Source organism: Denticeps clupeoides, unplaced genomic scaffold (assembly GCF_900700375.1).
Source record: "Denticeps clupeoides unplaced genomic scaffold, fDenClu1.1, whole genome shotgun sequence".
Lineage (NCBI taxonomy): Eukaryota > Metazoa > Chordata > Actinopteri > Clupeiformes > Denticipitidae > Denticeps > Denticeps clupeoides.
In genome coordinates, this window is record NW_021629784.1 from 1,312,978 (window position 1) to 1,457,156 (window position 144,179).

General features: G+C 43.0%; 6 protein-coding genes across 13 annotated transcripts; 2 read left to right on the top strand and 4 right to left on the bottom strand.

The window, feature by feature from the left end:
- Nucleotides 1–4,419: 4,419 nt before the first annotated feature.
- Nucleotides 4,420–17,173, top strand: LOC114774242 (uncharacterized). 5 transcript variants are annotated; one of them, XM_028966181.1, is made up of 9 exons: nt 5,341–5,642; nt 6,590–6,695; nt 7,517–7,609; nt 8,543–8,806; nt 10,224–10,292; nt 14,137–14,205; nt 14,793–14,834; nt 14,915–14,987; nt 15,084–17,173. In XM_028966181.1, the coding sequence occupies exons 3-9, from the start codon at nt 7,525–7,527 to the stop codon at nt 15,100–15,102; spliced, it is 621 nt and encodes a 206-aa protein (XP_028822014.1). In that variant the 5' UTR covers nt 5,341–5,642; nt 6,590–6,695; nt 7,517–7,524; the 3' UTR covers nt 15,103–17,173. The 5 variants fall into 5 exon arrangements, with proteins under 5 accessions (XP_028822015.1, XP_028822014.1, XP_028822016.1 ...); XM_028966182.1 differs by lacking the exons at nt 5,341–5,642; nt 6,590–6,695 and adding an exon at nt 4,420–4,797; XM_028966183.1 differs by lacking the exon at nt 10,224–10,292.
- Nucleotides 17,174–18,214: 1,041 nt separating this feature from the next.
- gon4la (gon-4 like a) lies at nt 18,215–37,513 on the bottom strand. Of its 4 annotated transcripts, none has more exons than XM_028966144.1 (29): nt 36,848–37,510; nt 36,231–36,481; nt 36,061–36,159; nt 35,186–35,376; nt 34,687–34,761; nt 34,518–34,568; nt 34,219–34,269; nt 34,049–34,144; nt 33,850–33,963; nt 33,588–33,764; nt 33,076–33,289; nt 32,653–32,763; nt 32,526–32,566; nt 32,323–32,441; nt 31,835–32,045; nt 31,601–31,687; nt 31,139–31,289; nt 30,794–30,944; nt 30,464–30,611; nt 30,165–30,281; nt 28,402–29,532; nt 28,224–28,329; nt 28,014–28,135; nt 27,724–27,921; nt 27,475–27,618; nt 21,428–21,541; nt 20,542–20,699; nt 20,368–20,470; nt 18,215–18,831 (listed from the first exon to the last, which is right to left on the bottom strand). In XM_028966144.1, exons 2-29 carry the CDS (start codon nt 36,451–36,453, stop codon nt 18,718–18,720), a joined length of 4,617 nt encoding a protein of 1,538 aa, XP_028821977.1. In that variant the 5' UTR covers nt 36,454–36,481; nt 36,848–37,510; the 3' UTR covers nt 18,215–18,717. The 4 variants fall into 4 exon arrangements, with proteins under 4 accessions (XP_028821977.1, XP_028821975.1, XP_028821976.1 ...); XM_028966142.1 differs by having other exon boundaries at nt 21,428–21,616; XM_028966143.1 differs by having other exon boundaries at nt 21,428–21,616; nt 28,224–28,305; nt 36,848–37,509.
- A 340-nt stretch (nt 37,514–37,853) lies between these two features.
- LOC114774270 (C2 calcium-dependent domain-containing protein 4A-like) lies at nt 37,854–38,570 on the top strand. The gene has a single exon (XM_028966211.1). It carries the CDS (start codon nt 37,878–37,880, stop codon nt 38,568–38,570), a length of 693 nt encoding a protein of 230 aa, XP_028822044.1. The 5' UTR covers nt 37,854–37,877.
- A 4,040-nt stretch (nt 38,571–42,610) lies between these two features.
- On the bottom strand, nt 42,611–57,671 carry ints3 (integrator complex subunit 3). Its single transcript, XM_028966073.1, has 29 exons — nt 57,318–57,671; nt 56,046–56,129; nt 55,804–55,887; nt 55,460–55,573; nt 55,282–55,366; nt 55,108–55,174; nt 53,873–54,014; nt 53,557–53,686; nt 53,128–53,225; nt 52,437–52,628; nt 51,652–51,739; nt 51,469–51,548; nt 51,299–51,390; nt 50,538–50,644; nt 50,324–50,443; nt 49,084–49,213; nt 48,949–49,003; nt 48,384–48,487; nt 47,902–48,066; nt 46,848–47,001; nt 46,662–46,730; nt 45,862–45,937; nt 45,659–45,772; nt 45,533–45,581; nt 45,279–45,446; nt 44,672–44,772; nt 44,110–44,182; nt 43,763–43,916; nt 42,611–43,594 (listed from the first exon to the last, which is right to left on the bottom strand). The coding sequence occupies exons 1-29, from the start codon at nt 57,399–57,401 to the stop codon at nt 43,517–43,519; spliced, it is 3,057 nt and encodes a 1,018-aa protein (XP_028821906.1). The 5' UTR covers nt 57,402–57,671; the 3' UTR covers nt 42,611–43,516.
- Nucleotides 57,672–58,423: 752 nt separating this feature from the next.
- npr1a (natriuretic peptide receptor 1a) lies at nt 58,424–103,365 on the bottom strand. The gene is made up of 22 exons (XM_028966072.1): nt 102,998–103,365; nt 101,861–102,731; nt 90,934–91,121; nt 88,496–88,609; nt 83,038–83,173; nt 70,526–70,620; nt 69,942–70,077; nt 69,079–69,163; nt 67,675–67,795; nt 66,957–67,031; nt 66,788–66,865; nt 66,538–66,642; nt 66,124–66,195; nt 65,283–65,442; nt 65,038–65,193; nt 61,873–62,041; nt 61,617–61,763; nt 61,268–61,391; nt 60,713–60,781; nt 60,250–60,424; nt 60,067–60,165; nt 58,424–59,976 (listed from the first exon to the last, which is right to left on the bottom strand). The coding sequence occupies exons 2-22, from the start codon at nt 102,624–102,626 to the stop codon at nt 59,825–59,827; spliced, it is 3,222 nt and encodes a 1,073-aa protein (XP_028821905.1). The 5' UTR covers nt 102,627–102,731; nt 102,998–103,365; the 3' UTR covers nt 58,424–59,824.
- Nucleotides 103,366–114,861: 11,496 nt separating this feature from the next.
- mylipa (myosin regulatory light chain interacting protein a) lies at nt 114,862–131,240 on the bottom strand. Its single transcript, XM_028966188.1, has 8 exons — nt 131,176–131,240; nt 130,973–131,092; nt 130,106–130,296; nt 120,319–120,504; nt 118,649–118,846; nt 118,344–118,508; nt 116,951–117,362; nt 114,862–116,480 (listed from the first exon to the last, which is right to left on the bottom strand). Exons 2-8 carry the CDS (start codon nt 131,057–131,059, stop codon nt 116,298–116,300), a joined length of 1,422 nt encoding a protein of 473 aa, XP_028822021.1. The 5' UTR covers nt 131,060–131,092; nt 131,176–131,240; the 3' UTR covers nt 114,862–116,297.
- Nucleotides 131,241–144,179: the final 12,939 nt, after the last annotated feature.

Genomic DNA, 144,179 nt, shown 5'->3' on the forward strand with positions numbered 1-144,179 from the left:
GGGACGCTCCTGGTCACTGATGGTCTGCCCTGTTCGAAAAAAATACTGTTATTCACTTAGAAAATGCATATGCCACTATAATACTTTATGATCGAATCCTTGGTTTCAGATAATAGCAGCTGCAAATATGGACCAGTGCTGATCCAGAGAACCTCCAGGCACCTCTCTCCATCTGACCGCTCAGAAAGAGAGAGCAAAAAGGTCAACAGTAGAATTTCAGGACTTAGTTTATTATAAAACGGAGACAAATAATGATTAATCACTGATGGTACCAAAGTATTAAATCCATCACTGTACTATGGAATTATTACTAATGAGATGAGCGATATTAGTGAAGTGAAAGTGAAGTGATTGTCACGTGTGATACACAGCAGCACAGCAAATGTGTGAAATGTGTCCTCTGCATTTAACCCATCACCCTGAGTGATCAGTAGGCAGCCATGACAGGCGCCCGGGGAGCAGTGTGTGGGGACGGTGCTTTGCTCAGTGGCACCTTGGCGGATCGGGAATCGAACCGGCAACCTTCTGATTACGGGGCCGCTTCCTTAACCGCTAGGCCACCACTGCCCCTATTACCTGTTCTGCACCAAGCAGTATACAGCCAGACTTACCTCAACCGATGTTTGGTAGGAAACGCGCTTTTATATGCACTGTGACGTCAGACGCCAACAGCTGATTGGTTAAAGCGCCTAATCTCTGATTGGTCAATATCGTTGTACCACTGGCGAGCCCCCCGTCCGCCCCGCCTCCCCGCCCGCGCGGGGAACAGGCACTTTATATACAGTATGTATTTAATATATATACAGCATATATATAAATACACTAGATGCCGCATTCAGCCTCCCAGCAGGCGTCAGCACCGCCGCTATATTTGAACGGGGTTCCAAGCTTCATTCTATGGCAAGCCTTTCCTATCACAATACGTCACGTAAATCTCGGCGTGAATCCCGTCGAATGCGCCGCTCTCGTAGTGTCCACCCCCTAGTTTTCACAGCCAATACATTCAAAAGTGATTGACCCAATCAGTGTTGAAGCAGGACAGTCCAAACTAAGCGAACACTGATGTCCTCCTCAATGGCAGTCAAATGACTAACCTGTTGAGCTATATCGCCTGCTACATAGGAGTGTGCCCCTTCCACACTTAGTGGTAAATCCTGCAGGTGGCAGCAGGAGTTTGCAGTGCGTAATTATGACTGGATAATGATAAAATGACTGCAGTGCAGTTTATTCTTCGTTTGCAATTTACTAAAACGTTCATATCTGATTTCTCAGAGGCAAAGAAGAGGATATAGAGTCAATTAAATCGGAACAAAGTAACTTGAAATCATGACCACTGAGGTCTGAGGACATCAGTGTTCGCTTAGTTTGGACTGTCCTGCTTCAACACTGATTGGGTCAATCACTTTTGAATGTATTGGCTGTGAAAACTAGGGGGTGGAGACTACGAGAGCGGCGCATTCGACGGCGTTCTTGCCAACGCCGTCGGGAGCGGCGTTTCGAACGGGATTTACGCCGAGATTTACGTGACGTATTGTGATAGGAAAGGCTTGCCATATCATTCTAACCCGCTGGTCTGACGGTACGGGCGAAAATGCGGGATTTTACACCGCGTACCGCTGTAATAACGAAGGAATAAGGCAGAACGGTTCATAAGTACGTTTTTATTTTATTATCTTGTATGTTTCGAAATTTCTATGTTACGAGTCATCTAGACTCTTCTCTGTCTTGGTGGTGGAATGAAATTCCCCTCGAGGTCAGAACAGCTCAGTATTTTCAATCGGCAGCTCAAGACCTTCCACTGTAGAGAATATTTAGATTAACTTGTAACCTTCTTATTGTCTGACTTAGAAACTACAACAGAGTGAATAAAAAGATTGTATTTATATTTGGGGGTCCTAGTGAACCAGAATCATTTCATCGATGGTAACATGGAAGCACGTTGTAAGTTTCTCTGGATAAGGGCGTCTGCCAAATGCCTTAAATGTAAATGTAAATGTATAGTGGCTGCTTTTTTGTGTGCTCATTCTGCCCTGACATCATGAGTGTGTGTAGGAAGTACGGACCGCAAATGGAGGAGGCGACTGGAAATTCTTTGACTGGCTGGAGCGACATCTAATAACCATTTTACAGTAGAACAGGAAGAAGAACTGAAGTAGCTCCTTATTAGAATGGTCAGTTCCACCTTAAATTGTGCTCAGCAGGCTGCAGTACTGTATTCAGTTCAGGAAGGTTTACAGCCAAAAACAACTACTAGAGTTTAAACTTCTGGGTCACTGAAAGCACTCTTGTTAATGGTAAAATAGGATGAAATAATATCAACTAATACCATTCTGGCCCAAAACATTTTTCACTGTAAAATTGTCCTGGGAACTTTGCTCGTGTGCACAGAAATTTATGATGAATATGTGTGACGGGTTCACCTCCGCAGCACCATTCTACCGGTTCCACGCACACCATTAGACACTTGGACAGCCGGGTGGTTCACAAATTCCCTTTTTATTTTCTGTAATACATGCAAGGTACAGTGGAGTAGGTGGGAATTAGCCTACGGTTGGTCTGGATAACTCTCTCCATTCAGTGTCCTGAATTGCTTTTGTCTTTTACAACTTCATGCAGATACATACTTGGTTGTAAATGTAATAAAAGGTACAAATAAGCAAAACAAACTAAATAAGGCCTCTCACTTTGGTGATCATATAGTGATATGAAAAGCACTGAACACTTAAGCATAATGTACTCAAAACTCTTAGTATCTGCATTAATACATTTTATCCGTAGCACCAGGGATAATTCAAGTGAACCCTTTTTCTTAGAAATAATAAGAAACCACATGAACACAGTGAAACATGAGACTCCAATACAAATACATTTACTGGGTGGTGTACTACCAGATTACCACCTAACTAACTAACTAACTTATATGAACGAATCTTAACAGATCTAACATAACCCAAAACTTTTGGTAGAACCATATAACATTATAAAAACACAAGAAAATCCAAATGATATTACCTGTAATACATGCAAGGTACAGTGGAGTAGGTGGGAATTAGCCTACGGTTGGTCTGGATAACTCTCTCTGGGTAGCGTGGGTAGAAGAAAATTAGCATGCTAATCAAACAAGTAAATCAACCTAAAACTACGGATATACATGTCATGGAATCATCTCAAAATAGTGAGCAAGAATCGCTACCCAAACTGCATGATAAATAATGACTTCTGTGTACTTATAACCCAGTAAAACATAGTTTATGCCAGACCTCTCAAAACGTGACCTACCCATTCAGTGTCCTGAATTGCTTTGAGCAATTTCATGCGATCTCCTACTACACTGCACCTTGATACCACTAGAGGGCGTCATTGCACCATTTAAAATAATTTAACCACATACTACTCTGTTACATATGGACATTTCGATGTAAAATAAATAGTATCACAGCCTGCAGTATTTAAGGTGGAACAGACCATTCGAATGAGGAGCTGTGAAGAAGGAGCTAACTTCAGCATGTTTATCTACTCTAAATTCAATCACAGTCATATCCTCCTGAGACCCAAATAAGAAAAATGTAGCCAAAAGACTCATATTAGAGACTGTTCAGAGAGATACATACCCAGATGAATTTACTGCTCTTCAAATGAACAGAGAAGTTCATAAATCAAGTCCAATCCTAACCCTTGACCCCCCTACATAGACGACGGCCTGCTGAGGGTAGGGGGACGTCTAAAACATGCTTCTCTCAACACCCCATCATTCTTCCAAAGCACGATCATGTAACAACGCTGCTTGTGGGACATCATCACATGGAGGTGAAGCACCTAGGCCGGCAGTTCACTGAAGGAGCCATCAGAGGCCCAGCCAAGCAGCACAAGTCAGACAGAGGGACAAACGTAATTGCCGGCAGTGCAGAACTGTGCATGAAAAATCCTGGTGAAAAGCAAACCAGCATCCTTAGTTACCTTCACAGCAATGGGTGCACATGGGAGTTTAATCCCCCACATGCCTCCCACATTGGGGGAGTGTGGGAACGTATGATTGGAATTACACGCAAAATACTGGATTCCATGCTTTTGTAAAACAAACATGCTCACCTGACACACAAGGTCCTGTGCACTCTGATGGCGGGGGTGTCAGCAATGATTAATACTAGGCCGCTGACGCAAAAACCAAGCTTACATGCTCCACCAGGACACTTTGATGATAAGGATCTCCTGAGGAGCCAGTGGAAACAAGTCCAAGTGCACATCAAAGACTTACCTGCGGCCCATCTCTGATGTCGTTCTTCTAGAAGCAGACTGAGTAATGGACTATTTCCTCATCTGACAGCTCCAGATCTGAATCTCCCTCTATTATCCTGCATAGAATCCTCTCTGCCTCACTTTTTTCGCCGGGTCTCAGGAGGAGTTATATGCGGGATGGGAACGTGTGCCTGCATGCTGCTGCTGGGCTGAAGTCTAAACATGTCTAATAGGGTTTTTTTTATGGCGCTATAGGTTGTACTGTTTTGTACTATCTGTGCTCAGTTTATAATGTTCTGATGACATTCCTTAAAATGTGAAATAATTTGTGGTACTAAATACTAAAAAAAAAAAAAAAAAAAAAAAAAAAAAAATAGAGAGAGAGAGAGAGACAGGCTGACTGCAGCGAGTAGCACCTCCCTGCTCACCTCCCAGAGACGTTTTCTCTCCTTCAGGCTCCATATTGGAACGTGACCCGGCGGACAGACCAGCAGTTCAGAGCCGGAGGAGAGGGAGTAATCGGCGAGGACGGGGTTATACCGGGCCGGGTGACTGCGGCATGTATGATTATTTGTTTAAATATCAGTGTTAATATTCTTTACTGGGACTGGAATGCGGTGAAATCCTGCTTTACTCTGTTATATGTGTCAGTTTCCTCATGAGCACCTTGTTGCTGGGTCGGGGGTTAACTGCAGTTCGCGACTCTGAACACGAACAACCAACCACATTGTCAATAAACTAAAAAACTAAACGTAAGAAAGACACGAGGAGCTAAAAGAACGATGGCTGATGCAAGAGATGCAGCCGTGGAGGAAGAATACTTTCTATGACAATGTGACGAGGTTGGTAAAACGCATCAAGTATGAATATATTGTCTGCTCAGCGCTTGAACCAGTGTAGCGGAAACAATGTACGAGTTTTTGCCTAATTCTTTTGCGGTAGGTGTGTGCTTGTGTCCGTGTCTGTGTGTGTGTGTGTCTGGGTGTGTGCTTGAGTCCGTGTCTGGGTGTGTGTTTGTGTGTCCCTGTCTGTGTGTGTGTGCTTGTGTCCGTGTCTGTGTCAGTCCGTGTCTCTCTGTGTGTGTGTGTCTGTCTGTGTCTGTGTCTGTGTGTGTGTGCTTGTGTCCGTGTCTGTGTGTGTCTGGGTGTGTGTTTGTGTGTCCCTGTCTGTGTGTGTGTGCTTGTGTCCGTGTCTGTGTGTGTGTGTGTGTGTGTTGTGAATGTGGGTTGTGATTCGCAAATTAGGCAGGGGAGTGTTTGCTGAGTCAGATATTTAAGAAGAGCGTTCATACTGGAGTACAGAGGAGACCTTATCGATCCAGAAGAAAGTAAACGGAGACGGTGAATTTACCACAACTCCCTAAAAGGATTTATGTTCAATTTCATCTGGCATGGAAAATTCTGGACGTGAGTACAAATTGATTTATATATTTTCCTTTGTTTTGATGTATAACTGTATTAAATATTTGCAGCAAGGAAAACTCGTTGCTAAAACTAGTATTAGTTTTTTATTAGTATTCTAGTTTTGTTGCCACATGTGGGAACTCGTGTCTCATATGTGGAGTTGCACAGCATGGGGAGCGTTTAGGTCATTTATCATAGCTAAACCGCCCATACGGCTTTAAACGTGTATTATTAATTTATTAAGTCAGATGTGGAGTCAGAATGGGTTAAAAAACGTCGCTCAGACACACAGGGATTGTGGGTAAAATGGTCCTTTTCTTCTGATTGAACCAAATGATTTCATCATTTGTCTGTCAGCATTTAAGGTACGTCTTGTAAACAGGGTGCCATACTATATTGACTGTTATTTACAGTTGGCTTCTAATAGTTAAGCTAGAAGCTCATGCACGGTTCCTACTCAGGTCTGAATTGACTCATGGACAGGACAGATACAGGACAGAAGCTCGGGTGATGGTTAAACAACAGCGGTGGTTGAAACAACAGTGGTGCTTAGTGAAATGTTAAAGATGTCACTAAACATCTGTCTGCACATTCTCTGTGCACTTTCAGGGATATTGACTGGTCCTTGCCTTTCGTGAGTTCACTCTGAGAAGAGTTTGTAGGAGAAATCGCCCAGGTTGGAATGACCTAAAAGAAATCACCAATTTGTTATGTGGTGCAGCAGACATGAGAAGTAAAAAGGCTGGTTATGACCTATGCAAAATTATGGGAATCTCCAGCTCCGGCGGAGATTCTTTTTGCTGCTGCTGGGCGTAACTCTAAACCTGTCTCAAGGGGAGGCGGGCTGCTTCTAGAGAGAGAGAGAGAGAGAGAGAGAGAGAGAGAGACAGGCTGACTGCAGCGAGTAGCACCTCCCTGCTCACCTCCCAGAGACGTTTTCTCTCCTTCAGGCTCCATATTGGAACGTGACCCGGCGGACAGACCAGCAGTTCAGAGCCGGCGGAGAGGGAGTAATCGGCGAGGACGGGGTTATACCGGGCCGGGTGACTGCGGCATGTATGATTACTTTATTTGTTTAAATATCAGTGTTAATATCCCTTACTGGGACTGGAATGCGGTGAAATCCTGCTTTACTCTGTTATATGTGTCAGTTTCCTCCTGAGCACCTTGTTGCTGGGTCGGGGGTTACCTGCAGTTCGCGACTCTGAACACGAACAACCAACCACATTGTCAATAAACTAAAAAACTAAACGTAAGAAAGACACGAGGAGCTAAAAGAACGATGGCTGATGCAAGAGAAGCAGCCGTGGAGGAAGAATACTTTCTATGACAATGTGACGGCTGCTGTGCTGGGATTCCTGTGATGTCATCACGTGACTCGGCCGTGGTTTTGATGTACAGGGTGGGCCATTTATACGGATACACCTTAATAAAATGGGAATGGTTCATGATATTAACGTCCTGTTTGAGGCACATTGGTATATGTGAGGGGGCAAACTTTTCAAGATGTCGCTATTTTATTTACTCCGTGCTGTTGCGACTTCGTCTTACGATGTTGGTAAAATGCATCAAGTATGAATATATTGTCCGAAAGCAACGCGTTACTATAAGGTTCTCGGTTGGTTCCAAGCTCAGTGTTTGAACCAGTGTAGAGGAAATGAGGTACGAATGTTTGCCAAATTCTTTTGCCGTAGGTGTGCTTGTGTCCGTGTCTCTCTGTGTGTGTGTGTGTGTAGAATCAGATTACAATTTATGGAAGTGCCTAGAAGCTCGCTTTAGCATTAGCATCGCATACACTGCGCGGATTTATGCATTTATTGTTCATGTTTGCAATGTGTAATATCCTTATTTAATACATGTATAATTTCTTCCTTTAGTGATCAGAATGCAGGACAGGATGATGATGATGATGGTGGTCCTTTCCATCGTTCCCATCCTTGAATCTGGCATCGTCACAGCTGCCAGCAAAGGTGAATTTTATACCCCGTCTATTGGTGCTCTGTAAAAATCTTTATTTATATGAATGTCCTTTTTTTCTAATATAGACAGTCAATTTTCATTCATTCACATGTGTGTCATTTTAGGAACTTAACTCATAATCTTTATTTAGACCTGTCAGTATGACCATTTACTATTGTGCTGGGAACACGCTTTTGGCTTATAGAACCTTATAGTAACACGTTGCTTTCAGACAATATATTCATACTTGATGCGTTTTACCAACCTCGTAAGACGAGGTCGCGACAGCACGGAGACGCAGAGAACAGTCCGAACGCTGTTTCATCCCCCCTCCACACCTGTAGGTGGCGCTGTAAGTCCCCCGCGGCGAGTTAAACACCAGCACCAGGGACATTACGTTCCTCACTTCAAAACGGAACGAAAGTAGGATTATGTAGTGACTTCCCCTGCTGCTTAACTCCCTTCCTCCTCATCAAACACTCCAACATGTTTGCGTTTCAGGTGCTGGATCATTGCCGTGGTGCTCCCGTACCGTGCCATGTCGCTTTTTTTGCATATTTTTGCGCAGATTTCTCTGCCTCCGCCATGTATCTGTCCTCTACCTCCGCTTGTTTTTTTTGTTTTTTATTTTTTGCTCCGCGCTGTCTATGAGGCGCCAAACTCTGCTAGTATCTGTGCGCGAGAGAGACCGAGTGTGTTCACTCCGCTCCGCGCTCAAATAAAGTTTTTTTTTAATAATTAACCGTCTCCGCGTCGCGCGACATAACGAATCGATTAGGAAATTCGTTGCCAACTCTTTTAGTAATCGATTTTTATCGATTTAATCGATTCGTTGTTGCAGCCCTAATTATTATTGAATGTGCTGATACAGTACATTTCAGGATTTCCTATATTTTAATTTTTTTCCTGCTTGTCTTATTATAGTTATGCTTTTTTTGTTACAGATCAAAGTTTGAAAGGCTTTATATTTCAGCAAAAAGGCCTGCCAGACAATTTGATTAGAATTGGGATGGGGGACACAGTATTCGACAAAGAAGATCTCCTGCCCCTTAAGCCTTGTTCGGAATCAGCATGGCCCAGTCCTGGACATTTTATCTGCTGCGAGACAGAAAACGAGCAGGCAGCTGTGATCTGGGTTGGAGATGAAGACCCTCAGCCTGAAGGAATCGTTGATAAGAAGGTTGTGGTTTTATCAACAAGAAAACTTGGTAAGGAGCGTTTCAATCAGCTTTCTCCCTTTCATCATTTAGAAACATTTCATTTGGATGTAGGTGATCTTGTCGTGGAAGTTGTTTCCATCACGAGTGTCTGAGGAGTCACAATGAGAAACAGTTAAATGAATTTAGTCAGGCTTTATTTTCATGCGCTTGACTGCAGTGTGGGTTGTCAGCAGGATCTGGAAAGGTCCCATCCAGCGTTGTTGGTTCCACTTTTGTCTCCGGAAGCTTTTTTTTTTTTTTTTTTTAAACGAAGTCTCCTGGCTGGAAGCGAGTTGAATTTTGACTGGTCATGGTAGGGCAGCAACAACCTGGGAATGAATATCTGACAAACGTTTGTTGAGAGACACGCAATAAGTTAACACAGAGCAGTGTTCAACGGAGGGATCCTCCTGAGCTAGAAGAAGAAGTAATAAAAGTCAAATTAAACGTGGAGAGAGACTGAATTCTCTTCTCAAAGGAAATCTGCAGCAAAATCCTTAGAATGCACGTTTGTGTAATTTATGTCAATGTATGTTGGTTTCCAGCATGTGTCAGTGTAGATGTACATAACCTTATGTGGAACATTCTCCAGGGCTTCAGCCATGCCTTTGTCTGGAACTCCACCTCGCGTCACCCATCAATCCAATTGGAAATGCCCGTAGTGGACTTGTCCTTTTCTCTGTCCACGTCTTTACTTTACTTTACTTTATTTAGCAGACGCTTTTATCCAAAGCGACTTACAAGAGGAAATACAAAACATACAAAAGTACAAAATTCATAAAAAAAAACTAATATATACTTATATATCTTATATTTTCCCCAGCTTTTCACAAACCTAATTTTATAACGCTTAGAAAGTTAAAACAAACAAAATGTAAATGAAAAATATTTTTGTCCAGACAGTAAAATCTATTGCTAAGAGTCTAATCCTAACACAAAACAAGACGAGACGAGACCGATAGAGAGAGAGAAAGGAGGGGCCCACACAATTTGGTGATTTTGACTCACGGAGAAACCGATCTTATCTCACACCCTTATTTCACAATATAGCGACAGAGTACTCTGTTCACACAAATGGGAAAATTACACTCCTTTCACCTGACTGAATTCAGTCAACCACAGAATCAAGCAAATATGATTTAATTAAATGTAAGTATTTTCTAATTAGTAATAGACTTATTTTAGCTCACCGTGTCCTCAGATGAAAAAGTTAATTTTGTGCAGCCGGCCAAGAACTCAGACCAGAGTCTTCGTATCTCTGAACCCTAAGTGAGGATTGGAGATGGATCTTTTTTAAATCCAGGTGATCAGTCCCTCTGATCAGGTCTTGGCAGGCATGACCGATCACACTTCTGACACCAAATTGTCGTGGAAGTTGTTTCCATCACCGAGCGTTAATGCAACACACATTCTCGTTTTAAAACAGAAAACCCTTTGAAGACGATCAGACCTCCAGCCTCCTTCAGGTCCACTGCAGCAGCACTAGACCAAACAGGTGGGCTTTAAAAATGAATAAAACATTTAATTGGAATGTGTAGGTCTATACTGCCTTATGTTAGAATGGTGTGTGTGTTTATATGTGCACTACTTATTAATCTACAGGTTTGCAAGTGTGTGTTAATCTTTGTAATCTGAGGTCATTTATTTGTCTTTTTGGTCATATACGAAGTACATATATGTACTACTGAAGTACATATATGTACTACTTTTGAAACTTTTCTTATTTTAGGTCCATTGAGGAATTCTGCAGCTGGGCACCCTGTTTTGCACCATCAGTCCTCATTGCACATTTATTTCTTCATTTACTCTGGTTTCCTTGTTCAATTGGTGAAAGGTTAACCATTTAACCTTTAACCCCCTGAGCATAAAGACGTTAAATAAGGAAATGGACCCGTAATCGGAAGGTTGCTCGTTTGAATCCCGATCTGCCAAGGTGCCACTGAGCAAAACAAAATGTAAATGCACACACTGCTCCCCGGGCATTTAAATCTTTAAATGGTCTATATTATCTCTTGGATTTGCTGTAACTTTATAGCTGTTTAATTGTTCATTGTTATGCATACCAGATTAATAGCAGATATATAGTCACATGACTATATATCTAAATCATTTTTTTGGAGGGTTTGGTCAAGCCTAATGTGGGTGGGGATTGCAGGGCCTGCATCAGGGTTCCACAGTACCTGAGAAGACATTGAGTGAGGGCAGTCAAAGGCTTGCTGAACTCATTCTACAAACATTCTACAGTAGGAACAAAAGCCAATAAATGACAACAACTGTTTTACAGTAATGGATGTGATGTGTTTGGATGACAGGTCCTTGTCTTTTTCCACTAATAATGTGACCTAGAAATGTAACAGCAAAATGCAACTGAAATGCAAACCAAAACTGAGAGAATAATCCTTTTTTTCTTTTCTTTCCTCAAACACTGCATGGGCGGTGGTGGCCAATTCAGGTGGGTTAGATGGAGAGAGAGCTGTAAATAAACAGAACTTAGACATAAAACAAAAAAATCAGTCCAGTCACTCAAAGTCCAGTCAGTTGTGTCACAACATAATTTTTACTAGTGAAACTTGTCAGGTATTATTATAATTTTTTTTTTATTCTCTTGGTCTGGGTTCAAGGAAACAAAAAGGGCACAGCGCAAGTCATAACCAGAACAATATCGTCATCTCAATGCTATCATTAAAATCATGAAAAAAATAATACAGCGTCATATTGGTCATCAAAATGCTGTGGCTGGGGCAACACAGTAAAATAAAATCCACAATGTACAATATAAATGTGAAGCTTTTTTTTTTTCTACTTTGAGTCAATATATCTTCCACTGTGCTTCACGCAGGCAAATCAGATTTTCACATTTTTTTTACACTGCTGCACTACAATCAACAATGAGAAAAGAAAAATTTACTTCTCAGAGGGAGCAGGATGTGTGGAATGTGCAGGGAGTGTCTGTGTGTATCAGTGTGTATGGGGAGAGTGTGCATTGTGTGCATGTCTTCGTATTCAGCATGAGTGGCAGTGTAGGTCAGTGTTGGTCAGTGTAGGTGTGCAGGACCTTATTTTAAACTGCAGCCGCGCCTTCGTCTGGAGCTCCACTCCGCTTCACCTTTTCAGTCCAATTGGGGATGTCCGTGGTGGACGTGTCCTCCTCTGTGTCCACATGTCTCGCCACTGGAAATGCCAAATCCTCTTCTTCTGTGTTTGTCGGGGCATTCTCTCGCCCAATGTCTGCTTTGGCCACAGCTGAAGCACACATGACACTGTTTCTTGCTCTGTTGGCGGGCTGTGCCGCGATGTGGAGTGATTTTTTTTTTTCCTTGACCCTTGCTTCAACCTGTCTGGCCTGGGCGTGGCGCAGAACGTCAGTGAGATGCACTGAAGCATCTGCCCAGCGTCTGTAGCAGGACTCGAGCCATTTCGGTGGATGTGGGTGTGAATTCTCTGATGAAATCATTCACGGCTCTGGACAGGGCTGCACCCCCACGATCTGCATTTGGGAGGTGCTTAGAAGAGTTCAGAAGATCTTCAGTCGTCCATGGGGAGGGTTGAAGTTGGGTCCTGATTGTCTAGATGATGGTGAGGCATCCAACTCGTAAGTGGCGCCTGAACGAGTCTTGGGAGGAGAGAATAGGTCAGCTGCTCTGATGGTGGATTTCTCCTGTGGAGTTGAAGCAGTGACGTCATCGTGCTGTGGTGGTATCTGTTGTTCCTGTAGCGGTTGCTCCAGCAAGGGTCATGAGGATTTTTTTAGGGCAGAAGGGTGGAGCTTCAAGGCCCAAGAGTTCTGCAAAAGGGGATTCAATGACACAGGAGCAGAGGCAAACAGTGCAGCCGTTGGGAAATCTCACCTTCTTAAATAAAATAAAACAAAACCCAGAAAAAAGAACCCAAAGTGCACATACAACGGTACAAAATTCATTTTCCCAGCTTTCCACAAACTTAATTTTAAAACTCTCAGAAAGAAAAAACAAACAAAATCCACAAAATGTAAATGAAAAATATTTTCCCACATTCCCTTTAAAGCTGAATAAAGTAGAAACCCGCTGTATATCGCTGTGCTGGTGCTCAGACGGTAAAATCTAGTTTAGTCCCAAAACAAAACAAGAGAGAGAGGGAGGCACCCCACACATACACACACACCAGAGAGAGAGGGATAGATAAGGTCTGCCAATGTGTGCAAACGTTCACACACACACACACACACTCACACACACACAGAGGCTGGAGTGTCAGCAGGCAAATGCTGACAATGCAGAGTTAAGCGGAATGACGAGTATAAGACACCCATTTACATCAATTCAGTTGACTACAGAATAAAGCAAATATGCAATTTCCCTTATTATTTTTGTTTTGGATTTATTAATCTTCTAGGTTCTACAGTTTTAATTATATGTTTTGAGGAGAAGTATTTTTAACTCACCAAGCTAGTGTCCCCAGACCACAAAAAAGGAAACTCCCGGCGGAATCAGCCAAGGACGCTGACCGTAGCCCCAGTCACTCTGAAACTCTGAAACGAGGTTTTGGAGATGGATGTTGGTGACCCAGGGTGATCGGCCCCTCCGGTCAGGTCCTGGCGAATTCACGCAGATCCTGTTCGTGATGCCAATTGTGGTGGGAAATTTCCCATCTGGGGAGCTGCAATAAAGGAAGTCAATTGAATTGATTATACAAGTTTATTTACCGTGGCCATGGGGGAAACTCGCAAGAAGAACTCCCCCCGTTAGTAAATTCACAAGCATATTTATACCATTATGGGTAATGAAGTGTAGGAAAGCAGGGTCACGCCAGCTTCGTCATAGGCGCCTGGACAAGGACACTTTTTTGGAAAACATCTTAACCTTGTACATCACCAAGGTTTAAAGTGAGATACAGTTGTTTTCTGGCTGTTCCATGACCAAAGGTAAAACACGTGGAGCGTCCCCATTTCTTCCTTCTACACTCACCTGTGAGGTTTCAATGTTGCTGCTAGTTTTTCAGTTTCGCTTTATATATAATTTAGGGATTTATAAATGAAGAGATATATTGTATAAAGAGGTATTTCAATGATTTATACTTAAAGAACTTGGATAAGGATAAGGGCATCTGGCAAATCCTGAAAATGTAAAATCAAAATATAAAGTTTTTAAACTTAAAAAGGAGCGTGTCAATCAGCTTTCTCCCTTTCGTCATTTAGAAGCATTTCATCTCGATGTAGGTCCTCTTCAGACCTGATATTCATTTGCGGTGATCTGATCATAAGCGTTCCAGGATGAATGTTGCTGAATGATGTTAATGTAGCATGATGGTCAGCATCACATTTATTCACCTTTAATGCAACACACGTTCTCGTTTTAAAACAGAAAACCCTCTGAAGACGATCAGCCCTCCAGCCTCCTTCAGGTCCACTTCAGCAGCACCAGACCAACCAGGTGGGCTTTTACAAATGAATAAAACATTTATTTGGAATGTGTAGGCCTATACTGCCTTATGTTAGAATGGTGTGTGTGTGTTTATATGTGCACTACTTATTAATCTACAGGTTTGCAAGTGTGTGTTAATCTTTGTAATCTGAGGTCATTTATTTGTCTTTTTGGTCATATACAAAGTATATGAAGTACATATATACTTCTTTCTTTTCTTATTTGGGGTAAGACACTCGCCTATGAACCAGGAGACCCAGGTTCAAATTCCCACTTACTACCATTGTGTTCCTGAGCAAGACACTTAACCCTAAGTTGCTCCAGGGGGACTGTCCCTGTAACTACTGATTGTAAGTCGCTCTGGATAAGGGCATGCCATAAATTTAAATGGAAAAAAAAACAGCAAAAGTCTTACAAGAGTGAGAGAATTGTTTTAGCTTATTGTGTAACTTTATAATTTCATGTTGTTTGTTTATTTCTGCAAGTGTGAATTTATTTATTTGTTCCTTGCATGCAGTTGCATGTCCTGGTAAGTAATAAATATGGAAATGTATTCAGCTTTCTAAACACTGATTTCTCTCTCTCTGCTATTCAAGACCAGAGTTTAATGATTGGAATTGGGATCGGTGTGATTGCTGGTGAGTAAACAATCATCAGGATTCTTAAAAAAAAGTTATACTTGTCCTTTTTTCTGTTTTATAGTTGTTCTCTTTCACAGTTCTACTGGTGCTTGTAATCCTATGTGTCTGGGGGATGTGCAGATTTTGTGAACAGAGAGACAGACAGGGACTGTAAGAGATACATAAAATCAGCCAAACTCATAATCAGTCATGTTATTTGCTGGTTTAAAACCGGTGATGGAAGAGCCCAAATATTTCTTCTTTCAGGACCAATGGGGTGGTGTGAGGTTTGGCACCAACATTCGTACATTGTGAGAAGGTGAATCTGCTTCCCATGGTCCGGCTCAACTGCTCCTACATGGAAACCCATCCAAAGATCGAGAGCACAGGAAACTTCATTAGGAGGATTTTTTTTTTCTTTTACAAAGAAAAGTGATCGTCATTGTGAAGCACAGCACACGGTGACACAACAAAATGTGTCCTCTGCATTTAACCATTACCCTTGGTGCACAGTGGGCGGCCATGACAGGCGCCCGGGACCACTTTAATAGTTTGCACTATATAATTTGCAAAGCATGCCTACAACTTAGAACATTAGGTTTTTCGTGTGATTCAAACAACAAATAGGATAAAATATGCCTCAGGTTATTGTCCTGTTGGTTATTGTCCTCTGTCCCAGTTTCAAATCACAGATGGACTGACTGTACTGTTATGACTAATGGTTGGGAATCGTTGTTTTAGTGAAATCCATTGTAATTGTGTTTATCTAGTGTTCGCATTGGGTATTGCAGCCTCAAGAAGTTTGCATATATAAAACTTGATTGAACGGAGGTAACGAGCAGTCAGTCAAAGGAAGTGCAGTTACTAGAACGTCACGGTGACCTTTCTAGAAGAATACTGCATACATCTTATGTTTAAGGTTGTATCGGCGGTATGTACTAAAAGTATGATTTTTGTAACTTTGTGTATGTGTAATATGATGTTTGCCTATGCATTGTGCACAATCCGTCTTTAACTCGACTCAGTCTAGTTTCCCAGTCACAGCATGATGCTGCCACCACCATGTTTCATCTGACCAGAGCACTGTCCTTCATACATTAAGGGAGTTGTCCACAAGCCTGAAGTGATTGTCATTGTGAAACACTGCAGCACAGCACACGGTGTACAGCATGAAATGTGTCCTCTGCTTTTAACCATCACCGTTGGTGAGCAGTGGGGACCATGACAGGCGCCCGGGGAGCAGTGTGTGGGGACGGTGCTTTGCTCAGTGGCACTTTGGTGGCTCGCCAACCTTCTGGATACGGGGCCAATTCCTTAACCGCTAGGCATCCACTGCCCCTTTTGGCAAACTTAAGACGTGCCTTCTTATTTTTGAGCACTTTTGAGTAATGGCATTTATTGTACCACTCTTCCACAGTATAATGGAGTGTGTCCAGTCTCTGCTGTGGAACTCTGCAGCTCCTTTAGGGTCATTTTGGCCTCTGTCCTGCTTCCCTGATAAATCCCCTCCTTGCACGATATGCGAGTTTTGGTGTGCAACCCTCTCCAGATTGGCTGTAGCCTCCACTCATGCATAACCAGACCTCTAGGGTGCAGTAACAAATTACCGGAGTAATAACACAAGCATGCAGCAGAGTTCAGTAGCTATCACTGCAGCACAATACAAAAATACAGTTCTTAAAACCTAATTAATTCACGGACATCTTTTGACACCCTGCATCACTGGCAGGGTGGGGACTGTGACGTAAAATCCATTTTCTCTAAATTATTTGATAAACTTGGGCCAATATAATATTGGTTTGCTTTGGATTAAATTATTTTGAGTCACACAATATAATGTGTGTGTGTGTGTGTATATATATATATAATATCGGGAACCTTGTACAGAAAGTATAACTCAGGAGGGTACAGGTTTTGTGTAAAAGGTGTAAGGAAATGGGCCGCATGGTGGCAACATTGCCTCACACCTCCAAGATTGTGAGTTTGTATCTTGGCTCGGCCCATGTGGGGCCGCAGTTTCCCCATGCTGGTTCAGCTTACCTGGGTCCTCTGGTTTCCTCCCACCGTCCAAAGGCATGTACACTGTTACATCCCATGGTCATGTGAAGTGTTATTTGTGTTCTCTGTCTTGTTTGTGTTTTTCCTTTTGTAGGAGGAGCCTGTAATTTACAGAACTCCTCCCATACGTTGGAATGGGGGCCGTTAAAGATGCCGTGGGTCTGCTGCGACGAGAGGAAAGGGAGAAGGGGGGAATACACCAGACAGATGTCCTGTTCCCAGTATTCTACCCTGTGCTTTTTTGTGGCCTGACTGTATTCTTGTTTCAAGGCTGAATTGTACCGTTTCGATTTATTAAAATGACCTTGCTAAAACGTTTGTGCCGTTTCCCTCCCTCTTTCTGATTGTTCACGTTCCTGACCTAGACCAGGACGTAACAACACTAGGTGAATTGGTGACTCTGAATTGACCCTGGGTGTGAGAACCCTGTGATAGAACCCGCCCAGGGTTCCCTTCTATATTTTTATGAATTGGTTGTGTTTTCAGTGTGTTAACAGACCAGAGTGTAACAGCACCTTTAGTGGATGGGAGCTGGGGAAATAAATATTACCCTTTTGAGTGGAGGCTACAGTACAATGGAAACAGATCACGCAGACGTTATTAACTAAAAAAATATTTTATCTTTATTTACTTCTTTGTTATTTAAATATTTGTTAGTCTTTGTCACTGAATATAATACTTTTTTTTTAATGAAACCCGCTTCCCTGCTCCGTACCGAAGCCAAAGGGGCGGGGCCACGGGCGGGGCCTCTGAGCACATGGCCGCTTTATTTTCTTTTGCTTCCGGTTTCACTACGTAACGCTACGGGAACCAGTAAAAACCAGGTTCATTTCGACGACGTATTTTGTGTCCATGCGTGACTGTGGTCGTGGACGACGGGCCGAAATGAGGTTCCTTCGTAGGTTTGCAGGATTTAACGCCGCTTGATCGGACGAGAAGAGCGCAGTGGAGCCGCAGCAGTGAAGCCAGGTGAGGGGGGTTCGGGCGGTAGCCCAGGTTATCCGCGATTCTTTTAATTTATTGTAATCAGGATGAGCATAATGACGTCGACGATGATGATGATGATGGCCGTCATCCGTCAGTTCCCAAAGCTACCAGGACAGGTGATCTCCATTTTTCTGTGTTTCAGAATGTTGTTTTATATCGTGTGTGTGGTGTAATTTGTTCAAGGTCTGTTTAAACTATACATATAAAGTTTAGCCGACTCTACTGGAAATGATTATTATGGTTATGCATGTTCGTGTTGCAGATTTAAGGCTGAAGTGCTCGACTTTTAACCAGACAGGACTGCCAGGGAACTTGGTGCGAATTTGCATGGATAAGAAATACATATAGGTGTATATATGAAGAAAATTTTATTATCTCATTTTAATCACTCGTTTCAGATCAGTGCCCCAGTTTCACTGAAGACCAATACAGACTCCATAGTGATGTCAGTGAAGATTCTTAAAACTTTGGTAAAGAACCATCACTCATTTCCTTACCCGCCTACACTGGTTTCCAGTCAAGCTTCTTATCTCTTACAAAATAGCCCCTCAGTATTTATCTGATCTGTTGGACGCTGCGCTCCATGGATATTATCAATAATATAAGACATTTCATTCAGAAATGCTAAGTTCCATTTCATAGAAATGGATACATTGGGCATTTTATTTGTGCACAACTCATATGACCAAATGACCAAATCACAGTTTATAGCTCAGAAAAGAACCAATAATTAACACATTCCCACATAATGGAAACAATAAATACTACATCACCGCTTATTGGCAGTGCCAGTTCTGTATATGGGAGTTGAACACATATTGTTACAGTTTGTTGACAAAGATCCACTTGGTTCTGTTCAGTCTGGTTCCTCCGCTTTACTGCTGTCCGTGTTGGTGTCTCTATCTCTGGATCGTTGTTGTTTGGTGGATGTGTGGTACAGCTTCATTAGGTCTTGAAATCGTGCACAAACCTAGAAAAAAAAAAATCTCTCGTTATTATACAAAATCCCCAAAAAAACCCCAAAAAAACAGTTAGTAGAGCTCTGCAGTGGTGGTTTTAATTTTTAATCTATTTAGATTTTGTATAGGTTGATTGTGGGGGTGATTGTAGGCTGTTTTTTTTGCAGTATCGGTACCTGTGTGTGTGTGTGTGTATCATTTTATTTTCCTTCCTTTGTTTGGTTTTTATTTATTTATTTTTATTGGGGTCTAGATTGGGGATTGTTTGAGCTGTTTTCGTTTGTAACCTCTTGAGAATATTGTTATTGCTCATGCTCTAATTCCAATAAACAAAGTGATAAAAAAAAAAAAATAACAACAACAGTTTAAGTGCTGGTACAAATTTGTATTTGTACCAGGGTGGTAGTAGCCTAGTGAGTAACACACTCGCCTGTGAACCAGAAGACCTGGGTTCAAATCCCACTTACTGCCATTGTGTCCCTGAGCAAGACACCTAACACTAAGTTGCTCCAGGGGGGACTGTCCCTGTAACTACTGATTGTAAGTCGCTTTGGATTAGGGCGTCTGATAAATGCTCTAAATGTAAATGTAAATGTATTTGTTGAACTAAAAGTTCTCCATCGCTCAACTCCATATCCATTCCCACCTGAGCTGCTGTTGTGATGTCACACATGCAACTTGTGCTGGGTGCTTTATGTAAGCTGCACTGTTGTACGGAGTGGGTGTGCCGTTAGAGTAAAACCTTGTGAGAAGTAATAAGCGCTCTGCAATAATAAAAACTTGCCACGTAAAAAGCTTTGCTAATCAAATTAACATATCGAAAATTAACATATCAAAAACACATTTAACATATATATTTACAACATGAAAAAATACAATCATACGTAAAGGATAGGTTATATAGACCAGAAGTTTGTGTTTGCTGTCATTTACCGTGCAAACTCGACCCGACTGAAATGATAGAAATTATTTTCCAGATCTACCCTCCGTTCACAGACTCCAGTCTGGAACACAGCAGGAACGGTAGACAGACTGAAGTGAGAGTGAGCAGCCGGTCTCACTTTAGTCAGTTGGTAAATTTCAAGAAAATGTCATAATATAGGACAATAATATATGACATTTGAAATGTTGTTTCAGTCCAAGACCACATAATATAAATTGCGTTCATGTAACCGTACGATCTGATGCGGCGCTGTGACTGATTAATTACTGACAGGTTGAAGGCTTATCTCATTTGATTTAGAAAAAAAAGAAATGCAGGCAGATACTTTTACCTCCTCACTATTCCTGATTCAATAGTATCAGAATAAACTAAATTTAAACAGGTCCGCTGGTGAGTGCAGAGTTCAGCCATCTAGCTACATTGGTGGTTCTGCTAATTCCAATCTGATTCAACAAAATTCTACTTATTTAGAGGTTAGAGATTACCAGCAAATACATTTATTTGGTCTGCAGTATTTTTAAAACCTTGAACTCTGGATATAGGGATTACTAGTCATTTTTAATGATATTTAAGGACATGATGGAATTAAGAGCCTCAATCTCACCTCTTCGTCAGTTTTGTTGCCCAGTTGGACAGAGACACTCAGGAAAGTTTTGGGCGTCGCCCCCTTCTGCTGACAGGCAGTCAAGATGAGGCGATCTGCTTCCCTGTTTCAAATCAGGACCGTTTAAAAACAAAAATGTTGGCTGAAGAAACGTCCCTCGGAATATCCACTCACCTCGTCCAGAGAACAACTTTCTCTCCACTGGGCATCCGTGAAATATTTTTGGCACATATAGTTTTCCAATCAGAGTCTCCTTTTGGCCGATCCTGATCCTCACTCTCTCCATACCCGCCTTTTCCCACCTTAGATAGGGCTGTGTTTGTACCCACCTCCTATAAAAAAGTGGAGCATGTGCTATTGTTACCTCTGATGTTCACTAGTTGTACCTGCACTCCTGTGATTAAACACAAGCACAGAGGTAATATAAAATGCGTAGGAAATGTGTAGGTTTTTTTTATGCTACATTTGAGTCAAATTATTGATCATCATTCTTACGCTTTATTTTTTCTGTAGTGAAAAAACATCTACATTTACGGCATTTATCAGACGCCCTTATCCAGAGCGACTTACAATCAGTAGTTACAGGGACAGTCCCCAACTGGAGACACTCAGGGTTAAGTGTCTTGCTCAGGGACACAATGGTAGCAAGTGGAATTTGAACCTGGGTCTTCTGGTCTATAGGCGAGTGTGTTACCCACTAGGCCACTACCACCCCAACAAACAACAATTAACAACATTATCCACTTGGAGGTTCTTACGTATTTGCTTTGTTAAATCAAAGTGTTGACTTTATTTATTGGTACAGCTACTGTATTTATGTTTGCCATTGTACATTAAATAAAAATGAGTTACATAAGAGTTTGGAGCCAGTGTTACATTTCTGAGCACAAAACTATATCTGACTATTCATTTTAGGGACACTATTGGAACTTCATGTTAAAGCTAATCTGAGAGCCAAAATCCATCTGATATAAACTGGTGTCTGGGTATCTAATTAACCCAATGACAGAAACAGACTTCTTATTAATAATTAAGGACTTTCTGTCCATGTTTTACTCACCAAGGCGTCAGCATGAGGCGCAGACTTGCTGAGTTTTAAGTGAATGGCAGGGGTCTTGTTGGACTCTTCTTCTCGTAAAGTAGACCGGACAGGCTGGCTCTGTTTGTAGTGGAGCTGATTGAAAAAACCCCAGAATTCCTTTTCTAAGTTCTTGTGGCCTCGAAGCAGGGAAGATATCTGAGATCTCACCTAATTGATGGAGGGAGGGAGGACAATCCAAATGAAACAGATACATTATTAATACTGTTACGTCCTCTGACCATTTTATTTTAGGTTTATTGTAAACATGAATCGTCATGCTATAGTATGTTGTGTTTCTCTCTCATCTTTTTCCCTTTTTTTTTCCTCTCGTCTACCACACTGCCGGCTTGGTGGAGCTCAGCTGTGCCTAACTGCACCAATCACCGCTGGATCCACATTGGCTAATGAGGGGAGCTCTGTGGAGTTAAAGGCTGCAACACCTGAAGGACGGGGGAGGGTGTTTTGTGAACAGGCAGAGTAGAGCAGAGCAGCTTAGGAGAAGGTGCCCTCCTGCTTTCTGACCCGCTCACTAGAGAAGATTGTGTTTTCTCCTGCCTTAGACATTAGCTTGTGTGCTATTGCTTGTGATATGTGTTAGCTTGTTATTTGTGCTAAGGTGCTAGCCTTAACTTCAACTTCACCCGTTGTCATCTTATTAGTCATTACTACAACCCCATTCCTACACTTTTCCGAAACTTGAGTTCTTTGTTTTGTTTACTTACTTATTTTAAGAAGGAGCAGTAGGGAGGAGGACGCCATTTACTTTTGGTCATCTTTTCTCATGTGTTTAGTTAGTAAGGGTGCCAGGTAAGACTTCTGTCGTTTATTTGATATTTTCTTTTGTGAGGTTACCTGAGTTTCTTTACCACTAAGTTAGAACTGTTATGGTTGTTATTTTGGCCTTGTTCCCTCCTGAAGTTTGTTTTGCTCCCTGTTTTGGATATTTCAGTTTGTAAATAAAATCTTTTTGTTTGGCATTTAAGATTAGTGTGATCTTTTCGGAGTGTTGGGACAGGGGAAATGCCAATTAGACACAGGTTAGTAGATAAAAAGCTGCTATCTTAATTCGTTTTGTTACTTCTCTACCACCCCTAGACACGAGGAGAACGTAACAATTGGGGGCTCGTCCATCCGTTTAGTTACTTGTGTATGTTGATGTCATCACGTTTGTTTCCCGTATTGCTGAAGTATAAAGTTCGTGTGGCTGCTTTAGTCTTTGGTAGGGGAGGGGTCATATTAGTGGAAATATGGACTTTGATTTATTGAGGTTTACCTTATCTCCTTCTTTGGAAGAGTTTAATAACTGTAGAAAGGTATATCTTATTTTGATAGCAGATTTTTATAATATCGCTGTTTCTAGGGCTGCTCGGAAACATGTGATTAAGGAAGAGTTATATGTTAAATTGGTGGAAACTGGCATCTTTCCTGATAAAGTTTTAGAGCAGGGGGATAAGGAAGATGTTGGTGCAGAGATTGACTCTAACTCCGTTACTAGTAATAAGAGTGTAGCGTTAGTAGATCCTCACGTAGCTGTGAGATTAAAGGAGCTTGATCTTGCATTGAAAAAGCAAGAATACGAGACACAAATGCCACGATTAAAAGCTCTTGAAGTTCAAGCTGATCGTGATGTGAAATTACGCAGGCTTGAGGTAGAAGTAGAAACTTTGCGTAGTCGTCCAGTTCCTCTTCCTCGGGCTAGAGCGTCTTCTACTGGCGATAGTGGAATAACCGGTCCTGAATTTGACATAAGTAGGTATGTTAAATTGGTTCCGCCTTTCCGTGAGTCAGAGGTAGATGCCTACTTTGTAGCATTTGAGCGTGTGGCTGCAAAGTTAAACTGGCCAAAAGATATGTGGGCTTTACTACTGCAGTGTAACCTGGTAGGCAAAGCGCAGGAGGTGTGTGCTGCCTTACCAATTGAAGAGTCGTTAGACTATGATGCAGTGAAAGTAGTAGTATTGAGAGCATATGAGTTGTTTCCAGAAGCCTATAGACAGAGGTTTAGGGCATGTTTAAAGCAGCCCAAACAGACTCATGTGGAGTTTGCAAGGGAAAAGAAATTTCTGTTTGAGAAGTGGTGCCGCGCTTGTAAGATTACCACTTACGAGGAATTGCAAGAATTAATCTTACTTGAAGATTTTAAGAATTGCTTACCGGAGAACGTTGTTGTTCATTTAAATGAGCAAAAAGTATTCAAAATCACTGATGCGGCTGTGCTCGCTGACGAGTTCGCACTTACTCACCGAACCGTCTTTTCTTCGGTACGTCAGTTTAAAGCGCCTTTCGCCACGGAGTCCGTCATTCGTACTGTGCCTAATGGTAAAGTCAAAATGTCTGGTGGTGGAAAAGCAGTTTTAAAGGGCACAGAGAAGAGGAGGGTTTGTTTTTATTGTCTTGATCCTGGTCACATGATTGCTGAGTGTAGCGCTTGGAAGCAAAAGGCTAGACCTAAAAGTGCGGCGACTGTACAGGCAGTTCCTGATTCAGTTACCCAGGATGCTTCTTCATTTAGTCCTTTTATGCTGACAGGTTATGTGTCACTTGTAGGAGACTCTACAGTTAAGTGTGTTCAGATTTTAAGGGACACTGGATCGGCACAATCTCTCGTATTGGAGGATGTGTTACAGTTTTGTGATGCATCGTATGCAGGTGCCAACACGCTAGTGCGGGGTATCGAAATGGGATGTATTAGTATTCCTTTGCACACTTTTAACTTGAAGTCAGACTTAGTTTCAGGCCAAGTACAGATGGGGGTTTGTAAGAAGTTGCCCGTTGAGCATGTCAGTATCATATTGGGAAATGATCTTGCTGGTGGTACAGTTTTTCCCAGTCCAATTGTCGTAAGCAAGCCAGTAATTTCTGAGATACCAGATCTCTCTGTAACCTTTCCACTAGTTTTTCCAGCTTGTGTGGTTACAAGATCTCTATCAAAAAGTTTTCAGGATGTTATTGACTTGTCTGATTCTTTTCTGAACATACCCCTTAAGCAGGTAGAGTGCAGGTTATCTGTTGAGGATGGGATTGCGGAGCAGAAGCCCAAGTTTCCATTGGAGAAAGACTCTGTCGTGGGTAAGGAAAATTTGAGTGCTGCCCAGAAGTTAGACCCCACTCTAACAAATTGTATTAGTGCTGCAGTGGCAAGTGCTGACCTTGCGGTGGCAAGGGTGGGATATTTTTGGGATGATAAAATTTTAATGCGTAAATGGCAGCCAAAAGAAAGTGATGATTGACAGATAGCGTATCAAATGGTTTTACCTTCCACTTACCGATCTCATGTGTTGAGGTTAGCGCATGAACATGTTCTCGCTGGTCATCTAGGTGTCACGAAGACATTTCAGCGAATTGTGAAACATTTTTATTGGCCTGGTGTGAAAGGTGATGTTTCACGATTTTGTAGGTCATGTGATGTTTGTCAACGTGCAGGAAAGCCTAATCAGACTGTTCCTAAAGCTCCACTTCACCCGATTCCTGTCATTGGGGAACCATTTGAGAGGTTGATTATTGACTGTGTAGGACCATTGCCTAATCGAAACATGGGCACCAGTATATTTTAACACTTATGTGTGCTGCTACTCGCTACCCTGAAGCCGTACCATTGCGTACATTGAAAGCACAGGTAGTTTTGAAAGAGATCGTGAAGTTTTGTACTACGTTCGGTCTGCCAAGAGTAATTCAGACAGACCAAGGCACAAATTTCACTTCTAAAGTGTTTGAGCAGCTGTTAAAAGAGCTGGGAGTTTCACACAAGTTGTCTAGTGCTTATCATCCAGAATCACAGGGTGTATTGGAATGCTTTCATCAGACGTTGAAGACTTTGTTGCGTACTTTTTGTACTGAGACTGGTAAAGATTGGGTAGATGGATTGCCGCTATTCATGTTTGCTGTGAGAGGGTCCGTTCAAGAATCTTTAGGGTTCGCTCATACAGTTCGCGGACCGCTGAATTTGTTGAAAGAGCAGTTTACGGGTAAAGAGAGCGCCCCTATGTCTGTTCTTGATTATGTGAGTTCTTTTCATGAACGCTTACACAAAGCGTGTAGCCTGGCTAAGTCTCATCTTGCAGTAACACAGTGTGACATGAAAGAACGTTATGATCGAAAGGCAATTCAACGCAGTTTTCAGGCGGGTGAATCTGTTCTTGTTTTTCTCCCCGTTCCTGGCTCACCGCTGCAAGCAAAGTTTTCTGGACCTTATACCGTTGAGCAGAAACTTAGTGAGACAGACTATGTCATAGCTACCCCTGAGCGCAGACGTAAGACAAGAGTGTGCCACATTAATATGTTAAAACCTTATGTGATGAGGGATGTGACTGCCTCTATGAAGTCTGTTGACAAGTGTAAACCGTGTGTTACGGTGAACAATGTTCCTGTTGTGGCGGAAGAAATGTTCTTTGAAGAACCTCAGTCGCCTGGTGTACGTCTTAATAATTCTATTATCTTGGGTAATATAGAGTCACATCTATCATATTTACCTAAAGATCAGTTGAATGAAGTTGTGAACTTGTTACGGAAATACCCGTCATTGTTCTCTGATCTGCCTGGGAGAACAACGGTGTTGTCCCATGATATTGACGTGGGTAATTCTACTCCCATTAAACAACATCCTTATCGAGTGAATCCTGTGAAGCGGGATATCATGAGAAGTGAGGTAGATTACTTGCTTCAAAACAATCTTGCCGTTCACAGTCAAAGTCCGTGGAGTTCGCCATGTTTACTTGTTCCTAAACCTGATTCTACGTTTCGTTTTTGTACGGACTATAGGAAAGTAAACAGTATCACCAAACCTGATTCTTTTCCATTACCCAGAATGGAAGACTGTGTAGATAAGGTTGGTGCTGCAAAGTATGTGACAAAACTAGACCTGTTAAAGGGTTACTGGCAGGTTCCCTTGACTACACGAGCATGTGAAATCTCTGCGTTTGTCACCCCTGACAATTTTCTACAGTACAACTGTATGGCGTTTGGCATGCGAAATGCCCCAGCGACATTCCAGAGGCTCATGCAGAAAGTTTTGTCCGGACTGTGTAATTGTGAAGCATATTTGGATGACATTGTGGTTTACTCTTGTAATTGGGAAGACCATCTTACTAATTTGGAGAGAGTGTTTGAAAGACTGTGTAGTGCTAACTTAACACTCAACTTAGCAAAGTGTGAGTTTGCTAAAGCTGTGGTAACATACCTTGGAAAGAAAGTGGGCCAAGGCTGTGTAAGGCCTGTGACCGCTAAAGTGATCGCTGTTACTGAATTTCCTAGTCCCCTTACTAAACGTCAGTTACATAGGTTTTTAGGGATGGCTGGATACTACCGAGGTTTTTGCAAGAACTTCGCAACTGTGGTATCTCCCTTAACTGACTTGCTTAGCACAGAGAGAAAGTTTGTTTGGAATTCGCAGTGCGAAAATGCTTTTATTGCTGTGAAAGACCTTTTATGCAATGCTCCAATTCTCTCTGCCCCTAACTTTTCTCTTCCATTTAAGCTACAAATTGATGCAAGTGCTGTAGGTGCAGGTGCTGTCCTGGTACAGGAGGATGATACTGGTGTCGAGCATCCTGTTTGTTACTTCTCCAAGAAGTTCTCCAAGTGTCAGAGAAACTACAGCACGATTGAGAAAGAGGCTCTTGCCTTGGTATTATCACTTAAACATTTCGAAGTTTATGTGGGTGGGAGTTGTGTACCTCTCGTTGTTTTTACAGACCATAATCCTCTTGTGTTTCTCTCCCGAATGTGCAACCTTAATCAACGTTTGATGCGTTGGTCATTGTTCCTTCAAGAATATAACCTTGATATCCACCACAAGAAAGGAGTGGAAAATGTGGTTGCAGATGCACTGTCCAGGGCTTGTGAGTTTGATGTTGGTGACTGAGAGTAATATTATGTCTGATGTTCTAGACATTGATAGCAGATTAGACATTGTATTCAGGTTAGTAGATAAAAAGCTGCTATCTTAATTCGTTTTTGTTACTTCTCTTCCACCCCTAGACACGAGGAGAACGTAACAATACGGTTCAATAAAAACCAGCCAGACGCACCTGATCAATATCAGGATCAGCAGCGGACGGGTCTCCTTGCAGGGCCGCCACAACCATTCTGTAGTCTGAGGAGTTCTCCCCCAGAGTCTGTTCAAGTTTATGCAGGAACGTCCGGCTGCGCTCAAAAGCTTTTTGCTCTTCTAACTGATGTGGGAAAGACCAAAGAAACAGAAAAAAAGAACAAAATGGAAATTATCCTGTTCAAAAGAGAAGAGACAATGCACACAATGACGGAGCCACCAGACTTACGAGTCCACATTCCTGGGCCTGCTTAGGGTGCAGGAAGGCAGCAAAATCTTGGAGAAGCTCAGGCCAGTCCTTCAGGACAAGCTTGAGCTGGGTGTAGAGCTCCACTGACGTCCTGCCTTCTGGATTGTGCTCAAACGTATAGAGCACCCCCAGGAACTCCTCCACCTTCCCAGGAACCCCCTGCAAGGCCCGACATACCTGTGCACAGATAAGAAGAGTAACAGCATGAGGTAAATATAAATCAAGAGGGAATTAAAAGGGTTGCCAGATTGGTGCATTTTGAAGCTCACCCTTTCCAGATAGGCATGAGCTATGGCAACATTTTTACTGTCACTGGGAGGATGTGCAGGCTCCTCATGGTGTTGCTGCTGCTGGTGGCACGTTGATGAGGGACAGGATGATGTCTGAAGGCCTAATGGAAATACAACAGTCAGAAGTTACACTTACATGATCATCTTTATGAAAGGGGGATGGAATAATGAGAGAAAGTGATGTTTTACCAGCTGAGCCACGGACTGATGAGTCTTGTTCAGCATCTGACTCCTTTTCTGATCTCAGCACTGATTGTTTCTCCGTCATCTCCTGTGAGGTCACATGATACACCATCTTAAAAAAAAAAAAACAACCCTGTGTACTGTGTCACAAACAGATCACAGACAGATCTAATGCATGAACTACCGCCTCTCTCTTGTCTCCATGGTGACCTCCCTCTGCTTCTCTCGCAACATCTTCAAGTTGAGGTGATGAGGTCAGAGACTCATCAGGAGACGTGGGTCCAGTGAAGCCATCCATACTTGCCGCAGGACTTCCAGACGATTCTGACAGAGTGAGGAAGGGCACAGTGAAACCCCCCTCACATCCATCATCATCTTCCTCATCAACCCTTGTGCTGCTTTTCTCAGGCTCTGGTCCTTCATCTTCCTCCTCCTCCACATCATCATCATTGTTTTTTGCTTGGGTCTGGTAAAGCATTTCCTCCTCCACTTCCTTTGCAATGTGCCTGGTTTTCCTTGCCCTACGCCGGCTCAGCGTTTCTGCTGGCTTCTCAGCCTGAGGTAAGTTCAGATTTGTGAAGCTGCCCATCAGGCACCCATTAGATACCAAGACTCTCTGGGGCAGCAGGACAAACTGTGTCCTGTTGTTCTGAAGCACGGTGGGAACGCTCTGATGGGAAGGCCTTGGTAACAGGGGGTGGAGTCTAATCAAAGTCTTGTGTTGACCGACAAAGCTCTTGACCAGTGGGGAGGCCTGTGGAGTCACCTGAGTCCACCCAGAATGAGAAGGGACAATGTGAGCAGTGGGACAGACGGTGGGCAGATTTGAGGTGCAGTCATTCACCCCAAGGCCTTGTTTGACATTAGTTACCCCACTGACTTGCAGCTGGGTTCTGTCCTTTACAGAAAGACCAGATGGTGCTGAAGGTTCTGTGGTGGCAGGTTTAATGTGAACGTTTTTGCGTTCTTGGCTCTGGGTGGCATTACGGACTCTTGTAGAACACTTTGGCCGAGTAACTCTAGCTCGTCCCTCGGGTTTTAAGGTCGTGGCTGAGGTCTGAATCCACTTAAATCCACAGGCATGCAGGGTGATTTTCTCCGGAAGGGCTGGTGGGTACTGTGTACCAGCAGGAAAGTTATACAGGCGGGGCTGAGGCTGTGGAAGCACAGTTTGGATAGTAGGACCTTGGGTGGAAATGGGATGAGTGTCTTTCTTTGAGTGGAGTATTTTGCTGATGTTGGGGTTGTGGTGTGAATCCTCAGTGGGCGGAGCGTTGTAGAGTTGTACAGCCTGGTAAATCACCTGCAGGCTTTTCTAATGAAAAACAGACATTAAAGGAGAGACATGAAGTGCACTGTGTATGTGAACTACATTTCAATACAAGCATCTCAGACCTCTGTGATTGTCTCAGGGTTCATCTAAAGGCTCTCTCAATAAAACGAAAAAGTGAAGTTTACAGGGTTCTGGATGCAGAGTCATGCAATAAACAGTGTTTATATAACATGTTCATATTTTTTGCGAATGCTGAATTTCAGAAAGTACAAACAAGTACATTTTAATCAATTTGACGGTACGCCTCCATACTGATCTACTCTGTCCTGCAAGCACACTTAAAAATGATCTAGAACATATCTGGCATTACAGCAAAATGACAATGCGTTCAGAATGGATTAGGAAATTTACAGTCAAGGCAGATAACAAGACAATAATGTCTTGTTATCTGCATCCATATAAATTAATTAATTAAACGACTGCCAATAACCACAATAAATACCCATAACCACTTAGACCTAATCACAGTCATGGCTGCTACGGCACGTCCCAGGATAATAGCCAGGGACTCACACAAGGCGGGGCATGCTCACACAACACAACTGTGAAGCCACCTAGAAGCCACAAAAACCAAAGCCATTTAAACTATATAAATAGTTTAATGATGATCTCACCCACAGCCAGCGTGGCATGAAGTCTTCATCCCTCTCAACAGGGGGATGCTGGTCATGAGGCATCACTTTACGACAGACTCGAGGCAAGACGGGAACCCTCTTATGCAGGAAGTAAACCTTGAGTAAAATATAAATAAAATATAAATAAGCCTTCACAGTTTTTGATACAATGACTGATGCATTTATAGTTTCATGAGTCGGTGATTCAGTTGTGACTATAAAATGAACAATCTTCCTGCATTTGAGTTCAATTCAAAATTATTGCGTCCAGTTGTCTCTCGTTGTCTGACATTACTCACTTTGATGATGTTGTTGGATGTGCTGTGGCAGACATCATAGATGTGCTTCTTAACCTCACTAGGGTCCTTGGCACCAAGCAGATAGTGTGCTACCATCTTAAGTGGGCGGGGAGTTTCACCGAAGTTCTGGAGACCCAGAACGATTAAGCTGGAAACAGATGGAAATGAATGCAAACACACTATCAAAAACATTTGTTGACATGTCATACTCATAAATTGTCCATATTGTGATAAAATGGAACTAACATAGGTCTAAAGATATTAATGTAAAGCGAGAGAAACCCTACTGTAATAAAAATGGCATCAAAACGAGACTCGTAGGATTTTTACCAGTCCTCTCCATGTGTGAAGCCCTTATTGGAGCGTGGAGGGTGCAGGATGGGGTCCAGGCTAACAAGGGGCAGCAGCTCAGGGTACAGGAACATGGGACGGGTAGCCATCAGCCAGGCCAGATGAGCTGGCATCACAGGGTACCGTCCAGCTGGAACATTTGTACATTTGTCTTTAATGTGTAAGGAGGCACCTGACTGAAACAATACGTTTTAATCACTTATAAATAATCTAGTTTGAATATTATAGCACTGACACAAAGCCAGCCTGTGGTTTACAGCCCTAAATCTGAGAATGAAAGTGAATTTAGGCAACAAAAGGACACACTTTTATTAGGCACCATACCAGGCTTTGATGCAGGAAGTGGACACTTTTCCAGCTCATCCAGTAGAGACAGTGCCCCTTCTAGGTTGCAGACTCTGAAGATGCTGATGAAGTCTGGTTCTACAACCCTCCGGGTCTGTTCACCACACTGGGCAAAGACCTTCAACTCTGTCTGATTCGCAGCAGAAAATAAGTCAATATATAAAGCCTACATTACAGACTGGTTTGTGGAAATGTCCCAAGAATTTACATATACAGCATTTATCAGACGCCTTTATCCAGAGCACCTTACCATCAGTAGTTACAGGGACAGTCCCCCTGGAGACACTCAGGGTGTCCCTGTAACTACTGATTGTAAGTCGCTCTGGATAAGGGCGTCTGATAGGCGAGTTTCTAACCCACTAGGCTACTACCACCCCGAACAGTACAGTGACATTTTTAATGTGCAGGTTAACAGACACCAGTGCAGAAAGGAGCACTCACCAGGAACTGTTTGGTTGTTGTGGCTTCGGCCTTCAGGGCTTCCACTGGTGTGGTCAGCATGCTGGCCTGAGTCAGAAGCTGAACGTGCTGTAAACAACATTTAACGTCAGTCAGAGCATTTCTCGCTGCGCGTGCTGTACAGACCTGCCAGTCTCTGGGCACGTTCTCCATAAGTAACATTAAGAATAATAAGAAGAGTACGGTAATGAGACCCCATGACACCTCGAAGCCCACCTGTTGAATTTGCTGCTGTAAATGAAGCTTCTGTGGGTGAGTGAGGATCATGGGGCTTGGTGGCTTGGGGCTTGGTGGAGGCTCACAGTGAGGCGTGGGCAACTGGACCCCCTGACTCTGTAATGCCGCTCTGCGGCGACGAAGAGCAGCCAACTGCTCCTTCACCGTACGATAGCGCTCATTCAGCACATCAGCCAGGGGGTCTTCATAACTGAGGACACAGAGAATAAATAAATAAACATTTAAAAAAGACTCACAACGTCCCAAGATCTCAATCTAGCATCTTCGGATGATTATGTTTCTATAAAAGTAGCTCTGTTCTGTATAATCATTTTAATTAAAACATGGTCTGGGTGAATGCTCTATTTATATGTTTGGCAAGTGACTATGGTACAAGCAGGATAATCCACTCTACAATGATTTAAATTCCTTTTACACACACCATGCCTTACCTAAGATTTGGAAGACAGAGAAAGAATAGAACTCACGGGACGGTCTGCACAATGCTAAGGCTATGGGCCGCCGGTTGAGGAGTTTCTTCCTCCCTCTCGTCCTCTTCTTCTTGTCCTTCCTCTTCCTGCTCCTCAACTCCCAGTTCATCCTGAAACTGGAGCAACAGAAATGGGCAGTTAGAAGAACCAAAAAAACAGTGAAATCATGTTGAATAAGAAGTAACCTGGCTGAGCCTTACTGTTTCAAAGAGCTCCTCCATCAGCTCGTTCACTTCCTTTTCTAAAGAGAGAATTATTTTAGCACGTCAGATGCAGAAAGGTTCTCCTTAGGAGTAAAAACACATCCTTGTCACGTGGAGCCCTTACTGGTGATGCGTACGGCGCGATCGTTGCGGTAGTCTTCTAAATCAGGCTCATCAATGTCCGCCAGGAAGTTGTATTCTGGGTCGTCATCATCCTCATCATCGCCCTCCTCCTCTGGTGAAAACAAAGAGAGGGAGAAAATGTTTTTTCAGTGTTTTAAAGTTTATATATGGAAACTAAATTGAGTTCAAGTGGCATATTATTCGAGTGTCATATAATGATTCAAATTAATTACTAATTATCCAGCAGTTATAGCAATACATTGATAAAAAAAAAAAAACAGATATGAATAATTTGAAATTAGCACAGAAATAAGGCTAGACCTTTTTTTTTGGCAGTTGGAGTTGGATACACAGATAAGATCACAAATGTTGTGATAGTCCATGTAAACATCTCGCTTTTCTATCTGGAATTGCCTTTCCACACCTTCATTATCCATGTCAGCACTCATGAGGCCCTGAAGCCACTGCGTCCACTCTCTGTCCTCCAGGGCAGAGCCACTGTCGTACATGTCGGGGGTGATGTCAGGGGCGCGGAGCTCCGCCTCCAGCTCCTCCAGAGGAATGTCTCGAAGTGGCCGCTTTGAGCGCGTGCGGAACGCCATCATGCTTCCCCCGGCACCGCCATCCGCACTCAGAGACTGAAGGACATTCAATTTCATTTTAGGATGAAGGTTTTTATAAAGATAAGCATTTATAATCCATTCCGGCATTGATTTTGGAATAGTCTGTCACATCCATATCTAATGAGTTCATCATCAATGAGGAAGAGTAGAGGAGTCGCTTGCCTTTCGACAAACCTGTTTTGAACAATGTTTAGGAAATAATTTTCATAGATTCATGAGTAAGCACCATGCTATATGGATTTGTACAGCTACTCTACCCTATTAACCCGGCAGCATTCTTTTTTTTTATTTTGGTGAGGTAACGGGTCAGGACCTGGTAAGTCTCCATGCAGTCTGTGCCCGTCGCTGACGCCAGCTCCTCATCCACAGCGTGCAGTTTCTCCATGAAGCTACACTCGGCAGAGGGCCTTGTAAGAACTGGATCTTTAGGTGGAGGTGGAGGGCCCATGGGGACCACCTCTACTCTGAGGTGCTTTGACCTGCCGGAAGCCTGAACGGAATAAGGGAAAGAGTTGTGTTACATAATAATAAAATGACGCTAAAGGGGAGAAATGTTGTGTGAAGTGTCCTACAACCTGGTAAGCGCTGCTGCTTCTGTCTTCATTACGTTCCACTTGCATTCGATGAAGGTTCGCTCGACTTCCACGAGGTGATGAGGAAGTGCTTTCCAAATCGCTCTCCAGTAACGTCTAGCAGGAGACACACATACTTCACAGCTTCACTACATAACGATTTACAATGAAATGAATCAGAATAGCTGTTCATCTTCCTCACGTCTTCTGCAGTTTCATCCTCCTCCTCTTCATCAGGATGATACTCTTCATCGGATGAGTCTTCTTCCTCTAAGGGTATGTCAACAAACTGGGGAGCCTTTAAACATAGAAAAGGACTGTTTACATATGACAGTATATGACAAATACAATATATATCAGAGTGATTGATACCTTCGCTTCACTCGGCTTCTTTATAGGAGAAATCGCCCAGGTTGGAATGACCTAAAAGAAATCACCGGTTTGTTATGTGGTGCAGCAGACATGAGAAATAAAAAGGCTGGTCGTGCATGGGGAGCATTATGGTGGCAGTTGTGCATCCTACACACTGTCCATGCCCTTAAGGTGCAACTAGAAGTGTGACTTATGTTTTCTTTAATTGAGTATTTGATATGCATGTTTATTGTTGGGTTTAAAGATTAGGCTTTTTATGTTAATTAGGCATTAAAATAAATTCAATTTGTAGCACACACCACTCCTTTCTCTACAACTTCCTTGAGCTTGGAGCGCGTCATCTTGGGCTCCTGAAAGGCAGCAGAAAAAGAACTGTAAAGAAATGAGCTGACTGTCGTCAGACCAAACACATGCAGAAATATGAACACTTGAAAGAAGCATGACATTCGATGCAAAAGGTCCACTCACGAAGACCGGGACGGGTTCAGTCTCGTTGATGGCAGCTTTCATCATAGCAACTACATGCTCGTTGGTAATAACTTCCTACAAAGACCACAAAAAGGGGGTACAGCATGACATACTGATGAAAATGTGAACCTTATAATTCCTAAGAAATGTAATAATCACAAATCACAACAAAAATCACAATTAGCACTTTTTGCGCAAACTGCAATTTTTTTCCTTTTGATTTAAATGTCCTTTTACAATGCATAAAGGTACAATGCTGCTCTTGTTCTTCTTTCTGTCAGCATGTTGAAAATATACAAAGAAAAACATGGAAAAGTCAAAAACCAAGAACAACACTGCCATCTATAGGCAAAAATGACAAATTTTGCCATATTGCCCAGCCCTAATTGCTACTTTTGAAAAATAAAGAAGCCACACTTGTGTATACTGTAAATATGACTTACAAAGGAGTCCATACATGGGGTTATGCCAGCGGCGAAGAGGGCGTCGCCATACTCACGTGTATGATGCTCCGGACATTGGCTGAGGTCAGCCTGTGCTGCCTGGACTTGTTCTCCAGCTCTCGGTCCAACTCGCTGTCTATCTCCAGCTCCGGCGGCTCTGAGACTCCTTCGCACTCAGCCGTCCCCCTCTTCTTCTTGGCACCACCCTTCTTTTTCCCAGCTTGACGGACTGCAGTAAGTCCCTCATCTACAGATGGAGGGTGAACAGATCAGCTACAAGGAATAGGGTTGCACATAATGAAGTCTTTCTATTGATCGACTGTTATCCATCCATCCCATAATACTGCTTCTCTGTGTCTGGACTAAAACAGGAGGCTTTCCCAGAAACCTTCAGGTGCACTGCAACACGCACACTTTTAAGTCAATAATTAACCCAGCCTGAACATCTTCGGAATGCTTAATAGGAAACTATAAAAATATAACACAAAACTAATCAGGAATATATACTGCTCAAAAACACAAAAATAAGACATCCTAGATCTGAATGAATTAAATATTCTTATTAAATACTTAACCACACAAAACATTATCAATGGAAATCAAATTTGTCAACCCATAGAGGCCTGGATTTGGAGTTGTGTTGTATTTTTTTGACCAGTGTACATGGCCGTAAAATGTATGAAAGCATCTGGCCTATAAAATTTCAGTTTCGCCAGGTCAGACCCACTGTGAGGGTAACACCCTCGCCCCTGAACCAGAAGACCCAGAAGACCCCACTAACTATCATTGTGTCCCTGAGAAAGACACTTAACCCTGAGTGTCTTCAGGGGGGGACTGTCCCTATAAACACTGAATGTAATTGTAAATGTAAGGGTCATAACGTTCCAAAACTGTTATAAAACATCCTTTAAGACACATAATAACAACTAACCAGCTGTGATGGACAGGCACTGGTTGGCCTCTTTATCTGCCATTGAGACATTTTCAGCAGCATCGTGGGAGTCCATTTGATCATCATTTGGCACACGATCTGGGGGAAACAGAGTGAAATTACACCATATTACTAAATAAACAAAAACACTAATAATTCTAATTTCTCACCTTCGATAGACGGACGGGGGCTGGACGTTCGGCTGTGGCCACTGAGCGTACATCTGGACGGCCGCGATTCCCCGCCTGGGTCTTCCTCAGACAGATCCAGCGCGTGTGGAAGAACCTCGTTGGATGCAGGCGACTGCGACTCCGTCTCCGTAACCCTCTGCACTTTGGTGCGAGCGAGGCCCGGCTTCAGACCCGTTCCTTTTCGCTTGCGAGCCTGGTTCATGACGAGTTTGCACCTTCAGAACTTAAAACTTCCCCCAGAGACAAAAAAAAAGCACATATCAACACCAACATATCACCACAGAGCCCAGGTTCTACATCCATCCCACCACAACTCCCCTCGTGCATCATCTTTCTCACAAATCCTACTCGTGTTGTTGGTAAATGTCACTATGTTCTTACTGAACTATGATTAGGACGAATCACGAAAACGCCAACAACACGTTCACGCTTTTTATGGAATACCCATGCACGCAAGAACCATGCGTGAAACAGCCATGTATACACGGCAACAGCCAGGCAAGTTAATAAAAAAGGTTCGAAGGAAGCGAAATACGACATTACACTACTGTTAGCCACGACAAACGCCGCCATTAAAAACCAAACGTGTCACTTACATTTATGCTGTTGTGGCCGCCGGGGGATAACATTCCTCGTCTTAAAACGGGCATAATAATACTACTACTATTAATACTGAATACTGAGCCGCACCCGTTCGCGGCGCCACCACCGCGGGTGTCACAGTGCGGCTTCCGCCGACTGGAAACACACGCGGAAAAACTCAGTTCCGCCTGCACACACGAGACAAGACGGGAACAAAAGCCTGAAGTAGCAACATATAAACAAAATTATTTTTTAAAAATAACTATTAATCTGCAATGTATTTAATTGATTGCAACCTAGAGCATGTTTCATCATGCAAAAAGGTTTCCATACTTGTTAGAGGCATGACAGTTAAGTTTCAGAGTAAAATCATATGGAGGACTCAAGTTGACTAAGTGATTTACGAAAATGAAATGTGATGTGAGTATGTTATGACGATTTTGTGCGTGTACATTTTTGTGAAGAGTATGAGAGGGTGCAAAAAGATGAAATGGGGCACGACATAAAAAATATTAATGCAATCGAATCCATTTTATGCTGATCTTTGACACGACCACAACTCAAATTACAACCATTGCCTCATCTCCCAAATACTTATTATATGGGAAATATTTATTGTTTAATTCATTTTTATCAATAATCAGTGATTCACATGATTGCACTGGCATTTAAGGGCTTAAAATCCTGAAACGAACTGAATGTTTGATCACTTTGTAATTAAGTGATTTATAAAAAAAAAGTAAATATCGATCTATGAGAATTTAGTGGCAGATTTTATGTGTGTACATTTCTGTACAAGAAGAGTGCTGTAAGGCCCAAAACGCATCACCAAGGAATGGATGACATCTAAGAGTAAAAAAAAAAACTCCAACACAGCCAGAATGATCGCCCGAAGAGGGCACATGGGTTAAATGAGCTGATTATGACGTCACCGATTTCCTTAATTAGCGGACCAATCCCTTCCAACCACGAACGCAGCTTTTTATTAAAAGGCTCTGGCTGGCTGCTCCGTGACCAGCGTGTTTAACTGCGTGTCTGTGGACCATGTTCGCGTTGAGAGGCGCCACGAAGCCCGACGGAGGCCTCGCCGCCCGCCTGGTGACCCGCCAGCCGCCGCTGACCCCGGAGCGAATCCCGAACTTCACCATCCCGCCCAGGCTGCGGCTCCTCCGCTCGCCCGGAGCGCGGAGCTCCGCCGGCGACCTGTCGGCGCTGCTGTCGCCGGGGCTCCGGGCGGCGCGGCCGGGCGCGCTGCGTCTCCCGTCTCCCGGCGCGTCGCCGCGGCGCCTCCGCTTCAGGCTCGGGGCGGGCCGGAAGCGCGCCGGGCAGGACCAGTGGGACCCGTCCGCCCAGCCCATGGAACACGTGGAGAGGATCACCACCCCGTACGGCTTCCAGGCCCTGGCCGAGAGTCCCCACGTCGGGCGACGGGAGTCGCTGCTGCTGAAGGACCGCGCCCCGTCCGCGGCGTCCCGCGCCCCCGCTCCTCGGCCCCGGCTCCTGAGGCGGAGCAGCCGCTCCCTGTCCTGCGACGACGAGACCCTGGCCCACATCCTGGAGGCCGCGGGACCTGGAGGGCCGAGCCTGACCCCCGACCCCGTCCCTGTCCCCAGGCCGAGCAGGCGGGGGCTGAAGGTGCTGCTCGACAAGCCGCTGGCGACGCTGCGCAGCCTCACCCCAGGGCGCAGGAGGAAGGAGGCTTCCAGGCCCGCAGGCTCGCCAGATCCCACCTTGTGACCATGGTTTATGTAAAACATTTTATATATTTTTTTTTTATTCTAAAACCTATTTTTAATAAATCACATTTTCTACGTTCTCTCCATTTGTTCATATGTTGGTGATCCCATGTAAAGACACTTCAGTGTTTGCAGGTTTTAGTTTAAGACCCTGAGGTACCTGAAGGTGGCCTGTTAACCGGCATCATGGTTTAACCACCTTGGCTGGAGACAGGCCTGTTTAGTTCTCTTCGGTCTTCAGGGTAAATCTGTGTAGAGGACGTAGTGACTGCTGCTGTCTAGGAGCACAGATTTTCTCAATAGAAAATTCGTTTTTATCCTCGTTCAAGGAGCAGGTAGTGCGTTCCTATTATGCAGCTGATATGCACGACACCATATGAGTTCATTCATAGTTTGGTAAATTCTTAAATGTAAATGGTCATGAAAATAACATTGAATGAGAACATTCATTGAATGGACTGTATATAACGACTAAATGAATAGCTGGTTCAAATAACACCTCAATAATTAATGGAGAACATACTTTTCTGACATGGGCAGGTAGCCAGTTGGACCAGGGCAGTGGGCAGTGGTGGCCTAGCGGTTAAGGAAGCAGCCCCGTAATTAGAAGGTTGCAGGTTCAAATCCTGGACCACCGAGGTGCCGTTGAGCAAAGCATTGTCCCCACGCACTGCTCCCCGGGTTCCTGTCATGGCTGCCCACTGCTCACTCAGGGTGATTGGTTAAATGCAGAGGACAAATTTCACTCTGTGCTCTGTGGGCTGTGCTGCGGTGTATTACAATGACATTCACTTGACAATCACTTCACTTTCTAGACCAGGCTGCCTGACCCGTCTAGAACACGGGACCAGTGGCTCTGCGGTACAATATGATGCCTGATATTAGTAATGTCACTCTTCTCCACCCCATTTCCCACTTGTGGGACTAATGAAGAATTTTATCTTAAACTCACCAAAGGACTCAGGAAGTTTATTTAAACCTGACTATCGTTAAGGCACCAATCAGAACACAAACCACAAAAGAATTTCAATCATTGGTTTACTGTTCAAACTGTCCAGAACCAGAAAGCGTGGAAAAGGTCAATTGTTTTAGAATGTGTCCCATGATGCAGCACCCCAGCCCAGTTTAATCCATGGTTACGTTATAAGTTATATTATTTCTGTCCGTTTATAGGAAACGGCATTCTGCCTCGTTTATTAAGGCATACATTAAATACTACACTTACTAAACTTTCCTTATATTTCATATTGTAAACATATCATACGCCGCTGACGGCCATAGAAGGTCGTTTCACTGTGAGTGCAGTTGTTTACACAACTAAATATGAGCGAGATCATCATCATCTTCACTGTAGCGGTGATTATTTGTGCCACAGTGAAACTACAGATTCGTGGACGGATTTTTGTCTGCTTTACAGCAGGAGGAAGAGCAGGAAGCCTTGGACTGAATTGCCTGAATTTTTTCCTGAGAACTTTGCTTTTGCAAAATTTCAAAAGTTAAATTTAAAGCCTTGACTGCCCTCTCCTGGTTAAAATATTTTACAGCATTAAGTTCATGTCATAGATATATTGCATCTGCTGTATGTTCAACCACATTAACAGGGTGGCGGTAGCCTGGTTATTAACAAACTCGCCTAGGAACCAGAAGGCCACAAAGTCACAGGTTCAAATCCCACTTACTACCATTGTGTCCCTGAGCAAGACACTAAACACTTAGTGTCTTCATGGGGACTGTCCCTGTAACTACTGATTGTAAGTCAAATTATTAAACAAGCACACATGGATGACCTGTATTAGTTTAAAAATCCATGTTGCATGAAGGATGTCATAATAATGTCATCTAATTAGCTTAGTTTGATCAGTCATTATTTGATAGAAAAAGAAACAATGGAGTTTTTTTTTTTTTTTACCCTCACTAATCGGGGTCACAGGGGAGCAGCAGTCCAATTTAGACAATTATTCACCTTACAATAACCATCCAAAATCCCTGTTCTCTAATGGAAACTCTGCACTTACATGATTAAATATTCCATTCTGGACTTTCTGACCCCTTCTGGGTTTTAAAGAGCAGACATTTCCGTGTCTGGGGGCTGTTTTAGTTTCTAATATATATATCTCCTTCATCTCTGGGTTTAACAGTTTACTTTGTCTGCAGACCGCAGTACAACCAAGTCAGTAATAACTGCGATAAACACAACTAACACACACTTCCAGATGACAGCGTGGCGTCAGTACGGCTCTACTGTCTGCCGATCGCTGCTGGAGTTTTAATATAAAAAGAGGACCAACTTATGTACAGACAGAATTCCTTTCGAGAACTTGCTGCTAGCTGCGGGAAAGGAACGGGAAAAGCCCAAGAGCTTTATTCCACCCGGCCAGATGACGCCAGTCCAGGCTGGCGGAATGGCGGATATGTCTGCTGCCGACCACGGTCCCAGGAACTCAATGAGGGTTGAGCACGGGCAATTTTGGGTCACCATAAGAATATAATACATCTGATGCAGCACACTGACCTCCTCCATATGCTGTCTTCATTTTGTCAGATATGTGCTTCTGTGCAGTGACGGCCTAGCGGTTAAGGAAGCGGGCCTGTAATCAGAAGGTTTCCGGTTCAAATCCCGGTTCGCCAAGTTCACCGTCCCCACACACTGCTCCCTGGGCACCTGTCATGGCTGCCCACTGCTCACCAAGGGTGATTGGTTAAATGCAGTGTATGAGAATCACTTCACTTTCACGTATAACGTCTGATCGTTCTCTGAAAGGTTTAGTGAAAAGACCAAAGCAACTGAAAACTTTACTTTAAGCGCTTAGTGGCTCATTATGTGTTACGCAATGTCCCCACAAACTGTTTAATACATAAATTCCTGCAGACAAGGTGGTGACACGGTCACATTTTTGTACAATATAATTCGAGAATCCACAAAAACTGCCAAAACTGTATTTAACTGGTGTGAGAACTGGGATCAATCAGAAACCAGCAAGCAGTTTATCACATAAAAATATGGGGCAGTGGTGGCCTAGCGGTTAAGGAAGCAGCGCCGTAATCAGAAGGTTGTTGGTTCGAATCCCGATCCGCCAAGGTGCCACTGAGGTGCCACTGAGCAAAGCACCGTCCCCACACACTGCTCCCCGACCGCCCACTGCTCACTCAGGGTGATGGGTTAAATGCAGAGGACAAATTTTGCTGTGTGCACTGTGTGCTGTGCTGCTGTGTATCACATGTGACAATCACTTCACTTTAACTAACAAAATAGGACAATCTGGAAACACTGAACAGAAGATCCAGTTTCCTCACTCCTGCTCTTTTTACCCCCAGTTTTCTGTCCTCATAATAAAACTAGTTTATGGACCCGGTCTCGTTACTTGATTTAGGGGGGGGGAGAAAAAATAAAAAATAAAACCCCACACTGTTCCAGTATCAGTCTCAAGGAAAAGAAGTAACTCTTGTTTAAGAGACATTGCAAAATTGTTAACATCTGCTAATCTGCTTCAGTACAACTGGACTGACTAATTTCCTGACCCTCAAAACTCCGGACGAAGCGTGTAACGCCTTCTACTGGCATTTATTCTACTGGCAGGACTTTGAACAGTTCGCACTATATTTTTGAGATCTCTTGAATCAGCCTCACGCCATCAGCTGCACCACACTGGTCCAAACTCCACGTGGAACAGCGCTCGCTCATGACCAGAACTACAGTTCCACGTTTGATCCCAAGAGACTTTGGTGGAGGGTGCATTCCCCCAAAAACAAGGTATTTTGAACATTAAGTGCAGGACAGCCTGTATTTTGTCTATTTTATGACCGATGCAACGATGAATGCTTTAAAAAGACTGAATGAGCCAGATGTTACGCTCATAATGATCAAATACAGCAAACTAATATTTAAATGGATGCATGTGTCCCTAATAATGTGGGACGTTGTGGAATAAATACCTGGGTTCCTTAATGACCCCCACTTTCCCCCCAAAAATATTCTGTGATACAGTAAAAGCGCAGTTATGCCATAAAGAGGCTTTTTTAAAAACGTGGCTAGTCTGCAAATTATTTTTTAGCCCTTTTTTTATTAATATCATCATTTGACATAGTTATGATCTTTTTATGAAAATATGTCAGTAGAAAGAACCTTTTCTTTTAAAAAGTCTGTCAACGTGTCTCGTCCGCCGTTTCTACAGTCCCACCTTTACAGCCATGTGCAGCTCACACATCTGTGGTAAAAAATTCACCGAACGAGGAGCGTGTTCCTCTGCGAAATCCTCGGCTCCACGACCGGCAGCCAATTAGGTATAAGGTATAAAGGAGTGGGGTGGGTGGGTGTGTCAAATGTCTTTCTGGTGTCCATGACCATCCTGTATTGAGACATTTCTTCACGGTAAGGCTGGAAGTTCGAAATGTAGGATTTGTCTCCTTACATTTAACAATATTAAAAAATAAATCAAAAAGCACTACATTTTGCGGACTCCTTGTGACACTGAGGGCGCGGAATTCCTGCTTTGCAATTCATTTGCTTCTCGGAAAGTAACATTTTCTAACTAGTACAAAATATGTGCTGCAATGCTTCCGGCTGTCCACACGGGGCGACAGGGCAGGCTCCCTTTTGCAGTCATGTGATCCATTTGCTAACCATGTCTGTCCTGGTCCACGTCAGTCCGTCTGTCAGTCTTATCCAAGAGGAGTTTGGAGGTTCTCCAAAGCCTGTCCTGCCGTCGTGCCCGCTCCCTGGCTGAGGGATGAAGAAAAGAGTGGAAAAAGTGGGGCCAGAGAAGAGGGGAGGCGCCGCGTGTCTCTCTGGCTCGAGTCAACAGCGTCGGAGTCCATAAGAAAGTCCGTCCTCCCCACTCTCTGACGGGCGTGTCCAGGCAGGGTCTCATACGTGGCTGGAGCACATAGGGCAGTGGTCCAGTCCCCAGTGATGTCACGCTAGCGGACGGGGTTTCAGGTGGCAGGTGCTCAGTCACTGTCTGAGCCCACAGCAGACGATCCTTTCCTCTTCCTCTTGGGGGCTTTCGGTTTGGAGTCTTCTTCTTCCTGGATTTGGAGAGAAATAAAAATGGCCTTTCAACGCTTATCTAATAACATGCTGACCAAAAAAAAAAAAAAAAAAAAAAGCTTTGTATTTGGTGATTAAGCAGCTCGTTTTTTATCTTTCTAAATTCGGGCCAATATGATAATCTTAAAGAACAGAAAAAGCCTTACCGAGGCACTGCTGGATGCACTCTCCTCCTCATTACTGGCGGGCGGGGCTGCCCCTTTACGCGACCGGGGGGAGGTCGCTGGAGCCTTGCGTCTTGACTTTGGTGGTTTGGTGGAGTCTTCATACTCCTCAGCCAATGCGAAGAGATCACTGAATCTGTAATAGTTCGAAAATCATGGAGCAATAAGAGCTAAGACTAACCAGAATGTGAGCTTTTGAGAACCGCAGAAGGAAAAGTTCCCCAGTACACCGGTAACTGGGTTTAGGGCCAGAAATTCTGGCGTACCTAATAAATAGTCTGAGCAGCGCAGATATGTAATGAAGTAACTTTGATTTAGATTGAGCTCACCTCATCTTGTGGGCTTCATCACAGCTGGCCTGGACGTGCTGCAGGGCCTGGAGGATGGGCGTCTGGGTGAAGACTGTAACACCCATAAACAAAGTATGGTAATTAATGTGTATGTACAATGGTCTAATATTCAACGCCTAAACTAAATTTCAGCAGTGAAAAATACAGGTACACACCGCTCACTGCACTTATTTAATAATTGTCAAGGCAAATGGTAAAATTTTTACATTTACATATCTGTAAACTATTGTTTATATTTTCTCCTGTATGATTCTGTGCTTTCCATTCTTATTTAATATTATACCGTCTGTGAAAAGACTATCAGTAAACTTTTCACTACGTGTTGTATGTGTATGACTAAGCATGTGATAAATAAATGTAGGAACACCCCCTCCACACATTGGTCTAATATTTTAAATAGAACATATTAGTCATTTTAGTAATTTAAATAACACACATTTCCTATGATTCCATAAGGAAGAACAGAATGATTTATATTATGTGTACACTAAACTGTAATGACAATTCAAGTAAGGAATAAATGAAGCACGTGGAAACCTACAGTTGTTCTTAGTGTTGGTGAGGTTGAGTCTCAGGTTGTCCAGGTGCTCCAGCATCTGTTCCAGGGTCAGCTGGGCCAGTTTACTGCTGGAGCTCCGCAGACTAAAAAAGAACCAGCAACATGTAAGCAATAAGCCTTGGTTTTCATGAAAAATCCTGATCATTTGTCCTTTATTGGCCTCTATAGCAAAATGTACAATTCAAATCTAGACCCTGATCGGGTCAAACCATGTGCCTATTCCCCATAAGGGGCAGTGGGGGCCTAGCGGTTGAGGAAGCAGCCCCGTAATCAGAAGGCCCACTGCTCACCAAGGGTGATGGTTAAAAGCAGAGGACACATTTTGTTGTGTCACAGTGTGCTGTGCTGCAGTGTATCACAATGACAATCACTTCACTTTCACAGGATATCTTCAATTGTGGAAATCCAGTCTTTCTAATATCTATAATCCCCTCTACTTCCTGCAAAATGGCTACCACTGCAGAATGAACAGCCTTAATACCACTTGGGGATGTCAAACATGTCTCATAGTTTTTAAAGAATATTACACTTCTTGCTGTAAACACCATTACAAGGACAACGTTTGGACATTTGACCCAGGGAAAGGCACCTCTGTCGCTTTCGGGGCATGTTGTTGTTTTTGATGAGCAGCGCCTTGATGTGTTCCCCCAGCAGATCGTCGTGTTTGGCCGCCCAGTGGCGCAAGATGCTGGTGGTGAACTGGTCCTCCGTGTGGCACGGCCGACTGAGCACCATCTTCACCATCTCCTCTGTGGGCCTTAAGGCGAGAACGGAAAATTAAACCTTTCACAGTCATGTAATTAGAAACCGCGTTCCAAGACGTTCCTCGCAGGCGCTACTCACTTCTCCTTGCGTAGCTGCAGCAGTAAGCAAGAGAGAGCCTCAGGGTGCTCTGCGGAGAAAAAGAAAGGTCACGAGAGCACAGTGCAACACCTTCGGGACGAATGAACATGACGCGCGGTTCCTCACCCTTGTATTTGAGATGCTGCAGGATGGGGATGATGGTCTCCAGAGGAATACTGTGGGCCAAGAAGAGCTGCCACGTGCTGTACTGTTCAAACGTCTCCCAGTCCAGGGACTGGACTGCAGGACAGAGAGGAAGCAACAAAGTTAAATCCCACAAGCACTGAGACATTTCTAACCCCATGGGGGTTTGAACAAGGGTCACTTACTAAGGATGTTGAGAACGGAGTCTTTACGAAACATGACAAGGTTTCCCATCATGACGTGGCACATCAGCTCCTGGAGCTGAGAATTGGAAAAGAAAGAATCTTTACACAGACTGACCGGGTGGATGAAGGAAAAAAACTCCGGCTCATAGTCCTACCAATTATGATACTTTTTTTACACGATTGTCACAAGGCACATTTCTGTAGTCCACAGTATACACCTCAGTAGCGGGTTCAAACCGGCAACCTTCCGATTATGGTGTCGCTTTCTTAACCGCTAGGCCACCGCTGCCCCAATCGACTTACTGCCAGATCAAATTACAGTAGTGACAGGGACAGTCCTCCTGGAGACACTCAGCACTCAGGGACACAATGGTAGTAAGTGGGGTTTGAACCAGGGGCTTTGTAGTCATCTTCACAGGCCAGTATCTAACCCACTAGGCTGCTACTACCCACCTACCCATTGAGAAGGATGAAATAAATAGTAGTCTGATGACATCTAGACAATGATACACTACTTCTCTCTTCTTGTGTACTTGGCCTGAGTTAAACATAATATTCCAATCAAATGTGAAGTTCATGCGTGTCCTGTCTAGCACGTAGCTCCGCATGAAGTGGAGAGGCTGCAGCATATGGCAGACCGGCAGGAGGAGATATATAGTGCCATGATAGATGTTGTGCATGGGCCTGGTTTTATAATGTCAGGTCAAGTATGGCCGCTCCTCTGATCCAAAAAGCCCATCACAGCCATTTTAAACGTCTCTCTGCCTACAAATATGGTGCAGCTGCACTCGAGCAGATACCTGCGTGGAATCGATGACCGCCACGATCATGTTGAGGAGTTCTCCACTGCGCAGAGTCTCATCAGGAAACTAGAAGGGGGAAGAGAGGAACGAGGCCTGCGGTTAAAGCCGTGAAAAGTGTGGGTGATGACGCAAGTCGTGATGGGGAGGCGTGAACTCGTTCGTGACGGGTGTGGTGTTCCTCACCTCTGTGTAGATGGATGGAGTGAGGTAGCAGAGCAGACGCACATCGTCCTCCTGACAGGCCTTCATGTCCATCATGAGGCAGGTGTGGAGGTCGCCCAGCGCCGTCGCCTGAGCAAACGACTCGTACAGACTCATCTTCCCCGCTGCCGCTTTGCTGAACACCACACACACACACACACACACACACACACACACACACACACACACACACACATATATATAAAAACGAAAAAAAGAAGTCAAACCACTGACAGTAAACCTCACACTGTGGGTTTGGCGCCAGTAAGAACTGTACAGTAACCACGGTGGGGTACATCTTCCATGCCTTATATAAAATCTAACACATTGGGGACATGTGTCTGTCTGTTTTGGTAGTGGATGTTGTCCCGATATGGTTATGACTCCTGTTCCTGTCCATGTGGACGAGCAAAACGAGGACAATGAAGGAGGAAGGGAGGAGGCTGGACCTTGTTAAAACGAGCCCCTGCATGCACCACCATCCCACAGAGACCAGACATCACGCTAATCTGTATACATGGTTGCAAGCCTACTCACATTTTATTAAAATGTCTACTTTACCGTGAATTAATTAACCACTTGAGATGCACCTACTACTGTCATTTGTTGTACACGACAGTAAAGCCTGATATAACATTGATACTACCCTATTACTTACATAGCACTGCAAAAAACAACTATTGCAGCTATATAAATGGCCAAATTGTTAACAGCCAGGTTTTAATGACTTCAGTGCTTAAACTATATATATATTTTAAACTGGGAGACTTTACTCAGTGGGGAACGTCCAACCACAACTTCAAGAGTGGGTCATATATTTGCACATCAAAGTCATAAATTAAAAACCCTGACAAACTTGACCAGCTCTCAGCGTCTGACTGGACACTGATATGGATGATTAACAAATTAGTTATATGCAATAGAAACCTGGAAGTGGAAAAGCACTTTGCAAGGTCGTTTAGCAACACTGATGTTAACGTTCCCACACAGATTACAAAGCACTGTTCCTGTGGCTGATAAACCACAGCGCCCCCACCTGGCCTTCAGGTAGTACAGCAGGTGGTATCCGATCTTGGGCTGCTTCTGGTAAAGCTCTGCCAGCATGTCCAGCAGCACAGAGAAGCCGCTGTTGTCCTCCTGCATCTGACACAGGTTCCTGAAGACCAGGCACACTGGTTTACAGACGGACTCCTCCAGGGACCTGTGGACACAGACGGCAACACATATATATGTAAATACTGGCTGTCTTCAAGGGCCAGTCTGAAGCAGAATAAAAAAAAAAAAAAAAAAAAAAAAAGATTTAAAATAAGACTGTCCAGTCCTTTTTACAGATGGTCCTGGATTAAAAAAAATTGTTCTAAAAATGATTCTAAAAACCGACAATAAATGTAAATCTTTCCCCATTAAAAGTGTGATGTGCAGCAGTTTAATGACAAATTTAGGTTTATAAAAAAAAAAAAAAAAAAAAAAAGACCTTTCATATATTCTGCACATCAAGAACACACGGCGCACACTCACTCTTCAGTGATCTCCTCAGGGAGGACGTCTCCCCTGAAGTGGCTCTTGAACAGTTCAGCCAGACAGGAGGCGAGTGCGGACATCTGCTCCGAGTCAAAGTCCTCCTGAGGGACAGAGGCAGATGGGGAAGCGGAGTAAAAAAGCGGACATTCAAGTGTAATAAAACTGTAACAGCCCATTAGACACAGATCTACTGGCTGCTGCCACATGTGGAGATTTATTACAATCCAATTGAATTCATTCCTATGGAAGACTGGGTTTACATCACACACACACACACACACACACACACACACACACACACACACACACACACACACACACACACACACACACACACACACACAGCCTGCTGCTCTCTGATAAAGACCCTCATTTCCACAGACAAGCAGCCCAATTAAAATGCTTTGTACAAGGCTGTTTTCCAGTGTGACACATGCTCACTCACTGCAATAGGGTAAGAGTTAACATGATTATTAGACGCTAATGTTCTGTTGAACAGATCATTTCACACATCACCAGAACACTTCAACCTTGTTTATTTAGCATGAGGCTGAACGCTCACCTCTAAGATCAGGTCCACAATCTCCTGCATCACCTCACACTGGGTCTCTGTGTCGCTGAGACGAGAGGAAAAAGAACAAGTGAAGAACTGACCGGAAGTCCATCTGAAGTCGTTTTGGATGTAAAAACAGCTCACCTGAGTTTCTGCAGCTGTAACACTTTCTCCTTTAACGTCTCGTCCAACTGGTCTATGTAAGGCATGATGTCAGCAGGCTCATCAATGTACGTCTCTTTGATCGGGTGGAACCTAAATTCCCTCTTTTTGCCTTGAAGCACAAAATATTTTTCCATCTTAAATCAAGTTTTAAAATCTGACATAACAGTTAATTGACACCTAGAAATGTCATTTAACTGCCTTATCTTGCATGGAATAAATAAACATTTAAATTTCCCATTTTAGGCTGATAAATAAAGAGTGGTAATTGTTTTTCATTATATAAATGCCCTGTTTAATACAGCATGCATTTGTAATAGCCTTTGGAGTGCTAAAAGTGCAAAAACAAGATATTAAAATAGTCATACATAAGGATTTTTTTAATGTAAATAAATTTCAATTGGGTTAATCAATAATTACTTCAATCCCATCGAAATAAGGACGGAAAGAACACTGATCCATAATAAAGTAATAAATAAAGTGAAGTGATTGTCACATGTGATACACAGCAGCACAGCACACGATGCACACAGTGAAATTTGCCCTCTGCATTTAACCCATCACCCTGAGTGAGCAGTGGGCAGCCATGACAGGCGCCCGGGGAGCAGTGTGTGGGGACGGTGCTTTTGCTCAGTGGCACCTCAGTGGCACCTTGGCGGATCGGGATTCGAAACGACAACCTTCTGATTACAGGGCCACTTCCTTAACCGCTAGGACACCACTGCCCCTGATCCAGCCTGATCTTGTACAGACAACTGGTTTGGTCTGAAACTGTGTCTTTTCAAACATGGCACTACCATTCATGGATAGTTTTCCAGCAGAGCTGGTAAGAGAGAATTCTCATTTAATTGTAGGTTAAATGTTCTAATTATTAATTAATTTTGCCATTTGTAGCACTGTCATATGATATTGAAACTATGGAATCTATGTAACCCTAGTAAAATGATGAAAGAATGGCAAAACAAAAAAGAATAATCTCCTCTAAAATGTCCTTCAATTTATTTTGAATTTATGGTACAAGTGGAAAAAAACATGAGGTGTGTCCAGATATTTTCTTCCACACTGAGCAATATTGTTTCATGCCAACAGTAAGTCACTAAGTGTTCCGTTTCACCGGGAACCTGCTGTGGATGGTTCCAGTCTCCATGCAGTAGTAAATTATTGGGTAAATTTACACAGTGACATAATGACTCATTTATAAACGACTCCACTCGACACTCACCCTTATTGTTAACCTCCTCTTCATCATCACTGAACGTGGCATCTGTGTTGTCATAGCAACCGTCTTCCTTGTCCAGCACGTGATTGTCCATCTCTAGAGGAACGGACTCCTCCATTTTCACTGGTGAAACACGAGACGCCCACGAGAAATACTTCACAACGAAACAGTACCACTACAATACAGGTTAACCACACGGATCACATGAAACACGCACCTTCGGTAGGGTGTGATGGGGAGCTGCAGAACTCTGGGAAACGTTCTCTCAGCATGGAGCGCAGCTCCCTGTCCAGCTTGGGGTTATCAAACAGAGGAGCAAGGTGACTGGGGAGAGAGCGTGAGGGGGAAGAACATTGTCATCATGCATTATGTGTAGAAAACGGACTCAGACATATTGAGGTTCATGTTTATGGAGTTTAGGATTCAGCAATCAGAATGTTGTAGCAAACAGAGAAACTGGATTAAAAAAAAAAAAAAAAAAGAAGTGCGCTCAGTGTACGAATTTGATATTTAGGGAATAATTGCTTGTTGAGAAAAGGTATTTCGGAGTTCAGGACTCAATCAAGTATGTTGACTACTAACTAACTGCTAACGTTTCTGTGAGTGCACAGAAACAATCACTTATCTGGCAACACAGGTTATGCCAATAAAGTATTGACAAGCACAGGTTCACGGTCCATAATGAGGAAGTACGACTAGCGAGAGCAGTCAATGATCGCCACAGGCGACCCCCCATTTTAAACTTCCTTTATAAAAATATAATTAAAGAGTTCATTAAGGTGACAGAAACAACAACCCAACAAAAAGCAATGATCAATGTGCAACGTCTATTATAGGGCTTTAAAAACAAGCTTCTTAAGCAGAACCTCAAATGTACAGTGTCCAGCATAATAATAATAATAATAGTAATAAATAACGTGTTACACATATAGAGACTTTAGTGTTCACAGAGTCAGTCTAGGTGTGAAAGACACTCACGCCAGCACCCTCTTCTCCATTATGAAGTTGAGCGAGTTGAATACACCCTGTCGCACCTGAACCTCCAGAGGAGGGTAGAAATGGGGTATGATCTACGACAGAAGAGTCACGAGACAGTGGTCAAAATCGGCAGCCAGGATTCCGGAACAGGCGACAAGAGCAACCCTCACCCGGCACATGAAGTCGAGCAACGTGGCCGTGATGGCAGGATGGGGCTTCATAGAGTGGTGCATCACCAAGATGGCTGGCTCTGAAGAAACAAGTAGTGAGATGGACAATCCCAAAGCACACATAAGAAAAAAAGGATCATGAATGCAAATTCAAAACAGATGTTAGTCCGGTTCTTCTCTTACCAATATTCATAATGCTGTCTTTCTCCGGGTTGAAGAACAGCCAGTCGTAAAAGAGCGCAAGTTTAGCATTGGAGGCAGCAACGTTGGACTGGAGAGAGAAACGCAAGTAAACGACGGGTAAACTGAAAGATCAACATCCCAACAGTGACTTTGCTTACATGACCACCAACTAGACTGCTGCAAGATGATTTGAATTTTGACCCAGAAACAAAACCTCCAACGTCTTCTTCTGGACATACGGTGACTATTATTAGAATCTAATAAATGTCTTGGTTTTTTTTTGTCAGAGTTGCCTCTTGTTTCTTTCATGGCTGCTCTACACAGTACAGTCATCATCAAACCTGGTTTTATGTGATGCTTGTTAACATGGGTGAAAGAAAAGCAACCAGCATGTGAACTCCTTATATGTAAATATAACCTCAATATTTTTCTACAGTGTAGATATATTCCATATAAAAAAAAAAAAAAAAAACAGTCAAGACTTGTTAGGAAGTGTATGTATGTGCCAGGAAGCAAGTAAAAACACAAACTTGAAAGTGAAGTGATTGTCACTGCAGCACAGCACAGCACACAGTGGCACCTGATTGGCACCTTGGCGATTCGAACCGGCAACCTTCCGATTACGGGTCCGTTTCCTTGCCCGCCAGGCTACCACTGCCCCAATATATTGCTCTGGGTACAGTTTGTTTGATAAGAACACATTGGGGTATTTGCATCCATGTAATCTGATGTTCTAATGGAATGGAATTTGTCGTTACAGCATAACTACGCGTGGTGGGACGTACCGTGCAGGTGGTGAGCAGCCAACCAATGATGGCCCAGCGTGGCAGGATGTCTGAGCTCAGAACCTCATTGGAGGGATGAACCACCCCACAGATGTAGCGAATGAGGTCGCAGCGCAGGGACTGGCTCTCTGCCGTGGACAGGTACTGTCTCTGGAACCAGTCCTGGTAGCGTTTCTGCTGGCCGAATCTCACCTGAGGAGGGGACGGAGGCTCAGTAAGGGCATAAAGATGTTGTTAGGATATATCCATTATCTTAACCAAGTACAACATGAAATGAAATGCACCATGAATGGTCCATGAAAATTGGGTTTAATTATCCTTGAAAAAAATTGGAAAATTTTAAAGTGACATTTTGACTGCATGGGAATTGTGAGTTAACCATGGAAATCTAATTGAACACGGAAAATTTCTGGTTTTGTACTTTTGAGATTCATAATGCCGTTTACAATTTATAAATAGAATGTTATTGAGCGGAATCCGTAAAAAAATCTCCTCACACTATGGGGTTTTCGACCTGAAAAAGACAAGCACCACAGTAGGAAGAGAGATGGAGTATCAACAAGCCAAAAGGATGAGTTCAGTCATCAGGTCTGGGGTTTTGGGCAATTTTAGCAGAAAATCTTCTCATCAATAAACATCTCATCTGGATATAATATTTGAACAGGCTGCAGATCAGCCCGTCTGAATTTACCCGGGAGGTCATGAAGAGCAGCTTGGTCTCCATGTCCGGCGTGAGACGACAGGCCAGAAATTTACGTGAAGTGCGTGAGGTCAACAGCTGTAACAAACCTACAGAGACGGACAGAGGCAAGATCAGAGTGGTCCGTCTAACAAAGTTATGCAGAGACAAGTGTGCACATGGGCGGGTGCACAGGGATGCAGACACACACACACACACACACACACACACACACACACACACACACACACTTGCTCTCTTCGCTATCAGCTGCTATCAGTCACACACAAGTAACTACTATCTCTTCCCAGCCGCTCACAAACACATGACTGTCTCTCTCGCCATCTCTCATTCACAATAGCCATTTACACAGGGCGCAAAAACACACACACACACACACACACACACACACACACACACACACACATATACACCACTCACCAGTGAACTGGGGGCTGAGGGTCTGTGGGTTGTGCAGCAGGTCTCTCCACAGCTGCTCCAGCTCAGGGATCCGAGCCACGTTCTGCAGCAGGCGCACCAGGTCCCTCCCGATGATGAAGCAATCCATAAACTACACACACACACACACACACACACACACACACACACAATTACTACACTTATAAGAGCTATTGCGTGGATAAATGATTATTCATTCAGTAACTTTCATTAATGGTTCATTAAAACTATAACATAAACGCAGAATAGAATGTTTGGTTTATTTGAAGAATTGACCCGAGTCCCTCTGCCCTCTCACCCGCTCTCGCAGCAGTCCGATGCAGAAGTCCACCTCTTTCTGCCTCAGCGGCAGCAGGTTGGGCGTGCCGTGGTCCACGATGAGCCGCAGGTACGTGTACACCGACATGGCCACCAGCAACGCACTCTTCAGCACCCACTCTCTGCAGACATTTCAACACAAACACTAAAAAAGCTGAAATGACACATTTATAGTAATGAAGAGAACAAATTATATTACAAATGATGACCAGCAAGGATAAACAGCAATAAACTCAGTAGTATTACTAAAACTATTAATATTTACCGCACTTTTTTGTTATATAGCCATACACACCAAAAGGCCTCCTGTGAGGAATTTAAAACCACAAAGTACAAGCCATTTGGGGGTGGGGGGGCATGTATAACCTCACACCGCCGCCATTCACTACACGTCTTCACCCACATTGTGCGGACTCTCGTGAAACGAGATTTTCAAGATCTATGGTTACATGACGTGTCTACGTCTAATTTCCACTTGCTTTTGGCAAACCGCTGCCAACAGATCAGAATGGTTTTATTATCAACGTTCACATCAGTTCAACATCAGTCTGTTTAAAGCATCCCAGATCAGACAGGGTGAGCAGCTCACAATGTTTCTGAAACGTGGAGCTGAGGGTTCCGTTCAAACTGCGTGAGTAGAAACGGCACCTATATCCGGATATCACATTTTTTAGTTTTTTTTTTCTTTTACAAAAGCATTGGGGTATTCAATCAAAATCTTCCTATTGAGCAGAGGTGCAGTTTTATAATGATGATTCCAATATTGCCAGTTTTCACCCCTGCCACTAAACACGCCACACGTACACGCTCGCAACCTTTCTGCAGGAAGCATATACACAAAATCTATTTATTTGATTTTAATCTCAGCCAGCATTTGACCGTAGACACATGGCTGAGCTGAAACAAAATTAAGTATTTACACAAAATGCTTCTCATAAAACCAATTCATGTTGGGTTCAGCGCACTGCTTTTTTATCACAACTTTGGACTGAAAACGTTAGAGAAAGGCGTGTGCACAAAATAAAGCTTTGCTTGAAATTCTAAACCAGAATAGATTTCCCTTTCTACAATACTGCTTATATCCATTACAGAGCAGATGGTGACCAAACCTTATTTTTAGTTGCAGTCAGAGGAAAAAAACACTAACTCCAGTTACATCAGATGACTTCAAAGGATGCCATTTATGAATATTGTATTTTAAAATTCACCACCTACCTCTGTTCAACCAGGATTTCTAGCACATTCTCAGCCAGCCACAGGTTCTTAGATGAAATGTCTCCTCCTGCGACACACACACATGCGTAGATTAGCCAACCATGGTGCACACACACACACACACACACACACACACACTGACTTTGAAGCCAAATGCGATGGGTGAAAACTGACCAGCGATCTGTTTCATCAGAGTCATGAGGACCCCGTCCACTCCGATGACTCCACTCTTCACCAGCTCCCTCACCAACCACACCAACTGCAAACATGGAGTTCAGTTACACCAGTTAACTCACAATTACCAACACAACTGCACGAGGAAACCCAGCCTCGGGCAGACATGGAACCCAACCTGTGTGCGACACACATCCTGGAGCTTGAGGAACTTCTCCATGAGGATCTGGTTTATTTTCATCAGGACCACATTCATCCCGTCCCGGTTGACCAGCGTCAGGTCTCTGTAACACTGGAGACGTGCGACAAAAAGTACAATCAGCTGCAAACAACGAATAATCTGACTTCATGAACCATCAGAAGATGCTCATTATTTTCTGGAAAATTATCTTTATTACAAAAGAAAAAACTTAAGTTAATATGTGGTCAAAATTAGTAATTTGTGCAAAAAGGTGTTTGCTTTATATGTAATATGAACCTCTGCATTGTTGTGTGTGCGTGTGTGTGTGTAGGATATCTTACTCGCTGCGCCTGCGGTGGCTCTGTGAGCAGGATAGTAAACAAACCCAGACACACTTCCTCATGCTGCTGTGGACCCTTACACACCTACAAAAAAAAAAAACAAAAAAAAAACGTTATTTCCTTTATCGCCGTGCCGACACCAAGCAAGTCAGACGTTAAATATCCACGTTTTATATTTACAGTTCATATCATGAGGTAACTGGGAGCATTCAAAGTTCATTCTTAGGGTGCAAAAGACTCACGTGGGCAGTGAGGGCGTCGTTGGCTTCGCGCTCTGACAGGCCGTTACTGATGGAAGAAACAATCCCGGCACATCTCTCCAAACGCTGAAACACAAACACCACTGATAAGTTACAGGCATATTTCACCTACTCGCAGAAGAAGAAAGTGAACTGATTGTCATTGTGAAACACTGCAGCACAGCACACGGTGACGCCACGAAATAGGTCCTCTGCTTTTAACCATCACCCTTGGTGAGCAGTGGGCAGCCATGACAGGCACCCGGTGGAGCAGTGGGTGGGGACGGTGCTTCGACCAAGGGGACATCAGTGATCAGGATTCGAACTGACAACCTTCTGATTATGGGGCCACTTCAGTCTAACCAGCAATCAGCGTTATTAACACTGTATAAACACTAACAAATACATAACTACTACTGATTCCTGTTTATGTTTCACATTGTTTAGGGTTTCTTTTTGGTATTATTTAGTGCAATTCTTCTATATGCATTAGCATCCCCAGAACACTGTTAAACTCAACAACAACACACTTCCAGCCTTATGCACCTGATTTTTGCACATCTTGCACATGTTTGTCTTGTGTGTCCTGTTTTAAATATCCAACTTCTCCACTTACCAGCATCCTACATGATGTCCAGTTATGTCCTGTTCAACCTATTTATCATACAGAATACTTCTACTTTTCTCCTATAGAGAAATTATGTACAGTATTTAAGTTTTATTTTTGTTAAATTAGTTTAGTTCAGTGTGTATATACATTTTTCTTTAATGTTAGCACTATGGAATGGTCTGTATGAAACACTATTTCAATACACAGTGTACTGTGTATACTGTTGTACTGACAACAAACCAATCTTGAATCTGAAATGTGAATGTTGGCCCGTGGAGAACAGATGCAAAACAGCCAATTTGGCAGATTCACCCACATTTACATACAACGTCTGTTAATGTACATCCTACGTCTAATAAGAATTAAAATAAATAAAGGCGGTTTAAAAAGCAGACCGTTGCATTTTAGACACGGTACGTACTGCATTATACCAGATGTGCACCAGAATTATACCATTACACCAGAAGGCTCAGGATCGGAGATGTAAATAGTTGTGCTCCGCATGACAGCTGCACAACAATAAAACGTAATGGAGACATAGCGACTTCATTATAAAGTTGTTATTACATTCCACGCAGGAGCAGCCACTCGCGGAGCCCCTGGCCGGGAAATTACACGACTGTTCACTTTCTCCACGTTCCTCCCACCCGGCGGCGGAGCCCTACCTCCTCCAGCTCGTCTTTGGCGTCCAGGGTCGTGGACACCACCAGGCGACCCTGCGGCTTCCCCTTTGCCGGAGAGGGCTCCATCGCCTCCCGCCTCGTTTTCGCCCGACCGCGGCGGACCTCGGGGGTGGCGGCGGGGCTCTTGGGGGCGCCTGTCAGTGTCTCGGCTGCTTGTGGGGTTGCTGGCGCGCCGGGCGAGGAAGCTCCGGCGCCCACGGCGTGTTTACAACTCGCTCTCGCCGCCGCCGCCGCGACCAACTCCGGTGTTTTCGCCAGAGTCCGACTACAACCGTTCAACTTCCGCGAGTCACGGCGGCCTACCGGAAGGGCTCGCTTCGGCGGAGGGGAGGCGCGCCCACGTGACTCATTTATACAAATCAGAGGCTTCCGTGTTGATTGACGTCGCCCTCGGCCAATAGCAGGCGAGACGGGCGCCGCTGGCGCAATAAAAGCCGGCGACCAACAAAAAGAAGCGAAGCTAATTGGTAAGAGCCATTGTTGCGCTGGGCCGGTTTGCTCTTGCACCCGCGCTGCAAAAGCCTCAACGTCCCGTGAACTAAATCACGTCCGGGAGCAGGAACTGTTGCCGCCGCGCCATCCGGATGCGGCTTCGTCCGAGCCAACGCGCCGCTGTTTTGTGAGCGACTTAAATCGCGACCAAGCGATTACTACGTCGCCGTCCAAATGCGGTGACGCTGGCGGAGTCGCGTCTACGCGAAACGTCCTGTTATTACACCCCGATGCATGTCTACAGTACGCCCCATTCATTCCAGAATGAACGCTGGCTCGTGGTTTATTGCCAACTTGCGCGCACCACATTGTTTATGGTCTGTATGTTATATGCGGTTGTAAATATGATCTCAATTCTGTCCGTTTTTGGCATTTTCTTTTTATTGCTTTGTATTTTTTTACGACCGGAGCCCAGAAATCAGCTCATTTCGATTTCATTTTTATTGGAAAAGCCCTGAAGCCCTTTCCTGTGCTATAAATAAGCAAACACCAGGCGTACGTGTTCAGGCAGAGTGTGATTGCAAACAGATTACTGCTTTTTTATTATTTGGTGATAGTTTTACTGTGCCCCATGACGCCAAATGTAAACACCATCACTTTAACAGAATACAGTTCGACACCCAACATCCCCTTACACGTGACAGTAAAAAGAAAATTAACTTTTCAAATTAAATTATATGGCGAAGGACGAATTGTGGGGTTCAGCGGAAAGTGTCTTCTCACCAGCACCTTGGCAATCGAGTTCATGAAGTCCTTTAACTTTACACTCGTACGAATAACCCTAGGTATTTAATAATTCCGTTAAGATGGGCTAAGAAATAACTAGGTAAACATGTATTTATCCTGTTGACCAGGCTTCAGATCGATCTGACCTGTGCTGTGCAGAACCTCGCCCAAACAGGAGGTGGCGCCCATCATCCACATTACTGGACGGAAGGGAAGGACGTGGGCGTCCAGGGGAGCACTATTAAAGTTATGATTTATGCAATATAATTAATGCGACAGAAAGACACAGTGGTCAACACCAAAGTAGGTACCATAGAGCACTCACAATAAAAGTATTGATGTCCTAATATTAAAGCTGATGGTGGATAGGACGTGTTACTGAAGGTTAACTGGTAATGGTGTAGATTACAATGTCATGTTGCCCTGGATGACGTTCCCCAGGAACCCATCTTTCCCGGTGCTTAAGATTACTGCTGGCAAAATAAAGAAAAGGAAATGCTCTCTGGTGCTACGTTTTTAGCACATACAGATTTATTGTCATTTCCCCTTGGCACCTCGCCCTCAGAAGGCTTACATTTTCAAACGGTTTCCTTTTGTTTCTGCACGTGTCTTTAGAGGAATGCGGAAGATACTTTAATGACAGGAAAGGCTTTAAAGGTCGGATCAAAGTCAAGCAAGCACTTCAATAAAATGAATGTTTCGTATGCACATTATAAATCACATAGATCACCATTGCATACATAAATTATGAGGGGGTACCACTTAACTCCCCTCCCATTTAATACCTAAAGAAAACACTGACGGTTGTCCAGTGCCTGTGATTGGACAACAACACACCACAAAAGAACACTCATAACTCCCAGAGGTCAACGCTTTACACTATTTTCACATAGATTGTCAGCTATAAAGACAATTATATCTCCAGTCCTCTGGATGAATGTTTTTGTCCCAAGTTGCATTTGGGTCAGATGGGCTAAACCAAGTCCACCATTTGGCTGGACAAAGATTTACGTGTCCCCACATCCTTTGAGAACACAGTACAGTTTGAAGGAAAGGCATCAATCACGTGGATGGACACAAGATGAGACAGAGCCATGAAATCCATCTTCTGGATTCTTCCTTGTCTTCATCAGTCTGTTGTGTAATGTTTGAAGGACACCTACCCCCTAGGAATTGCTGCTCATGTATATTCTTGTTTAGTGGCCATAATTGTTTACTGAACATCTGAGGTTCTCTTCATAGATTCATCTCTTCATCTTGCTGTGCTGGTCTTAGGCAGGGTTGGAGGTGCTCTCTCCCAGAAGCCAGTAGGTTCGCATTCTGCCTTTGCCCTTCATCTCCACATCTCCCCTGAGCTCCAGCTGGAAGCAGTTGAACTCCTCCAGAACGGCACACGTCGCCTCGGACACATGGATTTTTAAAGCTGAGACGGGAGAGAAGAGATCAGTGACAATCAACCGTAGCTGAAATGTAGAGAGACGTTATGCCGGTGCACCAGACACTGGACGTTCACCTTCTCCGTTGGATTCCATGCGAGAGGCTGTGTTGACTGTGTCTCCAAACAAACAATACCTCGGCATCTTGAGTCCAACAACTCCAGCGCACACAGGGCCTAAGTTCACATGACACATAAAAGCCCTTAACATCATGTGATTGACCCCCCTTGACCTTTAGAGTGCTGGTCTGTCGACCTCACCGGTGTGAATGCCGATACGCAGCAGCAGCTGCTGGTTGGGCCGATGACGTATTCTGAAGGAGTACACAGCGGCCAGCAGGGCCAGAGACATGCGTGCGATTTCACGGGCGTGCAGCTTCCCATTGGGCACCGGAAGCCCAGACACCACCATGTACGCATCACCGATAGTCTCCACCTGGGGGCGACACACACAAGGCACACATACATTTACATTTACAGCATTTATCAGACGCCCTTATCCAGAGCGACTTACAATCAGTAGTTACAGGGACAGTCCCCCCCTGGAGCAACTTAGGGTTAAGTGTCTTGCTCAGGGACACAGTGGTAGTAAGTGGGATTTGAACCCGGGTCTTCTGGTTCATAGGCGAGTGTGTTACCCACTAGGCTACTACCACATACAATCTCACTGCGACCGAGGCGGTGCACTTGGGGTTAAAAAGCTTTCATGCTGCAACTCCCTCACCTTGTAAACGTCAAAGTTGTCGATGATGGCATCAAAACACGTGTAGAGGTCGTTCAGAAATGTCACCACCTGGAGGAAATAAAAGAGTCACACAGAAAAGCTGCAATGAAGCCATTCCTCTGGGATCGCGATGGAGATCTGCCACATGATGGCAGTGAACAGATTTGCTGAAACCTTGATCATTACGAGATACAAGATCATTTAAATGTCCATTGGGGTTCGAAGCAGTCATGTGCTGTGGCTGCCAAGAGCAATATTTTTATCAGTGTCCTTTCTTTAACACGATAAATTCGGTTAGGAATGGGAAACATATCGGCTCACACTGTCTTTAGCACCAGGCTGTCGGGCAGTCAGACTGTGATATACATTGTTTAATCTTCCTAAAAAGCTTCTTTGAAGGCATTTCAGTCTGATCATGATCTTGCGAGAATTCTCTCCAGCCGTTGACCTGCCCTCTGTACTTCAGACCCACGTTCCAGTCATGGAATAACCACCTACAAGCTAACCATTAAATCCTCCGAAATGTCTCAGTGATGCGACTTGCCAGACCCTGACCTGCATGGGGGTGCTCTCCGCAGACAGGGCAGTGAAGCCGACGATGTCACTGAAGTAGATGGTGACCGAGTCAAAGGCCTCAGCCTGAACCGTCTCTCCCCTCTTCAGCTGCTCTGCCACAGAGCTGAAAAGGAGACAGTTACTCAAAGTAGTCATGACAGAGGATCTGTCAACATTCTCATTCAAAATGGGAAAAATATAACATAAACATTGGTTTCAAAGAAAAAAAAAATGAAGTTACTTTATACAATATTTATATATATATATATTGATGGACAGACAGATCATTTTAATGAAGTCAACACAAAGCCATAATGAAATCCAGTCAGAGGATGAAGAGGAAACTCACTGGGGCAGGATCTGGTACAGCAGGGCTTCAGCTTTGCGCTTCTCCTCGTGATAGGCCTGTGTGCGCTCCTCCACAAGCTCCTCCAGGTTATTGGCATACTGCTCCATGCGCGAGAGCAGGTTATCCAGAATGTTGGAGCCATAACCTCTGCACACAGCAATTTTAATACATTTTTCATGCTTTATGTTCTGAAATCATTCTGATTCTGTAAATGATTACTTGTGTTTTGACAAATGTTGATGGACTTAAACTGGACCTGTTGTTCTTGTGCAGAAGTACTTTGATCTGGTGGAAGTCGGGTCTCTCATTGATGTCCTCAGACCAGCAGCGCTGCATTAGAAGGCCCAGCTCCTCGCTGTGACTCTGGGAGCACAGCATTGGGCGCAAGTACGGCCACTGACCCAAAGCCACACGTTCAACAATCTCTGAGAGTGTGAAGGATCAAAATTAACCCTCAAAGTCAACATTCAAAGCCCAGTCATACACTTTCTGGATCTGTATCAGAATGCATGTACATTTTAATCTACTGGCTTCAGCCACCCACATTTCTTAAAAAATGGCTGGGAAAACGACCCAATAGGTACAATGACTTATTGCAGCGATTTATGTGCTTTCAAGGTGCTTTCAGGTCAACATTTGGTATTGCATGGTTGATGAGATCCCCAAACCCTCACTACCAGCCTCCACCTCAAGTTCAAGTTCAATCTGAGCTTTGTTGTCATCTCAGCTACATACATGTAAGCCAGTACATGGTGAAACAAAACAATGTTTCTCCGGAACCTGGTGCTACATGGAGCATTTAAACAATGTTACATAACGTGCACGTGTGACAGTGCAAACAGGGGACACAGGCAGCACAGGAGTAACAAGATTAACATCAAACAAAACATGTAGGCAACAAAGAAGACTGACAGTGCTAACAACCAATGGAATTAGTAATTAAGGTGCATAGTAATTAATGTACAAATGCTGCTGTTGTAATGTGCAAATGCTGATGTAATAGAAATGTAATAGAGATATGTTGCGCCATATAAATCCTTAGACACATAGATGGATGTAGACACTCACTGTTCTTCTCTGACCTAGTCTGTCATTTTGATCTATTCTGAGCTAACATACAGTACAGGCCAAAAGTTTGGACGCACCTTCTCATTCAATGTGTTTTCTTTATTTTCATGACCATTTACATTGGTAGATTCTCACTGAAGGCATCAAAACTATGAATGAACACATGTGGAGTTATGTACTTAACAAAAAGTGGAGACCTGACCTCCACAGTCACTGGACCTGAACCCAATCCAGATGGTTTGGGGTGAGCTGGACCACAGAGTGAAGGCAAAGGGGCCAACCATTTCAGGTGACGACCTCTTGAAGCTCATCAAGAGAATGCCAAGAGTGTGCAAAGCAGTAATCAGAGCAAATGGCGGCTATTTAGAAGAAACTAGAATATAAAACATGTTTTCAGTTATTTCACCTTTTTTATGTTAAGTACATAACTCCACATGTGTTCATTCATAGTTTTGATGCCTTCAGTGAGAATCTACCAATGTAAATGGTCATAAAAAAAAGAAAACAATTTGAATGCGAAGGTGTGTCTAAACTTTTGGCCTGTAATGTAAGTTAGTTGCCAAGTTCTTGGGTAATTTGGCAAATATGTGGTCCCTTAAGAAGGTATTTTTGAAAGAATAATGAAAATGAAAATAAAGAATGATGAAAATGTGATGGGTGACTCTGCAACTGTAATAGGGCTGGGAATCATTCAAGATGTTTCGATATTGATACCAGAATGATACCCTTTCCTTTCAATACCATCAAAACAACATTACATGGCAAAACATTTATGTTTTGCTCTATGGGGCATTCAAAACTGTTTAATGACAAAAACATTTGACTAGTTTTGGGTATTTTTCAATGTATTGTTGCAAAATGTGTTAATATTTTCAGTTATTTACTGGATACTACAGCAAGCAACATTCCTCAGTACATAGTGTGTGATGTGGACTAAGGGGCATTGACTCCTCTAAAAGTGTTAATAAAAGCGTCTTGTGCAGCTTAATATGCAAACTAAACAGTTCATATTTTGTGTCCTTCCTGCCTCTATGACATGACTTAATGTTTGTATGATGTTATTTTATACTGCCAATCACCTTGGATCTCTACACGTGATGCTGACATTTTGTTTGTGTATCGAAAGATAACACATATCATTTAGGGCAGTACCCAGCCCTAGTACCTTGTGTTAAAAAAAGTGTTGGAAAATTGACAAGAGGACCCTTGTTTTGTCTAATGCTGCACTCACACCACCCCTCACATCGCTCCTAGCGTCTGGCAGGTTCCGCAGCATCAGAACTGTAACTCCCAGACACTGCAAGAGCTTCTTTCCCCAAGTTAAACCCAACAATCAATACACTTCCAGCCTTATGTACCTCCTAACATCCTGTCCATTTTGCACGTTTGTCTTGTCTTGTGTGTCTTGTTTGAAATATCCCTATATACCAGTCCATTGCAAAAAGCCCAGTCACTTTACAAGCTTTACAGCTTTACAATCTTACATGATCTTGTCCTGTTTGTCCTTGTTCAGTGTACAGAAAATTTTGCAGTTTTCTTATTATAGTCTGTACAGTATTTAAGTTAGTTTTAGTTTAAAAGAAACAGTATTTCAATACACAGTATACTGTGTACACTGTTGTACTGACAATTAATCTCAATCTCAACGTTCAATCTTGAATCACAAATTGTTCCTGATTACTCAAGAGAAATAGAGACATGCCTCTGACAATTCAAAGCTCCATTCAAAGATGCTGAAAATCCTTGGTTCATATTTTTCTTCACTTTAATGACGGGGCAACAATTAAACCATAAATAAAGCCCAGAGACAGCAAGGTCAGCTCAGAGATGACTCTGCTACCTCATTAAAAGCTCAACAGAAACAGCCAGACGTTCATCAAAGGATTCCTGTCCTCTCTTCCTCTTTCCTCCAGCCTTTCATCTATTCATTCATTATGTATTTTAATCTCCCAGAATCCATGCATCTCTCATATGGTTCTGGGTTCATGTCGCTTCCTCTCTTGCACAACCTACATGTCTCTGTCTCTCATCTCCCAGCACTACCACGTCTGTACGAGTGGTTTTTAATTTGTGGAGAGAGTCAATTCAACACTAAACAGGAGGACTGGAATGTAAATAAGGAAAACTGAAAAGGGCAGGGCCATTAAAACACACCTGACACAGAGTGGGGAGAAAGTGGTGGGAGGGAGAGGAAAGTGAACAAGGGAAGGAAAACGTGAAGAGGAAATGGAAAGGCAGCAGAGAGAGAGGTGAGGGCACACCATGTCCTGTCTGTAATTGGTCAGATGGGGTCAGTTCTCATTTGTTTGGACAGGCTTAACGACAGACACTTCCTGTCTCTCTGACCTCTGACCTTTTGGGCTGAGTGGTGGGCCCTCTAGGTAAAATACTCCTTTGAGCAGGGCTAGCTCCTGTAGGATAAGGCCAAAACTGAAGACATCTCCTTTCTGGGTCCCGCAGGGTGGGGGACACTCAGCGCGTAAAAGCTCTGGAGCCGTCCACAGTCTCCCTGCAGACAGTGGGTAAGAGAGGGAAGCAGTTGTCATTGTCAGCTGTAAGTGTGAGTAAGAATGTGTCCAGCTGCCCTCCTCCACTCACGGGCGTAGTAGGCATGTGTGTCCTCGAGGCCATTGTTGTTGCGGAAGCTGGCCAGGCCATAGTCAGTGATCTTCAGCACGAAGCGACTGTCCACCACACAGTTGGACGAAGTTAAGTGGCCATGAGATCCAATCACACTGTTGTGCAAGAAGGCCATACCCTGTACAATTTAATTTAGATTTAAATCAAGTCTGATTTTGTTTAAAGGAGAATACAACAATACATACAAATGTTGTTTTTTAATGCAAGAGGTTTGTGTCATTTGCCCTGATGAGCAAGAACATGCATTTTAATTGAAAAGATTTTTCTCACAAGAGGTGTCATTTTGAGACACAATTTGCACTGATTGTACAAAATTGCAATGTTCACAGGCACTGGCTGCATTTGCATAAATTGTTGCACAATCCCAAAATCCTGGCAAGCCTGTATATAGCTTTCCACAAAGTTGAGATAAAAATAAATATACAATCACTGTTAATAAACAAAACATGAACAAATGAATAGCGTGTTTTGCAATAAGTTTCATTATGATAAAAGACTAATCGCGATTAATCACAAAAACTGTGTAAATGTGTTACGCGTCATCTGAGCCGGCACTGATTCACTGCTGCCTGAATGTTTATGAAAGGATTGTCTCCGGCTAGGAATTTTCGCTGCGTCATAGGTCAGACCCACACAGGAAATCAACAAAATGCAGCTGCATTAATTGCGCTAATTCATTTCAATGCGTTAAATATTTACAGACTAAATCATTTTGTTAGCCCTAAAAATACAACAAAAGTAGAACACAAGCATGTCGAAAAGCAGAATGCCATGTCTTGTTGCTGCGAGCAAATGTCACCTTAACAATGTCGCTGATGAGGGAGTATCTGAACATCCAGTCTAGAGTGATACTTTCGCTCTCCATGAGGTCCTGTTTGAGAATAAACATACGAACGCACACAGACAGCGGCGCGGCATGAGCTAGCAAATACACTTCAGCAATCAGTCCAGTTTTGTTCAGTCAGGGTGTTCCAAATAAAAGAGCAAAAAAGAGCTGCACAATGACAAGAAAGATTTAAAAAAAAAAAAAATAGGGGTTGTTTCCATTAAAATTTTAGGACTCTTTTCCAGACCACTATGTGTTGATTACAAATCAAATTTATATATGAAATATTTAAATATTTCACAATAATCTGTGATTTTGTTAAAAGTTATATGCATTCTGCAGCACATTTCTCATCAATGTGTGTGTGTGCGCGTGAGTGATACTCACCTGTAGGCTGCCTCGAGGGCAGTACTCTGTGATAATGCAGATGTTGGGCAGGTCAATGCAGGCTCCGATGAAGCGGGTGAGGTGTTCGTTCTGCACGTCACGCATCTGCCATCGGGGAGCCATGACGAGCGTCGGGTTACTAATCTACGCTAATTACTCGTTTTCAGACTATAAATACATGGTGGCGTGCAATGCAAATTTCATTATGCCCGGGGCTTAGAACAAACAGCAGGGATGGGTGAGCACTTACATGCTTCAGCTCAAACTGCACGTTCCTGGTGAGCTCGATGCGCTTTTTGTTGACATACTTAATGGCTGCTAGATTTCCCTAGAGAGAAAGCACATTAGGACACTTTTATTTTTTATCAGTACTCCTTTTCCATCCCTGACTGAGAAGAGAATTTGGTTTTGCCTCCTACCTTGTAGTAGCCGGTTTTGGTGTAGATTTGAACATTCCCTTCCATCGTAAGGAAAGACCCGTAGTTGGAACCTTTCTGCAGGGATAAGAAGGCCACTGATGCTAAATGTGATATTGAAGGGATGAAAATGTATGTAGGGATGTCTCATAATAAAAGTTTCTGATTTTACTGTCTCTTATAATGAGTTGTTAAGTGTGCAGATAACTAACCATTCACAAAAAAGCCTAAAGTGGCACCTTTCCTTTCACAATTTCATCCAGGATTTGAGTATTATCTTTTTACTATCGTAGAGTGATGGGTCATATATGACCTTCACAATAGCTACCTTGAGTTAGCTAAAGAAAACCTTTCTTGTGTCATATAATCAAGTTTGCAAGTGAACATCTAAATATTCCAGTGGCACAGAAAACATTTCACTGGCAGAGACTAGGAGGGATGCAAATACCAAATAAATCCAAAGCACATTTTAAACTCTATAGGTGTAAGATGAAGGTCAACCCACACCTCCAGAACTGTAAAACCATTGAAAACGTGTGGATGGCTCTCAGTAAATCAGTGTATGAAAGATGGCCCGAGGATAAGTTGCTAGTTAAAGGTGTTTGGTGACTGGTGTATCTTGCAGAATATCATGCATCTCTTAATGCTCAATTTGTTTGTTGTATGCTGTTGACTGTGTATGTAAATGTGTGTGTGTTTGCAAGTGAGTGTGATTTCTCACCAGAGACAACGTGAGCCGGCTGCAGGTTCTGCGCAGCACCTTCTCCAGGTTACTCATCTGAATGTCTTCCCAGTGCACCCTCCAGAGCTGGGCAGCCAACTCGTTCTCCAGCTTCAGCTTCCTACGGAAGAGAGGGCGTCAAGACAGAGGGACAGGCAGAGAGAGGAAAAAGGCAAACGCAAGGGACGAAAATGAATGCGGGAAAGAAATTGAATGGCATTGAAAGAGAGGAATTGGAAAGAAAAATGGAAATCCAGAGAGGATGTGAGAGAGGCTATTGTGTGAGAGGTACAACTGCACAGTTTAGTTGCACACTTCATTACAGTAAATATATTCCATTTACCAAAACATCAAAGTCAGATACCTGAGACAGAGTAGTCACACTTCTGTTCATTTACTATTACATTTACCATAGTCAAGAACACAACAAAAATCCATCTCATTGCAAGTTATGTTTAATTACTACAAGGTAATCTACAAGAGTCTAAGATGAAAAAGCAAAAAAAGGCACATCACACCACCATCGTCATCATCACTGACTGAAATGCAGTTGCATGGATCTGATGTAAAAACTAAAATGCATAGGGGCTAATTGAAACATTCAAATGTAAACATTGTTTCCTTTTTTAGGAGTTTTAAATTATTTTTTAGCCCCCCCCCCTATTTATTATATAAAGTTTTAGGGACATTATAGAAAACAGTTGATATGTCCATTAAAATAACATAAACATAACATTGATGATGTTGTTAATGACTATGGCAGCTGGTAATGAATGAAATATCTGAACAAATGTAGAGAGGCCCATTATCAGCAACAATTAGTCCTGAGTTCCAGTAGAACACTGTGTTCACTAATGCAAGTCTGTCCCTTCATGGAAAGCAAGGACATTTCTAAACAACCCAAACCTATTTAACCATATTGTATGTTTTGTATCTCCAGAGCTACATCTTTTGTTCGAAAATCCATATGACTTAACTTAAATATAAAATCTGTATAGAAAATGTTTCTTTTAAAATTGTTTTTTCACTAAATGGCATCAATAGGGAGGGGAGGGTGATGGATGGGTGGATGAGCCGTTCTCTTTAGTTTCTAAGGAGAGTTTTGCGACTATATGGCAGCTTGAATCTCTTGTAGCCTAGGCCTAGCAGTAATCTCCCTGTCATGAGAGAGTGAGAGGGAAAGATGGAACGAGGAATGGGAGCAAGGTGGGTTTAAAAGAATGTTTTAGGAGGACAGTACAGTAGAAAGAAGATACAAAAAAGAACAAGGGATGACCAGAAAGCACGTGCCAGAAAGGGAAAGATGAGGTATGAGATTAAAGTCTTGGTCAGTACCAGCTGGGTGGGGAAATAATAGTCATGGTGAGAGTGTACAGAAGGAAACGTGGGCGGAGTTAGACTGACCTGTAGATGAAGACAGTGACAGTAACGATGATGATGAGGACGAAGCACACCACGATAGAGATCATCTGCCGCATGGTGACTGTTTCTGTGAGACAGCAGGAAAAAGAGATGGTAAAAGAATGTCCTCATTCGCAGAGCACCTACCCTAATGAAGGAACACATTGCGTGTTCCTTTGCTGTGAATGTCTCTAATTCACCGCATCCAAACTAGTTTTGGTTGAGGATTTGTTTGAGGAGAGAGAAGTGACACTGATATGAAGAGTTTTTACATGGATATTTTTTTGACATGGACATTTTTTTGCATGGATATTAATAATTGGTGCAAAAATGCAAGTCACAAGTACAATGTGCGGTATTGCATTAAAAGCATCAAACCACACATTCGTTTTTCATTTTAGTCAAAACAGCCTTATTAAAGACGTCTTACTGCAATTGTATATTTCAATGTATTTCTTCTCTTTTTTTAAAATTGTGCAATGAAAGTGATTATGAGAATATTCATATCAAACTTTTGGTGTGTGCGTGTTGCATTTTCCATACACAAAATCTTTATGTACATTGCTGAATTTTTGAAATATTAAAAATAGCATTAGTTAAGCATAATTGCCTGTTATAGCAAGGCAAAGCAATAAGCAATACATAGATAGATAGACAAATAGATATAGATTTTATGCTATATTAGATTACACAGACCAATACATCGATACACATATAGATAAGATACCCTCACGTTTTGATACAGGAAATGCAACAATTCAGGCAACTGACCAATAAAATTGTAAGAAGATTGAGGCAAAAAGGAATGAAGAAACAATTTGAGGGACACTCATGGAGGGACAATTTGGGTAAAAAGGATGACATACTTGCCAAGCAGGCAGGGTTATCATTCTTGAAACCACAGGGAGGGATGTCTGGAGGGGGAGAGCCACCTGGCCACTGAATGCTCATTCCTGGTTCTTCTATCATTTTCTTCTGGCTGCCATTGTAAACAGCCACAATCTGCAAACAAGATATTCAACTAGTAAAATAAAAGAGTGTAATGCATGATGCAATCAAGAAGATGGTTTTGGGGTGCAGTAATAACACAGAACTGCACCTCTCTCGTGCTTTTGTGTATCGGTAATGGATGATTGTGGTGCGAGAGGCGCGCTTCGAGGCTTTTAGGCTCGACTGCCCAGCGTAGTCTATTAAACGGAAACCAGGATTATCCTCGGTCCACAAAGCCCAACCACTGATCCATTTAGAGCTCTGCTCCCGCCATCTCAGAGCAGTGAACAGTGCAGACACCACGACTGGGTATCGCCACTGCTTCTCAATGTGAATAAAAGCATCAGCAGGTGTCTGTGCGTGACTCAATGAGAGCATCCGGGGTGGTGTCTGGCTGCGTGTTGGAGTGTGAAAACATCTTTATGTGCCCAACGTTGAATATGTTTCAGTTGCAGAGCACCTTGTAGTCTCCCAACACAGTGTCTGCCATGTCCCACAGAGCGAAGTCAATTTTCCGATCGCCATATTCATCTATCTCCATCGGCCCGGTGACACCTGAGAGCGAAAAAAGAAAGCCAATGAAATTTAAAAAAGGCCATGGAAGAAGAAGAAGAAGAAAAAAAACAAGCCACCATTAACACTGATTTTAATTTTTCTGGAAGAGTAAAGCACATAAACATTTTAAACATGTCTAAAAAAAAAATTTTTTTCTGTTACCCGTAATGCTACCTTGAGAATGTTCATACATTTGGCGTGTGGCATACGTTTATATGTTTAAATCATCTATGATGAGGAAGTGTATGAGGTGCATAAGTACCAACAAAAATGGTATTCCATTCCTCCTCTTCAGGACACAGACCTTCAGGACACTAACGGTTTGAAAACATGGACTAAATATGTTTTGCTCTTCGGTGACCTCTGCGTATGTTTGTGCACACTCTATATCCATCAATACCATATGGCTTTTTTCCCCAGCTTCAATACCAGCCTCAATTCTCAATTCAGCCTCAATTCTCAGCCAAATTCTCTACAGACAAACTAGACACAAACACATGCCTCCACGAGCTTCATTTCCACATGCAATTTGATGCTTTGCACCCAGGACTGACATCTCAGCATGAACTCATTTCTGATAAACTCTCCAAGGACCTCAACCACATACTGTTCTGGAAAAAGGCCTTTGAAAAGCTGAGGCTGAGAAGCAGTTTCTCCTTCAGGTCAGGTGTAGGACTCCATGACCCAGTCGCCTCACTTCTGTGCAGTATTATAGCAACAGAGATCATTTTTGTCAAAAAATAATTAAAAATAATAGAAAAAAATGAAGAGGCATAATGTACCCGAAGGACGGACTGTTTGAATGTATATGTTTTGCAATATGAATGCACATTCATATTTGATAGCATTGGACATTTTAACACATTTAACAAACCCTATCCAGGAAATGTTTGCAATTCTTTTTGTGTTAATCTTATCCCAATTTTTTGGGAAGCTCTGGTTTCCTTGTGTCTGTGATCCTGATTGCCTTTATTTTATTCTGTTTGTAGGTGTGCACATGTTTCCCTGTTGTGTCTTGTCGTGCGGTTGCGCCATGTCTTCCCTTCCTTCAGCAAAAAAGATTCACTGAAATATTCCTTCCCCCAAGTGGACGATAACTGAAGTAATAGTTTGTTTACACACCTAACACCACTTACTTTAGTTTTGCGTCATTGAAACATACACAGCAATAAGAGCTGATTTGACAGTTTAATTAATGGGACAATTATTCAAGGTCAGATTAAGTGACAGAGAGGAAGAGAGGGAGCTTTCCGCTGTGCACTCAAGGCCAAACAGTAATTGCACAGCTCAGGGGTTATGTGAATCTATCTTAAGTCAGTTTTCTGACAATTTTTTATGTACACTACTGCCCAAAATGTCAATTAGAAACGGCATTCTTTTCCATTCAATGACTTTGAATAGCAAATATGATTAAATACCTATTTTTTCAATGTAGAACAAAATAGCATGTGTGAGTTAATGTAGTAAATAAAAAAGCAACATGTTTCATATTTTAGGTTATTTTGCAGGGGTGACAGCATTTCACACTTTTGGTGTCATGCGGCTTGGGTGTGATGCGATGAAAGAGCAAATTTCGGAGGAGACGTGGGACCAAATCGCGAGATGACGCGAAGTGGTGGGTGAATCTCCACTGTTTACTCTGTGAGCGTACACTGCAACCCGCACGGAGGCTAACGCTCGCCTCACAAAACACAACAAACAGGGAGGCACGGTTGAGGGAAGCAGGAGAAAGGATCGGAGATGAGGAGAGTCGAGGTGAACCAAGTCGTTGCCACGCTGACGAACAATGACGTGGATTAAATGGAAAACGCGTCACGCGGTCCTGCATTCATGCTGCAATGAAGGTCACGTGACACTTGGTTTCTCTCATCTCGGAGAGATGTTAACCATCATCTCATGAAGCTGCATGTGATGATGACAATAGTGTGCAGAAACATCATGATACTGCATATTATAATATCCTTAGCTTAAAAAAGGAGGTGTTTCAGAAATTTTGACTATTAGTTGATGCGCGACTGAAGGCTGCATGTTCCTTTATTGAGTATATCTTTGCCTTTTTATCCTGAAATCCCCACCCTTACTACACACAGGAACGCACACAATTGGCAGACCATCCCATCAGGCAGCGAAACGGGAAAAAAACAGTGTCACGTCTGAAACTCAATGCTTCCAGTCAGGCGCACCCCATTGAGACGGACAGCTAACGGTTTGAAACTAACTAACAACTAACAAACAAATAACGTGTCCATTCACCGCATGGAAGTGAATCTGTATTCGTTTAGTGGCACCAGCCCCTTGTCATCCCTGATTCGAACTCCCCCTGTGGCTGACATATGTGGCCCAAAAAACAGCCCGATCTCCATTTTATTCTCAATAACTTGCTTTTTACTTGCTTTTTTTATGAACATCACCATTCTTTAAAGTTATCTTCATACCAATCTGTCTGACTGCCTCTCACAGATCAGTGAGTTATCTATCGATCAGCGAGAGTGCCATTGTGCCCAGGAGATTATATGTATTGCTCATTTTAAGAAATGCACGATGTCTTTGTAGCAGCCTGCTGCGCTTTTTCTTCCAAGATGCCGCATCAATAAATCATGAGCTGCATTACAGCACTTCATCCTCCACTGTCTGCTTTTTTCATTCATATACATAACATGTGAAAATGTGAGCTGTGAAAACAGGAATGTAAACTGGCACTTAGCTTAGAGCTACAAATGTTTGGTAGTGCGTCCTCAGAATTTACATAGACGAAACAAGAAAGAACCACCTGGAAATTATCATTTTCTTGAAGAAGTGAATCTAATGATCCTTTTTGATCGTTTTGTCACCCAGAAAACCAAGACCTTTAATGATGCTTGGATAAACATAGGGAGGAGCCCAGTGACTGACAGCTCTCATGCATGCTACTTCCTCATTCTAAATTACTTGAACCCATGCCACTCAATACATCACATGCACATCATCAAAGATTGTGTTTCTTTCTTGTTTTATGTATGTAAACCCTGAGGAGGTCTATGACCTCACACTAATGGAAAAGCCCCACATAACCCCAAAGAAGAGCCCTTCCTCATCTTTTATTCTTTAAATAATGCCCACAAGTCAACTTCTTGGTCTTAGAAATGTCCCCTACTATTCTTTTCCATAATTTTGTTTTGTGCATAATTATGTGTTTGTTTATTCTTCACAAATCAACTCTCAACTTCCACATACTGCCCAAAATAGTTTTTCTCAGCAACAAAATTGCTTGGGTGAATTTGTAACATTATATTGTTCATGGACATAAAGACATGAAGAACACGTTGACAAAATTTAGACTGTGTGCAAACCGTTATATGTACTTAATTCAAACAATACTTAAACGAAACCCTATTGTATGCATCTGGGACTGATGTTCCATCACAACATTTCCCCAAAGCAGCCTAAAAAAACATTATTCTGTCATCGGACTGGCACCAACTCATCAGCCTTTAAAAATGGCAAGAGACACACAGTGCGGATTTATGTGTTTTGCTGCTATACTGGGACAATTCCACCATAGGGATTGTGGGTAACAGGCAAGTCATGAGAAGGGGATCTGGAACAGAATGAAGAGGCTGTTAGGGTGTGGGAAGAGGTTACATGCAGCCCCAATAGGAGCCTGGTACCTTGGGAAGGACAAAATTGAGGCGTCTGTGGAACCTCAAAAGTCCTACTTTCCCAGACCCTGTTTGTGTAAGAGACCCCCATGTTTAGTGACACCAATTCCCTATGAGGCCCAATCAGTCACTGGCCTGGCGCTGTATTTTGTGAGAAGCTCATTACACTTTCACAATTGTGAGAGGCACAATTCTGGAGACAGTGGGAGAATAGTAGGGACGTGCACTACCTTGTTTCAGAGGCATCATTGTCCAGGGTCCCATTACTCAACATCACTGCATTTCTCAGTACTATTGACACATGCTCTTTAGCCATCTCGCAAAAAGTGAACATTTGCTTTTCCATTAGGCGAGAAGATGGAGGGAAAAATGAACAACAGTGACTGGAGGGATAGAACAATGAAGAAGGTCCTGATGTAACTTACATAAGATTGTTTTTCTTCAGCACTGTCCTCTACAACAATCAGATGGACATGAAGGCTATAATTACAGCATGGCTATAATTGGCATGTTGTAGAAGGGATAAAATATCACCAGCGATCATCTACGGTGTGATGCGTGGACACACTTGTTTATTTCTAATTTATTCTCTCTTTACTTTTTTGTGCTGTGTAAGTGCCTTTATTGATGAATTCCTTGATATATGTTGGAGTAAAATCTTTAAATATCCAGTCTTTTCTTTGATTGGTACACCCAAATACCAAGACAGAAATATAGTTCATCGATGGTCAGACGCAGGAAGGAGCCAACGGCGTGCAGGAACTGGCAACCAAGTGTCAACTGATCTAAGTCCACCCCTGCTTAGCAAGAAATGAGATTCCCCCATCCCAAACCTGAACCCGGATGACTATATGTGCCTTCCACCTGCCACACGGAAGTCCTCCAATTGGGCCATGCTGCCACCCTCTCTTGACAATCACCTACACTTATTGTCCCTTCTGATAGCCCTCCATTATCTCAGACATCCATAAATTCATCCAGGCCTGCACTCCAATCCGTTCAGTCTGCACTGCATGGTCCAATAAGCCCTTATAGACTGCGGGATTTTGGTTTTGGTCATTTCGACACTGGTCTTGAAATGTTGAGTGATTAGACATTAACTTGTGAAGAGGGCTTTCATCCATTGGTGTTTACAGTTTAACAGACTCTCCTTGCGAGTTAATGTCCAATCACAAGGACACCCTACTGACTATTGTCAACTGGTTCTCCAAGGCAGTTCAATTGGTGGCCTTATGCGGACTTCCGTAGGCTAAAACCACTGCAGAGCTTCTCATTGAACATGTTGACACCTAGTAGGCAAGTGGGTCCTCGCACGGACACTGGTCAGGTGACCACTATGAGGATGCAGAATTAGGCAGTTGGCAGGTTAAACATGGCGAAGGCTTTTAACTTATGTCATTGATCCTCCAATGGTCACACCAGTCCAGATCCGTTTGCTCATCGAATCCGTATGTCTGTCTCTGCCAGTATCAGTATCTCTGTCCTTGTTCTTTAGTTATTGTGCCTTTTATAAATACCCGAGAGGATTCTAGCAAATTAGTGAACTGTTTCTTCAGATTAACCACAACATCCTCACTGTACATCTGCAACTGGGTTCATCTGTCTCCCTATAGGGTTTTTTTCCTCCATCCTCTAATCATCCAGACACTGTGACATAATTTTTTTTTGCAGAATTATATAACATACAAACACAATAGGTATAACAAACTTCTACAGAACAAAACGATTTCCTAGTTTTTCGTTGGCAGAGGTTTGTGACAGTTCATCTGGCAAAGGAGCTAAAAAAAAAGAGGGTGACTTTAGCTTTGTAGCTGGTCACGACTCATGACACTCAAGATTTCTTTTAAAAGACCCTGCTCAAAAAGGCACACATGAAAAGGACTGTGCTGAATTGGCTGTGATGACTACCTTTTAAAAAAAACATATAACACACTGCAATCCAACTAGGATCCAACAAAGTGACTCATCTCTACTGCATTCATTTATCCAATTACCAGACGGGAGGCTCACATTAAACAGAAAATCACACCACAGTATACTTACCACTAATTTATGCACCCAAAACTTTGGGGCTAATGGTAGAAAAAATATTTCAAATAAAAACTACTACACTATTGCCAAAAAAATGTAAGAACTATTACAAATATAACAATATTAAAGAACATTGACGGCCAAGTAGTCAGAGTCTATGCGTTGGCTACTGACCAACAATCTAAATTCATTTACGGGTCAATTTAAATAAGTAAATAAATAAATAAATAGGGACATGGAAACTGAACTATTCTACTCATTTGAGGCTATATTATATACAGTGCTAATGACACTATCAAAGCAAAATAAAAAATGAAGAATTATCAATGAAACCTACTGAAAATAAAGAACAAAGCACAGTGCTTAGATTTACATTTTAAAAAGCAGAACAATAGTGGACCCAGGGTGTTGCAATTTTTTTAATTGAACTCATACATCAAACATCTGTGTTCGAGAAACAACCCAGCATTATTTTGCATCTGGTCATTGTCACAGGAGGTGCATAGCGCACACTTTCATGATAAGCACTGGCCACAGCTGTGGGTGCTGGCTAATCTAATCACCAGAGAGAGGGAACATACGGGTGATTGACGGTGCTGCGGCTCAGCCCCGATCCAATTCCCTCTCAGGAGTAAAACAGCGAGGTGGAGGGGGGATATGCGGGTACTAAAGAACAAGGATCTGGAGACCTGACACCCATGGGATTGGAGTGGACGTCGACAATGTGGTACCACTCATGCTGAGGGGCTCACTTTATGGGTAGAACTACATCTGAGAGGAAAGAGAGAATGAAACTGCACAGTGGGTATTATGGGTACGGAAAGAAAGTTTGAAAGAATGAGAAGAAAGGGAGTGTAAAAGAGAAAAACAGAGAAAATTCCAACTTTCCTTCCTCCTCCTCCTCTGTAAGAACGATGCAGGTCCGTCAGCACCCACACAACCAAATTTCAACCCATCACTCATGAGGAATTCTCTGGTTTTAGCACTTACTTATGATCATACTCTGATGCTAAGGCCACACTGTTGCAAAGTAGAGAAGGCTGCTCCTCTCTCAGGTTTTGTTGTCACATAAACCCAAACACATCCAGATGATTTGTTTGTGTTATAGTCTGGGGTCTGAGCACAATTACAATTCTATTAATGAGAGAGGTTCTATGGTCTTAATGCCCTTTATGTATGTTGTGTTGTCTTGTTTATAATATGTATACAGTATATATCTGCATATATATGTAAGATATTAATTGTTTATTGTATAGATACTGGTATTGTTTTTATAAAGTACTATATTAATTTTGTGCTTTTATATTCTATATTGTATATTAACATTACTGCAATGAATTTAGACAATGAATGCATTTGTTTTTTATGTATTTGCTGTGTGAGGCCTGACCGATGTGAAACTCATTCTGGCCATAGACAATCCCTGCATAAAATCCCTTACATTCATTTCAAATGGAGCCATACGGCTGCTGTGCACAAATAAAATGTGATAAATTAACATACTTGTCAAAAAAAACTGAATTCACATTCTATGTTGTTCCTTAGACTTAACTGCAGTACCAAGTAATATACCCTGACCCGGGCTAAAGTGCAATCCGCTGTCCGTGTGTTCTCAGCTGATGAAGTCACGTATTAATCATCCAGCACGGCCCTGTATGTATTTGAGGGTGGACAAAATAAAGTCCACGGTGCAACTGAATGCTCCAGAGTACTGGCCCAGTCATTCCGCATGTTGCTGTTTAAACTTTGTAAAATATCAGATATTAGAAAATTTCAGAAAAAAAAATACTTGTGCATGAAAATGTGCATGAAATATCTGAAAAAACGTAATGCCAATGGAATTCACAATAAAACAAAAATCTTATAGCAGTCTGTTTTAAAAAAACTATTTTGCCAGAGTTTACTAACTATAAATATCTTGACAAAGATATTACGAAACACAACAGTATGAAAACATGGCCCCTTTGGCATGCCTTTGGGGGCATTCAGAGAGGTGCAGTCATATATCAAACTGCAAATGAACGGCATGTTCATGGGAAATGTCTCTTTTTTTTCTCGAGAACCCTGGGACAGCAGGACGAGAGTTAAATGTCAGCCTACACACATGTTATTGTTTAAGGACATGTGCAAACAGCCGGAGAGCGATCTCTGGGGGAGTGTGCGGCAAACATGGGGTATGTCAGCACTTTTGGGAGTGGAGGGAGCTGATCTCACTGTAACTATAATCTGCTGAGATTGGACATGCAGCAGAGATCACATTTCTGATAAGTCATCTGAAAATGAATTTGTAATAATATTTAACACAGAAGGAACCCAGTTATACTATCATTCAAAGGTTCAGGGTATATAGAAATGTCCTGTTTTCTGTCCATTAAATAACATCAGACTATGCTAGCTGCAAATGGCTCTTAATTAATGGAATATTTGCATAATTGTAGAGAGGCCTATCAGCAATTGCTTATCAGCAACAATTAGTCTTAGTCTAATCTGATCTTAAACCTTCCCAAATTCTCCCACACCACCCCTCTGCTACGTTCGCTCCACTGGCTCCCAGTAGCTGCACGCATCAGGTTCAAAATACTGATGCTGGCCTACAAAGCCAAACATGGGGTAGCACCATCCTACCTCACAGCTCTTATTACACCTCACACTGCACCTCGTATACTCCGAGCCTCCAGTACTGCTCGCCTGGTCCCTCCATCGCTAAAGATAAAAGGAAGACATTCATCTAGACTCTTCTCTGTCTTTGCCCCTCGGTGGTGGAATGAACTTCCCCATGAGGTCAGAACAGCTCAGTCACTGAGCACCTTCAAACGACAGCTCAAGACCTTCCTCTTTAACTTGTAACCTTCTTATTGTCTGTCTTATGTATAGAATCTACAACAGAGAGAATAAAAAGATTGTATTCATAATTGGGGGTCCTAGTGAACCAGATTTGATCACTTCATTGATTGAAGTTGATCTGAATTGATTGAAGGGCGTCTGCCAAATGCCTTAAATGTAAATGTAAATGTCTTGAGTCACTGATTACTAGAAATCCATTTGAATGATCTTAGTGCATCTTAAAGAAGCAATAAAACTGGATTGAGTATCTGGTGCATCAAAAATTTGGCTATATCTTTATGGTTTTGTAGTATTGTCAAACTATTCAAACTTCTGAACTGTAGCGTGGAAAAGATCAAACAAAGCAAACCCACATCAGGTCTGGGCCTTTTAAACAGCATTCAAAACACTACACCAAAAACATCTCAACGGTCCACCACTTGATAATCTCCTGCTGTACATGTAGTAGACCCTCCGCAGAGTCTATTTACATATCTGTTGAGGTGAATGGAGCGTTCTGAGAGTGAGTAAATGAATACAGATCTGGAGCTCCTCCAGGACCACAATTGTCCATACAAGCCCAGTCTTTAGAAAAAAGCTGCTGACCTGATATCAGTATGCAGCAGATTTACGATCCACTTTTCTCCTGGGTAATAAGGTAGGGGTCATGCTGAAGGATGCTGGGATTAATGGACTAGGATAGAATTGCCGCATGGAAATTATAAACGTCAGGAAAACATTCTAAAATGGAAAAAATACGCTGCATGCAATTTTTTTCAGTATTTTTCATTAGAATTATGCAAAAATTCAGGGGACTGACAGTGAAGGCTGTAGCTCGATGCTGCCACTGCTGCCAGTGCGATAATGAGCAGTGTGTCTGAGCATTGTCGGAATGGATTAGAGGCGTTGTCGTGTGACATTGGCTGCCACTTCCTGGCCCTGTTTTTTCAGACTGAGCCGGTGTCAAATGGTCCCTCTGTTCCCGCTCTTTGTTAAGGGTCCATGCTGCAGAACAGGCCACTGCCACAGTTCTACCAACACTTCAAAGGTGTAGCCAGCCCAAAAAGGAAGATAATGAGAGACCGGGATCAACAGAAAGGGAGTGGGGGTGCTGACGGAAAATACTCAACAGAAAGTGCGAGACAATTTATTCTGTGCTGGGAGGCTGCAACACAAAAACAATGCAATATGGTTGCAAAATATCTATATTAAGGGCCAATTAATCACACATTTAGTAAAGAAATAATCATGAATTCTTAATTCTTTTGACTAACGCTTGCTACAATACGATACAAGGGCATAAAACAGTCAGACAGGGACCTGTAGTAACCTGCAGTAAACGCAATGGAAATACTATTCAGTGCAAAATTCTCTTTAAGCCTGCAAATGCCTCATCTGAACTGTCCCTAAATCTCCTTCATGGTCCATTCATGTAGGGATTGTCTCTGGCTAGGATGAATTTAGCATCCATGTCATGTAGTAGACTGCACACAAAGTAAAAAAATAATAATTATTTATACATTAATTGAATAGCTTGCAATGTTAATTTATTATATATACTAAATTATGTCAAATTCACTTAATTCTACATTTAGTTCTGATCGCCACCATATTACTCGTCACATCAATACTAAAATTGTTTTTAGGAATTCCACTACCACTCTGACTACAGACTGTGGCTTAGCAACACCAAAAGCTGGATGATAGATTGCACTTTTTATCATTGCAGAAGTTGAAACAGCCATTTATAAACTTGAACTATCTCTGCCCCCCCACGACACGCTCTCCCTCCACAGAGTATTTGGGTGTGTGTCTCCCGCAGTGCGCACTTGCCGTTACCTCTCTCGCAGCATCCCCTGAGGTTATGGCTTATTTCTTACCTTTATTCATTTGTGTTCAACTAAACTCTGTCCATTATCCTTCAACCCTCATCATCCATCATTTACCCCTCTGCACCTTGGTTTGTGTTATCACAATAATATGCTCATCCTGTGGCGTTTTAAAAGGGCTGTGGTCAGCATGGCACTTCCTGTATTGCTTTGACTATAACATACGGTAAACCCTCTCAAATAAAGTCCTTTAAGTGTCCACTGGGATTCCTGAGCGAAATCAGGAAAAATTATTTTTTTTTTATTTTTCATGCAGCCACAGCAGCAACAGATGAGGCAAAGACTAGGAAACCTGAATACCTCAGAACCGTCAACAGGAAAAAAATCTTTCATTTACATGTGCAACATTCAGTCCTTGCATTAGAGAGTATATCAGATGACCACATAATTGCAAACATCGCTGTTGCTAAACCCTCTATTACAGATCTATGGGTTATGCATACAAACCCTGGCCATAAAGTAACTAATAAACAGCTTCAGGGGGCTTTCTTTAGCTTCAGGGAATGGGGGTGTCTGAAGCCAGTGCCTGCGGTAATTGTACAGACAAGGGGATTTTGGATAAGTTTTGAGTCTGGAATTGGGCATTTGGCACATGCAGGATAAGAGGTGGCTCTAACTGTAAATGAGGTGCAGACGTGGGTGGGGTAGGGAAGAGAAGTGATTGGTGGAACAATATGCGCCAAACCCCACTAGCATCAAAGTTCATTTGTTTAAGAATTGTAGCTTGATTATGATCTGCAGCCATTTCCTCTATGTTTCTTGCCACAAGGAAAAAGATTTTTGGGGTCTATTCAAATAGCACCGCAGCATATTGAAAGAAAGATTGGAAACAACCTTTTCGGCAACCATGACATAATTTCTTAACAAGTAATTATTTATCCAGGAAGAGCCATGGGGGGTGTACCATTCAAGTTACTTAGCTTATTTTAATTAGAAATTAATGGCACTGGGCTTTCTTTTTCTACATTAATTCAGACTCTTGAAACACATCATTAAAAAAAAAGAAAAGAAATACTCTACCTTTTAAGCATATTCAGTGGGAAATTAATAATCACCATTGAACTCACCTCACATGTTGTTTCACTAACAGCTGGCACCAGACTTCGCACGGGTGGACAAAACATTATTCATCAGGGGGCTCATTAAGAGAACCCCGGCACTCTAATGTCTCTTAACTGGATATCAAGTGTAATCAAGTAATTGCTTAACGGCTCTGTGGCGGGGCATTAGCCCCAGATACTGGATCTCCCTGAAAATAAGTCTCTGTCATCAGGATTTGCTAATTAACACAAACACACACAGGCAAGCTGGGCTGTTAGGACACAATAAGTCCCTTGTGAAGATGACGGATTAAGTTTTGGCAATCTTCATAGTGTGTCTGGGTGTGATTTTGAAGACTATTCTCACACACAAAACATACATGCACAGCAAAACACTTACACACATAAAGAAATGGGCAACAAGCAAAACAAGAGATATTACTGCTAACATCCTCACCCGAAACAAAGATGACCTAAAATTAACATATGAGATCAACAGAACATCCCTCACCAGTCTCCCTAAACACACACATGCACACACATGTTTATTTTCACAATGTCTCAAGGACCAGATGTCATAAATGTGCCAAACACATGTTGTCTAAACTCGGCTAAATACATTTCATCTTGCTCTTTTTCACACCAAAGATGAACACACATACCTGAAAGGTGTGAGTGAAGGGCTACACATATCGACTGGATCCTGCTCATATGCCACTTGTTATCGCATTACCACATAAACTGAATATAAGATGCCTGCTATAAGCAAACCAATTACAGGCAACCAATACAGGCAAAAATGCAGTAATAATAATTATTGAGTTCATTTCTCAGACTGTCCATGCTTTGACATGACATCACCTTGTGACTATTTCGACAGAAGAGGCCTATTGCTAAATATTGCAAGAAACTGTGCAATGAAATAAAAAGAAACATGGAGCCTGAAATAAGGATTTATGCTATGAATATGAGCATGAAAGAAGACTTTAGCCTAACCATGATGGGTGCGGTTCCACATCTTGTTGGTCACTACGAGACCCTTCGGCCTCTCTTCTCCCGGGATCAGAACTTCATTCAGTGCAATTGAGTACAGCATGACTCCATCGTAGAAACTCCCAGAAATCAGGTTCATCTGTAAAAGAAATGCAACAAACTTGTAATTTGTACAATTCTTGTAAATTCTACAAACATATAAACATCTGAACTTTTAAACCTAACTTGCTACCAAATTTCCAACAAAGAAAAAAATCTTGTCATGAGATCAATTAATATAATTTTTAGGTGCCAAAGGTGTGAAACAAAAGTTTAGATGCACATGCTCATTTATGGGTCTTGCATTTTTTACATTATAGAACACAACTGAAGACACAGGACAATGAAATATGCAGTCTCTCCAAATCAGGGAGCTTTTGCTGTGATGGCAGCATGTCATATTCTTGTCTTCTCTGCACCACCTTAAGCTGGACAACGGGGGCGTTTTATAACAGCCCTGAAGATTTATGCTGAACACTTTCTTATCATTCACTCACGTTAATGAGAATCTCATCAAGCGGCTTATGATGATGACAATAGTGAACAAAGCAACAATGAAGGTAAAAAGAGACGATTCAGATTCATCAAACATACAAAAAATACTAAATATGTTTAATGCATTGAATTCTTTAATATGGCTCCATCTTAGTCCCCATAAACAACACAGAGTAGGTGTGTCCTAACCTTTGACTGGTAGTGTATGTTCCAGTCTCCCTCAATCTGTCAGCAAAGCAGACAGCACCTCCTTCTACCTATATAAACACTCATATATAACCAGCCATTTCCTATCGCCTTTACCTCGATTCATTTCACAGATGCAATAAACTATGAAGATGCTATATTTCTCTGAAGCGCAGGGCTCAGTATCAGGACATCTCAAAGGTACAGAGACAAGCAACAGAGGATAAAATTCAGACATCCTCTTTACAGACCCAAGAGGAGGACAATATCTGCTTGAGAATTAAATTCAACAGCAGCCATGATCCAGTGCTGCTGAATGAAAGAACTTCTAAACACAGGCACCAAGCACATGAACCACAGAAAAGATGGCCATTACACCAATAGAAGAACCTCTGGAGTGGAAGGCAATCCAAGAATCCTACAAATGTGTAGTCAACATTAGAACATAAGGCCAAGAACCCAGGTCTGTGCTAGAGTTCTCAGAGTTCTCAATTTCACACATTCTTCATCTCAGATAGAGGCACCTGGAAAAATGGCTCTTGTGATACACAATATGCAGCAGAGGCTTCCTTAAGGGAAGGTCAGAAACATATGGTTGGCATGGAAACTATAGAGCAGCGGCTATTCAAATGCATCAGTGTGTGGAGGAAGAGGAAGAACTCTGAGTAAAAGAGAGATGGAAAATTAGACAGCGAAGGGCTGGCATAAATCCAGAGAAAAACAGAAGCGAAGGACAGACATGAGCCACAGAGGTAGGAGTAAGGTGTTGATGAAATGCTAGCCATTTTTACTCAAATTTCTTGGGCTAAGCCCAACTAGATTCATACCTTTTCAATCAGACACATGAATGTTCTGAAAACGGAACAGTGGCCTGACAAGAAATGCACTACTCAGACCCTGCAATATAATGCTCAGCTCGGACTGGACCATGTGTTAAGACAATAATATTTGGGTTCTGTTGCAAATCTTTTTTTATAAGTATTCATGTATTAGAGATATAGCCGGGGAACTAATAATTTGATCCCCTGCTCATTCCTATTAAAGGAATGATAGTCTATCATTTTAATGGTAGGTTTATTTTAACAGTGAGAGACAGACGAATAACAAACAAAAATCTGGAAAAATACATTTCAAAATAGTATATTTTGAATATAAAAAATAAGCATGTGATCTCTTTGCAAATTGTGCTTTAACTTAGTGGCAAATCCTTTGTTGGCCATCACAGAGGTCAGACATTTCTTGTAGTCGGACATAAGGTTCGCACATATCTCTTTGCAGTTGTCCTGTCCCCTTAACGTTTCCACCTGCATTTACATTTACGGCCTTATCCAATCAGTATTTACAGGGACAGTTCCCCCCTTGAGACACTCATGGTTAGGTGTCTTGGTCAGGGACACAATGGTAGTAAGTGGGATTTGAACTGGGACTTCTGGTTCATAGGCGAGTGTGTTACCCACTAGGCTACTTCCACCCTACATGTCCACCTCCATGTTTGACATTGTTCTTAGAGTCATTGGCAGCATTCCTCCTCCTATGAATCATTTAGATGTTCAGTGGTAAACTTGTACATGTGCTTTCTTGAGCAGGGGAGCCTTGCAGGCTGCAGGATTTCACGTTCTGCGATACCCACTGTTTTCTTTGTGACTATGGTCTCAGCTGCATTGAGACAAGTTCTGGGCTGGTTCCATGGCATTCTCATACCGTATCACTGAAACTCCACGACGTGAGATCTTGCGTGGAGCTCCAGACAGAGGGAGATTGGCAGTTATGTTATGGTTCTTCCATTTTACGAATAATTGCAACCGTTGCCGATGGTCTTGTTGCTCATTCCAGCCTTGTGAAGTGCCACATTCTTGCCCCTGATATCCCTGCAAAGCTCTTCGGTCTTGGCCACGGTGCAGAATTTGGAATCTGGATAAATAGGTTGCTTCTTTGGACAGGTGTCTTTTCTACAGATAATGAGTGCACTCACACACTCGCAGAATCCATAACTGGGCTGAGGCTTTCACAGCTCATCCTGGGACATTTGTGATTTTCTTTTGCATAGTGATGAGATTTTTAGGTTACTGTTGTACATATTTTAAAAGAGAATCTCACCTATCATGTTATTTTATAATATTGACTTACGGTTATATCAGAGTAAATCAGGGGAGTGGGGCTCCATGCTGCTTTGTGTACAGTACAGATAGAGGAGGAGACAGAGCTGACATTCCAAAAAGGGACGAGGTTAAATAATAGACCGCGTCAAAACCCAGATGTCAGAGAAATATGAAACAGCAGATTGTTGAACTGGAGCCATTATTGTGTAATTAGTTTGAAAAAAGTCACAAAACATACAGGAGATGTGAGGAAGAGGTGATGCTGAAAATCTGAATTTCAAATAAACGGGGAGACAATGTGACTGACAGACAGAATAACGTGTGGATGTTGGTAGACACAGCTGCAGCGATGGAGACGAGAACTCAGCAGGCTGTCTCGGGTTCTCTGAGGACGGTGGCACAGTGGGAAGTGTCTGACTGGAGTGCTGGGCTGTGCTCCCCACTTCTTCATTACCTCTCGCTCCCTCCACCACACACCTCTAATGGAGACAGACACCGGACGCCCACGTCTCCAGTTTCAGATCCTCCGCACAGGCCGCCCAATTTATGCAACCCTCACAGGCGAAATGCTTTAGGTCAATCAATCCAGACTCAGCTCGGGATTAACATGCCTCTTATAATACACCACACCCAGAAACTGCAAACCTCACTCTGAACCATTTAATCGCATTTCTAACACCCAAACTCAAGCGAAGTACCGTCCCCACACACTGCTCCCCGGGCGCCTGTCATGGTTGCCCACTGCTCACCAAGGGTGATGGTTAAAAGCAGAGGACACAGTTGTAGACAAGCAATGAATACAAAATGCCTGCACTATTACATCTAGGGCAATACAGCAATTTGCCATGTGTCAGTAAAGTTATGTTTTTAAGATTTTTTTTCACTAGTAGTAGGGTGGTAGTAGCCTAGTGGGTAACACACCCGCCCAGCTTCAAATCCCACTTACAACCATTGTGTCCCTGAGCAAGACACTAAGTTGCTCCAGGGAGACTGTCCCTGTCACTACTGATTGTAAGTCGCTCTGGATAAGGGTGTCTGATAAATGCTGTAAATGTAAATTTATTTTTTTTCAGTTGTGAATAATGGGTTAATGTAGGTGTGACTAGTGTATATCATGACTTTTATCAAACAAGTAGCATGACTTCTCTTATTATGTTTCTGAAAGTGTCTTGATTTCAGCCTCTTTGAATCTGCAATTTAAATAACAGGTATTGACACATAACGCCCTGCAGTTATCCAATTCATCTGAGGAATCTGGATTGTCATACTGGCCTTTTGCCCGTCAAACACATATCAGTAGCTTATTTGTGCTACTGTCATATCTGCAATATCAGAACATTAAACAGTACATTTTTTAAATCATTTTTACTACTACTAGTAGTTGTATTATCAATACAACTACTAGTATTTTGAAAATTAATGGGAATTGAGGCAAAACATCCCTTTGCTGGATTTGGTGTGCAAGCTCACTTTCGCTTGACAGATGTAGGGGTCTAATTGGGCAGATGGTCAAGTGGTTACCAATTAGCAGTTTCTGGGCTGAGTGTACAGCGAATCTTCAGTATCTTACACAAATATGATGCAGGATTGGAAAGGAAGTCTTATTGATCAAAGGTGAATGTAACAAAGTCCCGATATGCAAAATGAAGACCCTCCTGCCTAAATAAACCATGCTGTAACGCTGCTGTCACTTGCTGTGAGTTCAATGCTGTGAGGAATGTCACTCTTGGCCGTGTGCTCAGTTGAAATACATCTGCAGCCTTTATTGGCTGTGTGAAAGCATTCTTGCCACAAATGAAGAAATCCCCAAATATGCAATGAGGGAGCACAAGCCAATACAAACCTAATGAAAGCCATGAGTGCTGCACAACAAGGCGTAACACTTTTTGCTGAAGGAAAATTCTGTAATGATGAGAATGATGAGAAAAACACAACGGGGCAAAAACAAAACTGACTGACATCAGCACAAGACAGGACAGAAAGCTCAGTATGGTAATATTAATGGTAAAAAGTAATTTTATTTAAAAAGGTAAACTTTTGCTATATTGAGTAAATATTAGTATTTATTGCCTGTATAAATCAGTATATATATTTTAAAAATTAGGTAATACAATAATATAATGCCTACAATCTATAAGAAAAAGAGTCATACCATAATATAAAAGTCTGTTCTGAAAAATATTTGGCCAAAACTAAGTTGAAGCTGATGGATTGACTCATATTTTTTCCTGATTTTCAATTTTTTTGTGATGCAATAGTTAACATGTGACAGCTCCGGCCAGCAATTACTTTCATCAGAGAAGACGTTGACTGGTATGTTGATCAGCGGAACTGCATCTTTCCATGCAAAAAGAGGCTAATACATTAATTTTCCTCCACCTGCCAGCCCCTGAAACCCAGTGCGTATCTTGCATAAATTCAGGAAGTCACATCTGCCATCCTGTGAAAGGATAAAGTAGTTTTTTTTAACCAGACTAAAATGGCTGTATAAGGGGTTGATGTCTGCATACAGCATGGTACCAACTGGCTCAGCCCCAAAATGTGGAACACCAAAAAATCTTAACAGAATGACACTATTCAATATCTATGTTTTCAAAAAATACATTGCAATGTATAAATAAAGCAGAATGTCATTTGCTTACCAGAGAGTCTTCAATGGTGAAATTGAAGTTTTTCAATGATTCCCTCTTCAGCATTGAAACAAAATCTTTGTACTCTTTATTCTGTGGCTCTCTGTACGTCAGGATTTTGACAGACTGGAATGACACAAGGAAACAGTTTTAGTATTTTTATATCAGTCAGGATAAGGATAAGGGTACAGACATTCCACAGTTAATCAAACAGCAGATACAGGAAATTAAAAAAACCTTTGTCTAAGATCAAAGTGTCTGTGAGAGGTACTGTGTGCTTCTATGTGGCAGTCCACACAAAGCTCACTAAGCCCTTCACCTCAACATCAGAAAGCCTACCATCCTTCCCTTCCATCACTTGGACAGTTCTTAACGAACTCCAACCACGGAAAGTTGGGCAGAGGAACCCATTAAAGAGCCTGTGGAAATCCGCATTTAATGGCGTAATCCACATCCCAAACCCAGGATTTATTTACTTGATTTTCCACAGTTGACTCTCTCTTAAACCCAGTGTTCGTAGACCCAGCTCTCGTAAATCCTGTGCCAGGGTGTGACGGCGCCTCTTTCAGGTTCATGCGGTTGTCGAGGACCAGCGGTACGTGCTCCCTTTGAAAACCAATGGAGCAATTTCTCTTATTTTATCTTCCTCACACACACACATTTTCGTACAGATAAGTAAATGAATAAATCCATCATATCAACACGTCAAACATAAAATTTCCTTCATGCTGGAGGCAGAATTATTCTGGCTTACAACCTTGACTGGCACTTCTCAAAGTCAAAGGGGAATAATGAGAAAAAAATTCCAGCCTCAGAGTGATGAGAAGGCTCGACTGGGAGGATGGACGCCGCTTAAGACCAACAGTGATGAGCAGGTATATGATGCCAGTAGCTTTGTCTTTTTTTGGAACTTCAGCTCACAAAGAAGCCTGTCTAAAATGTGCCCATGAATATATTTTCACAAAGAGCCCACTTCAGCAAATCTGCAATCTCATCTGCTCATTCTAAGTTCTGATCATATTCTTCAAGAGCCGAGCAGTGGCGTATGAGGGATCAGTTTGCACATCAGAATTCAGAAAAGTCAGGTGAAGGTTCCTGAAAAAAGCAGACAAAAAAATATCTAGATTTACATAAGAAAGCTGGGTGATGTGAAGGTGCCAGAGAAATCAACCCTGCCTTTAGTTTGAATGACTATTTTCTGACATTCCTGAGAATAAAAAATTGGGTGCAGAAGCCATAAAAAAGTAAATTGTTTAAAATAAATGGTTCTGTAATTACTTCCCTTCTAGGCAGTGGTAAAATATGTAAAGTGGAAAATGCAGGTTTGGTATTGAGGGCCCATTTGAATAGCCTGGGCAGTCAGGCACCTGGAGAGTCTGATCACAATGGAGCCTATAAAATGCACACATAACTAGATCACCATTCTGAAACTTTGTAATTTCAGTTTTTTAAGAACTTAAATGGGTTTCCATAGACTGAGTGAGAAAAGGAATTTCAAGCAGCTCCAATCAGCATGCAATAAGCACTGTAACTATATTCAGCTCGTGCATTAGACACTTTGAGAAGCCTGGGTGCATTAATAATGTTATGTTTATTTAATGTTATTAATCATTATGTTCTTTGAGTTTTAATAAATCATATAATTATCTGTCCACTAATAATTACTCTCTACTAAATACTGTAAGTATGCTGTTATAAAGTGATTGTGAACAAACCCAAAAATAACGAATAAAATAATTTCCTCTCCAGCTCTACTGTCACGATGGACATGGAACAGCTGGATAGGTCTGGTGAATGAACTTAGCATAAAAACGAAATGTTGCTGATGGTGTTAGTGCAGCAAATATGTCTAACCTACTTCTATTTAAAGTCCAAAGGGGTCTGTGTATATAGGCTCAGGGCCTGATATAGCAAGCTTGAATTGTTTGGTGTCACAATACATGCATGTTCTTGTCGTTCTAATGTATGGACACAAAGTTTGGAAGCATCTGCTCTGTGGTGGTAATGGAGACATGGAGCCATTTTGAAGAATCCAAGACAAGAAATATATTTAATATTTTTTGCACCAGGAGAAAGTGAAGTTAGTTTGATTAATCTGTTTTTCCAGAGTCGCCTCTTTTTACCTTCATGATCTGATTTGTTCACTATTGTCATCATCAAAAGCCGCTTCATGAGATTCTCATAAACATGAGTGAATGATAAAAAAAATGTTCAGCATAAACCTTCAGGACCGTTGTCCAACTTAAGGTGGTGGAGAGAAGCCATAAGTGTGAAATGCTGCCATCACGGCAAAAGCTCCCTGATTTGGAGAGACTTTTTTAATTGCATAACCTCATGTGTTATTTCATAGTCCTTCAGTGTCTTCAGTTTTGTACTATGGTGTAAAAATATGCAAGACCCATAAATGAGTAGGTGCATCCAAACTTTTGACAGGTAGTGTAGTTACTTACTCTGAAGGCCTCCCTGGCTTCTGGGTCGTCTGCGTCCCCTCTGGACCAGGGTCTGTGGTTCTGCGACTCCAGGCTGCGTCCAAATAGATCAATGAAGAAAAACACATACTCTTCCTGAGGGAAGCCCCTCCTACGGAAGTGTAGCATGAGCTTTCGGAAGGTTTCCCGCAAGCAGCATACATAAACCACTGCAGGAGAAGGAAAAACACAAATATCACAATCATGCATTTCAGCTGCGCGCCAATATCACACGTTCAGTGCTACGGCAGTGCTGCGTCTTGCAGTAAACACTGCCAGCACTTTCAACTTCAGTTACTTCAAAAAGACAGTGTAGGTACACAGTGTATAGCCTATAATACTATGTATAATACTATGTATGTATGTATTGTATTAAAATGTATTACATTTTACAATGATAACAAATAATATTTTTCTCAAAGCAATACAGAAGCTCAACATTAGCATAACTAGGGGTGGGACAATAGATATTGATGCAGCAATATATTGTGATTCTTCCTTTGGGGATTGTTATGGTGGTATCATGGCACTGAACATTAAAATCTGGGGTTGAGAAATAGTTTTCATCTTCACCTCTTCTTACTCCAAATATTCACTGTAATTCAAGTGTAATTTACTTGGACGTACATAAAAACATACTGCTTTCAATTTAATCAGAGCAAACATTATTTCCAAAATTGCAATGGATAAACAGATATGTAACAAAAATAAATGTTAAATATTATAATAATACCGATGGAGCTGTTAGCATATGCATGACTAAAAGTCCAGGTCTCTGTCGTTGGCAGTGCACTCCCCCCGCCCACTTTCATTCATTCTTGGAATCAAAATGTGATATCATTTTCCTGTTTTACAAAGAACTTTGATGTCATTGTTGCCACGGCATTTTGAAAAAAATTACTTTCATCTCAAAATCTCTGCGAAACCAAACCAAATAGAATTTAAATGTTCTAGTTTGAAATCGTGCACCGGGATATTTTATAATAAACTAATAATGAACATTATCAATCTTGAAGATGGTTTGATCACTTGGGAAGTTTTACACAGAATAACCCATTCCATAATAATAAACACACACAAGGTGATGTCTTAGCTGTCCGATTGGGGCAGTGGTGGCCTAAGGTGTAAGGAAACCCGTAATCAGAAGGCTGCTGGTTTGAACCGCCAAGGTGCCACGTAGCGCAAGCTCCATGGCCGCCTTTCATGGCTGCTGATGGGTTAAAAGCAGAGGACCCTTTTTTTCACAATGGCAGTCACTTCACTTTCACTTAGGTTATATTTCCTGTCAAATTACATTTGCTGTCAATGAATATGAAATAATAGACAAAATAGTTTTCTGAGAAGACTGAGAAGACTATTTATATGAGTAAATGAATGTGAATGAGACACAGGATGCTAAAGCATATAAGGAATCATCAAGAACCTCTTGAATTTGGTCTTTCATCATTTACCTCCAAGCAGAGCCTATGTTTCTATAACAACAACCCTTGGAACATAGAGGGACCTTAACAAGGTTGTCCAGCACAATTAAGAGTTGTTAAAGAGTCACAAAGTGTCGTTCTGTTTCACAAAAGGTTTCAAATCAACAAACCCTTGCTCTAGTTCTCTTCTGTACCACAGGGATCCATAAGACCTTGTCTTCTTCCTGAAATCCTATGGGTAAGTGTGCTATTTACTGATATCCTTTCACTGAATGTGAAACTAGAAAATGGCGCCCCTAACGCCAAAACGAATAAACAAATGAATAGTACAAGGTACTGAAATAAGCATTTAAAAAAATGTTTTCACTTTAAATTCATTTATTTTAAATGGTCAGAGCCCACTTGTCACTTCTGATTATCTTGCAGCCAGCTTTCTCAAAAGCTACTGCTCATGATATAATCAGACACAGCAACCCGTGAAGAGCCAATGTACCATGTCTCTGAAATCCTATCAAGTGAGACTGACCATAACAGCACAATGCCAACCAGCTACACAACACCCGAGCCGAATTCAGCTGCACACAAAATGCTCTACTGTAGAGACAAACCCGTTCCAACTGGAAACATAACAAAAGCTCTCCAACCAACAGTTACTATTCTTAAAAAAACGCCTACATCTTTCTGGATGATGCATTTAGGCCTAGATGAATGTATCTGTAATATTGCAAGGTACCAACTGTGCATTGCCACTCAAAACCTTGGGAATCAGCACCATAAAACACGTTTTTCTTGTTTATCTCTTACATGTAAGTAATGCAGAAGGAACATTCTGGACACATTAGGGCAATTCTCTGGAAAACATTTTTTAGCAAAAATGCTAAAAAAAGGGTCCCCTATTATGAATGTTTTTTTTTGTTGCTTATTATTGGTCTTATTGTTCCTCTAAATCTGTATCTGAAGTCTCTTTCCGAAATTCAGCCTTGGTGCAGAATTACAGCCACTTTGGTCCAGTCACACAATGTGATTTTCCCAGGACGCACCATTGGTGCAAATTTGGCGGGAAATTCTCTGGGCGGTAAAAGCATGAGAAACGGGAGGTAACCTTTCCTCTTGTGATCGACATAAGGGGACAAATTCCAGATCTGACTGTCTGGGCTGCTGCTCTCTGAACGGTGAAGCAGAATGGACAAAGCACGCTTTACACCTACCACAATTTCTCGCCACTGCAGGACCAAAAACAGGCTAGGGAAACTCGTATTAAAAGTTAAATTATCTCACAAGATAAATTTTCATAAAAGGGGACCTTTAAGATGGTTACTCCGATAATGCGGAACATTGTTTAATTTCAATGTATTTAAAACCTGAAGACTTGAAAGACGGTTACCTCTCATGATGTAAAATTTTTACTAATTTCAATGAAATTCAAAGCAAATTATTATCATAACACAGACCTTCAAAGTTCAGTTTATATATGTTATATTGAAAAAACCATCAGGATTAATTAAAATATTCATACAATGGAACACATTTTAACTCTTAGTGCTGGCTATCATATGTTAAACTTAACAACACTCGTGTAGCTTTTAGACAAGTGACGTTGTTGTCCCATGTTCGGTTTGGTGGAAGAGATTAGATGATTATAACAGAAGGTGCATTTGTTTTGCCTACCAACCGTGCATTATCTTATTACAATAACACACAAGGCGGAGGTAAACAGTAGAGGAGGGAGGAGACAGGATCTTGTGTTCAGTGCTGCCAGATTGGGCGTATCGAGGAATTTGAATTTAAATTGCACAGATTGAGGAATAGACAAGACAAGTGATCAGTGATCATGGGCTCCTCAAACATAAAAACGGGTCGTTTCACTTCTTCAAGAAACAGCTACCAACTAAGTGATCTCTTTTGTGTTCTTATCTTTTTATTTGAGAATGTCCATGACATGACATTATTGAACAAGCCCCACATGTCGGTGGGGGCATGTTGAACCCTTCTAATCAGATTCATGCTGGATAAAAATAAAAGAGGAAGGGAGGTAATTTGGAAAGAGAATGTGTGTGCGTGTGTGTGTGGAGGGGAATATTCATTACTGCTAAAAGGTCTCTGCACTTATCACATTCTATGTTTAGCATCTTCCTACACCCCATCTTTCATTGTTTCTCTCTCTCTCTCTTTACCTCCTCACCTAAAATTCCGCCATGCCCTCTGAGTGTCTGTGGGTCTGATGAATGCTCTTCCAGTGCCTACAAGTAATGAGCTGCTGAAGCACTTAAAGGAAAGGATCACACACTCAAACAGACTTTGAGTTAATTAAAACCTATGCTCATTTGAAAGGGTTGAAAATTACATTAAAATACAACAGAAAAGAAACTATAATACATGCTGTAAAATTCCAGTCTAATAATAAACAATGATCACATAAAAATCTCACAAGCAAAAATCATTGATAAACATTAATCGGAACAGAGATGCATATATTCTATAAAAAGTGTTTCATAGGAGGGCCATTCTGTATGCCAGTTAAAACCATTTTATCTTCACATCAAATATTTCCTTCAGTCTAAAATAGTATGTATGTGGGAACACCATTCGCCACTCTAAACTCTCCCAGCCCAATAATTTCTCTCCGACGATGAGAAACCAATTCAATCATTTGTTATCAGCAGACATATGCAAACAGGCTATTGTTTGCCTATAAATGTACAGAAGGAGAAAACACAGCAGCGGAAATTTTAACCAAATAGGGAGAAAAGAACCCAGTGTTGAGTTTGAACGATTATTGCAACAAGGGAGAATTCAACGACAGTGCCACTTTGTACAGAATGTACAGATGTGTACAAGCTAGAATAACGCTCTACATGACATCAGTGGTGTCGTTCGCTAACATCAATCACCATAATAGGCCGTGATTAATCACACATTTTAATGGTAGTATTTTCTTGTATTCTCCCTTTCAAAGACTAAACAAATGCATATACGGTAAGATGAGTCACATTTAACATCTGTCACGAATGTGTGGTGGGAACAGTGATACACAGCACAGCACATGGTGCACACAACAAAATGTGTCCTCTGCTTTTAACCATCACCCTTGGTGAGCAGTGGGCAGCCATGACAGGCGCCCGGGGAGCAGTGTGTGGTGACGGCACTTTGCTCGGTGGCACCTCAGTGGTACCTTGGCGGATCAGGATTCGAACCCGACCAGCAACCTTCTGATTACGGGGCCGCTTCCTTAACCATTAGGCCAACCCCAAAGAAGGACACAAACACTCAACCCAACAAAAGGATTTTAATAAATTAATGCTGCAAATGGGCCTATTTACATTTATAGCATGTACCAGGTGACCTTATCCAGAGTGACTTACAATCAGTAGTTACAGGGACAGTCCCCCTGGAGACGAGTGTGTGTGGCGAGTGTGCTACCTACCACGCTGAATCTGTACAGAAGATTAAACATGCGTTTTGCAAGGAAAACTTTGTATTAGTAGAGTACACAACTACATTGTAAACAACAATTCAAATTATTCTTTATGAAACATTTATAGGCAATGTTCTTCACAAGACCATGAGAAAATAAACAGGCACAACTGGAAGGTTCTTCAGGTTAAGTTTGGCATTCTGTAGTCTTTAATGTTCTCTCTTTTTATGGGCCACTTAGAAAGTAAAGCAGATACAAGCATTTAAGAGCAAATCCAGAGGCGCAGATCTTTGCGGTGTATTTTCCATCTTCTGCTACAAAGAGCTCCGTGGACAGCTTGGATTACAGACAAAATGAAACCAGTAGTGTTGAACTCATACCAGACACACGTGGCGGTCTCTGCATGCCTGCAGTCCCTCGTTAAGGAGAAACGGGCTTGATGAATTAAAGCCCTAATTCAACCTGACTTGGGTACATTATGCACCGTATGTTTTTTTGGCTTGTTGCTTCTCTCTTTGCAGACTTCTGGGCTGTGAAACTCCGGGTGACGTCTAGAGCGCCTTGGTTGAGATGCATCACATCGGTGCTTGTTTATCAACGTGCCTCTGTGACGCACAGGTACCAATGCTCTCCTGATGCCAGCACAGATGATTCGCAGACCTTTCTGTCTCCCTTGGCAACGGATGGGCTCTTTTACTGGAACCTGCTACAACTCTGAGAGCCAAGCCTCCTTTCCCATGCATCATGCCGAACCTTATCAGATGTTATACATCAGGAGGAACAAGACCCGGGCCTGTGTGTACCGTAGTTCCCCCTGGGCCACTTAGCCAGGCGTTGGCCCGGAGCTACGCTCCGGCGCCCCTAAACTGGAAAGCCTCGCAAAAAATATTCTGCATAGAAAATCCATGGGTTTGTATTATACGAGTGCTCCTGGTTAGCGATACGGTGATCCTGAGGGGTCTAATGAGGAACCCTTGTTTGTTCCCGAATGCAAGTTTAACATGGCAACTATGCCGGGAAACTGTTGCATCATCGCTCGCGAATGTATTTGCACAATGAGTCAGTGCATGATGAGGCGGCCCCGTGCAAAAAGAAGTTGGATGCAGCTGGTGCATGTCACAGCGACAAGTTAATGTGCCCACGGTCCCCGTGGATCGCACACAGTCCAAATATGCAGAGCAACTCCATCCCTCAATCCCACCAGAAAATGATAAACACCGACAATTTACTGCTGCCGCAACCTGCCTTGGCCTGAAAGTATATGAACAACACATGTCCTGATGAATTACAAAGCAGACCTGATTTGACTGAAGCCTGGCTGCCAGCGGACGCAGCCCGTACGAATAACAGATTTCGTGATAAATAACCACGAACACCCAACTGGACTGAGATCTGTTTTGTTCCATCACTGCAAAATAACTAAATAAACTAAATAACTTTGGCATATTCACAGCATGCGGCATTTTCCTCCTGGATCAGGATACTGCGGTGTGTTTATGAGGAGAAGCTTAATTAATCTTAACTTCTTAAAAATGCAATCTTAACTTCTTTCAATTGAAAACATGTCATAAATTTAACCATAGACGGTAGATTATAAATTTGTGGATTTATAAGTAAATCCACAGCTAAGGTACTGCAGCATGAAGTTGTATAAAAAAACGTTTTACAGATACATTGACATATAGCATAACTGCATACCAGATGAAACAATATCTGGACAATTCTACTGGAAGTGGTGTTTCTGTCACACCCATAAGACCAGTGAAATACCAGGTATTTGTATTAGGCGAGTGATCATTTAAAATTTGAGGATTTTCTATATTCAGCTGTGAGGTTTAGATGAAAAGTATTGTCAGAACATCTTTAAATAACACTATTCTTGTTCATATTTTTCGTGCAGTCTCTTCAGGATTCCAATATTGTATTTTTGTGGTTTATAAACCAAAGTTTTAAAAACTTTTTTTTGCACAGGGCACCAAACAGGCTAGGACCGCCCCTGTCAGTACCCGATCAGTACCATGTGCTCGATCGGTTCCACGCCTATATACAATATCCCAGAAATCTGTCTACATAAGGAGACAGTAGCCCTGCACCTCAAATAGAAGAACTTTTGTCAATTATTTTGCATGACAGTTTTGTGATTTTGGAGGTATGAAATAGTATACGTTTGTGTAAGGTAAACTGTTGAGCATTTGGCGCTGCAAATTGCTAGACCCCATTTTTATTTTTAGAGAATGATGCAGACAAGAAGGAACATCTGCAGGGATGATACTTTAAACTAATACAAACTCTTTTCATTCAGATAATTAGATCTTCCCCATAATTTACCATGCAGCAAAACCCCCTCCCAAAATACCATGGATGCATGTGGAGACCACACTTTCTGACATTTCCGGTACACAGTCAATGAAAATATGGACAGCATGGTAGGTGACAGGTCCCGTCACACCCACTCGCCTCTGTGCTCTGTCACGGATGCTCACCGTCTCCATGGAAACAATCTCTCCCGTGTAGTCGCTCTTGGCTGATGGCGCGAGGAAAAATAATCCTCTCAGTCAAAATTACAGCCCATAGGGGTAAAAAAAGGGCGCACACACACACACACACACACACACACGCAACATTGGGTCAATACCCAAAACGGGCCAGAACGGCATCATAAAAGTGAGTGAAAGACGAGATCCTCAGGCAAACCCATCGCAAGCGTCACTAAGTCTTCACAGTCCATCTGTCTCTGTTCCTCGCACTCTTCTGTTTCTCTTTACGTGGCTTCGCTCATGATGGTGAGAGCAATTTTAAAAAAAACATTGTGGCACAGAAACGAAAAAACGAGCGCTGTGAAAAAAGTGAGTAAACAGGGGGAATGCACATGCCAAAGCGCTACGAGGCGGTAATTAAAAATCAACACACACGTTCCCTCATCTCCCAACATAGGTGGTGACGTGCTTTTAATTAAATATCCCTGGGGGCCAGAGTAACTGCAGCCATAGTCTCCCCTTCGTTCTCCTTGTACTCTCCTCCTTCAGCTCAGATTCTCTAAACGGAGCTTAGGGGGTCAACAGAATCCTGTAAGTAATCCTGTGTTGGAAGTTGGCTCACTGTTTGAATTAGGGTGTCCCTGCCCTCGCTGGAGCCCAGGCACCACGGCCGTGCCATGAGCATGAATCTGGGTAACCAAGGCAGCTAAACTTGGGGTTTAAGGAGAAGACAGATGCATGCAGGAAATTCAGGAAATTGATTTTTTAAAATTTTCAGCTTGGTTCCTGTTTTTCAGTGTCATATTATGTGCAAATGGTTTGATGGTTTTGCATTTTATAATGGTTTCGGGGGACATCTTTGCTCCATCTGCACATGGCTGGGTCTAAATTGGTTACACACAACAGTTTGGAAAGCACTGCTGATTTAAACTGCTTCCAGAACCTGGCAACCACAAACCCCTCAGACTCTCAAATTTGGGTTCCTAAGAGTACATCATTTACATATTTGTAAACCCATGTTCGGTCTAAACCAATATCTCTGTGACCTCAAACTCAAATCCCTGGTCAGTCAAAAACAGACAGTTCCTGACCAGAATAGCCCCCTAAAACATAGCCAGAAACAAAATTCGGGACAAATTATGCTGTGCAGGAAATTCCTATGAATCAAAAATGTCACCAGGGGTTCCCTTATTAAGTCAAAATGCCTCACACTGACCTAAGCTGTCGAGGTTCAGCCAGTAATAAAAAAGCTGAACTGGTTTGAACCGCTGGAAGAGGTAAAAGGGGCAAAGGTCCCACATATGGGCCAAGAGGGTGAATGCTAATATCATGGACCCCAGTGGTCATTACCACCTTTGAAGTAAGTTGACTCGGAGCAGAGAGGTTGCGAGCAGTCCCATGACTAAGATAAGTAAGGTCTCCATAGACTGACCATTAGACTTGTTTTTCCAGCCCATGCCCCACATGAAATCTGGATAACTTGGACACTGGTTCAAATTTTTGGCTGTGTGACAGGAAACACGTCACTAACATCAGGGAATGAGGTGTACTTGGTCAGCAGCAATGTTTAGGTAGGTGGTACGTGTCATAGTTCATAGTTCAAAAACTCAACGTAAAAAACATTTATCTGTCACACCGAATATTTTAGCATTGACGTGATGTAAATAAACAGGTCACAGCTGGTTTGTTTGGTTTATTTACATTACGCTGTAAAACTTTATAGCTTTTATAGTTTTATCCAAATATTGTCAGCATTGTTGATAATTAAAAATAGCGGCCATTTGGGAACGTTCTGAGAACTCATAATGCTGGTTTATATCCTGATCTGGTACGGTGTGACGATCGCTGTGTAATATGAACTTATTGGCTTCACACCTCCACCTGATAATAGGAACCTTCTTTTTAAAAGTTAAGATCACAAGAGAACACATTTAATATCGCAACCCCTTCGCCTATGAGTGATCGTGTTTAACCACAAGGACTTTAGAAAATAGGGTTACGAAGACTGAGAAGAGCTTGAGGTGTGTGTCTGCAGCAGAACCCCGCTATGTGTGAGATGAGCAGCGCCCTCTCCCCTTACGTTACGTCACCGCCTGTAGCGTCTTTAAGACCACCGTAGGGACGTGGAGAGCGCGCGGCCAGTGGACGCAGGACAGAGTGCACCTGGACACACCGTGCCTATTCATGCGAGTAGGCGAGTGCACAATAGCGAGCACAGGGAGCAAAGAGCAGTAGCAGGTGATCGACGGGGGACACCCCCTTGTCACCGCCGCCGTCTCTGTGACCATCACGGTGGGAAAGGAGGAACCAAGAGCCGCACTGCCCGTCTTGTCCTTTTCTCCCTCTTATTGGCTCTGCTGAATCTCCCACTTCCTCCTCCCCACGTTAAATCAGACTACCCGTCAACAAAGTCGCGGGGACAGTGTAACTAATCAGGTACGCTGATGAAGTTGGTGATTTTTAAGACGGGGGACATTCTGAGAGATTTTGTCTGGTTCCACACGCACCAACCAAAATGCATCTGATTTTAAATGAAGAACGGCACTTGCCAGTAGGTGAAGCAGAAAAAAGACTATTTTACATTGTTGTTTTTTTTGCCCTTGTTATTTCCATCCTTTTCTGTTGGTATTTTGCTTCCCGACTCAGACCTCACCTCCTCTTACCTGTCTAAACGCATTTCAAATTCCTGCCTTCCTTTTTTCCCCTCCAACCCCTCGATGTCTGTCATTTCTCCGCTAATTAAATCCACGAGTTTCACTTCCGTCAACTCCTGCAGGGATTTCCAGGATGGGGGGGTGTGGGCGCGGCCCATTCGTTCAGTCTCTGGTTTAACTCCCACTGGTGCCTGTCCGAGTGGGCAGATCCGACACGGGATCAGCACATCGCTTCATCACTGGAGGGGATTTTAATGGCAGAGGCCAATGGAGGAAAAAAAAATAAACGAATTGTATTGAAATAATCACGTAACTACACGTGCGAGGAAACGATGTTGGTGGGGCGTGCTGCAATAACACAATTGCTCGTCTGGTGAGAGTCGCACTATTTTGTGATGTTATTTTCAGCACGATCTTGTGCGTCAGCCTCTGGGTCAGATGTTAATATTTCGCCCGCTTGAAAATGCAGCAAAAATTATGTGGACTTTTCCAGAAACCTGATACCAGTGAATATAGGGAGACACCCCCCCCCGTGCAATAAAATGCTGACGTGTTGTCCGCGGTAACGATGATTCTCGCGATTCTGTCAGTTCTGTGATACTTCTCCATAACACAGGAGAAGAAAAACATCCCACAACGTAATTTTTTACGTTATTTAGAGGCAACATAGCCACACTACACTGCTGCAGAAGTGTTTTGACGATACCCGCTGTCTGGCAGTTTCGCCGTCAATACGTCAATACGGAATACCAGCACGGTGATAATGTATCCCCAAAGGAAGTGGCATGATATACAGCGGCATTGATCGTCTTTGTCCCCGCCCCTAGCCAGTATCACGAAACGAGAAAAAAAACGGAATACGTGAAGCTGAAACCAAGACAGAAATGTTTTGGATGAAACGCAACCAAAAACCGCGTTCACCAAAAGCAGGCGTGGACTCACCGCGACCCTGCTGGCTGATCCTGGTGAGCACGTCGTCGTAATCGACGGGCGCGTCCTCCTCGGTGAAGGGCAGGTCCACCGTGGTGATGTTCTCATTCAGCAGCTCGGAGTACGGCCCCTCCACCGCAAAGTAGCACGGCCGCTCGTCGTTCTTATTGTCGCCAAACACGAGGGTGGCGTGGTGGTTCCAGCCAAAGTACCGGTGCAGATGCACGACGAACTCGCCCAGCTTCTTGTGCGTCGGGCCCGTGTTGGTGATGGAGGCGTACGAATTGAAGCCGATGGCCGGCGCCCCGGCGGTCAGCATGGGGACGTCCCAGTGGGAGGTGAAGCGTCCCACGGGTGAGGCAGCGTAGTCGCAGCCCGGCCCGATGAAGGCCCAGGGGTCATGGGAGAACTTGAGGTCCACGGCCACGAGGGGCGCCATGGAGTCGGAGCACACGCCGCCGCGCTCGCTGCTGCTGAACACCAGGTTCAGGCGGTACCCCGGCAGCAGAGCGGGGTCGCCGTTCACCACCTCCAGCACCTTGTTCAGGGCGGGGGCGACCCGCGGCCACGCCCACGCGTACTCTGTGTTCGTCTGTGGCAGGACGGCGGCGAGGGTGATGTTCTGGGCGGCGTGAGGGACCTTGCCAGACCGGGCCTGGAGAAGGGGAACCGGCTCCAGCGGCTGCACTGCTCCCAGACGAACTTCCAGCGGAGCCAGGAGCAGGAGGGAGAACGTCCACGACGCTGCCCAGCGTAACTTCATCTTCTTCTCCCCCATGGTGACGTCATCTCAGCGCAAATTTAGGACATTGCCGCTCAGCCCGTCACCGCGCGGTCTTGCTGATGGAGATCTTTTTTAAATTCCCATGGTATTTGGAAATGTCTGTAGTAAGATATGAAAGACCATAACATTTGGTTTTGAAAGCGTTTGTATTAACATATTTACATGAGAAAATTTTATGAAACTTTTTGAGCTCCTTCAGTCAAATTTGGTTTGTGCGCGTAAATGTCGGTATTTTCACGTTTCTGTGCGGGTTTTTTTAATAATAAGTCTAATGAGGCGTAAACCCGCACATTACTCATTAATTACCTCAGGTTGTTAGAAGATGTCACGCCTGCGAGTGGCTGCGCGCAGTTAGCTTAGCTCACCTTTTAAAGCGGGTGACGCGGTGACAGGAAGGATTTTTTTCTTTTATTCTCCACCAACTTTTCCCGACCTGGATGGAAGACTGGCCGGAGCCTGGAGCTCGGAAGCCGCCAGAAGGAGCAGGTGCTGCCGTCGGTCGCGGAAAAAGTTGCTCCCGGCGTCGTAACCTCGTCCGCTCTTCGCCGGAGCCGTAAAAGCGACTTTTACTCCGAGACGCCCGCCGTGCGTCGCTAATAAGGAACACAAAGTTGGATAAAACTGCACGGCGGGGGCGCGGAGGTGAGAAGAAGTCGGGGCTCCGCGGGGTTCGGGTTCGGTGTCGATGGAAACGCGGCGCGAGATGGGAGCGAATGAGAGGAGCGCGCGAGTGGTGAGGAGGAAGAGGAGGAGGAGGAGGAGGAGGAGGAAGAGGAGGAGGAGACCACGGCGCAATGTGCGTGTGTTAGCAATAACGCTTTTGCTGCTGAAAATCTAAAAAAGACAAGAATTTTCAGGTTTTTTTGCTGATATGTGGACTAGTAAAACTAGTTTTATTTACTAGAGTTAGTGTAAGTAATACATGGCACATAATCGGTAGAATAGGACGCATAAATCAAAATGAGTAAAGAAATAAACAGAAGCATGTAATAAGCTGCTGTAATGAGTGCAGCATACATATAAAGAGAGAAAAATGAGTATATAGAATTATATACAAGTGGATGAGTGTATTGCACATGCAAATGTTGCATTTAGGCCAGTTCTACGATATCACCATAACCGTTGGTCACAGATCACAAAACTTGATGGTTGTCTTTAAGAAGGCTTAATTAAAAGCCATTGCACAATTCATTAGGTTTTAACAGGGTAAACAACAAACCGTTTATTAAAAAATACCTGGCTCAGTAGCATGACCATGCTGGTCAACACTAGTGTTTCCTGGTCCTGACAGACGCCTGAATTCCCTGTCAGAACGTTATCATTCCAACACGCACTGCTTGCAACACGTCACAGTTGCTGTTGGCCTATGGAGCCACCTTAACTGTTCAAGCCATCTTAACTGTTCAAGCCAGCTTAACTGTTCAAGCCAGCTTAACTGTTCAAGCCAGCTTAACTCTTTATCTGTTTATTCTACTGAATTGTTTGTGAGACCAAGAATTTCGACACAGGTAATAATGCTGCTTAATCACCTTGAGGGACAACTTTAGGCAAGTTCTGATCATACTCTTCAACACAACCCATGTCCAAATGGCACTGTTGCACACTTCTGGTTCCTGCAGGTCACCATTATGGAAATCCATTTTGTTATGCTACTGCTTAATTTTACGTTTAGAATTCATTTGAAAGCAATTATGACGTTATTTTCACAAAATATACACGGAAACCCCTCAAATTTTTTACTACAGTGGGTACGTAAAGTATTCAGACCACCTTAATTTTTTCACTTTTTGTTATATTGCAGGCATTTGCTAAAATCATTTGAATTAATTTACCCCTCATTAATGCACACACAGCACCCCATATTGACAGAAAACACGGAATTGTTGACATCTTTGCAGATTTATTAACAAAGAAAAACTGAAATATCACACACACATATTTACATATGCAAGTGTAAGTGTGTGTGTGTGTGTGTGTATATATATATCATGCTTTGTTGCTTCTTGAGAACAGTTATGGAATTTCTTCCCCGTCCCTACTGGCCTATGGCAGTTTAATCACATGCTTCTCTTCCTTCTCATTGTTCTCAGTGTTTTTTTCCCTCTTCCTTCCAATTAAAAATGTGCTATTTTTGTTTTTGAGTCCATTAAGCTTTTATTGGCTCCTGGTCACTCCGTCCTCCCTCTATCCTCCTGCTCTCCTGCTCTCTCGCTGCAGTTTTGTGATCCTTTTTGTCATTTTGCCACGGTCCTATCTGAGCCTCTTATCTTGCAGCAGCCTCAGCAGCGCTGTGCATGGCCAGCAGCCTGCAGATCAATAAAGAAAGGATGTACACAAGCGCTGGCTTCCCGTACACAATCACAGCGGAGAGCGCCAGCGGTTGCCAGATCGTGGGCAGGCGTCAAGCCTGGTGTCATCGGCGTCGTAAATATCCCTGCTGGGTTATCGGCGGGGAGCGCGGCTCGTGACCCCCCCCCCCCCCCCTTCAGGAACAGATTGCGGTGCGTCACCCTCCCTTCCCCCCACACCCTTTCCACGACTGCGGCCATTCTCTCCTGCGACTGCCCCCCTCACCCCGCCGACGCCACCGCCACTGTTCTGACCACAGCAGCACTTCAAAAGGCCACAGGATACAGTTTCCAAAACAGGATACGTATCACTCCTCTCCCTCCCTCCGCTCATTTTCAATTCTCTCTCTCTCCTTTCTCATGATCCCTTTATCCCTCATCCTGAATCATATTCGCACCCACCCTCTGCCTGCGCATTACCCACCCACTCAGTTCTGAAGAGCAGATCAACTAGCAATTAACCCCACCCCATACCTGACACACTGCATATAATTGCATACCACACACACACACACACACACACACAAACTTAAGGATGCTATGAATGATTAAGCACGGTCATCTGGTCCAGGAGGAAAAAAAAAAAGACACACATTCACTTGCTGGGCTGTTATAACAATATGCGTAGATCAGCCTACACACATTCCTCCCAGAACACACACAAGCGCGCACACAGCCACACTGGGCTATATCTGCTGCGCGTTGTGTTTTGGTCGGAATTCGCCGGGTGACTCTCTTCTCTGCCTCCCACGGCTCTCCCACCCCCTGCTTGATGTGTGTGTGTGTGTGATCTCTCACCTCTCATGCTGCTCGTGCCTGTTTTCCTCATGGTGTAGCCTGTAAACATCAACCGCTGCCGATTTGAGGGAAAGCTGGGGGGGGCTGGGACGTGGGGTGGGGTGTGTTACTGATTATGGAATGGATTGAAATACAGGCTGATTCAGTGCACGTGTGTATGTGTGTGTGTGTGAGTTTATGTGCTTCATTACGAATGAAAGCATTTAATTTGCTTCTACTAATTCTGTCGTGATGCATTACCTTGGCATAGGGGATGCAGATCTACTAATGATGTCTCACATCTGCCCAAGACTGTGTGTGTGTGTGTTCACTGTGTAGGAGTAACCCATCAGCTCATTCTCTAAGCACTCTATCTCCCTCTCTCCCCCCTTCTCTCTCCCTCGCTCTTTCTCTGCTTGCTTCTTCAGTCGGGAACATCAATATTTTTTTTTTGTGTCGGGATTCATTTTATTTCTGACCTTCATTGTCGCTGGATGGGACCAATCAGGACAATTGCGGAAAAATCTAACTTCTGTATTTAATGTAAGGAACAGCCTATGGCCGGTGTCTATGCTGTAAGTCTAGTTCATAGTAAGGTCTCCCATGGCAACCAGTGTCTAAGTAAACTCTCAACCACCAGAACTGCAGGCAAGAGTAACGATTAACAAACACGCCACTTCCAGGTCTTTCAGCCTCTCCAGAACCCCTTAAAGTCCTGATTTGCCTATCAGCATGACACAGGCAAAAGAAAAAAACAAGTAAATTGCACTCCGACGATCGGTGAAACGCACTGTTGTTTGCCAGCCTATTTTCACTCGATGCTGAGAGCTCCGTCATCGTGGATTGCATTCCTCACTCTGCTTTTCTATAAAGAAGATAGTTCCGTGGCCTGAAAAAGAAGCACACGCTGTGAAACTTTCATACTGAGGACACAATGGGGCAATATCAACTGCACTTTCACTGTTGCATCACTGTTAAAGCTAAATGTTTCCCTTGATGCATAATCCTGTGTGGTTTTTGACACTTTCTGACAATTTGAATATGATATTCAGAACTCAGAAGAGAAATAATATGTCACAAAGTGACGAAATAGATATTACATTTATATTTATGGCATTAATCAGACGGCCTTTTCTTGAGCGATATAGAATCTGTAGTTACAGTAATACAATAGTAATGAATGATGAATAATGTAAGGTTGAAGTAGACATCTCTCCATCAGTGGCTGTATTTGGCTAATTTATTTGTTCAGATATGAAGACGTAAAAATGCCCTGGTGATTGAAACAGATCGTTCTATGATTCAGCGTCGTGTTGCTAAGCAGCATCAGTCAGTGTGGCATGTGACATTGCCGCCAGAAACGTTGTAAGCATGTGGAATGGTATTGCAATGGATGTAGTCAGATTCCCGGGAGTCTTTTCAGACAGTTATTCCTTGTTGAATCTGATTATAATGTAATTAAGCAAAAATACATGAGAAGAACAGTTAAACCATGAGACATCCAATACTAGGTGCTAAACGTTTGCAAACCAGTTGAAAAATCGTGTGGATGTATTACTGCATTTATAATACAGTTTAACTTTTATTTAATAATGTTCATCCTTCAGTGGTAGTCTGAACCAGTTGTGAGGATATTGTACGTTCATTTTGATGTAATGTATTGAGTGTTGAAGTGAATGAGTGCAGGTATTGATTTTTGCTGCATTCTGGAGGAGGAAACCGGAGCAGCTGGTGGCCGAACAGGGGCCTTAACAAAACAGAGGAAGAAGTCAGTAGAAGCAGCTGGTTGACCGGCGAGGTGATGCTAATCAGCCGGTCTTTGATCTCATTCCAGAGGGTGCAGCTAAAACCCCACGGAACCGATTTCAGGAAGAGAGGAGCCACGTCCAAACAGAACGGAGGGAAACGACCTTCTATGCCCTGCTGACAAGTATCGTTTATTTAGACACTGGAGCTTTTTTCCGTCAAAGTGCTGATCATTTGAGACAATATCATCAGTTCAGAGATTAACTAATTTAACCTTCCTGGTCTAACACAGCCCTGGCCAAATAATTGTTCATTATTGTACCTGCAGCTTTTTCATATCCTCATGAATCTAATTTTCATGTTTAAGAGTCAATATTTTTACTTGTCACATGCATGCATAGTTATAGCAGTGAAATGCATCCTGAACCACTGTTTTGACAGTGCATAGTTAAGTAATAGTTATAGAATTAAATAAAATAGGATAATGGAGAAAATAAAATAGACTAAAAGCAAAGTGCATTTGTAAAAGGCTATTAAAATTTTTGTAAAATGTGATTTTATAAATGCATCTTCATACAGGTCATGGACAAATGGAAGTAACACTGATGCAAGTAAGCCTCCATTCACTCATGCCACCTATCCAGGGTGACATCTACTCATTAACTTCTGGTTCAGTTCCCCTGGAGTAGTTAAGAGTGTTGACCGGTGGCATGGTTTGAGTGAGGCTCGAATTCATAACTTTTAAAGTGAAGTGATTGTCACATGATTTGTGATTCAGCCCCTAGCACCCAGTAATATCAGATAACGGAGGTGAGTGAACAGGAAGCAGCCAGGTCCATGAGGTGGAATTATAGATTTTTTCAGATAAAGTTTTCGATCATTTCTCGTCAAATGTTGCCAATCGTGTTTTTGAAGATATCTGTGATGCCCTTTGTGTCAAAGTGCATTTGTATTCAAAGTGCCAAATACCTTTTATCAACAGGTTTGCTAACTACATGCCACATTAGGCAGTAAAATGGAAATGGAAATCACTGCGGTAGTAACCTGTTGGCCAATAGCTGCCAGTTATCTTGAAGAAACCCGCAATGACAAGCCCAACCATATGTTAATTTAATCCTATTTTATTAACTCCGCTCTGGCTGGACCTGTAATCGTTGAATGGATGCCACTATGGCAAATTGGAAACAGTCAATATATTGATCCATCAAGCAAATCCCAGTAAAGGGTCAAGACCTGTTGCGTTGTTGATCTTGCGCTACGACTGCGTTATTAATAACAGTTGTATTAATCACTGATGTCAAAAAGGGAAATATTCCATGTTCTGAATACACTGCTCATATCAGTATACTTAATTTTGCATTAACATCACACCATTTTCGAGATAAGAAAAAAAATCTGTATTGCATTATGGAAGAGACCGAAAATATACATTAACCAACAGCTGTATCATGTTGCGTTGTTATCCTTTTTTTCAATGCAGTACTGAAACGGTGACGGTGTTCTTATCGCCACTCACAAGAAAGCAGCCTCTCTTTTGCAATGCAATCTCTGCGGTGTGACACCGCCGGCATACTGTTTTACTAACAAGAACCCGCCGTATCGCTCCCTGCAACTTAATCGCCGGCGCGCTGGTCTATCTTGGCCGCCCGTGCCCATGAAGTCACGAGCGACCGCTGATGAGAAGTCGCCGCAGCGAGGCCCGTTTTGCAACTCGGTTTTTGGCGGCTAGGGAAGGGGAGTGATGTCACCAGCACGCCGCTGTTTTAGCAGCTCTCTGTGCAATGGCGGCTCTCTTTAAGCCAAATCCTGGGTTGTTTTTTCCTTTTGATGTCTCAGCGTTGCTGAGAGTGTCACGATACGCTTCTCCCACACTCCCACACACGCGCTCCAACAGAATAACACTTGCCGCGGTAGAAACGGCCCAGATTCTCTGCATTTCGCACGCTGCTCAGAAACCATTCTTTTGAGTTTTGCCGATTTCAAGGTGCTCCGCTTCTGTGACAGTGGAGAGAGATTTCTGCCAATTCTCCCCTGTGAACGAACACGCCGCGGCCGTAGATGAACAGCAGAAAACTGTTACCTCGCCTGGAGCACGTCCAACTGCTTATTTGTTGATTTATATCACCCAAGCTTACGGCATGTCCACCCAGTACTGTGTCTGAACACACTGGCCATTTTTATTAGGCACACCTAAATTATTAGGTACATTATGCATTAGCGTGCGGGCCCTAAGCTTGTGCGAATAACACATTAGCGGCATTGTTGATAAATGCGGCATATGGGGCACCGTCTAAAAAAAGTGGCTGGTGAGAGCAAAAGGTTGAATTGAGTTAATGAAAAAAAAGGCTATTTTTTGGGGGTGTACACTGGAAAATCGTGTATGAAGCCCTTTCTTTGCACAAGGATGCTGACTTGAATCACTGTCCGCATATAGTATTAAGGCACAACAATGTAAATTACATATTAGGTTTTATATACACAAATTAGGTGTGCACAGCACATTAAGTTGCAGTAATTGCTCAGTGTACACTTTCCTGCATTTGTTTGTTACTGTAACATATAAAGAACAAATCTTATTAAAATCTAATCCCTCATTTTTTAAGGTGCAACAAACATCCATGTTATGTTCTTGCCCTCACATAGGAGCAGAAAGGAGCATAAGAGGCATTAGTGCATGCTGGTGGCAAGTGCATTTGTTTATGTATTTAGGAAATAGCAACAAAAGGGAATTAAGTTGAACAGATGCAATCACAGTTTTGCCTTTTTTGGTACTAAACAGATCAAATTAAACCAAAAACTGCCATTCTGCGTCTGCCAATCAGAAAAATGTCACAAACCTTTTCCCTGAAGACGTTTTTACACCGACAGTGCGGACTGATGAATTATATTTACATTTACATTTAAGGCATTTGGCATTGGACGCCCTTATCCAGAATGACTTACAACGTGCTTTCAAGTTATCATCGATGATGATGGTGGTGGAGATGCTATCTAAGATGCAGTTACAAGTGGTGATCGGTGGTGATCATGCCCTGCAGATCAGTGGTGGCCTAGCAGTTAAGGAAGTAATCAAAAGGTTGCCGGTTCGAATCGCGATCTGCCAAGGTGCCACTGAGGTGCCACTGAGCAAAGCTCCGTCGCCGCTCACTGCTCCCTGGGCGCCTGTCATGGCTGCCCACTGCTCACCAAGGGTGATGGGTTATAGAGCAGAGGACACGTTTCGTTGTGTCACCGCGTGCTGTGCTGTGTATCCCAATGACAATTACTTGTGACCATAAATCATGGAATTCACCACTCCCATTAACACAGAAATTCTTCATCTTAATATAGAAGTAATTGTTTTATGCCAATTAGCAGTGACTTTCCCTTCTAAAAAGGACAAATAGACCCAGCAAAATGCCCAACAAATGAATTTCTAAACTTTCACTTTTCTTTAGTGTGTCATCTACCTGTATCTGTCTCTTTGTGGTCTTTTTGTTGCATCAACAAACTCTATTCATTCTTGTGCTATTCATTGACAGGCTTTTGTTTAATTTCATTGCTGAGAGGCAGGAGGAGGACAATGAACTGGATTCCACGGAAATTATGAAAAGAGTAGGAAAAGAGTGGCAAATGATCGCTGGCGGCGCCACTGAAGCGGCTAATCCCAGCCTCTCCGCCACATCCGCTGAGTATGGCGACCAGCGGGAGGTCCTGCATGAGTGTCACTTCCTGTTAAATCGGGAGCAAACATCTTAAGCAAACATGACTTCCAGCCTATTGCTTTTTTTTTTATCACTTTCAAACTTGTATTTGAAACAATCTATTACAAACAATCTATTATTCAGGGTTGCGTAAAAAAGCTCTCACTACCATGCATCTGCTCAGACAGAAACTGGTGTCCCTGGGTTTATCCACCTGTAATTGTGTTGTACAGGCCCCTGTGACACAGGTTACAATTGGCCTGAATGGTCCTGTTAAGGGCAATTCAAAGCGGAGCAGACGCACACACAATGTAAATGGATCCTTTCCAGATCCCTCTTATTGAATCAATTGTGCCTCAGTGTTGGCCAGCCAGTGCGATGTGAGGATAAGCAGGGACGCCGAGGAGAGAAGCACGCCGCGTTCTGGGAGCGGTGCGGTCCTGCTTCTGTTCTGTGGAAGCTGCTCTGAGCCTCAAGGTGTAGGCACTTATGGTCAACCATAACCAATTAAAGGGTTCATAAATGCTAAACAGCAGTGACCTGCAGCAATCAGCTGTGCCTCATGCCATTGGTAGTGTAATTAAAATATATATTTTGGCCCAAAGCGGCATAGAACTAAAATTCTGCATGTTATTGCCTGGGCCAGTATGCAAATTTATCTGTGCTCTTGATCATGTCATAATATAATCAAAACCCTTTTATTCATCATTTAACATTTCACTTGGACAGTCAAAACTGCTTAATATGAGCAAGCAGACTTTGTTTGATTCCTTCAGACACAATCGTCCTCTTCATCCCTCCTGCCGTGCAATTGGGGGTCCCTGCATGAGTCTCCTTGGCTGACCCACTGCTGAGATCGGAGGCCACTTTTCACCACGTCCTGCTTGCCTTCACGTTGTGTGTTTGAACAAATGGTGCCTCCAAGCTGTAGAGAACATGCATTGCAATGGCGTCACGACGTCATCACACTGAATACAACTACACATAGGTGGAAAGAGGCATAAAAACTAGGAAACATAAAGAAAGAAAGAAAGAAAGAAAGAAAAACACAACACTGTTCACAAGTTTAGAAATGTCATCGTTTCACACAAGGGAAAAAACTGTTTGAATAGAAAACATTACAAAATGATTAATTAAGGGTAGTTGACAAAGTTCTTATTTGAAATAATAATTGATTTTTAAAAAATTACCTTCACCAAAGAAGCCTCCATTTGAAGCAAATACAGCTTGGCAGACCTTGGACATTTTAGATGTTAATTTAGATGTTGAGGTAATTCTAATGAATTTAACCTTCCTGGTAATACAATTTACCTTTTATGCAGAAATTCCATTCATTAACAGTCATGGCCAGCTACCATAGTGTAAATGAAACATACAAATTTGAAGAGTTGTGTAATTGTACAGTTTTCCATTTTTTGGTTTGTAAAAAGTATATATACTGTTTATTTTAGCTTCCAGATGCTAATAATGCTAACATGCTTGTTTTGGCTAATGCTAGTTAATGTTAAAGATTCATTCATAGAGACAGGCAACCAAAAGCTTTTTTAAAATAGAATATAGTAAATTCTAAGGATGAAATGAAACCCGACTGAGCAATAATCCACTTTTTAATGAGGAACATGCATTCACTGTAAGTGGACATATTTGTTAAATTGTGAACATGTGAAAGGTTTAATGGCTGTAGATTGAGCTGCTTTGAAAGAAGTCTTTAATTGTCTGTAGATATTTTTTTGACAGATTTACAGCTGTGTTTCATGCAATGCTACTAAATGATATTCCATTTATTTCAAATTTAAGATCAACTGTGAAAAGAGGAACAGGGATATATTGCAGAAACTAAAATGAGAAAATACACATACACTGTAAGGGTAAACCTAATTTTTTTTAAAGCTATCACTAAATGTAGTCTATGTAGCTTTTTGTACAGCATATGATTTATGATTTCTTGCTAACTTTTTTGGCCAATTACAGTCTAGTATATTGACCCCGTTGGTTAAGAAGTTACAAAAAATGATGCAGCATTTTAATGATGCTGATTTATTACGTGTGTACTTATTAAGACCGGCAGGGGGCGCTGTAAGCTCACAACAGACGGAAACTAGCCTGACCGACCAAATGAACCAAATTAATATTGATTAAAAGTTCAAACCTATTAAAAATGTTATCTTTAACGGTAATTCTTCTGGTCTTTTAAAATACTCGACACCAAACTTTGGAACAGCCTTCCACTGTTTGAAAGGTCTGCTTCATCTTTAGACAGTTTAAAAAAAGACATGCCTGTTTTGCATTAATATATTATCTATGTTAGGAAATGTGATTTTTCTAACGTCTTTTGGTAAATCTGTTTGTAAAATAGCATTTATTCTGAATTAATAAAATGTTCATGTTGTGAGCTGATATACGAATAAATTTGTTTCGCTAGTAGTAGTGTAATGTGTAGTTGTAGCCTAGTGGGTAACACACTCGCCCAGGTTCAAATCCCACTTACTGCCATTGTGTCCCTGAGCAAGACACTTAACCCCGAGTGTCTCCAGGGGGACTGTTCCTGGAAATACTTGTAAGTCGTTCTGAATGAGGGCATCTGATAAATACTGTAAATAGAAATAAGTTTATTCATAAGACAATTTGACAATGACGTCGTCTTGGTTTCTATGAAGCAGCTGCTTCTCTCGATTTGCAGATAACCCACAACCTTCACAGTTTTCTGACAACTTAAAATTAGTGGCAAAGAATGTGGTAAAACACAAACTACAATGAAGTATATGGTTCTATGGAAGTGTAGGAACAAACATTTAGAGCTGTGTTGTTAATTAAGGCCTCCACAATGAAGGATAGATTGGAGTATTTTTTATAGTGCTAGGAATTTTTATCTGCACAGCATTATGTCCACACAGGAACGAAAGACAAAGAACAGACTTGTGCATATTGCTTAGGGTATCCCCCCTCAGGGAAGATTCCGAAACAAAGGGGCTTTTCTGAAGACTCATAGAATGCCTGCGATTGACCTACAGGTCAGCTGTACCCTCTACCCCCCCAGTGACTGCATTTAAAGCTTCTTCTCAACAAATAAGACTAAAATCCTGAGTACATCATGTCAGATGTTAAACGTGTGTAGTACTCATGTACAATGTCGTCCTCATAGCCCATTATATTCCAGCGTTCCCATGAATGGTACTTCATAGGCCCATTTGAGTTTAGGATTTAAACATTAGTGGATTTAAACAACTGCTTTAGACATTATCTGAAGCAGTTTGTCCAGGTCAGGGTCATCAGGGACTTATTCATTATGCTTGCATGCAAGCCAGGAGCAAAATCACTATTGTAACAATACTACTCAGTGTAAATTGTAATTGGATTAGTGTCCCAGTCATTAAATTAATTATTCTTTGCGTGTGTCTGCTTTGCACTGGACTTCTATTGATTTATTCTGACAGCTCCACTGTACCACCGCCACCCCACGCCCTCCACTGTAGCTGCTAATTTGAGTTTCATTTCGCTGCCTTGACCTGTGACCTGAGCTCAAAAGTCCCCCGAACCAACGGTCAGATCCCAATTGAGATAATGCCAGATGAGAGAAAGAACAGCAGCCAGTGTCAGACTGTGGAGCAACTACAGATTGCAAAAAGTTGCAAAAATCCTTTGTCTTGACACCATGAAATCAAGAGAGGCTCAAAGTAAGTTTAAAAAGAAAATATCTTTATTAATACACTTCTTTTCTTTCAAGAAATATAAAAGTTCAGTTATATCTACATTTACAGAGCATAGAGTTTGCTTCAAACAAACAGAAACAAATCCTAATTGTACAAAATATCTTTCCGCAGTGACTGTGCCATATTGTGTCAGCAATCAAGAATAATATTCCTCCTCATCTCAACAATAGGTCTGTGCAAAGAAAGAAGAATGCATATCGAACACACCGTGTTGCTACATTAAGGCAGAACTATGGGGAAAATTTATATAAAAATAATCATAATAAAAACAAAAACACTTGAAATCTCTGTAGTAAAGTGACAGTGTATATTAAATAATATTGCCCACCCCTCCCTCAACCTCGCATCTACAAACAACTCAAAGCTTTCAGCATTGCACAGTCAGATCTAATCTCCCTTAAATTACGAGAGAAGAAAAAATAAAAATAACAATAATTCATATTTGAGGTTAGGAATTGAAAGCTGAAGAAAGCACAAAACCCTGAAACATGGTGGCTTTGCACCGCAGTCAGTTCCAACGTTGCTCTGTGATTGGCTGAGAGGCCCTTCTGACAGCATTCCACTTTCAGTACCCTTCCACAAAGTTTGTCTAGTTATAATGGTCACGCTATAGGACAAGTGACGGATGCCTGCCGTCTCTTGGCTTCGCAACACGCACGGCTGATGGCGGCCTTAATCATTTTACACCCTGTTGTAGAATCTAAAATCTAAAAATAAATCTCACTATGGGTGATGAGGACCATTCATAAATAACCAGAATTAATACCTGACGTGTTCTATACTGATTTTTTGGAACTTAATTTACAGATTGGCCAAAAGAAGCGAAACGGTGCTGATGTCAGACAACACAGCAGCCCCGCCTCTCATATTGTGTTACTGCTTAATTAACCAATCATAATCGTGTTAAAACCACAGTGGGCTTCCAGGCCCACTGGGTTATATCTCCCTTCACAAATTACTCAAGGGTTTGTGCTTCCTGAGTAAAATATCAAACATATTAATAAAATAAATAATAAAACTTCTCTTTTTCATGTGTTAAAAATTTGGAGTGCTGATAACATACAGACCATTTATAGTAAGATAAAAAAGGCATTACACTCAGTTTCACTGCAAGATTACACTGAATTTGGTAATATATAACCCGAAAAATAAACTTGTATAAATAAGAAACTGTCTAATAAAATACACTGGATCTGGTTCCGTTCATACAAAGCCAAAAATAAATCTGTTAATTTTAAATGAGAATAAAGATTCAGAGCACAGAAAGCAAATCTTCATCAGATCAACTGATAAGTCATTTAAAAGATGTCACACATAGAATTTGTTATTTGTGGGGTAGACACACACACACACACACACACACACACACACACACACACACACTCTTTGTCCAGCATCTCCTCATGCCGAACAGATCTTCTCAGTAGAGGTGTAGCTATTGGTACTGCGGTGGTGGGTGGCCATCCCTCGGTGGATGAGCGTTGGGCTGCTGCCGCCGGACAGGTTGAGGTTGAGGAGGCTGGTGCAGGTGGGCAAGTATACGTGCTGGACGTGCTCCACCTCCGACCGACATACTGGACAAGACTGCAGGAGATGGGGAGAAAAAAAAAGAAAAAAAAAAGTTATTTTTTTCTTAAGTTCTCCCTCACTGTGTAGGACACCGCTTTAACTTTAGTGTTACGAAATAGCATGTTCTTCTGCTTCTTTCACTCAAACATGTGAGTCATGAGTGGAAAAGATATGCATGCCTGCATTTAGCAAAGACAACAAAAGAATTCCATAAAAGGGTGTTGATCAGCTTCAGCTAGGCCCCGTTCTATAGTTGGTACAGGCAGAGTATGTCAACTAATATATTTTCATCTCTATTTTAAGAACACCTTTATTTAAGTGATCTGCATGAAACTGTTCCTTAATATCATGTACTGTAAATACTGCAAGGACACAGCAGTTAAGAATATTAAGAATAATAAGTCCGCTGTAAATTTCTGACGTACCATTAGAGGGTGCTAGAGTACCAACAGTTTGAGAACTAAGGCATTGGACCATTTGCTCACCTCAAGCTGAGATGCGCAGCTCTGGCAGCAGACCATGTGACCACAGGGACAGAAAGCAGCGTCGATTTCCTCCTCGCAGCACAACATGCACTGCAGCGCCTCCTTCAGCTTCTGCAGCTTTTCCTGCAGCTCGCGGCTTTGATGGCAGCTGCCGCAGTCCAGCGCCCCCTCCTGGTCCCGCTGAGGTGAGCGTGACGAGGGAGTGCGCTCCCCATTCCGCGACATCAGGTCTACGATGCCGGCGTTGTACAAGGCGCGTCGGGCGTAGTCATAGACCTCCTTGGATGTGCGGCGGATGTCAAAGACGTATTTCTTGCCCAGGTTGATGTTCTCATTGAGGAACAGCGAGGCCAGGTGGCCCTTGAAGTCACGGCTGTACTGCATCATCACTGCATTGGTCACCGTGTCACATCTGGAATCCAGGAGGTAAGGTTTAGTTGCAATTACAAAACAACTGTTACAGATGACACCGCTCTCAAAGCCAAGATCACATTTTCAAGAAAAGCAAAAGGAACTAGTTTTAACTAATTTTACAAAATGAGCAAATCCCCAGCAAATATATGTTTTATGGACATTTAGGACTAAGTGCACTTTTTTTTTTTAATTGGCACTATTCACAATGCAAGAAAAAGAAATCATATTTATATACAAAATACACATTTCTCTTCAACATATGAATAGTTATCAATAATATTTCCATTAGATTAAATATATATTTAATTGATAATAGAAAACTAATATACGAGGACACCTATGACACTATTAAAAAAAAAAAAACCACTGCACTCAACACCAGGTTGAGGGGGGAAATAAATAAATAACAGGATTAAGAGTCCAAGTGTCTTTGATACAGTTCAAGATCAAATATACTAAGCCGTTCTAAGCGTTAAACGGCAATCTATGGAGCCCTAATGCTGTACGGCCTGCTATGCCTCGCCAACTCACACAAACACAATAACACAGCTAAGCTTTGCAAAAAAAGATGGGCTACTGAAAAAACAAAAATACATTCTGCAAGCTATGGTGAAAATAAACCAAACAAAAGCTTTTGTGACGTTCTGCAAAAAAAAAAAAAAAAAAAAAAAAGAAAGCGCCTGCCGCCACACTTTACAATAGAACTATAAAAATTGCTGACATGGGCAGCTGCAGGGACCATGTTGTTCCATGTTAATTTCAAAGAGTGAAATGAAAGCTGATAAGAGCAATTTAATCAAATTATATAAAATGGTATATCAGACACTTTGAGATAAGGTCTGAGAATTGATGGCAGCCCGTTATTAGTAGATATGAATTTGATTTCTTTTCTCCACGTGCGTGCAGAACACATTTTTCTATATTTAGATCTTTCAGTAATGTTTTCCAGAGAATGGACCACATTTGTTTGACCCCTCACCTGTAGAAAGCGTGTGTTTCTGTGATGGCCCGGTAAAGTCCACTCGCCGCTCGGTTACTAATCAGCTTGAAGAGCAGGACCACACTGTCGCTGGTTTCCTTGGTAACAGTCAAGTACACACTCTTGCTTGACTGGGTTGCTATCTGAATCACTGGATAGGAGATTCTGAAAGATAAGATTGAACATTGGAACAGCAGGAACATTGGAGTATGAACTTGAAGAAAAAAACAAATGCTGTGTTGCCAGCAGCACTTCACACTGCGACATGGTTCACACTCGGAAGGCGTGCGACGGTGCACTTTTACCTGTTGACCAGGATGAAGTCTTCCCTGCAGACGGCAATCCCATCTGGACCCACCCCGATGGCAAGCCTCTGGCCCTCGGCATCCCTGGCCCAGTGCCACTCCACTCCATAGTGCTCCAGGGATGCCACCAGCTGCAGGGCCTGGTATTCCACGGATCCCTGGCTGAGCCCCTCCAGAGCCTTGTGCCTCAAAACGATGCTGCCAAAATAATAAAAGAAATGGGAAGTGTCACTAAAAGGCTGTACCATTTGCTGTATTTGCCCAAATATAAGAATATGGGGGGGATTCTTTGCATTGTTTTGTCTAAAGCAATATGACAGCATGTTTTCTAAGCAGTACTGAAGGGGGAAGAAGATTTGCGCACTGTAATACATTAATGTAACTAATAAATAATGTTTACCCATATACCACATCTAGACCATCTAGTGGTTTATAAGTGTGATATATAAGAAATAAGACATGGGCAGGGGGGTTCAGTACAATTCACAAAACACCCTAAAAATCTGTTTTCTTTTTTTTCCAAATAACAATTAAAAAAGCAGAGAGGGAATAATTTTAATATACAGAACTCATAAGAAAAAAATGGGATTTCCCAATCCATGCAAGAGATGTTCAGATTAATCCCCTAATCTGCTGCTTTATAAAAAAAATTGTACATATTCAGTCTTTGCCTGAAGATACACTTCTGACTGAACCATTCAGGCCTTGTTTATGTACTGCCCAGAGAGATCATTGGTTAAATCAGTCCCCGACACAAAGACTAACTCCAGCCATTCGGCTTTAATTTACTCGACGAAGCAGAGAAATTAGCCGCTCGCTCCTCTGCAATCTAATCACCAGAACACGACGGGGCTGTATCAAATAAATATCCATTTGAAGGGGTGTTGCAATCGCTTCAGATCACTAATAAAACCAAGCTCCACGTCCATTTAAATAACAGCCGCATACGCTTCGCTGCCCAGGCAACGGGGCAACTGAGGTGTCAGTTGGCAAATAGACATGTCCTTTGACCCCACAAACCGTGAGTGACTTTACTCTGGCATTCCGCCACCCCAACAACTGTTTCCTTTGCTGGAACACATTGAAAAAAAAAAACTACAATTGAAAAGGATCTTAATTTTTTGATAATTATTCTTCACTTAAAAGTGTTTTCATCCACAAACCAAAGTTACTGCACTTTACAGCTGATGCAGGTGCTTGTGCAGCGGTGACTGCTTTGTTCTTTATTTTTGTAGAAAGGGAGAGTAATGGGGAACATTCTCAGAAACATACCAATTTTTACCAAACAAACGTTCCTCAATACCTTCACTTGACGGTACTTGCAGGAGACCGTACAGCTCTTGCTCAATGTTTTGATGCTCTACTTTGGCACGTAAAAAACCTAATTTAGAAAATTTATGTGCAGAAGTGAACCATAAAAAGTGAACTCTAGACCATGAGCTGCGTGTCCCGCCACGTCCCACAGGCAGTCCTCAGGACTATTGCAGGTCAAAGATAACAATCAAAAGACCCGTCAACTTCTTGAAATTCTTATCAAGGTCGAACTTGCATAACATGACGTGAAACGTCACTCAAACGACACGATAAGTCAGTGGGCCATCGGTAGTCTGAGGTTTCTAGAGCGTGGAGGAGATTAGATGAAGGTCTGAGGGACCAGGGAGGGGCCGCACCTGTTGATGGTGGCTTGTCCCGGCTCCTCTCTGCACAGCTCCGTGTACCAGTATTTGGCAGTGTTCTGGTTGTAGTCGCCGAACTCGGCCTGCGCCAGCAGGGCGCTCAGCTCCTCCGCCTGCTCTGGACACATCCGCAGGTGTCCCTTGTGCAGGTCCTCCTTCACGTGCATGAAGAACAGGTGTCTGGGGGAAGAGAACGTGCAGGGTGAGAGAGTTAGTAATGGCTGCTGGCGGGAGGTGTGTCAGTTGGCATAAAAGACAGGTGGCTGATGGGAAAGCACACCGGCAGAAGTGGGACAGCTGATGGGGTACAAGCGGACCATTGTTTATGTTCTACACGTGCAACAGACCAATGGTACGAAACCACAATGAGAAGAGAAACTACTCTCGCTCGGGTAGAAATTGAGGAATGGAGAACTTTCACTCCTCCTGCGGGCGTTAAAGGCCTCAGCCTCCCAGCCGATGGGAGCCGCCGGCCTTATCAGCGACCGCTCCTCAGCAGAAGCCCGACCCGCTGCTAGCGCACGACCCCGACGGCGCGCCGCGATAAGGGCCCGGGCTGTCGCAATACGCCGCCCGACACGAGGCTTTCAGCACACAGAAAAAAATGAACATCACAGCTTTATCACGTTTGTTAGACACATCGCAAGGCAAAAGTAATTATTAATAAAAAAAGTATTCTACCTAGTAAATGCTGTTCATTTACATATTACAGTTGTAAAGTAACAAATCTGCAAAAGGAACATAAAAAGCTCCTTTCACCATTATTTTGTATAAAATTCTATTCTACATTGGTTGAGGTTGCCAAGTATTTTCCCAAAGATTTGACCGACCAACTTTTGAAGGGCCGTCCTATTTATGTGTCTACAATTACACAGTAGTAGTCATGATCTTAAATGCTTCACTGTAAAATAATAATAAAAAAAAAAGAAACATTTTTAAAAGGTTACAAAAATAAAAATAATAATTAAAAAACACAGTGTGCATATCAGCTGCAAATTTATTTATGGGTTTTGGAGGAATTTTGCATTATGAAAAGATCCTACCTACAGATGTAGAACAGCGTGGCAGATTATGCTGAAGTCGGAGGACCTTATCTATTGAAGGTAGTGTTTTTCATGTACTTTGCCGAGCATCGTTTTTGGCTCTCTTGTTTTTCCTTCTCTATTTTCACCGCTTGGGAAAACAATAAAAAATAAAAATAATATATATATACAGTGCACATCAGATGTGCCCTCTGGCAATAAATCTCCTTCCTTCACATCCCTCCATGCCACTATAAGCTTCCTTGGTCACAAGACTCCTTACCCGTATCATGCCGTGTTGGCAGAACACCGAGTTCGGGAGCTGAAGGGGAATTCACTTTCCAACTCATAAATGAAGACCGTAGTTTTTCGTGGAAAGGGTCTAAAGCTCAGTACGGATCCAAAAGGAACAAAAGCCAGACAACAAAAACTGAACTCGAGTGACTCCAGGCTGATTCTTCATATTACGCTTTCTTTCGTGCAGGAAAACAATTGCTACTCAGACATTTATTGATTGGGCTGGAGCAGCCTTGAACCCAAGGCTGGTCAATACACAGACAAAACACTGTTATCGCAAGATAAACATTCTTTGGCATTTGTGATTAAATTTGATCATGTGAATGGCGATGCATTTGTAATTAATGTTACACCAAACACAAAATGCAATTATTGTTTAGCTATACAAAAGCACTGGCACAATTGTGATTATTGTGTTGACTATGTCTATTCCATGTGCACCAGCCTCTTGAGCGGAATTGTAGCAGCAGCCTGAAACCAATACCTGCTAACTAATGTTTTAATTTCATTACCAACACATGAATAACAAGAACAAATGATATGCAATAACACAGCGCTAAATTTTGGGGCTCAACGGGCGTTCGATTCATTTCATAGTTCGGGAGGTGGAAGGCCCAAGATCCCAAACACATTGCACTTGAAAGGGCACCTCGGAGTGTCACGCCTCACCCAGCCTTCGTTAGACCCCTCGCCCGGAATCAGAGGATTCTCGAATGGACGCTCGCCCGCCACCCCGCTCTCTCTCTTCCTCTGCTCCCCCAACCGTTCCAGCCGGATCCGGTCAGGCTTCCTTGTTTCGCCCGTACTTAATATGACAGAATCTCTCGGGAATCCAGCCGTGCCCGATAAACGGCGTCGGCTCTGTTCAGGGGATGCCAGAGTCCTGAGGAGAGAAGGGGGGACAAAAGAAAATAAAGAACGTCGTCGGGGGGTGGAAGTGGCGCGCTGGGAATAAACGGTCACCAAAGTCACCGGAAAAAAAAAAAGGCCCTGGGAACAGTGACTTAACCCCTGGGGGATATCTTCAGACTTCCTGCGTCTCGTACCAAAAAAAAAAAAAAAAAAAAAAAAAAGAAAAACGACGTAAAGCGAAAGAGAGAAGCAACGCAAAAACAAAAGCGGGTTTGGTCCTTATTTGAGCACAGAGCCTCCCTGAGGTGACATCACACCCCAGTCCCCATGTGACTACCTGGCTGGTAGAACAAAGGCTGCGGCCGTCTGTCGGGGTTACTATCGGTCAGGGATGGAAACAAGCGGCGGCGGCGCCGGTTCGGGCCCCGTGCCTCGCGTGGCTAATCTCACATACGCACGGCTGTCCGCACGCAGATATCTCAGCGGTGGCCCTCTCAGCGGCGCAAACGTCCCCAAAAAAAAAAAAAAAAAAAACCTGGGCGGCGGGGAGCTGAAGGAAGCCTTTATTTCCCCCGCGCTCTCAATATCAGGGTCGGGACAGCAGCTGCCCGAGCCCGAGCCCGCCAGAGCAGAGGTCGATACGGAAGCCAGCGCGGGCCGAGGGGCGACAGGTGCCCGCTGCTTTCCGGGCGCCCCCATCTGCTTCACTCTCAATTTCTAAAAAGGGCAACATGCCGATAGCAGGATCTCTGACTAGACTTGCAATGCTGGAACCAGCTACCAGATGGAGTTTCGTTGTGGGGTGTGTATGAGTGTGTAAAATTATCCTTTTTTGATAATTTGACCAAAAATGTACTGTCTGTCGCACAAAACGTTGATTGTGTAGTAAGCAGTAGTTCAACTCTAAGCTGCCGTTAGCAAGTAGGTCAGCCGAAAATCTTCATTGAAACGGCTATCTAGATATTAAGTGAAACTGAATCACGATTTCTTTTATGTTTACTTACATTCGCACAAAAGAACAGAACAGAACAAACACGGCCCAATACACTGAACACTGTACACACGTGCATTCGTATCGGCAAGCCACGTGCTCCACATTTACACACCAAAATCGCTGGTGAAAGTGCCGTTTTACACACAGGACAAACAAATTCTGCAAAAAAAAAAAAAAAAAGGAAAAACAATCCACCCAAAACATGTGGTTAAAATCTTGGTGTCCTTTTATGAAAGTGTGGTGGTGAAGTTCTGGATGTTAACCGGGTCAGACAGGGCCGCGGCGCTGAGCCCACCCTCGCCAGCCCATGTCAGCCTCACGCGCCCCAGAGAACGGCCGCTCTGCCCGCGCCGGTGCGCGACCTTTACCGGGCCGCGACCTTTAGCGGGCCGCACCCGTCGCACGGACCGCTCGCGGACCATCTGTCACGATCGATGGAGGACGGGGGCGGCAGGGGAGGATGAATGGAACCAGAGTTCTGTCGCTTCTCCTCTGGCTAAAGACTTAACATTTTCATTAAAAGCGATCATTTAGCGCTAAAGAAAATCACACACACACACACACACACACACACAAACTGGAACAATTTAATCAGAAACACTGAAAACCTACAGAAAACAGGTCACTGCATGACTTCAACTGCACATGTCATACCACTAAAGCATCTGTGAAGTTTCCGAGACTTTTTTTTTTTTTTGGAAGATTTGGTTTAAAAATTAAACTGATTACTAACAGGAAGATCTATTAAAAAAAGCCCCTCTGACTAGAAACTCGAAACCCAGGAGCCCCGTCCTGCTGGGACTTTCAAATCTAGACCAGTAACAATGACGTCTCCACGTTGATCAAATAACTCGGCCCCGAGCTATGCGCTGGGGTTACTGCGTGTCACTGAACTGCAGTAACCTCCCCCGCCAACTGCAGGCAACAACAAAAAGGTTCCCAACAGCAAACATGGGTTTTAATGGCAAGTCTAATGAATAAAATGCATGCTGAGAAGGAACCAAAAGACTGTAAATAAAGTCAAACATTCACCGCCGTTCCGCACAAAGTCAACAAGGACGTCGTCGCTCGTGAGCGACCATTTCCGCAAGCGAACAATTACAAAGAAGCCTTTGGTGGGGATTTAAAAAAAAAAAAAAAAAAAAGAAAAAGAAATACACCCTCATTCCTACATCGAATAAACATGTTTTAAAGGGATACGCGGAGGTTACTACAGTTCGTCCACCTTGGAGAGGAAAAACCTGTTAAAATAAGAGAGCTTGCCGTTCACGTGGAACCAGTTAACCTGCAATGAGGCTCAACAACACACGCATTTTGTTTGTCTGGCGAAGATGCTTCAAATAATGGAGCACATTTCACCCAATTAAGGCCAATTACAGAAGTACATAGAAACACCACTAAAGTTCCTCAAGACGCACATTTCATTTCGGACCGTAAACTAGACGCTGTTTTGACAATGAACACGGCCATAGAAGGAATGGGGGAAAAATAAACGTTCTAGCCAAATCCCCAGGCCATGCCACTCATCCCGTGCAGTGAGGGGATTATTTGCAACCTGTTTGGGCCGCCGGTGAAAGTGGAATCAAGACAGGAGACATCTGGCAATTACAGATATTAAAAAAAAAAAAAAAAAAGCCCCTGGATGCAGTTTCCATGGCTGCTCCACACTGAACCCTGCTTTTAGTGGTAAAGGAAAGAAAACATGCGGCCGCCATGCCCCAGCTTGCATGTCTGAGAGGGAAGCGGTGCAGAATGTGGCCATACGTGTGGAAGCACTTTTTATTATTATTATATCTTTTTTTTACATGCTCGAATAGCGGTCGAGCCGTTTTATTCCGATAGATGGGTGGCATACTACTGGCTGAATAACCTCGGCTCCGTCGAGCAGAATGCCAAACAGGCAAACGAGGGCAAGCAGACGAGTTTAAAAAACACAGGCGGAGCGTGTGTACTAGCTGCCTACACCCCCCCCCGGTTAAAAAGCCTCTGTCATCCGGCCGTCCTCACCCACAACCCCCCAGAAGCGTGCAGATGCCTCGGCTCTGCACAACACAGCCGATGCCTGAGGGTTGCAAACGCACTGCTATCCAGACGGGGAATTTGACTCTTCCCTCCGAGCAATGGCAATGCTGACGAGAGTTCTTTTTTTTTTTTTTTTTTAATAATGGAATGAAAAAACGAATGAAATAAATAAATTAATGTGAGCTATGGATCAGAATCGTTCACAAAGTGGAATGTCTCATTTGATGAAGTGTGAATGTATTTAAAATAAAGTTACATGGGACACCCCGACCTGGACAAGTCTGCGTAGGCGCCATTAAAATACCGCCCTTGGTGTAAAAAGGCATTTTGATTTTGCGCGCACTGAACGTGCCCCCTGACTCTTCTCCGGATGAACATCCTCCCCGCGGCCCGCACTCTTCAAACGATCCCACTGCAGTGGGATTAAAACCCAAAACCGTTTGATGTGCACGGAACAGACGGAGTGAAAGATGGAGAGCAAGCGTTGCAAAAGGGCTTGAGGAGGAAAAAGAGTGTGTGTGTGTGTGTGTGTGTGTGTGTGTGTGTGTGTGTGTGTGTGCACGAAGTCAGGTGTGCTAGTTAATGAGATTAACACACCGCCCGAATGGTCAACTCTTGCGAGTCCCTGGTCCCCCGGCCGCCCCGACAGCCCCTGGAAATAAACTGTTGTGCTGGAACACTGTTAGCGCGCCTGACCAGAGGGCGTTTCTGCTGACGTCCACGGAGGAGACGGAAAAACCGCCAACAAACTCCCCCACGGCAGACACGTCCAGCTCGCCGACGGACCTGCTGGCAACGATCGTTTTAGGAGGGCATCTCCGAAGACACAATCGCACTAACAGCGGCTGGCCAGAGTCGTACCGCAAGCCGAACCCTGCGTAGAGTGACGAAAAGGGTGCTACAGTAAATAGAGCAACGTGAAAGGAGACGCGGAAGACATTTAAGACGTAAATTAAGACCTAATTTACTTTTTAAGCATTTACTGAAAGAGTTGGGAGTCCATTCTGCCCCCCTCCCACTGCAAAATGACTACAATCCCATGACCGAACCTTCCTATGCTGATGGGAGGACTGTTGATGGGGATTACGGCGATGATTACGTCCCCATTCGCCGTACAGGCCTGGCGTGTGGAGGGCACCGTTGTCGAGCTTGTTTGCCAGTAGGTTCCTCGGAACGGAGAGTGGGGAAATCGTCAGGGCTGCTGGTGACACCCTACTGAGGAACTTTATGTTCCTTTTCGAACCATCAGGAAATTGCACAGGCTGCTCTAGACGAACACCGTAACCCCTCGCAGAAACCTTCTGGTGACAGAAGACACAGAAGACAAAGAACACGTCCTTCTTAAATATATTAGTCGCACTCCTCCCACTTTAAACACAGTGCGTATCGAGCTCCATGCTTAGCTTGAAAATACTGTCCCCAGTGGTTGGGTATAAAAATGATGTAAAAGTACATGACACTTTCTTCAGATCTCAACGCATCTCCTCACTGATGTTTTTTTGGCACCCATCCGTCCTGTAGAAGGACAGAGGGGGCAAATCAGCTCGGAGAACATGCTGGAGATACCAATGGCAAGCAGAGTTAACTTCATTCTTACTAGGAGATATGCATGTTAGATATCTTCAATCCGGTTCTTACTATTCACAATATTTATTTTGGACATACAAAATTAAAAACACTACTGCGAGATATATATATATATATATATATATAAAAAATAATATTGTAAATATCCAAGCCTACAGATATGTAGAATACTCATTCTGTTATCTGAAATTTAAATCCCAATAGACGTGAATGGGAAACAAGACATCATTTCTCCTAAGAAGCGAATATGTGAAAGAGGTATTGTGGATGGGAAGGATTTTGTCACGGATATGTGAAATGTTCCTTTGGACCAAGAATAATTATAGAACGGATATCTGCAATACATTTATATTGTACCTTGCCATAGATCTACCTCACACGGGGACTTTACGTCCTTTTCCAAGATAATGTACAGGCCCCTTTATGCTAACACCCCACCCCTTGCAGGCCCCCTATGGCGACAGAACATGCCGTTCTTACAGGTTGTAGATCATTGCCTTCAATGGCGGGGTGGGGGCTCATGCTACTCAGTGGGCTTATCTGAGAGACAGAAAATAGAAAACTTCACGAGCCTGCCCTGTTCCATACCCACTTAAAGATGTTCTGTGTTGCAAGAGTGAAATCGTGATTGTGATTAAGAGGAGTGCATTTACGAGCGTGCATGTGCGGCATGCCTGCATGTGCAAGTTTGACCGCATGTTTGTGCATGCCGTCGCGTTCCCAGGCGCGCACACACACACACACACACACACACACACACACACACAGAGGAAATAGGGCAAAGGTGACTGAACAAAGAAGGGTCGAAAACATAACCATGGTGGCTGCTCACCCACTGTACTGGTGCGCACACACACACACACACACACACACACAGGCAAGCGGACAAAGGCCTGTTTTCACAGCACACTGTTGTGCCTTGCAGTCAGCACTGAGTCAGATGCCAACGGGGGTGAAAAAAGCAGCGGCCATCTGCACGCCAGTCCGAAAGCCAATTTTCCCGCCCGCTTCAGCCCGTCACAGAGCGAGCCTTCTTCTCGCTGGGTGAAAAACCCTGGACAGGCTGGTGAGGAGGAAACTGTGGCTAGGCCACGCTCTCAGGCTGGCTGGCTGGCTGGCTGTGTGTGTGTGTGTGTGTGCGCACGCTTGCCATCCTTCGCTGCTTTTCTGCGCGAGCTCGGCGTAGAAACGCTCTCGTTGTTCCAGTAAACCTAATCAGCGGGCCGCCCTCAGATCAGTCTTTCCATGATGTAATAGTCCAGAAGAACAATGACCAGGCTGATCAGTGGCCCTGCATCAGTCTTTCTCTTTTGAATCCAAAACTAAAAAACAAAATAGGCTCTGAATATGTAACGGAACCTTGCATGGGTGCAGGGACTGCTGGAAGGGGACTGGCGATATTACATACATTAGTATGGTCAGAAACTTCAGATTTCCAACTGCCCTCTGGTGGACACGAGGCTTCACGTTGAGGTCAACGTCTTAGGACGGTAGGACGATGTACAAAAAACAAGGACATCCTTGTCAAACATTCAACCGGCACCCTTATTTCAAACATCCACCTTCTTCTGTACGTTATGAAAGTGAAGAGAAGTGATTGTCATTGTAAAACACTGCAGCACAGCAAATGGTGACAACGAAATGTGTCCTCTGCTTTTAACCATCACCCTGGGTGAACAGTGGGCAGCCATGACAGGGGCCCGGGGAGCAGTGTGTGGGGACGGCGCTTTGCTCAGTGGCACCTTGGCAGATCGGGATTCGAACCGGCAACCTTCTGATTACGCTAGGCCGCCACTGCCCCACGACACTTATTTCCACCGCGCCGATGTTAAGCATCGACTAGAGTGGAAGCGGCATACACGAGCCTTAAAATGCTGATGCGCATCTGGAGCATCAAGGACACGAAACCGCGACCTCCCGGCAGCGGTGGACCTGCGTTGCGCTCCACGTGAGACTTTAATTAGCCGTCCGAGTCACCCCCCCCCCCCACCCCACCCCACCATATGTTTACGACCCCCTGCTAATCTCCCAGAGGTCAGGGGAAGACGGGCTGGCCTCTTAAGCAAAAAGAATCTCCACAGATCCAGCTTTAGGCTTTAACGGCCCCTGCCCCCATGCGCTGGGCAGATAAAGGACATGCGCGCGCACACACAATCCTTGGTTATTTTTGGCCTCTTGAGAGGAATAATGAGCGCTTTCAAAAGAACAGATCAGAGTTCGATAAAAGCGTTTATGGGCAGTGTGAACGGTCAAGAGGAAATAAAAAAAAAAAAAAAAAAAAAAAAAAAGTACATCATAGAGAATGAAGTCACCAACCACCAACTGAAAGGGACTTTTGGGACCCAGTGAGACACAGGCTGTCTGACGTCCATCAGGTTCTCACTGACTTGACAGCAGCACGGCGCCATTGCAGATTCACCGCGGTATCGATACGCTTCAGAAGATCAAACGCACCTTCTTAAAAATATGCAAATGTCTTTTGGAAAACAACAACAGGTTTCGGAAAAGGGGTAACAAACGCCCCCCCCCCTCTATCGTTTGGCCACGTTGATCTAGACGAGCTCTAAATCACTTGGTGACAAACAAAAGGACCCCCCCCCCACCCCCCCCACCCCCCCAAAAAAAAAAAAAAAAAAAAAAAAAAAAAAGCCAGTGACTCGAGCGAGCATCTCGGATGAAAGGCGGCGGCGGGGGGTGGGTAGGTGTGAGGGCGGGCGAAGACTCAGATCGTATTTCCTGCTGGAGGCTGTGCTGTGACCTACAGTAACCCTCGGGGAGCGGGGTTACTACAGGACGCTCCACCGTACGGCAGGAGCAGCCGGGTCGGCGCGCGCGCCCGTGTTGCCGCATGAATATTTCATGCCGACCGTGGCCTACATTTCCGCTCTTATTGTGAGAAAAAAATAAAAAAACTAAAATAAAAGATTTATATCTACAGCGGGGAGCGCTCCAGGGAACGTGCGCATGTAGGTGGATGCGAGAGAGCGGGTGAGAGTGAAATAAGGACCTGGTCTGCTCCTGGAGTATGAGATGGGGCTCCACGAAGAACTTGACTCGGAGTCTCAGCCTGCACGGGGTCACGCTGTCCATCTGCTGAGAGATCCTGTTCCGCAGATTCAGCCACAGGTTCTCGCCCTTGCTGCCGGAGAACTGCAGCCCAAAGTAATCCACCTCAATGATCCCCAACTTCTGACATACCTGCAACAGAGAAGGGGGAGGGTTCCATTTTAAAGCCATTCGGAACGGAACCGGCGGTACTTAAAATCCAGGCCATCGCAGGGGTGCTGCCACGGCAGAATAAGGCGCACCCCATGTTCCCAACATGGATTCAGCGATGGGACTGTTACGTAACTTCAACAGTTCAGAGAAGGGGGATGAAACTAACCCCCCACCCTCCTCTTCCTCTGATGCGCTGCATTTGGCAGGGATCTTCATAAAAGATCTTATTAATCCTGGCACTATGATATGATTAAATAAAAAATAATTATGTGAAATTATAGATGCTTTTTTTTTTTTTTTTAGGTAGACTGACAGAAGGCATATTTAATTGGTGCCAGCTCCGTGGACGAGGGTGATGGTAAAACACGAATGAACGAAAGTAACCTCGCCGCTGCAGGTTACATCAGCGTTTTTCTTTTTGGCGTGGGAATACACGGGTTCTCACACCTTATTACAGTGCAAAACGGTTCCGATCCACGCCGCCGTGCACGCGTGGAACTTAAAAATAAAAAGCAAACAGACTGCATGCATGGCGGGGTCTTCTCGTGTCATCGTTTCCACGATGCAGAGGCAGCCACGCCGCGCGTCAGATCGACACCGACACAACGACAGCCACGTCGTGCAAAGATGACAAACAACGACGAGGCGCGTTTACCTTGTTCAGACAATCTTCTCCATTCGCTTTCGCATCAACTTCCACCTCCATCACAACCGAATCTGGACGCGTAACGTGGCAAAGCATCTCGGCTTCAGCTTTCTTTGGTCTGCCCGTCCTCTAAAACAAACGCAACATTTAAAATGAAATAAAATAAATAAAAAAAAAAGCTAAACTCGTCTTCCTCGCTTAAAACGCCCTACATCGAGCCCTCGACCACTTTCCGGCCCGCCGACCGTCTCTCCGTCTCCGAAAGCGCTGTTGGTTTTACGTCCCAGCTGTATATCAATGAAGCGCCGGCCGAGGCCCCGCCCCCCGCCGCGCCGACCAATGGCAGCGCGCCGATCCCCCCCCCCGCGACGAGCTGTCACGCGCGCACGCGGTCCGTGGCAGCGCCACCACCCGGCGAAGGCGGCGGCGGCGGTCGTCGGGACGACTGTCGCGGGTGGACGAGGCGCGTAGTGCTGTTCTGACACGTGTCAACATCGACAATAATACAGTTCAGCTACAAAGATGCAAATACAAATCTCTCCATCCTCCATTATAGAAATTCATACAATTACAGAGTTCAAGAAGTGCTTTGGTAGAATAAAGTTTGTCAGTTTCGTCTTGATTTTCTTTAATTCATTTAATTTACTTGTTGATTGTATGTCATAGCATGATCTCCCCGTGTTGGTTTGTCCTGTGTTCCTCGGTTTCCTCCCCAAGTAAACTAGGTTAAACTTGGTGACTCTGGATTGTCCGTCAGTGTAAATGAATTGTGTGTGCCCCGCCCTGGGTGAGTCCCCGCCCTGCACCCAGTGTGACGGGATGGGCGCTGGCAGATGTGACCCTGAGTGGGACAAAGTGATTCTGGACAGTGAGTGAGTGAGTGCATGTCATGGGAACAGGTCTTAATTATCCATATGGAACGGATTAAATAAAATAGTATAAGCATGTGCGGCACTGGACTGATAATTATCATATTTGCCTACTGTGAAAATAAACAAACAGACAAACAAAATAGCCAGGATCACTTGTGTGTGGGTTGCAGTTCTGAGATGGTGCCAGAATTCAAATGTACCATTTAAAAATAAATCTAAGATAATATCTAATCGTCTTCCATGAAAGGAACGACCCACACCATATTTGTCAGATTTCCTCAATTATTTTATGGAAAGGAAGTGGTCCCGTAATCAGAAGGTTGCCGGTTCGAATCCCAATCCGCCAAGGTGCCCACTGCTCACCAAGGGTGATGGTTAAAAGCAGCAGCCACATTTCACTGTGTGCACTGAGTGTCACATGTGACAACTAATCACTTTCATTAAGACCAAACTGACAAACTTTTCCGTCTATCTGACTTTATTCTACCAAAGCACTTCCTGAACTCTGTAAATATAAATGAATTTATATAATGGAGGATGGAGAGATTGGATCATTTCACACATGCAATGAGCAAGAAAAGATCCGTTTTAAATGAGCTCCCTCACCAGACAAGGACCACAGGTCTCCTACAGACACCAGCTGAACTGAAAGCTCTCAGCGCTGCCGGCGGACTGCGGCGAGACTGTGACATTTCGCGGTGCACCGGGAGCGAAAGCGGCGTGCCATGCCGGATAGGTCCTCCCGCCTGTCCTCCAGCCAGCACCCTGCCAACTCAATGCGACCTCTTCAAAACCGGGCCGCCCTCCGCAAGGCGACGTCTCTCCGGCCAGCGCCGTCCTCGCCGGTCAGGCGACTGGTGCCCTGACGGGTGGCGGGACGGCAAGCGTCTCCATGAGTCACGACCAGCTCCCTCGCCGCGCATCTGCCCCATATGCACAGCATGTTGCCGCCGTTCTCTTTCATCGCCTCGTTTGCCAAGAGTAAACCGAGCAGCGCCGGATTCATCATCGTTACTCATATTGAAGATGGAGATTTACAGCTTCTGCCATAACGACTAGGCCTCGATCCCCCAACGACTACGCCGCGTAAAGCATAAAGAAAAAGTACGCTGATCAGTGTGTGAAATCTGGTACCATCATCATCTGGAGATGACGGTAATTACAACATCTGCATGGACCGAGCGTCATGGACAAAGCGGCAGTCGTGGCCCAATCAGTCTGAGTTGTTTTGACAGGGAGGGGGTTTGATTTCAGTACGCCGACTCTCCTCCTCGGGGAGATGAGTCCCGCGCTGCGGACGCCTCTCCCCCACCGACACAAAATGGGTCACGTTCTGCCGCACTTCCGTGACTCTTTTGACGAATGCCTGGGAGCCTGGTGTTTCACAGCCGTACTGCTGAGATGATAAATTGTCTGAGCGCTGAGCGGAATGTCACTCAGAAAGGAGCTGAACTCCCGAGTAAAGCGCCGCAATGGAGTGCCGCTCAAAAACTTTTTTTACGGATCGTGAGCAGTAGCACATTGTTTTAGATACTAGAGTTCTCATTTTCAATACTTTTTATACTGTAAATAATCATCAGTATAACATGAAACTACTAATTTACTGTTATCTTAATTTAGATGAAAACAGTGGGGCAGGAAGCGGCCCCGTAATCAGAAGGTTGCCGGTTCGAATCCCGATCTGTTCGAATCCCACACACTGCTCCACTGCTCGCCAAGGGTGATGGTTAAAAGCAGAGGACACATTTTGTTGTGCCACGATGTGCTGTGCTGCAGTGTTTCACAATGACAATCACTACACTTTCATCAGCAGATGTTATTTTAAACATTCATTTCATTCATTTATTCATCTCTAGACATCTCTGGATATCCTAGGTGGTGGAATGAATAAGCTGGAACAGCACAGTCACTGAGGATTTCCAAATGAACGCTAAAAACCTTCCTTTTTACTTACTTATATTTATTCAGAGTTATTAATGGTATTTACAGATCGGGTCTTAGTGAACCAAATAAGGAATTTCTTTTTTTTTGTAATTAAACTTTTAATTGGGTTTTATACATTAAAGAACAAACATATCGATAAAATAACGCAAGAGTAAGCTCAGTGAGGTAGAAATAAAATAACATAATAAAAATGAATAATAATTAGATTAGTCATTATAAGTAAATAAGCCATTGCACTTGTTCCAAATTACAATTTATAGTCAAGCAAAGTCAACTTTATTTCTAGAACACTTTAACAGCAGTTCCACTGCACCAAAGTGCTGTACAGGCGTAAAAGGACACGCAGATATCCATAAGAAGAATACAGTAACATACATGAAGCAACAAATAGTGATAAATAAATAAAATAAGTAAATAAAAAATTAAACCTATAAAATGTTAAAGTTAGGATGGACTGAAGAGAACAATATAAAACACATTGAGGGAAAAGTCTGGGAAAGCTAGAAAGCACAGATGAGTTTTAAGCCTGGATTTAAAAGCAGCATTCACAGCATTTTCTCGCATGCTGCATTTTCAGTCAGTCTTTCCTTCCACATTTTTAGGGTTGGAATCCTTGGTTCCTTCCATAGTGTCAGAATAAGGCGAGCACAAGTCACAAGTCTTTAATGCTCTGAAGCTGGCTTTATCTAACTGTGGCACTTCGTCTTGGTGAATTAGGTAGTTTACCTTGCACCCAGCCTTCCATGTACTTTAGAACACTTTTCCATATTAGAGAGAGACCAGTGGGCATTCCCACAACGCATGCAACAGGGTACTTTTTGCTGCCTGGCCTTTCCAACCCCAAACCATCTTTACTAATGAGGAATTTCAATGATGGACATTTTAAAGTACTTATGTAAGATCCTCTTTGTAAGGCCGTTCTTCCAAATTCTGTAAATGTAAAGATTCATTTGGGCTGTAAAGAAGAACATGGACATGCATCATTTCCTGTATGCATGATGCAGAAAAGAATTTCATTTGACCCCTGATCAACAACACATCCAGAGCCACCGCATAACTTTTCACTTGTCCGACCACAGATCTGCCCTTGAATCACATAACATAAAGCCCCCTGCTCTGGGCAAGCTGCTACTGACATCATTCCATGTGACATCAGCCCCGAAGGCCCTTACAGGAACAGTGGAGCAACGAGGCCCTCTGATATCATCCACATTCCCCGAAGGGATGTATCACTGTAGCAGTGGTTATGTCACAGAGGGCCAGGCTGTATTAGAGCAAGAATCCACATTCGCATCATGACACCTCCGACAGCAACATCCCCAGATCTTTAACTCGGCTGCAATGGCAACAGGCTGCAGATTCGTGAGGTTCCTCTCTCATGGAGGGATATGAGAGCTGGAGGACGTGTAGGCGGTCCAGGGGTCCGGGAGAGAAGACGTGAGGAACGAAGGCGGGAATGGAGCGCAGGTCATCGGACGGTGGTGGATTTGAGGGACAGCCTCAGTGGATGAGTAAAATGGCGCAATGCTTGTCTCTTCAGTGGCCTCCCTGTTTCTCCTGGAGCTGTGAGAGGCGCTGGGGTCAGAACCGGGACAGAGACGATGTCCTTCACACTACTGACCACTCCTGCAATGAGACTTCAACACAGACATGTACGGGACCGACTGACGCCTCCCGAGAAGGGACAGCCACAGTGGAGGAAATGCTGCAGACCCCACTTCCAGGCCAAAACCCTGAGACAGAAGCAATGTGTGACAGGGACATGATGCTGCGTTTGGAGGTAATTAATCCTGGAGGGGAGAACCAGTTCAAATTAAAGTGGGAGCTTATAGAGGGTGGAACCCAACTGGCACAGGGTCTGTGGGTCTCCTATGAACCTGCAAAACAGGTGAATGGACTTTACCTTAAACCACGGGAGAATTCACTAAAAGACATGTAATACTGCTCATTTTATGTCTGTCTTGTTGTCTTGATGAGAGCTACTCAGTCAATTATATTCGTCTCTCTCTCTCTCTCTCTCTCTCTCTCTCTCTATATATATATATATATATATATATAGTCTAATTAAAAAACCTTGCAGAAGATACATTTGACTGTACAAATAAACAAAAACCTCAAGATAATACTGAAATGGTTTGCATTGGTTTTCAACTAATTTTAAATAAAACATAATTGTTTTAGACTTGTTTGTTACATTTAAGTAACTGATAAGGGGTGGTAGTAGCCTAGTGGGTAACAAACTCACCTATGAACCAGAAGACCCAGGTTCAAATACCAGTTACCACCATTGTGTCCCTGAGCAAGACACTTAACCCTGAGTGTCTCCAGTCCCCCCGACTGTCCCTGTAACTTCTGATTGTAAGTCTCTCTGGATAAGGGCATCTGAAAAATGCTGTAAATGATAAATGAATGCAATTAAAAGTAAAAATATGGCAACAGTGGCAGCAGTGCTGGTCGGCTCACATGTTACACTTTATTGATTTATTGATTTATTAATTTGATCCTACATTTGGTTAGAGTTTTTCTTCAGCTATACTTTCCTGTTGAGCTAAATGACATTTTTTGAAATGCAATTTCCATGTCTGCAGGATTAACCAAAAGCAGAGCTGGGATATTTCCATATAAGCACTGCTGTGACAAATCCCCTAATGCCTGAACACGCCCCACAGTGTCCTCAAGAGCGTCTTGAATTTAAATCTAAAAATCAATATCACCTCTAAAGGTGCTTTGGGGTTTTTTTTAGCAGATGATGACAGATATCAATGATGGCGAAGTTCTAAGTGTCACTAGGGCTCTAAATAATCAATTTTCCATGTGGGGTGAATCACCTGAAGGACAGGTACACTGAACGATACATCTTCCTTAATCTTCCCGATCGCACGCCTCATTCTGGGTCCCTGGCTGGGCCAATGGAACAATAGCAGGGGGAGTGGGTGTCATTGGCACCCACTGACGGCTCATCGGTCAAACCTTAGCCACCCATTGCAAGGAGCAAACGGTGACCTGAATGATCAAGCAAGTGCAGAGTAACATTAGAGTGCAAACATTCAGATGGTAATGAGATCCAGGAACTCAGCTGCTCTTTTCAGTCTGGAGGCTGTTAAAGCCATTTACTGTAAAATGAGCCTTTTCAACATGGTTTCTCTTAAAAACATCGAGTTGGAGCCTTGCACTGGGATGCTAAGAGAACTAACACAAAATTGCAAGTTTATATAGTGGCAATAAATACATGAAATGTGCTTGGGTTATGTAATATGAAACATTACACGTCACTTTCTGTGACGAAAATAAGGCCAAAAGGAAGGAAACAATTAAGACACATTTACCACCACACACAACTCCCCTCTTGAACAACTGTGATAAATTAGGAATTGTACAGTTTATTTAAACATAGAGGGCTTATAGTAGCCTAGTGGGTAACACACTCGCCTATGAACCAGAAGACCCAGGTTCGAATCCCACTTACTACCATTGTGTCCCAGAGCGAGACATTAACCCTGAGTGTTTCCAGGGGGGACTGTCCCTGTCACCACTGATTGTAAGTCGCCCTGGATAAGGGCGTCTGATAAATGCTGTAAATGTAAAAGTAAATGGATTAGACACTCGCCTATGAACCAGAAGTCCATAAAGTCACAAGATCAAACCCCACTCACTAACATTGTGTCCCTTGGTGCCTTCAGGGTGACTGTCCCTGTCATCTGATAAATGCCATAAATGAAAATCTATATGGTTTTAACAATTTACAAATTGTCCAAAAGACTGATTTACTGTTGTCGTTTTGGCATAGGTGACCTGAATATCCTGTGCTCTGAAACCCTTTTGGAGATTTATAATCCCTCTATAATAAGTAAAAGAAAATCGCATTCTTCAGAGTCCAGAGTCTAGACCCTCTCTTTTTATAGTCTTGTATACAGATACCATTTCCTGCCTGTTGTGATGAGTGGATTTAGAGAGAGATCTTCAATCTGCAGGTCAGTCAAAACATCCTGCACTTCTTCGGTCTCTTACACCACTCAATACCTTAACAGCAAATCAACAAATGAGGGTATGGTGACAGAGGTTAGTGCTGCTCACCAGTCAATTCAAATCCCAAAGCATCCCTTGATGCTCTGGCTTCCTCGACAAACTCCAGAGACGTGCAAATAAGGTGAACTGGGGAGGTCAAACTGACATTATATTTATGGTGGCTAATCCTGCGGTCCATATTCACCACTTAGCCCATGCATGCATGGATTCTGACACTGAATGAATGAACATTTGCGATAACTCTGTGACAACGGACTCTGAACATTTCCTACAATATATGGGCTGTCACTTTGTAATAAAAACAAGAGCAACCTTAAAAATTCATGCCCATACACTGTGATATTTACGTTCTGTAAGAGGAAGACAGTGGAATGAACAAGCGCGACGGTACAATACACAAACGCCTCAAACTGCTTACATTCTGCCTTCAGATGAATGGTGGCGTTTAATATTTAAAGTAAATGTGAACTGCGAGGTCTGTTGCCTTCCGGGATATGTGGTTTCATAATCCGTTTTATAACCGATGGGTTAAAGTAGGAAACACATTGTTTTTCTAAGGATGACACAGAAGTGCATTGCTGTTGTGGGAAACCATCAGATATCATTGTCCAGAATGCAAACCCACACACACACACACACACACACACACGCACACACCCAATACTGGACCTGACAGTGAAAACGCTGAGAGTCTTTTTCCTTCAAGAGAGATTATCCGAGGCATTCGGGGGAATGTGCTGGGACAGTTGGCGCGACAGCAGGGGGCCAGATAATTATACCATTAATCAGATTTGTGCGTGAGAAAAATCGCAGCAGGCCGGCCCAATCTGGCAACGCAGGGTGATGGAAAATCCATCACGAGGGGAAGACAGGAAGCTCTGGCTGCCGCTGGCTCCAGCATCCTGAAAGTGGACCAGCGTTGTGATCAGCCAGCACAAACCCAAGCCGCACACACACAGATAAGCAGCCACACCAAAAACAGAGGCAATTTGCATTCTGGCATTGCTGAAGCGAAGCGTGGCCTTTGTGTGGCTTTGGTCAGCAGGATGGTGAGAGGTAGGTCAACCCTCCAAGGCCCTAATGAGCTGAACTGTCAAACGAGCCGCTGGGGATCAGTGTCGCCCTACTGGGCAACATGACAGAAGGAAAGAGAGAGAATGAACAATTAAGAGTGAATGTGGCTGGATAACCTTGTTGGATCATTAATTAAGAACAACAGGGATGGGGTAATAACACCGGGAATGAGGTAATAATGAGACCGCAGTGCCTGGGACGCTGCTACTTCCAACAAGCTTTGTAAAGCAGTAATGGTGGTCTCAGTGGGAGGAAACTTGTAATTCTGCTCTGAGCTTTTTAGCACCCTCTCGTCTGATGGATGTTTAGTTAAGCAGCTTAATTTTGATTTACAATTGTCCAGTTCAAACAAATGTTGCAGCCAGTGGTCAAATACCTTATCACCCAGCTTATCTATGAGGTCAGAAGTCAAAATGCCAACTCTCACAAAGGGTATGTCTCAATTCGGGGGCTGGATTCTGTGGAGGACTAGTCAGCAGGTAATCACTGTGTTGCCAGTTCACACTGAAAAACAAGCAGTTCAAAGTTCAGCTCATTCAAATGAAAATGAACTCTGCTGAACACCGTGTTTTCAGTTCCAAAAAGGACCTTCTTTTTTAATAAATAGTGCCATTATTCTTTTTCACTGGAACTTCCTTTTACCCATCCATCACCAGCCCTAACCAGCCTACACTTTTATTTCAGAGCTGGTGGGCATAATTTGACCACCTAAAATTTGTTCAGAAAAAAACAGAAGAAAAAAAAAATGATTTAAATGCTCAAACCACTCACATATGAATTTTTCAGTTTCTCATTCAACTCAAACAATTTCAATACAGCATAAAATATATAGTATGCAAGGTCTAAAAAAATTAACACAATGCAATGTGTTGTTTCTCAAACTGTGGTACACTAGTAGAGTACAAGGAGTTTTGTTAATATTCATGGCTGTTTTGTGGTAGCATGCAGTGTTGTTATTATTCTTAATTTCCTCAATGTAGCACAGCTTCAGCTGTGTTGGCAGTGAATTTATTATTATTATTTCAATAATAAAGAATATTTGTATTAGAAATAAAGTGGCATCCAGTCTAAACAAGTTAAATGGTACTGTATTGTAATAAACACAGTGGTCTTATGGGTGGTAGCGAAATATTCCCAGAGGTGTTCTCTCATCATAACAAGTTTAAAATAGACTGAATTATGGGATAGGCTAGATTGAAAATGATGAATCAGACAAGATGGCGAAAAATGCATTTGTGGCACATTCGGTCTTCAAATGTGTCCTCCAAAAGATTTGACCCCTTGAATTCAGTTCATCAGTACCTTCTGAGCAGCACATATTACTTTCCAGAGAAACTAAAGCTGCAGTTAGTGAATGTAAGTAGCTTTGTCAGTTTAAGCATCCAGTTAGCAAACAAACGCTGGCACATTTAATGGGTAAAAAAATGAAACAGACCCACCTTGCACAAACCTGGGCCAAAAATGGATATGAGGTGGATGCAATTAGTTTATTGCTTGCACTAACATTTAATGGAATACTAATTGGATTCAAGTTTTCCCACTTAATGGCTTTCAACCTCTGATGCTGGTCCAAGTGTAGTTGGGAAAACTACACTCTGGGAAAAAAAACCCCGCTGGAGCCCATCCTAGTTAAATCAGGAGATTAAATTTGATGGAGGGTGTGGGACTTTTTTTGCTTTGTCCTTGGGAAAGTGTCCATGAAAACAGATCCCTGTGTTCCACCAAGGAGTCTTATCAAAGAAAAGTGGGCAAAAGGTCACATTTAAACTGCTGCAAATGCATAAATGCACAATAAGCTCAAAAATCTTCCCACTGCAGCATGAATACAATTAAATTCACACAGTCACACAGTCAAAGACGAAGGAAACACGAGTAATTGCATGTTAACATCCCACATAGCAAGTGTAGATTGGGCCTTATTCCAAAACACTACGGCCCATTTGTAATTCAAGTCTGGATGACAGATCTGCATCAAATACAGTGGTGCTTTTGGTGTAATAAAAAAAAAAAAGTTGCTATATGGGACATAAGATATTCTTGTGAATGTATGATGATCAAGCATATTCACAGCCGGGGAGCAAGACAAAAAAATAATAATACAATAAACAGCTTGCAAAGAACAAACGTGTGAGCAGGAATCTGAAAAATGTCCTTTCTTGCTGACTTGTTCCACACATTCTTTGGACAGATACAAAACGTTCCAGAAGTCTCCGCACTTGTTTGTGTGCATCTGTGGCCTTGTGTTTTCTGAGGGAGGACCCCTTCCTCTTAAAGGACAAAAAAGAGAGGGTGTTCTGAGCATCTGGAAGTCTGGAGGACTGAAAGAATTCAACGGTCCGCTGGGTTTCCCAGCTCCCGGGAGAAGATTATCAGACCCACGTCACCCACTGTTCACGTTCAGAGGACACAGCGACGAACCACACGCAGTGACGAGAGTTTCTTCTGTCTAAGGTCAACAGTGACCTCACAGGTGGCGAGGTGGTCTTCCTTTTGCTTAACACTCGCATTTTGTTTCGCCTTTTCAGTGTAAAAATCTTCACTAAAGGTCAGAAATGATGCTGCAGAATCCTTCAAAAGATACAACTCAGCCTCTAGCCACTCTAAATGTGTTCTTTGGATAAAAAGGCAACTTCAGAGCTCATTTTCTTTTTGGAACATCATGTCTGATCAGCTAGAAACTGCCTCATGTGACAAATGCCTTTTCAGCGTTGGAACGAATTATGCATTATGCTAATAGTTCCGGGAGGAGGCACATTTTCTTCAGAGCATTAGAGCACATCAGCTTTGTTGCAATGTTGTAAATTATACATCGAAGGGGGCATCAGCACAGAAACCTAATGTAAATGCTAGAGCAGTGTAAATACAGCGCTCACCAGCCTAGAAGATAACAAAGAGTTTGGCCTCAGACATCTAAACAGTGACCAAAGGCTTAAGGTGGAGGGGGAGGGGCTTTAAAGTAGGTGCGACTGCATGGAACTGAACGGAACGGAACGTTGCATTTTGCATTTAAATTTCATGAGGCGGCAATACTACAGTATTAACTTTGAACCATTTTTAAACGTGATGGGCTTTTGAGACACTTTCACTTCCTAAAATGCAGACTTTTCATTTCATTTTTTTTTTTACACCTGAATTCATGCATCTCGCTTAATTTTTTGTTACGTTAGATAAAAAGTTAATGACAATGTGGAGTACCTCCTTAAATAGTGTGGAGGCTAACAACAAGATTTATAACTGATAACCACATCGATTTAAGTTTCTGGGTTTTATTTTTTTTACATGCCAGAAGGAATAGGTTTATTGTGTGTTAACTGTAGCTGTGAGAAAAGGGACTTTCTAAATAATTTGTATTACTTTTGTGACTTTGTCGACCTTGTCTAAAAAAATCTACAAAGATCTTTTTCTCCAGAACTTAATTGCGATAAATCAGAGACAGAAGTGTTTCAAGCCAGATGGAAATAACCAAAAACATCATTTGTGACTAACAGAAGCAACATAACAATAGAAAAAATGCACCCAGACAAAATTTCCTCCCAGATAGATGGATAAAAAAATATCAGCGAATGCATAGCACTTTGTAAACATAACACACATGCCTGTTCATATCTCCCCGGGTTTGCCCACCCTCCGAGGACCGGCATCAGATGCCACACCACGCTGAACGCTGATATGAAAGTTATGAAAACGAGTGCCAGGAAAGGTATGACATCACTGGCGTGCAGGAATGTGCCCCCGGTGCACCTGTTTCACAGAGCTGGCAACGTGGTGAGAACCTGGCAACACGCGGAGAGTGTGAGGGAGGGACTTTTTATTGTGGGGTAGGGGGTAGATGATGGAGGGTCATTTGGATGACACTATGTCCAGCATGACTCTGCACATTTTTCTCATGGCATACAACAGTTTGCATGCCTGATAAAGTCCCACAGACCTCTCAGAGACTAATTCCTCCCAGTGACGAGAGCTGGAGCAATTCAAATCATCCTGATTATTGAGAGAAAACAACGTATCCTGCTCTCCTGCTCGGCTCTAGTAGAGGCATTATCCATGACTTCATGTCAACTATATTATATTAAGAGCCATGTAATGGCATTTATACGTTGTCGTTTTACTTCCAGTGCGTCTGTGTACAGAAGTGCTATACGTTCATGCTTTTTTCATGATGGGCAAGTGTCCTTGTCCACTTCAGAACAGTAAAGCTGAAGGGGAAATGGCCTCAGCATATGTAATAAGTGTACAGAAAGTGAAACTGTCAAATGGGAATTTATACTGCTGGCTATAGTACAGAACTCACTCTCTGCCAAAGACAACCATGCAATTTGTGCCTTGCAAAAGAATGATATTAAGTGAAGAATGAATGTGTTGCTAACATGGAAAGAAAGGCTGTCAAGAAGAAAGAACACTCCGTGGAATGTTGATGAAGTATGGTATTAATGTCCTCTAATGATTTAATCTGTAACTAGCAATGCAGAGCAAATTTGTGCCCGAGGAGTTTCACTTGCAAGGACCTTCACGCTCAAAATGTCACCGGCTCATACTTATATATGGAATACATGAGGAGTTCATTTCAGTTCATTTTCATGTTATTCTTTCCCATTAACAACATACACCCATTGTAGTTATATATTTATGTACTTATATTTGTACATATATTTTCAGTATACACTTTAATTTAGTGTCCATTAAATAATAGCAACTTGATTGAAAATCCAGTCCAGGCAAATGACTCTGGTAACAGGAAATGTCTGTTAATGATGGAATATCTGCACACATGTAGAGAGGAAGCTTTACAAGCTTTGAAATTTAAATGAATGATCTTAGTACACACTGTAATGAGTAAAAATTGAATTAATCCGTTACACCTAATATTTTAGCATTGACGTAATGTAAATGGTCAAACCTGATGTAACCTAGGTTATTTAAGTGCTAAATTATGAGATTACGAGTTTGTTTTTTTATTTTAACCAGTGTTCAATTTTTTCAGTGCAGTTGAAAAAGGTCAACATCATTATTTCTAATTTTGTTTACTGAGGATTTCTTATTCTATTTGTAATCATTTCTATTCCAACTTGTCAAGTTTTTGCCAAGCTGCAAACCTGGCTTCTCCCAATGCACTTGCCACTTGTACACAAATGTCACAAACGCCTGGAACTCCATGTCATTTGTCGTTTAATGTACTGTGCGAAGTTACAATTTTGTCTTGAGTGACCCTCGTGCCAGTTTACTGATTATTAAACCCCTGTTTTGTGAGTCATGCTATTTCGTCCTTCCCTGTCCTGTGAGGCTGTGACTGAAAAATTATA

Bases quoted from the DNA above. Each gene is read 5' to 3' on its own strand.
- LOC114774242 (XM_028966182.1), top strand. From the start codon at position 7,525: ATGCAGGACAGGATGATGATGATGATGGTGGTCCTTTCCATCGTTCCC. The intron at 8,807-10,223 runs GTAAGGAGCGTT...GTTTTAAAACAG, and splicing joins TTTATCAACAAGAAAACTTG to AAAACCCTTTGAAGACGATC. The intron at 10,293-14,136 runs GTGGGCTTTAAA...GTTTTAAAACAG, and splicing joins AGCAGCACTAGACCAAACAG to AAAACCCTCTGAAGACGATC.
- mylipa (XM_028966188.1), bottom strand. From the start codon at position 131,059: ATGCTTTGCCACGTTACGCGTCCAGATTCGGTTGTGATGGAGGTGGAA. The intron at 118,847-120,318 runs GTGCGGCCCCTC...TTATTTTGGCAG, and splicing joins GGACAAGCCACCATCAACAG to CATCGTTTTGAGGCACAAGG. The intron at 116,481-116,950 runs GTGAGCAAATGG...CATCTCCTGCAG, and splicing joins GCTGCGCATCTCAGCTTGAG to TCTTGTCCAGTATGTCGGTC.
- npr1a (XM_028966072.1), bottom strand. From the start codon at position 102,626: ATGGGGGAGAAGAAGATGAAGTTACGCTGGGCAGCGTCGTGGACGTTC. The intron at 67,796-69,078 runs GTCAGTCTAACT...TCTCTTCCGTAG, and splicing joins GTCACTGTCTTCATCTACAG to GAAGCTGAAGCTGGAGAACG. The intron at 61,392-61,616 runs GTGAGTTTCCTC...TCTCCTTTTCAG, and splicing joins CTGTACCAGATCCTGCCCCA to CTCTGTGGCAGAGCAGCTGA.
- gon4la (XM_028966142.1), bottom strand. From the start codon at position 36,453: ATGAACCAGGCTCGCAAGCGAAAAGGAACGGGTCTGAAGCCGGGCCTC. The intron at 33,765-33,849 runs GTTGTAGGACAC...TATTCCGTTCAG, and splicing joins GAAGCAGCAGCGCTTACCAG to GCTTCCGGCAGGTCAAAGCA. The intron at 33,290-33,587 runs GTCCTGACCCGT...AATGTCCTTCAG, and splicing joins ACTGCATGGAGACTTACCAG to TCTCTGAGTGCGGATGGCGG.
- LOC114774270 (XM_028966211.1), top strand. From the start codon at position 37,878: ATGTTCGCGTTGAGAGGCGCCACGAAGCCCGACGGAGGCCTCGCCGCC.
- ints3 (XM_028966073.1), bottom strand. From the start codon at position 57,401: ATGGAGCCCTCTCCGGCAAAGGGGAAGCCGCAGGGTCGCCTGGTGGTG. The intron at 52,629-53,127 runs GTAAATTCAGAC...TCCCCTCCTCAG, and splicing joins TGCTCTTCATGACCTCCCGG to GTGAGATTCGGCCAGCAGAA. The intron at 51,549-51,651 runs GTAAGAGAAGAA...TTGTTTCTTCAG, and splicing joins AGACAGCATTATGAATATTG to AGCCAGCCATCTTGGTGATG.